This window comes from Bactrocera neohumeralis, chromosome 5 (genome assembly GCF_024586455.1).
Source record: "Bactrocera neohumeralis isolate Rockhampton chromosome 5, APGP_CSIRO_Bneo_wtdbg2-racon-allhic-juicebox.fasta_v2, whole genome shotgun sequence".
Taxonomy (NCBI): domain Eukaryota; kingdom Metazoa; phylum Arthropoda; class Insecta; order Diptera; family Tephritidae; genus Bactrocera; species Bactrocera neohumeralis.
This window is the reverse complement of record NC_065922.1, coordinates 6,567,875-6,712,053: the sequence shown is the minus strand read 5'-3', so window position 1 is coordinate 6,712,053 and position 144,179 is coordinate 6,567,875. Positions and strand designations below refer to the sequence as shown.

Genomic DNA, 144,179 nt, shown 5'->3' with positions numbered 1-144,179 from the left:
CTGAGTCAGTTTTACATTTCTACTACCAGAAATGATGGTCAGACCATCATTAAAATCAGGGTATAAAAGCTGAATCGAAGATGGCACTGATGGCCATCATGACGGATAATTTTCTTTCGTGGTGTTAAATATGTATATAGATAGATAGATATTGTTACTGATGTATTGCACCTAGGGTCTATTGTGCCCTCTCCTATATAACATATGTTCACTAAGGTCCAGCAACCTGAATAATTCCAGGAGCCTGCTGAAACCAGTCCAACCAGTCTATGTAGGTTGAACCCAGGGCTTTAAGCCTTATTCTGCAAATTGCTGGACAATCCAGAATTAGGTGTGCTGGTGTTTCCTGGTCCTAGTCACAGAGCCGGCAGTTAGCGTAAGGGACTATGCCCATGTTGAACAAGTGACTCCTGAGCCTGCAGTGCCCTGTGTAGAGCGCGACGAGAAGGTAGAATTTTTCACGGGAGAAGTTGTCTTTGAACCAATAGAAGTTGTACCCTCCTAGATGCAGCTTGGCTTGGCGCATTCCTGCTGCCTGCTGCCAATGCTGATCTCTCCCTGCTCTCTCTTCCGTGCGGAATAGCTCAAATATCTCAAATACCACTTGAGAGTGTCACCACTCATGTCCGCTCTAGGTGGGTCGTCACGACCTCCTGGGCGTCCTGATTCTGGGGTGTGTGGAATATTTCCTCCCCGTTGCCTCTTTCTCTTCCGTTCGCCCCTCGATTTTACTCTCTTGAATGCACCCTCCTCGGTGCAGTCGATCCTGCTCGAGAGGGTTGTGGGGGAGGGGTTCGCAAAACCTGCAACAGCCGCAGTGACGTCTTGCGCTGAGTGCCGCTGAAGGAGGGCACATCACCTTCGTCACGCGCATGCTGCTCGAAGAGAGCGCGTTCCTCAGGCGAAAAAGCGTCCAGGAAGCTGAACTTGCGTTTAGCCCCTGGGCCGCTCTTACCTGCGTTACTCATGCAGCCAGTTGATTGTTTTGGTTATTGTCGTCAACGTGGTTGTTGCTGTAATTGTTTCGTACGACCATTCTTTTAAAGGGGGAACACAAAGGTCCGCCGTGCCAGAGCTCCTTGACGCAGTAAGGCTACCGTTACTTCCCAAGGCGGTCCGGTGTAGGGAAGGCTCCGTTCGAATACAGCCGAATTAACCTCCTGGCTGCAAATCATCCAATGGGCCCGGGAGTCGCCTAACGCCCTGGATTAGGAGGTTGTAGCACATATGCGGCTTCTGCCAACCCCCAGGAGAGATGCCATGCAGCACCGCTCATGAAGGTTGGGAGATGCCGTAAATGTATTGCAGTTTAAGCCTCTGCACCACGACAAGGTGCCTGGCATTCGCAGAGGATAAAAACAAACTTAATATACCAACATATAATATTCAGGGTATACAAATCTGCGTCTTCAAATTCCATTAAAAATGTTTAGCATATTTTAATAAAATGTTTTCTTTCATCGAATTTCTTATAATGGGTAATCCAAGTAGATTTTCAATAGCGTTTTTTGAAAGACTCACGTCACGTCACGTTTACAAATCATTAAATTTTACTACAAACATTTACGTTCTGTAAAGAATGTTTTCACGCAATTCGCTCAACTTATGGTCAATATAATCTTCAAGCAATAAATGCCAAATAATGTTCTTTCTAATGATAGACATTCCTCATTAAAATTTAAATTTCTGTGTTTTTTTTAAAAAAGTAGAGAACCTCGAATTGGATCACCCTTTATATAGTAGAATTGTATATAAGAGTGAACTCGTTCTTGGTTTCGTATTGTTGTGATATGAGGTTTAAATTGTCGACTACAAATATGTTCCGTCGGAGTGTAGCTGGCGACGCAAAGACTTTTTCCATATTTTTATTGCAAATGTAGTTGTTATTATTTCCATGCCATTTTTAAAATATCTTCCTTAAAGTTCCAGAGCGATTACCATTTCTAAACTTCTTTATATTAACACTTTTCACCTTTCTTTCCTTCATATGTAGTTATTTTTTTAGAATAAGATAGTTTGTATGAAATCCATCTGGTCAGCGACAGGAGGAGTTGATAAGGTAGCAATGACAATAAACTGTCTTCCATATTTTGGTTTACGGATTTCAGACAATTTTACTAAAGAGAAAGTTGGATTGTCCAAAATAAAATAAAAAGCTTTTACTTGATTTCAAAAATTTAACAATTTTGATTTAATCAAATATAATTGTTTATAGAAAACAATGAGCTGAACACTTCTTGAAATCAAAAGGCTCATAAATTATTATTTAGCACGAAATACATAAATATATTCGATACCAGAGAAAGAAGCGCATTATAATTGCGCATGCGTCAGAAATCATTTTAGCGCAAGACTGCATGGCAAATGCTGTTCGTCTGTTTGAACATATTATACTGTGTGTTCGATTCGCTTCCCTCTGATGTATGTAGATTACAGTTGTCTTCCAAAACTTCTGAGTTCTCGAAAAATCCACAACAGCAACCAATCGCTCCTGAAAGTCACTATCAAAGGAAAACTATCTGCCTACTTGGTGATATTTTATATACAATGTACAATCGTTCATCGACTAAAATTTTAACATGGGCTATATAAAACGTTATCCGTGAATATAGAATTTGAATAAGTTCAATATTGATAGTATATTACAATAATTAGTAATAATGCTCAATACACTCTTCACGTCCACTTACTGAATATGAGAGTATCATCTAACTATGGTTGAATTTATGAATAGAAGAGGGAGGTATTTTGTTTAACATAAAATTTTGTATATTTATGAGTGTATGCCTCATTAACTGTGGTGAATTAGTTCTGTGCGAGTATTAGCAGAAATGTACTTCGTAATTAAAAATGTTTATAAATATTTCAAGTGACTAGAAAATTGAATAAACATTCTTGAATTAGTCACGATTTATACCCAACCCCGCTCGCGTTCATTGTAGAATTTACACTGAGTTCGATTAAAAGCTTTTGTTTGCAATTGGAGAGGAATACCATTGGAAATGCATAAAAATACCCTGTAGGGAAGTGGGCGCGTCTAAAATGCTAATATACAAAACGCTATCACTAGTTCGAGTTTATGATTTTCATCATATGCAGAGCCGGTGAATTTAGATTGGAATGTCAACCCACACTCGACACTATTTTACAGTTTAGAGTTATGACCAAGTAGTCTAAAAATCATTAGTCGACGGAGGGAAACCAAAATCAAACTAGGAAAGAATTGATGGATTAAAGCGTTGGTTTCAGGTAACTAACTTACCCGAACTTTAATTTCTTTTTCTAATAAATTAGATTTTTTAGAGGTAGAGAAATAGTTTCAACACGAATTGGAGCAAATGATTTGGTTCAAGAACTGCTGGCCTCCAAGCAAAGTCAAATAAGCCTATAAAAAGTAGTGAGGGAGAGTCAAAATTGGAGCTCCGGCTAACCGGTCAATGAGTTAACGTCTAACACCTATGAAATTTTTATTTTAAGAAGGGAATCATTTAATTTGCAATGCTATATGGAGTGTCATCTATGTAGCTGAAACCAGTAAGCGGACGGACAGACATGTGGATACTGAACAACGTTTTTGGTTTGTTTGAAATAAACACACCGTGATGATTTTGGTCTAAATACGGTTCCAAAGAGTTCTAGTAATGAGACGGTATGGGAGATGTCGCGTACTGTATTTCACTAACGTAGCCTTATTTATTTCTATAATATCTGTTATTTATTCATTCACTGTTACTGAAAATCATTACTCCGGCTCAGGCTTGTAATCTTTGGATGGCGAAGCTTAAGTACCTTCATTTAGCCCTTGATCCGCTGCTGGATCAATTGTGGTCTAGACGCATGAATTTTAGGCATTTTTTAAACTAAGATAAAAAAAAAATGAAAAGCATTTTTAGTATCCATTTTTTATATGTTTTTTTATTGACATTTTAATAATATAAAAAAAATTGCAAGAAAAAAAAACCAAAATTCGTCGAGATACGGGCCGGTGGAGTGGGTGCGTCCTGGTTGACGTGATTTCAACCCTTGTAGAGATCTAAAACACAAAAACAAGAAGATTCTTCATTAGTAAAGATGTCGTTATCGGGTTGACCATTTTCAAAAAAAAAAATGGCGTCAACTTGAAAAAAAGTTGTTTACCCAATTTTTTCGAGCTTTTCGATTTTTTTAAAAATACTTCAAATCAAAGACACGATAGAGCATTGTATAAAGAAGATATATACCAAATTTCAAAGGAATCGGTTCAGTAGCACTTGAGATATCATGTCAACCACCTCAAAAAAAGTAGTTTCGAGAAAAACCCGTTTAAAGTTTAGGAGACAATTCTAGTGAACACGGACGCCACGTCACAAAATCGGCTGTATCTCCGAAAATGAGTAGAATTTTGAAATATCCTTCCAAGGCCATATTCTTAAAAGTCTAAACTTTCAAAATATGCAAAAAAATCGATTTTTTCAAATTCCTAGACCAGAATACCTCCTTAAACTGATCAACATTCAACAAAAAAGGCAACTGGTACGTAACTGACTTCTTACAGGGTGCATACAAACAAACAGTGATGCACTCACACACACATGCGGACAAACCCACACGCGCAAATTAGATTTGTACGCGTAATTACCGAAAATTTGCGGCAATTGCGGAAGTTGTGGCTGCGACATCAATAGCGACACACAAGCAAACCGACAGCGATACGCGCTTGTATGTGTGCCTCGGTGTGGCAGCGGTTGTGTGTGGTCCATGCGACCCAGGCGCATTGGCTGTTGCCAGCGCTGGCGGTGTTGGTATTGATGTAGCTCAACGGTGGTCCTGCGAAACAAGCTCGCCACCACCATCGTCACCGCCAGCGCCAGCGCGACCACTTCCAACACTCGCAGTCGGTTTCGCCGGCATTTGCATGCATACATGTGGGACAGTGTGTGCGCTTTGTATATGTGTGTGCGTGTGGCTTTGTAGTTTATTTAAATTCGCCGTCATGTGAGCCATTACAACAATGCACCATTATTTTTCGTTTGCAATTTAATTGGCCTCTTGACGAATTTTCGGCGTAGTTTCGCATTTGCCTTGCGAATAATGAACTCGGGCCGTCAAATGAGAGTTGAAAATGAAAAAAAAAATGCTTTAAATAAAGTGAATTTACAAATAAAAGAATGGTTGATTCGTCAGTTGTTCTGACTGACTGAGTGGTCGTTGGCTTGCCTCCGCTGGTGGCTGACTAAGCGCTCAGCCATTGCAGAGCTGGTGAGTTGACGCGTTGTCCCGGAAAGGAATCGCAACGCATTGCCATCGCGGCGGTTGACTTTGAAGTCGCACAAACACAGGCAAACATTGTGAACATATGTTCACACATACATACAAACACATCTCGAGGCGCGTGTGACTGTGAATTAGCCTCTGTTGAGCGTTTTTTATTAGTGAAATTAGGCTCGTTTTAATATAAAAACATTTGTCTTTTTTCAGCAACTTAATTTTTTCCATTTCTTTTGGCTTACGAAATTTGCTTTCGCTTTCAGCACGCTGAGCATTTTGCTCTTTTTTGCTTTTGCGGTATCACGTCGCTTTTTTTGAGTTGCCCGCATGTCACTTCCGACTCTTGAATCACTGAGGTAAAGGCGAGGACGCTGCCAGGCTGCCGGAGTAAGCGCAATTACATGCCACGTATGATATTTGAATGCATATACTGAGTTCTGTGTTTGAATGAATAGGCGCTTTTAACACTCAACGGATTTTCGCTTTAGTACCTTATCTGTAGTACACGCGACCACACTTTACTTCATTCTCGGTAAGAAAATCGTATAGGCTGATCAAACATTCACATGTGGCTAATTAAAAATAACGGGTGATCCATTTCGAGGTTCCCAATTTTTTTTAAAGAAAAAACACAGAAAAAACATTCTTTGGCTTTTATTTTTTGAAGATTATTTCATTCAAATGTTGGCCGCGGCTACGTCTCAGATGGTTCATCCGTTGAGTCAAATTTTCGATGACTCATTGGAATCGAAGCGGAATTGTCCGCATAGACATCAGACTTTACATATTCCCACAGGTAAAAGTCTAAGCGTATGATATCACACGATCTTGGTGGCCAATCGAACGATCCAAAACGTGAAATTTTCTAACCGAAGTGTTCTCTCAATAAATCCAATGATTGATGCGATGTGTGGGAAATGGCGCCGTCTTGTTGAAGCCAAATGTCGCCGAGATCACGAGCTTCAATTTCAGGCATCAAATAGTCAATTATCATGGCGCGACGCCGTTCTCACCGCCATCATTTTTGAAAAAATATGGACCAATGATTCAACGGCCCTCAAACTACACTAAACCGCTCTTTTTTTTGGGTGATATGACAGCTCTTTAATCTCGTCAGTATGCCCATCGTCCCAAATGCGGCAATTTTGCTTTTGAACCAGAAATGGGCTTCGTTGAAGAAAATTTGGCTCGAAAACGTTGGATCTTCCTGGAAAATTTCAAGAGCTCATAGAGCGAAGCAATATCGCTTGGGAATGTCGGAGTGGCTTCAGTTTTTGCACAAGCTGAATTTTGTATGTTTTCAATTTAAAATCTCGACGTAAAATGCGCCAAGTCGTTCCACACTTCAGTCCGAGTTGCTCCGAACGCCGCCGAATCAACTATCAGTCTTCGTGTACATCCTCAGCTAGGGCTGCTATATTTTCTTCACTGCGTGCTGGACGTGGACTAATCGGCCGAGTATTATCCAATAGTGAATGCTGAGCCTCAAGATGGGTGATGGTGTTGCGAATAGTACGCTCAATATGCCGATTATGTTGACCATAAGTTGAGCGAAGCGCACGAAACACATTCTTTTAGAACGTGAATTTTAGTAACAAAGTTGAACGATTTGTAAAGTTGTTCAGGCGAAAGTCTTTCCATGATGAAATACCAAACAATGAACAAAAGTAATATGACAGCTTGACACGACTCTCGCATGATTTTTCAAAACCTAAAGTGACTTCGGTAGAATAATGAATATTTTTTCATATAGAAACTTTAAGGTCAAAGGTGAGTTAAGTTAAACAGGTGTTTCGCATAGTCTCTAAGCACTTTTAATAATTTTCCATGTTTCGAAAATCGCTCACACAATAGGGAGACTTCCTTTCATTCCGTATGTAATGCTGACGACTGCTTAGCAATAATCTGGAGCTGCACAGTAGAGGGAGCAGTAAGAGAGCAGACCTTTACTTTTTCCAGTTTTTTTTTATTTTTCCAATGGCAGAAAAATAACATCTATTCACAGTATACAGTGTGAGAACTCAGATCTGATGACGTCTTACATCAAACACATCGCATAAATTGTCATCCATCAGTTCTTCATATACTTTTTCACAAAAGACCTTTTCAAAGTCGAAAGACCTCCTAACATGTGCTTCTTGTACTACATAATCTATTGTATGTATTCAGTCTTCCAACCTTCATTTAGATTAGATCAGCACTTTTTGAAACAGCTGCTGGGGACAGACATAATATCTCTTGTTTCCTAGAGCTTTTCAAGAGTGGTGATCGACAATTCTGATTATTACTTGTAACTTGCATCTGACCGCCACTGTATTTGTACGACTTTTATATGTATAGTATGTATATACTCGTACATTGGGGAGAACAAAAAAAAAGCAAAAATCGCGTGCTAGGGAAATGTTCTACGAATCATTCAGAGCAACTTTGTCTAAGAGACTATTTGTCTAAAACAGTTTTCGATCTTACGATTTTAAGGCGACATTTTTTAAGGATTATAAAAATTTATTCGTCAGTGTTTGAGATATCCAAATGAAACCTAGTACTTATGTATGTATATACATATGTGCATTTTAATATTCTATTGATCATTTGTCAGAATCGGGTGGACCGGACAACTATATCACATATCTGCCACACAACTGTCTATTCAGTGTTTGTAATATTCCACCTTAAAAATTGGTGGCTCGAAACCGGCTTAGACCCATATTCTCTGAGGCAAAGTTGTTCAGAATGATAAATATTTAATACAAAAATAATCGACCCGCTCTAATATACATACATATACATACATACATACATATATATATATGTTTGTACATATTCATTTGGAGCAATAATTATTGCGCTCATATTTCGAAGAAAATCCGAAAATCCCTCGCCAACGTTAATTCAATATTTCAATCAGTCGCCCAGTTAAGCGCGAGGCTAATCCTACCTGCTTTGCATGGAAATTTACGATCGCTAATGAACTTTAATACGCCCATTAACAGCAGCGACGAAAACAAATGCAGCCGCCGGCAACAGCAGCAACAACAAACAGCCGTTGGGGCGAAAGAGTAGCGGCAGCGATAACGGCAGCTTTTACATAAATGTCACACATTAAATTAAATTTAAAAATGCCGAAAACATCTCGTTAATTAGTTCAATCGAAAGCAATAAAAATCAGAGAAATGTAGAAGCGAGTATTCAATGGGTGAAGTGCGAAGGGAAAAGTGGGTCAACAAAACAAAAAATGCAAGAAGAATCGGCTGTTAATGACACCGAAATTATATATTGAGGAAGTGAGGGAAATATGTATGTATGTGTGTGCATGGGTGTGTGTATGCGTGCTCGATTTGAATGGGCCTGTGAAGAGGGGGTCACTGCAGCGAATTGAACGCCGAATTGCTCAAATATCGGCATTTGAATTCTTCTTAAAATTAATTGGAAAATTCTACTTTCGGCATCGGCCGTTAAATATGTTCACACGTACACACTTCGGAGTGCCCATGTGTGTGTGTGTACATAGTAAATAATTGCCTTTTTGACTGCTGACACTGCAAATTGCTGTTGACGGCGTCGTTGGCTGCTGGCGCTGCCGCTGCCGTTGTGCTGCTGGTGGTCGCTGTGCTGGCGCTTTACTGGTTGCTGCTAAATGCCTTTGTTGTTGCGTTCTTAATTTTACTTTGTTGTTGCTTAAATTGTTGGCTCGTTGTTCTTGCTTTAGGCGTTAATTCTGTTGAATTTTGCATCTTCCTAAGGAATTTTGTTTATAATAAAATTTTGTTTATTAGTCCGGCCAATTATAAACAAACAGCTGAACGAAAACATGGAGCGCCTACCCATACACACGCATACATATACATAAAGATTGACTATTTAACATTCGCCGCCAAGTTGTGCCCTGAGCTGTTTACTGGATTACACGTCGAATAAGAGGGTTAAAGAAAAGAATCGCTAAGCAGTTTAAGTATACAAATAATTACTCTTTATACATAAATATACAACAACAACAAACTCGCAAACCAAGGTGGTCCAAAACTGCGAAAATACGCTTCGGCCGGAGATAGGGCGCGAAGGTAATTTGCACCGAGTTCCTGAAATATGGTCATAGTTTTCATTTTGTGATTTAATGAATCGGTCAATTCGGAACTCGAGCTGATTCCACTTAACAAAATTCTTAGAACATTTAATTTTTTTCTGGTGTATTGAACTAGCGTAGCTAATGTTTCACCTCGTTTCTCGGGTTCAATTTTAGTTGTGTTCTCTCATACTTTTCAGTATGGCTGGTACATAAGTACATACTGTGCAGGGAACATAAATCCATTATTTATTCATTAGACTGAATGTTTTACTTGGGACATTTCAAATTAACGTATTTAAGTAAAATATGCGTTATTTTGTTCGAAAACTTTTTGACCTTCGAAATGACAACACACAGGTGATTTTCATAAGCTTATCTTGAAAAGAATTTTTCAGTAACACAATCATTCATAATAGACAAGAACACAAAATAATCACTTAATAACAGGTCTGGACTATAAGGTGAATTCATACTAATCTCCCAATCAAACTTCAGGAGCTTCTGACGAGTCCTTATAAATCTGTGCCTGGGCTGATGTTCTCCGGTTTGAACACAATTCCTCTCCTACTTTCCAAAGCTGGCCACTTCTGGGTGATCACTTCTTTCTGGCGGTCTAATTGTTGAAAGTAAATGGGTTTTCAACAAGATCGCTACAAAAAGACTAGCACCTGCACGCTTGCAAAAGTCTGGACGTGGAACCCAATTTTCGACGATTTTTAAGCATAAATCGGCCGATACTGCTGCAATTTCAGGTTCGATATTCGTACGAAGCTCATCAATTGTCGCTGGCTTGTTGGCATAGACCATAGACTTGACGCAGCTCCACAGGAAATTGTCCAACGGCGTAAAATCGCACGACCCAGGCTTCCGATTGCCTTGTCCCTTTCGTGAGATAACACGTTCACCAAACTTAGTTTTCAATAAATCGATTGTGACATTCGTTGTGTTGCTTGTGGCGCCGTCTTGTTGGAATCACATCCATGTCCTCCTATTCGGGCCAAAATTATTCAGTTATCATTGAGCGGTAGCGATTCCCATTCACAGTAACGTGCCGGTCTTGTACATCACGGAAGAAGTACAGCCCAATGACGCCGCCGGCCCATAAGCCGCACCAAACCGTAATTTTTTCGGGACGTAATGGTGACTCGTGGTGTACGTGTAGATTGCTTCCTGACCAATAACGCATATTTTGCTTATTTGACGAAGCCATTCCGCTGAAGATAATTTTTCGATTAAAATCCGGATAATCTTCAAATTATTGCTCGGCTTAAATGACGGACATACGACGATTCTGGTTGCCAAGCGGCTTCATTTCTTACATACATAAATTTAATCTTTTTGCGAAATTCGCGCCGCAACGACGTGACAGAGATGCCCAATACTTGGGAACGATGAGTGAGAGGCAGATTTGGGTCTTCCTCAATTGATTCACCAGCGGCAGCAATATTCTCGACACTACAAAGAAATCTTTGTCTCGTTGGCACAGGAACATTTTGTGGGTACCCATTTTTCCACTCGTTGTTGGATCGTATGTATATCTTTCCATGATGAAATAACAAACCCTACTGAAGAGAAATGTCAGATAAGCGGGAAAAATATATAGTGAAACCCCTGTGATCGTCTGTTCTGGACTTGGCCATTTTTTACGTCTACTTTTCATCACCAGTAACAATCCCCTTCTACCGCTCCCAGTGCTTCAACTTAAGGGGTTAAGGGTAGTCAGAATTTTCAAAAACTTAATGTTTTTCTTTGCATTTTCGTTAAGTGTAATATCTTGAAAATATTCTCTGAAATTTTCACTTTGATCCGATTATTAGTTTTTGAGTTATTCGACAAATAACAATGAGAGCTCGGGCACTTCAAAGCGCTAGTGTGAAACTTTAACGCGTTTTTCTCAAAACTACTTATGTCTTTTGAACTGGTGACAACTGTAACTCGAAAACCGCTCCGTAAATTTTAATGAAATTTATACAGCTTTTAGAATACATAATAAACTCGGGCCTGATCGAAGATTTTTTTTTCAAAAATTTCGATTTTTTAAGACCAATTAACTGTTGATTTTTTCCCAAAAACTTAGACAAAAATTTCCTGAGGCCGCCATTTTGTTAATTTTTCAAAAAAAAAAAGAAAATCCTTCGATCAGGCCCGAGTTTATCTATTTATAAAACTAATTTTTTTTGTTCGATTGATTTTAGATGAATCTCCAAGGACTTATGGTTGTCACCGCACGTACCTTTTTTTGGAACTGGGTCAACATAAACAACTATAAGTTTGGAAATAATTTTTTTTTTGAATTTTCGTGTCTTCAAGTCAATACATTCTGTAATAATGCCATATTACTATTTTTGTAAAATAACACGATTTAATAACAAAAAAAAAAAAATACTGAAAATTCTAATTTTTTCGTGCTGTTTCTATCTAACATCTCTGCTCAAACACTTCTTGTTCGAAATATGTAAATATTCTGAAGTAAAAGATTTTATAATTTCTTTACAAATAATATTTCCTTATAAAAAGAACAACTATCGCGTTTACTATCCACAGGCTTCCGCCTCAAACTCGGTGTGTTGTTGATGTTTGCAGCTTCAAAAAAAAATGATGCTCTCAACAGCGCTCCGTGAGCCAACAGCTGGCAACCACTGCCTACACTGCTGGCTGCTTGTCGTTTAGAGACGCCGCGGTACACCCCAGAGTGTTTCTTCATTTTTGAGGAAAACAGCTCATAAAATTCGCTACTTTATTGAACCAAAACGCTGGGAAATGTTTATATAAACAAGCCACACTCTACCGGCCTGAAAAGCTTTATCCAAACAAATCTGCCTCCAAATGTTTGTATATACATATGTATGTGAGTGTGTGTGTGTGTGGCCAATAAAGCTCTACTTCCTGGGCGCAGTTTTTGCCATTAAAATGTGTGTTACTGCTCTTACTTAGTGTGCGCTGGCTTCCTGCTTACTCGATCCAGCGGCGTTGATTTTGTTATAAAATTTATGCGATTTATTTTTTGTTTCTCGATTTTTATTTAAAATGCAATTCGTTGCTCTCGTTTTTCGGTAAATAAACAATTAGTTTAATGAATTTATAGCCGACGAGTGCTGCGTAAATATAAGACACCCTCAGCTGGAGGAGCAGCGTATTCAATCGAGCACAAATAGGCGCCTATGGGCGATTTGCGCATCATCTGTTGCTGTTGTTGTTGTTGTTATTGTTGTCATTAATTTTACGATTTAATGACTTTTTAACGATGACACTCGCAATGCGCGTAAAAAATACAAAAACTGCAAGAAATACAACACCAACAACCGCCGCATTTGGCGGAAGGGACGCTGCTGTGGGCCCTTTGCACCTACCCAGCCTCAGGCCCCTGCCGACGCAAACTGACGAAATTAGTTGGCTTGTTTCCTCTTCACCTGCCGTTTTATGGCCACTCGATTTATTATCAACAATTGCAGTGGCAATAGCATCGCCTCGCACCCAGCCTTTGCTGTTGTTGCAAAGTTTTGTTGGATTGTCATTAGGCCGTCATTTTATTGGTTTATACAAAAAGTTCCAATAATGAGTTACATCACTCGTAAATTTGCCTCGTAAAATTGTGCACTTCCGTAATCGAAATTATTTATTGGCTGCCGCTCGCATGCGTTCTCTCCTCTCTCTCCCTTTTTCTATTCCGTTTGCGCTGCTCGAAACGACGCAAACAAAGACCAAATTAACTTGGGCCATTAAAAGGGCAGCAGCGTCTAAATCGAGGAATAAACATTTTTCGTAATAAAAAATTAACTAATGGCAATAGAACACGGCCTCCACTCGCTGCTCGTAAAATGTTATTGGAAATGCCTAAATTTTATGGCACGAGGATTTGTGAGAGAAATTCAATATTCTAATGCCCGTAATAAATATTTATATTTAGTGTTATTTCGAACGTTAAATTAAATTATTAATTGATTATATTTTTTCAATGAGTTGGCAGTTCATTGGCTCGGTTACGATGTATGTATATTTGTTACTGGTTACTAGCCGATCGGCAGTTCGGTGTTGCGAGTTTAACGTTAATACTGAGATTGGTTAAGGTTAGAAGTCTGTAGGCCGTTAGACCCTGACTTTATAATTTTAATGGCAAAAATTGCAACCACATACAGTGCCCTTGAGCTACATTCTCAAAATGCCGCCGGTTCTTATATGCAAGATTCAGAGGCTCTGAAATTTTTGTTTGCCTTTGTTTTGTTTTATACCCAAGATGATTGTGTTTAATGTTTAATATCGAAAGCTTGCTTAAGCTTTTTTTACCTCGTGATGAAACGCTTGTCGAGATACTCCAAATATGTGGCAGTTAAAATTTTTTTATTAAAGCTCTTCGTGAAATTATTTTGGTTGGTTGGTGACCAATAATGTCTGTCCTGAAATTACCCGAGTGATTCTCAACTAAGATCGCTAGATTTGATACACATTTCATCACTCTGGTTTGTTCGAAATTCGGTCAATTTCAAGTATATTTAGTTTTTGTACCATAAAACCGTTTAATAAATATTTTATTACCCTGGTATATAAAGTTTGCCACGAAAATTTAAACACTTAGGATGAAATATTGGATACCCTTTAGTTTGAATATGTTATAAAGGATGATTTTAAAGAAAAAACACAGACAATTCAAACTTAATCGGGACGTTATCATTCGATCGAAAATTCTTTGGCGTTTCTTGTTTGAAGATCATCTCTTTCAAACGTTGGCCGCGGCTACCTCGAAGATGGTCCATCCGTTGAGTTCGTTTTTTGACTCGTTCGAGCATTTCGACTGTTAACCAGCAAATTACAAGCGCGATCTTTTACTCCAAGTAGATTTTTCGCATAGACGTTAGACTTTACGTATTCCCACAGAAAAAAGTCTAACGGTGTAATATGTATCACACAATTTTGGTGGCCAATCGACTGGCCCAAAACGTAAAACTGCTCAAAAAAGTGATCTCTCAATAAATCCATCGTTTCTCATGACCCGATAAGGGTCGCCAATGACGGTTACGTTCTCACCGGCAACATTTTAAAGAAATATGGACCGATGGTTCCAAACCACATCAAACTAATGTTTTTTTCTGGATGAAATGGCGGCTAATGAATCTCTTTAGATTGCTTGTCGTTCCAAATGCGGCAAATTTTGCTTGTTAACATACCTATTGAGCCAGAAATGGGCCTCATCGCTGAACAAAATTTAGTTCGAAATCGTCGAATCTTCTTTTCAAGTGTCCATAGAGCGAAGCGATGTCGCCTGGGACGGTCGAGCGGCTTCGGTAAGTTGATTACGCCTTGTCCGTTGATTTGCATATATTTACGCGAACATGTCCCTTAGGTTTAGAGATACTGAATTATGCAAATGTCTCTTACTCCCCAATAAGCTAGTCATTTTTCGGAACCGCTGGTATGGGACTACTATAGGATATAGTTAGTTGCTATACAAACTGACTGATCAAAATCAAGTTATTGTATGGAAAACTTTTTTGTATGGCAACATCGCCGAAATTTCTTCAGTTCGTACCTCTATAGCTGTCACACGAACTAACCGATTAAAGTCAAGTTCTTGCATGGAAACTTTTGTAGTTATTTCCTATTAACCTTATAACATTATTTAGCCAGTACTAACAGCCGCTTACCTCGCTGTTGTTATGTTGAAGATAAATATGATCGATGAAAGTAAAATCAAATCCCTCAATTAATCGGATTATATGGATACCTCTTAAAACTCTTTCCATTCTATCTTCTTCTTCCGGTGTCCTTCATCTTGTGCTACTGTGACCAACAACTAAGGTGAAGGAGTTATGACTCACAACCTGTCATAAAGCATCATAAAATCATAAATTTTTACACTTGTATAAAAAAATTGTTGTTGTATTACATAGTGCAAAATTGAGTTTTCACAATTAGAATCCTCAACGCTATATTTTCGGATCGTTATAGCTTGCAACTTTATGAGACTATGTATATGAAACCCCTATGTGAGCGCTGTGCGTCAGTGGCGTCAAGTCTGAAACTGTCGGAGTTATGACAGAACTTCATACGATAATACATAATAGCATATTGCATTGGTTCTTCGCGACTTTTTAGCTTAAAACTTGACTCATGTCGTTTCGCAACTACCGTATTGGACTGATACGACTTCTGGCTATTCAACAAACTCAAAAGGACACTGCGTGGACGCGGTTTTGCACAGCTGATAAGATAAAGACCGAATAGAAAAAGTTCTTGAAGGCTATACCGAAAAATGAGGACTGGAAAAAGCCTTGATACAAGCAGCAAAAGGCCATTTTATCGGACGGGCGAAATGAAATTGTTTTGGAAGAAAATATAAAGAATTTACAATTTATAAACGAGTTCACCTTACTTATTTAACACAATGTTATGCTATTGCTTATTCGGTGCGGCATTTCCCACAGACATTTGGAGAAAGCGACGGCAACTGTAAAAGCATACGTATGTAAGTTATGGAATCAATCGTAGAATTTCTTGTGTTCTAGTCAAGGGGTGTAGGGGTGAAACTATATCCATTTACTATATTGACAAAATAGTTTTAAGTGATCCCAAATTTTTGAACTAAAATTCGTAAGCCGGACACCACAAGACTCCACGCATCTCTTAGCTCATCAGTCGCAATTTTGGTTGGATTAGTTGATTAGTGTAATGAGTCGACACAAATAAATTCTTGGATTAGCTGAACGGATCCTTTTATACTCGAATATTCATAATATTTTCGGTATACGCTATTCCGAAGCCGGAAATCTGAATTCATTCCGTTGCAAAATGTGTTAGTGCCAGATGAGCCTCGAATGTATTTTTCCGAATACAGAGCACAAAACACGCCCAAAATAATTTATTTTCATATCCAAATGAAGGAGTTCATCTCGAGTTCATTGTAATATTCAAAATTACAACAAACATATATGAATCTTTTAAAATGAAAGCCATATAAGTAATATATGTAGATACGTTCTTGTAATTCAGTTTTTTTATTTTATGGAAAATTCTATGCCGCCGGCAGCAATTAATCAAATGCGCGTTAAACCCCGCACAAGAAAAAAATGAAATTACCGAAATGTTTTTAAATTTACCTGCCACATGCCTTTAGTTTTTTCTGACTGGCAGTTGCACTTTGAATGTGTTGCAGTCCTGTTGGCGCATCCTTTCACGCACACACACAAGCGCATAAATACACACATTTTTTCAATGACAAATTACTCGTAGATTGTGGCATGGATAGGCGGATGCGCCGTAATTGATCTATATACTCGTTTATATGGGTGTGTGTGTGCGTGCGTTGGTTAGCATGTAATTGTACGTTTTTCTTGTTTCATGTTGCACGCATGTACAAGTGCTGTTGTTGATTTTTTCCTGTTCAGTGTGTGTGTGAGTGTGGAAATTTGATATCACTTTTTCGTCCTGCTTCACGCGTATTTTCCACATTGTTGGTGTGTGTGTGTGCGTGTGCGTTACTTGTGTGGATACTCCATCATTGGCGCGCTGACAAAATGAGTTTAATTGGACGCTTTTGTGGCTCATTAAGAGTATGGCGGCCGGCAGACGGCGCACGACGGACGACGCTGTCGAAAAAGTGAGTGGTTTAAGTGGTTGACAATTAGTCACTCCAGCTTGATCTGATGTGGGATGGCAGTTTTTTAGATTTTAGTTTTCATGCCTTTCAGAAGATGAATGGTAGGGTACCTCGCTGTTATCTCCATTATAGTTAATGCTTGTGCTTCCAAAAGAAAGGTTTGTTAGTTCTTTATCACAGGATTATAACGATATTAATGAAATCGATAGTTTACGAAGAATCTTGTAGGTCAGAAAATTCCTTGCATTGACGTTTCTGGAAAATCAAATTAATTGTTGGGAACCTTAAATAATTTAAGAAAAATCGTCAGTTCTAATGTGTAATCCCAAATAAGGAGTTATGAAAGAATATGAAAAGTTTGATTTCTAGACTAAATGTTATATTCATGGGGCTAACTTGGAAAGGTTTATCCAATCGATCGTGGTGTTCATTTTTTCCATACCATTATAAGATTTGCAAGACTGTACATAGTGGTCTCTGTTCCAAAGTTAGTACACTGTTCCATATTTGTTTTGAAGAAGCTTTGGGGAAACTATTGTCTCTTGTTAGCTCTAAATGTAGTTGATGGAGGATAAATTCATATGTAGAAGTTCACGCAAGTGAGAAAGATTTCATATGGCAGCTTACGAGTCCGGTCTGAGACAAAGAAATGGAGGCGTCAACGAAATGAGAAGGCGAGCCGACCCTCCCCAGGGTTGTGTGCCGGGTTTGGGGCCACGTAAAAAAAGCTCCCGTGAAAACAAAACAACAGCCTCGTAGGAAAAATGTTCTTTTGATAACGATCATGGCAAACGAAATAAAGATTACGATTTGAGGGCATGCTTGGCATGCCTGGTACTTCCGGTTACCTTAAGATGCCGCTGCTCAGCTGGTTGACGTTATCGTAAAAATAAAGGCTGACATCACCGCCGCCCACGAAGTGCGGTGAATGGGACAAGGACTGAGACGATAGGTCCTTGTGGCATTTACTACAGTGGTCTTATAAAGGAGAGGATAATTCGGTGTGGAATGCGTGGTGGGTGAGAGACTCCGTCGCCGAGTTCTGGCATTCACTGTGGATGAACGTCTAACCACAATCCACATCAACACGCCCCGAAGAGAAGGTCGATGTGACCAAAGATGCCTTCTATGAGCGCACCTATGAGAGCTGCCCCCGACGCAATATCGAAATCGTGCTTGTCGACTTTAACGCAGGGTGGCCGAAGAAGGTACCTTCGGCACAAGAGACGGAAAATTCAGCCTCCATCGGGAAACATAACCAAATGGGTTGAGGTTGATCGAGTTCGCTGGGGCCTGAGATTTGGTTGTCTGCAGTTCTATTTTCCACCATAGAAAAATTCATCAAGCTCACTGGCTGGAACTTTGGCATGGCATTTCAAGTTCCTTATATACAGCTGCAACCGAAAGCATTGGATTTCGGAAAATGCAAATGAACAGCTGGTACGACGAGGAGTTCCATGTCGCTGCGGAGAGAAAACAGACTGCCTAGCCCGCACGTTACGATCGACCGCAACACGTGTGGGATGGGATAGATACTGAGAGTTCAAGAGAGAAGCGAGTCATATTGGAGACAGAAAAAGAGAGAAGCCGAAATGCGTGAGTATGAAGAGCTTGACAAGCTGGCTGACAAAGGTAATGCTCGAAAATTTTACGAAAAAATGCGGCGACTAACAGAAGGTTTCAAGACCGGAGCATACTCTTGTGTAGCCCCCAGATTTGATCTAGTGACTGATGCCCAGAGCATACTAAAATTATGGAGGGAACACTCTACAGCCTGGTGAATGGCAGTGAAAGCATAATGCCAGGAGAAGGCGAACTCAGTTCTCCAATCGATGGCGATGGACCAGACGCTCCATTGCCCGACCATGAAGAAGTTTGATTAGCAATTACCCGTCTGAGCAACAAAGCGGCGCAGGTCTTCATCTTTCTCAGAAGTGTTCTCATCCATCCGGACAACATGGACTAGCCAGCGTAGTTTATGCCTCTTGATTCCCTAAACTACGTCAATGTTGCCGTACATTTTATACAGCTTATTGGATTGAATTTTAATTCGCCGATCCAACAATTCGAGGAAATGTTTTCGAACACGATATAAAACCCGTTAAATGGAGTCACTGGTAGGTAGCAAACGTAAAGGTGTCAATAATTTTTGGGCGGACTGCCTGACAAATAAAAGGAAAAAGTGATGGTAGACTTTGCCTCAAGGTTAAGTGTAAATGTAAGGACATTCCGGTAATTGATCGTTCTTCGATCCGTCAAACCTTGTGGAGTGGAGAAATAAATTGAGGTTATCCAATAAAAATATAATAGAGACCAGCAAACCAGTATTAACTTCAATGAGTTATGTACGCACTCGCTTGCCAACTCAACTGCATATTCTGCTTATCCCTTTCACATGTAAATTCTTTGATAAAAGAGCAGACCTCCAAAATAGCGAGCAAAGAAGTGGCAAATCGAAGAGGGCTATTATTACATATGTGTGTATCTACCATATATGGCTGGAAAAGGAACGTATTTGTAAATTTTAGTTAGCTGTTGGATATTTTTAGCGCCATGTTGTATGCCACAACATATGGGCGAACAAGCATCGCACAACCCAAACGGTTTAGTCCTTCCTGCGCGTGAATATTTGCGCACTTCACATCTACAACGCTCCAAAGGGTTTTTTCGTGGGAGTTCACAAGTTTCCAATTTTATGCACAAACTTTAACTGTTTTGCATATTATATATTTAGATGAGTGTACATGTAGCCGCTGCCACCACGCGCCTCAACTATTTGCACACACACACATGTAAATATTCGACTAGTTTTGACAGACACTCCTGTTTGTGTACATGTTCAGAGGATGTGTGACGGTTGGTGCTTGTTTGCACACTGTTGCAACATGTTAAATTTGACAAGGCAACAGCTGTGTGCTGAATGGCCAGTGGGAATAAACCCAAAAGACACGGAAAGTAGAAAAATTCAAAGGACCAAAGGATACTCTTAAAGTTTGTGCGTGTGGGTATGGCCAATGGAACATTCAGTCAACTGTAACAGACGAAATTTAATTTTCAAAAACAATGATTTTTCCCAGGGAGTCGAAAAGTAAACACGCCCATAAATAAACAAGCGCAACAAATACCTGAAAAAATGCTTGTAAATATTGATAAGAATTTAAAATAAATATTTGTGTAAAAAAAATAATAATATCTTACAACAAGCATTTAATTCCAACGGCTCAACAAGCAGAAAGTTATGAGCGCGCACTAAGAAGCAATTTCACTCAAACTTCTTAGTGTTTCGTGCTTGTGGCAGCAACCTTGAATGCCAAAAGCCCGCAGATAAAAACAAAAAAGTCAAGAGTCAGAGATGACGGTCAATGGCGTTAGTTAGAAGCCATCGCCGCGGCCATCATTCCCCAACTTACTGCGCTTCCAGCTGGTTGCTAAGCAATTTTCCACTTGCTGCATCAACCTCCTCCCCCTGGACGGCAGCGCCGAGCGCGCTCCTTGGGATGTTCGAAAGTAAGCTTTCTTGTGCGATTTTGCGTAAATTTTCACTTGAGCGATTGGCCACTTTGTTATCAATATTTAAACAGGTGGAAGCAGATACCCGTGTGGCTGTGTGGGTGGGTGGTTGGCTGCTTGGTGGCTCACAGTGAAAGTTATTTGAGCGCACTTAAGTGAAAGCCACTGAAGCAAATGAAAAGGTTGGCAAAAATCAAAACGACCAACACACAACTACACGCACACTCACACACGCGCGCACAGCTGAATAAATATTTGTGCGCTTGTTTATGTGGCGCGTGTGGGACAGCTCAGCTCAGCTACCTGTGTGTGTGTGTCCATAAACTGTTGGAACAATGTATTTGAAATTCAATTACACTGAAAATGCCTTCGGTGCTTCGTACGAGTATGCATTTGTATGTGTGTGGGTGTGTGTGGCTGTAAGTAAAGATATCTGTTTAATTTGAAATTGTGATTTTTATATAGTTTGTTGTTTTAGCCTTGCCATTTAACTGCGGGCATTCAATTATTGTTGTCCTTGTTGTTGTTGGCTACCACTTAAAGCACAGTTTACGGTTTTGCTGCACCAACGCACTTTACTTTGCTCAACTTTTCTTGCTCCGTGCCTTTTTCTCATTTATTCCAGTTCACCTGCACTGCCTTAGACACACATAAAATGCTTAAATTATGGCAAATTGCTCCCTTCTTTAAGTTGGCGTAATTTTTTACTCTGCAAGCTTACACTTTGATGTGGAGTTAATGTCCGGAAGGCACTGCATGAAACTGTCACCGAAGCGCTGTGAGTCTACAGTCCGCGAATGCGTCACAGAGCTTTAGAAGGCGGTTGCCTCATGTAGTTTAAGGTTTCTGGGCCCAACTTAGTTTAGGGACACCAATTTAGATATCCGCCGAGGTGATTATGGTTTCGGTTAGAGATGTCAATGAAATTCTTTACTGCTATAAAACTGCATTCAATGCCATTATGTATGGATTTCGTTCTTTTGCATAGCCACCACGGGCACGCTTCCAGAAGTCTAGACGCTGAACCCAATTTTCGATGGTTTTCAAGCATAAATCGGCCGTTACTGCTGCAATTTCACGTTTGATATTTGTACGAAGTTCATCAATCGTCGCTGGCTTGTTGACATAGACCAAAGTCTCGACGTAGCCACGCAGGAGATAATCTAACGGCGTCAGAACGCACGACCGAGGTGGCTAATTGACTGGGCCATTTCGTGACATAACGCGTTCACCAAACTTGGTTTTCAACAAATCGATTGCGACATTAGTTGTGAGGCTTGGGGTGCCGTCCTGTTAGTACAAGTTGTTCCAAGTCTATATTATCCAATTCGGGTAAAAATGGTTAGTTATCATTGAGCGGTAGCGATTCCCATTCACAGCATCGTGTAATCACGGTATCACGGAAGAAGTACGGTCCAATGACGCCGCCGGCCCATAAACCGCACCAAAGCGTAATTTTTCCGGTATGCAATGGTGACTCATGTAGTACGTGTGGATTGCTGCCTGACTAATAGAGAGCCTCATCGTTCATGATGATGTTTCGATAAAAATCTGGATCATTTTCAAGTTGTTGCTCAGTACAATTTGAAATATATACGACATACGACGATTCTGGTGGTCAAGCGGCTGTAGTATTTGCGTCAACTTGATCTTGTATAGATATAGGCCAAGATCTTTTCCCAAAATTCGCCACAACGACTTCACAGCGCTGCCCAACGCTTGAGAACAACGTGTGAGAGTCTGATTTGGGTCTTCCTCAATTGATGTGCCAGCGGCAGCAACATTCTCGACGCTACGGGCACTTCTTTGTCTCACTGGCACAGGAACTTTTTGTAGTGTGCCTGTGAACACACTTACCTATTTAACTAAGATATCACCGGAAAAAAACGAACGAGGCAACTGGTGCCTAAGAGCAAATCTATTCATTCTCAACTCATCAAAGCTGAACTGCTTGAACTTACTTAGTTACACCAACTTTCTTCTTTTCCTTCCAATGGATCATCCAACGAATGTTTGAGCGCAGGAATGGTTAAAACTCTCGGGAAGAAAACAAGTGGTAAGAAAAAGTTGAGACCTTTATTCATATTTCTTAAAGGGTTTTTGAGAATTTTTTAAAGGAAGCTGCTATAAAGTTATTGCCTATACAATATCCCACGATTGTTAAAAAAAATATTGAAATTTAACAAGATGACAGGACTTTGAAAAAAAATATCAAATATTGCTATAAAATGACTAGACTTTCCTCCCCTACAATCTCTCTACAATCGAAAAACTGGTAGGTTATGGTATATGTATGTATATACAAAAAAGCTAAAAAAAAAAAACAAAACTATCAGAATTGTCTTCGACTGCGGCCAATTTGAAAAAAAAAAAATTATAAAACAACGTGCATGATTGGTTTCGTCGTTTCAAAAACGGTCATTTCGATGTTAACGTTGGTTCGCGTAAATAAGGTCGAAAACCTTCGAACACAGTGAATTGCCGACGTTGCTCGTTGAAGATTCGTGTCAAATGCAAGAAAAGTTTTCTTCAGCATTGAGAGTCACCCGTCAAGACATTGTAAAGCGCCTACATGCGCTGGTGCGTTGATTCAGAGACAAGTTATTTGGGTTCCTTATGAAACCTTGAAACGCTTAAACGAGAAGTCTTAGCCCATATTTTCCAGATATTGCACCGTCCAATTACTATTTGTTCCGTTCTGGTTTCGCTCAGAAGCAGTTCCACTCACAAGACGACCTCGAAAAATGGCTTGATTTTTGGATCGCATCACAAGATGAATCGTTTTACCCTAATGGTATGCGAGCTTTGACAGAAAGATTCGAATAATTGATTTGTTCCAATTTCTTACAATAAAATTATATTTTCATCAAAAAAACAGCGATTTGAGCACCTAATAATAGTTGCAAACTTGATTTAAAGTTTTAGTGTCTTATTTTTAAGGGTCATGCCTTTCTAAAAATTTAAAAATTAAAAATTTAACGGTTATTAAAAACTTAATTTTTTCGTTCGTGTCTCGTGTCACTTGGATGTATTCCCTAAGCGCCAACCAAACTGTGTTCTGCCGATCTTAATGAGTTCTGGAACCTCTGCTTTTTCTCGCATTGCTAACAAAGATTGTTGTCTTATCTGTCATGATTTTTTCCACTTTTTCTATGATCGTAAACCTAGCTTGGTAGTCGAATAGCATGAGGCATATTTCTTTTGAGATCTCACTATAATCTCCGTAGTGTTTTATAAACCTTAGAGCTTTCGTTCGCAAAATAGTAGATTTGCTAAATTATTCTGGAAATATTGCCAATGATTTTACTGTAACTCCCTTCTAAACGCAAACATAAACTAATAATCATATCTCGTGTGTCAAAGTTGGTTGTTTGGGCGTTTAGTTTAAATGGACCAGTTAGGTAACTGTAAACAAGTTCGCCGTTGTCAATGTGAATGTAATTAATGACAAACTCTAAGACCTCTAACCCACAAAAACAAAGAAAAATGTCGAAAAAAATTAAAAAATGTCAAAAATATTACAAAAAGGTGAAAACTTCAGAATTAACACAGCTGGCAGCGAAGTAAAAATGCGTCACAACACATATTCTGAGTAATGTCACATGCCACACCTGGCTGCAACAAACATTGCGCCAGACGCATGCCCATATGAGTGGCTGGTTGTTTCGTTGGTTGCAAATTAATTGGCTGCACCAACGAAAACAACACGTATTTAATGTCTGCTGCCATTAAGGCTGCCCACACACAAATGAATTGCACGAACGAAGGTTAAGGGACCCCTAAAACACACACGCACACACACATACAAAAGTGTGTATGGAATACGGTCACACATTCGCATTCAATCATTGACTAGTTAGTTGAGCGCATAAAAACGCTCACAATTAGACAGAAGCGAGGCAGGAGCGGGGCGAAAGTATTAAAAGTGTGCAACACAAAAGGGAAAACAATTAAAACTTTACTACAACAAATACTCAAATTACTATCATACGAAAGGCAAATAGTGGGTGAGAGCGGAGGAAAGTGTACTCTCATTACCGCTGTTGTTGGTGTTGAACGTGCAACACACGGGCGTGTGTGCGCGAGTGCGCTGGTGCAACACGAAACGAGTCGTAAATTGCAATCAGAGGCAAATCATAAATCAACTGTCAAATTGACAGCTACGAATGACAACGAGGCGCTCCGATACGCCACAGACACACATACATATGTATACCCAAGTACATATGTATGTCCATATGAGCACAAGTATCTATAGGGGAGTCCAGCATGGTTAGTCCATTCGGACATAAAGTCAATGTGTGCCGCAGATAATAAAATGTGACATTAACATGTGATGCGTTGCATAATACACACACACACACACATACACTTGTACATTCTATCATGCATAATAGTTGTCCTAGCCACAGCGCGTTGCTGCCACAGATCTATTAGTCGTACCACATACCGAACCAGGAAGGGCGTTGCGCCCAGCGCTGACAATCAGCCGTGGCCAACGGTGAGAAATGAAGCGAAAATGGAAAGAAAATAGAGAAAACTATTCGCATTCGCATTGTCAGTCGATCGGCTCGTAAAAGCTACTCAAGCAAGAGATAAGCGTCAACGAGCTGCAGCGGTATCTAGCATGTAGGCACCATTTGACATGCAACCGTGCAACCAACCGGGCCGGCTGGATGTGTGCCCAACATGCAACGTAACCCTAAATGACCGGCTATCCGGTCATAAGTACATTTGTTCATTCCTCTCACTAACTGTCTGTCTAACTGCCTATCTGTCTGCTTGTCTATGGCCATGCGTTGCCAACCATTTATTTCGATATTAGCAGGCGTTCGCAAGCAAACTAGTTGATGAATGCAAACAGCGCTACAAACACACATGCCGATGACAATATGGGCAGTTATTTTGTTGCACGTCTGGATAACGGTTATTTCAAGGCACATGCAATATTTATACAGCTACATACAGGTATGTATGTACAAGAGGTTCGTGTGAGTTCTCGGTGTCCCTGGTGGCTTGTTTGGTGACAGCTTGCAACACTTGCAAGGCTGTCAAATTTTGAAGTGCAACATTTTTAAATTGGGTTTTATAATGTTTGGTCGGGTTATTGTGCACTCGTTGTCAACCCGCTGGCTGCATATCCTAGCTTTTATGCACTACTTTGTCGGTATGCAATGTACCGGCATGAAATCGTATGTTCAAGTGGTGCCTCTCAAGTGACATACCTGGAAGAGTGGAGAGTTTATTACTTAGAATAGAGGTAAGAAGGAGGGCGTAAGGCTTGTATTTTAAGGAAGGTGTTCTTCAATACATGTTGTCAAAATATCCACTGGCTCTCTTATCTGGATGAATCTTTGCGTTGGCCAAGACTGAATCGACATTACATTTACATTACGGAGTTCGAATTGAAGAATTGCAGTCAAAATACTAAATTGCAGACGCCTCGCCGGCAGATCCGGGGCTGCAAGCCAGGTATCATCAGGTGGCTGTATACCATGATTGTAACCTGTTGTCACTTATGAATCAGTTGTGTAGGCATCGAAGACAGTGCAGTCTTCGTTAGGCCTTCAATTATCGAAGCTGCAAAAACCAGCCTGCGTCTCCACTCCGGGGCAATGCGCACTTGCCCAACCACAGCACTTGAAGTCATGCTGGAGCTCAGCGGTGCTGTAGCTGTGATCAAACATACCAAGCTGCTCATGGCAGCAGAGGGTTTTGTCAAAGGGAATATTAAATGATGAAGTCCTTGGGACAAGGCACCCCACCAACCCTTTTTCCAAGGGATGGCGTTACGGAGAGGGTAAACTCAATAAAGAAATTTTGATTTACTCTCTGCAGTAAGGCGGAGTGGAGTGATTCCCCGCTCCAACTACTACTGAGGAGCAGCACTATCCAGTGGTAGACTGACGGCTCGAAAACACCGGAAGAAGGCATTGCGGGACCTCACGCCATCCATACCAATGGGATGTTATCCGAGCATCTTTCAAGCAGAAGTCTTTACTATAAGTTAGTGTGCAGAAGTCAATCTCCCACGCAACTATCGCAACCAGCGTATCGCTATCTCAACGATAGTCAGGTGGCACCAAAAGCGATCTCAGCTTATGATGTCAAATCGCTATTAGTCGAGAAGTGTATAAGACGGCTGAACCGCCTATCAGTTTGCAACCGTGTACACCTTATGTGGGTGCTGGGGCATAAAGGGGTAGGCGACAATGAGCTGGGCGACGAACTAGCTCGCTTTGCGGCAGCTTTCAGGATGATGAGGCCAGAACCATGCATTTCGGTGAGGCTTCACACCATTAAGGAGTTGCTCCGCTGGGAGGAAGGAATTGGAAGAGAATGGCACTGGGAGTAGGCAGTAGCAGTGCACCACGCCAAGCTACTACTGGGAGGTTACAACCTGGCAACGTTTAGAGATATGATCAACCTCTCCCGAGACAAATTCTGTCGCCTTGTCGCGCTCTATACAGGGCACTGGAAGCTTAAGAAATACCTATCCAACATGGCCATGGTCTCTTGGGCAAACTGCCGGTTTTGTGACATGAAACCGGAAACTCCAGAATACCTGATTATAGATTGCCTAACAATTTGTTGAAGCAGGCTCAAGATCCAAGGATCCATCTACCTGAACAGGGATCCCATTTTCTCAGTCGCGCTTAGCTAGCTCATTATCATTGTCACTGTGAAATAAGTTCGGTTAAGTGTGGATACGAGCCAAAATGCTTAATATTATATGCTTGAAAGCGTTCCAAACCCTAAATATTAAAACGGACTGCAACAACGTTGCATTTATGAGTTGTGGCAAGCATATTTATGTTTGGACACTGTATCCTTTTCATTTTCAAAATCACAATAAGTTTCAGTTGAATCTTCACCTACTTCAAGTTCCCCACCTCCGTGCAGTTTTCGATTACAAACGTTGCAATGTTTTTTATTACCAACACAATTAAATGAATTTGTTTGTTGTGAGGTTGGCAGGGGCCGCTTGCTGGCTTACGATTGGCTGTGACTTTTTCCAGTATTACGAGTATTGCTTAATTGCGCATATTTCGGCTAATTAACTCAAGTGTGGCTAATGATGAAAATTTCCATCACCCCTACCCATCCACACCCTATACAAGAAGCAAATACTCGGCTCAACTCTGAAGTGGCGAACTCAGTTTTATTGCCTCATTTTTAGCGCAGTGTAACACCTGTTTAAAGCATCTCTACCGAGGCCTGGCATCAGGAGAATGGCATGATTATTGTTGCGCGAATATTTTATCGCCAATCAATCGTGAATCGCCTTCAATAAATTGCAAATGTTGCAATAACAAAATTCATAAAAAATGTAAAATGAATGGCAATTAAAGTTAAGTTGAATGGTAGCCACATTGGTAGCCAGCTGATGGCGGTGGTTCACTCAAGTGTCTCCACTTCAGACTGGTGTAGCGAATGGCGTGAACGATAAATCTTAATACTAATTGATTTTTAGTTCAACTTACAAAGTTGTGGGGAGCAGTTAGTGTGGAGAAGAGTGGCCACAAAATGGAAAATAGAATAAACGAAATGTATAAAAATTACGAGTTACTGGTAAATATTTGGAGGGACATTTGAAAAGAATTCTACAAATACTAGATTGATCGCTGCTTTGTGCCACGTTAAGTCCACATAACTTACATTTTGTTTTTGTATTAAATCTTAATAGAGTTTAGCCAAACCTATAAAGGTCACTTCGCTTTAAGCTAGAACTATTTAAAATGCATTTGTAATTGTTTAAGTTTTGTAAGGAGTCCTTACAAAAGCAAATTACATAATTTATAACACATAAATAAACCCTTTTAATTGATTTAAGTAGCCTCACACTCATTTACAAACACATGCATATTTATCAATTACTTCGAAAAGAAACAGGCAGAGGCTAATACAAATTTATGGTTCGTGGAATTTATCGACATAAACCGCTTAAATTGTTTGAGGGCGCGCTTTGTATGCCGAGTAATCTCTGGAGAGAATAATTTCGATAAATTTCACTTAATACGGTTAGAAATTAATGAAATTAAAAATAATAAGAAAGTAGAAATTAAAAGCTTTAAATTTCAATATCAATTTCGATAAATTTGGTACATTCAAAGTTCGAATGATATTTATAATTTTGTTTGAAAAACGTTCGTATTTCTTAAAATTAAGTCTGGTAAAAATAAAACTGTTGTTATTAAAGTTTTTTTTTAGCATAGCTAGAATGATTCGATTTTGGGCTAATGTTTCGTTTAGCTTGATAACTTATTGACGTTTGGAGGGTAATTTTATAAAGCTACTCTCGTAGCAACCCTCGTTCTTATTGGCATAACTCTGTCGATTTTCATAAGCTTATCTTGTGAACCATAAGGTAGGCACTTAAAAACCTCCAAATCAAGCTTACGAAGTTTCTGTCGAATAACTATCAATGTGAAGTTGTGCTGATGCAAAACCATTCCTCTATTACTGTCTAAAGCTGGTCACTTCTAAGCGCTTGCCTTCTTCAGTTGGTCTAATTTTTGACGCAATTCAGTCAAACATTTAACAAAACCTTTTTAAAAATCAAAACAGGCTCGGTCACCGTTTGCACTGGATCAGAGAGATTCGACCACGGCCGTTTTCGTTCGACTTAAAATTGCAAAAGTGGCACACTTTTGATCTCCACTAAATAACTGCTTCAGAAACTGTTAATTTTTGTGGCGATTCAGCTATGGAAGCTATATGCTATAGTTAACCGATTTGAACAATTTCTTCGGAGATTACATTGTTGCCTTAGAAAATAATCTATACCAAATTTCGTGAATATATCTTGTCAAATGTGAAAGTTTTCCATACAAGAACTTGATTCCGATCGTTCAGTTTGTATGGCTGCTATATGTTATAGTGGTCCAATATCGGCAGTTCCGACAATTGAGCAGTTTCTTGAAGAGAAAATTTCAAAACGATATCTTAACAACTGAGGGACTAGTTCGTATATATACAGACGGATAGACAGACATGGCTAAATCGATTCAGCTCAACATACTGATCATTTATATATATACTTTATAGGGTCTCCGACGCTTCCTTCTGGGTGTTACAAACTTCGTGGCAAGCTTAATATACCCTGTTCAGGGTATAAAAACGTATAGCTACGGAAAGATATTCCCACCGAAAATTCTTTGAGGAATCGAGCCGATTTGTGTGATACTGTGATCACTTCCCAGTGAGACTTTTGGCTGTTACCAAATTTAGATCTGAGTTTGGGTGACAATTCTATCCGATTTAGTTTTGGATACGGAGGGTTTGAGAAGGACCAACCTGATTTTATTCGTTTGATTTATATCCCCAAACTCATTATCCGTTTCTAAAAGCGTATACAAATACAGTAGTGTTCAAAGTACTTCATTGCAGAAGTTGAAGACTGTTTTGACAAAGATGCATTTGTACAAGAGCTTATATCATACGTATTATTACTAGCGATAAGTCTTGGATATACCATTGAGATTCGGAAACAGAGATCAATCGGCGGAATATAGTGGCAAATGTGAGCCAAAGCGGAAAAAATTACATTTGTCATAGCAGGGCAAGAATCAAGGTTATGTTGACAGTTTTCTGCGATTATTGAAGTGTGATGCACTCCGAATTCCTTCCGACCAGCCAAACTGCCAACAAGGAATACTATTTGAATGTTATGCGCCGTTTTCCCGAAGCTATACGTAAAAAGAGGTCGGAGTTTTGGGCTGAAAACTCTTGGTTTTTACTCCACGATAATGCTCATATATCTAGAAACTCGAATTAGATGGTTCAAAAGCAGCAGATGAAAAATAGCGCTATTGACTAATATCAAAGCCGTATTTGCTCTCCATTAGTTGTTTGCTTTCTTATCCAAATTTTTATTTAATTTTTTTATTATTTTTATTATTTTTTTTTATTTTGGAAGCAACTGTTACCGATTCTCCCCACAATTCTAGTCCGTTGCATGCGTGGGCGTGCCTTCTTTTGATGACTTTGTGTCCGGTCAATCGGCGATAATGTCTTGCCAAAGCGGCCATGTGGAGCAGACAACAACAAATGAACCTAAACGCATCCTCTTCGGCGGTTGCGTGTGCGTCAGCTGCCAGTGAACGACGTGCAACACTTTAATAAACAAACAACAACATAAGGTGAAAAAAGTACAACAAAAGCAATAAGCAAACAAACATTTAAGGGCGAAAGCAAATAAAGCAAAGGTTGAACCGCCACACACACACCTACAACATATAAAAACACACATATGTATATACATACATATGTATATTCTTATATAAGAAGTAAGAATGCTGCATATCTTACGTATTTACTGCCTTTATATTGCTATCATTTGTTGTGTTTATGTTGTTGTTGTTGCTATTGTGTCGGCTATAACATGTCCAATAACGCCTCAACGGCGTATCATCACAACATTTGTGCTGATTTATGAGTTTCCCATATTTTAGCACAAGAACGCGCTTAAGATGAACATATTAAAGCAACAACAACAACAACAGCATGGAAGGCGAAAATAATAAAAATGATCTGCACCAATTTGCCGCACTTTTTTCGCATTCTTCTCTGACGCTCCGCTTCCTTGGCGCGATTAATGAAACACCCGAGTGCCGCAACATTCACCCAACAACAAATACAACAACTTGCGTAAATCTGTGAATATTTGCACGTTTCGGCAAACTTACATACTTACATGTGTGTTGGTGTGTGTGTGTGTTTGGGTTGCAATTTTTTCGTTGCCATTTATTGCTTTTCATTTACTGCTTGTCAGCAACATGTGTTGCGTTTATTAGCTTTTTGGGTGGTAACATTGTTGCCCCACTCTCGCAGCGTAGCAATCTTCTGGCTACGTTATTGTTGCTGTTGTTGTAGTTGATTTCAGATTTGTTCGCATCAGTTTCAGCTTCAGCAATATGCAACGTGCCGCTGGCGCTGTCGGTTTTCATCAAATTACGAAAATATTTTATATCAGTGTCATGCTGTCCCTGTGTGTGTGTGTGTGTGTGAGTGTGCTATAAACCAGCTAAGTCCCAATATTTTATTATAGAGCTTGTTGTGTTTAAAAATTTACTATAGTTTGCATAGCGGCACGTTCTGCTCACCAGCGATTTTCGTACAGATTGCAGGCAGCTGGTGCTGTTGTTGTTGTATAACACCGCGTTGCATTAGAATTGAGAAGGAGTTCGACTACTGACAGCTCCTAACATGTGAATACGCGAAATATTGAGTCAAGATGTTAGAAAATAGGATTTTAGTCTAAACAGTGTTGCCACGTTTTATTAATTTTGTATATGGAAATATGAAAAATTTAACTTTTAGTGTCCGCTAGATGTCTGGCTAGAGATGCTTTATTTTTGAGAGGCTAATTTTTGTTGCAAAACAAAGCGTGGCAATTTGTTGGAGCCATGCCGATATCAGTCAACCATAGCATACCATGTAGCTGCCATACAAACTGAGCGATCAACATCAATTACTGGAAAAAATTTTTATTTGACGCAATATCTTCAAGACATTTCAGCTTCTTCTTTATTGTGTAGACACAGCTTACGGTGTTATAGCTGAGTTTACAAGAGCCCGCCAGTCGTTCTTCCTTTTCGCTGTAATTCGAAGTGTAGCCTGGTCTTTCCACCGGCGTGCAGCTGGAGCCATGTGCAGAAATTCCCCGCAAGTTAGGAAAGTCCTCTGAGCGTCATTCACTTGGGAGAGGCCAGAAACAATTCTTTTACATTTGGCTCAGGAAATTCACGACTTCCGGTCTTAGACCGAGTATCAACTTCTTCTTCTTCTTAATTGGCGTAGACACCGCTTACGTGATTATAGCCGAGTTAACAACAGCGCGCCAGTCGTTTCTTCTTTTCGCTACGTGGCGCCAATTGGATATTCCAAGCTAAGCCAGGTCCTTCTCCACTTGGTCCTTCCAACGGAGTGGAGGTCTTCCTCATCCTCTGCTTCCCCCGGCGGGTACTGCGTCGAATACTTTCAGAGCTGGAGTGTTTTCATCCATCCGGACAACATGACCTAGCCAACGTAGCCGCAGTCTCTTAATTCGCTGAACTATGTCAGTGTCGTCATATATCTCGTACAGCTCATCGTTCCATCGGATGCGATATTCGCCGTGGCCAATGCGCAAAGGACCATAAATCTTTCGCAGAATTTTTCTCTCGAAAACTCGTAACGTCGACTCATCGGTTACTGTCATCGCCCAAGCCTCTGCACCATATAGCAGGACGGGAATTATGAGCGACTTATAGAGTTTGGTTTTTGTTCGTCGAGAGAGGACTTTACTTTTCAATTGCCTACTCAGTCCAAAGTAGCACCTGTTGGCAAGAGCAATCCTGCGTTGGATTTCCAGGCTGACATTATTAGTGGTGTTAATGCTGGTTCCTAAATAGACGAAATTATCTACAACTTCAAAGTTATGACTGTCAACAGTGACGTGAGAGCCAAGTCGCGAGTGCGACGACTGTTTGTTTGATGACAGGAGATATTTCGTTTTGCCCTCGTTCACTACCAGAAACACCCCCCCTCCCCGAGTATCAACTGGGTAGGAAAAAAACATCCATTTGAAGGCAAATCATCCCTCCCTAGGGTTTGGGAACCGCCATATAAAAAACAACCTCAATGAAAAGTAGAAAACAGCCTCGGATGAGAGACCCCCGTTTGATGATGACCACTGCTTCAAGCCATTAAGAATGGATTAATTTCCAAAGCAGGGCTTTATTTGCCAAACAAATTATTCAGATCAAACTATGATGTCTCATTTATATACTTTTTGCTGCGATTGGGGCTTGCGACTTCACAAACCTCGTCCACATCAACATAATAACTAAAAGATAAGTTCCAGCATAGTCCACAATCGCAATTGCAGGATGGCTTTAAACTTTTGGTTGCCGGTCACTGGAATATTTTTGGCAACGAAAAATTAGAAGAGTGGGCACAAATTTTTGGCTCTCCAGATGAATCCGAGGCGGAGTCAATTATATTCCCACTGGGAACTATCAAAAGAGAATTTTATATGCATTATGAACAAATATAATTGAGCAATTCACAACCTGTCGTAAAGCATCGTAAAATCGTAAAATTATAAAAAAACAAGTGTAAAAATTTATAATTTTACGATTTTACGATGCTTTACGACAGGTTGTGAATTGAACAAATATATCAGAACAGAAGGAACTCAGTAGCAAGCTGCAAGGTAATAAAGCAGATATGATCTGAATATGTATGGCAAGAAAAGAACCAATGGCCTAGTGTTTAGGTCCAGAAGTACCTTAAAGCTACTATAACGAGGTACTGGCCTCTTAGAGAGCCTGCGCATTAACTTTAACAAAACTAATTGGGTCGGCTTCACAGAATTTACTGAGAGCACCTTCAACGCTCTACCTATTCCTAGGGACGTATGCGTTGGCGAACGTCAATTCCGCAAGGTGATCGCAGCAGCTACCGCTTGCTTCATTCCGGCTGGAAGAATAGCGGAAATCCGCCCCAATTTCCCAGCCGAAGCAGCCGTTTTAGCTAATGAGCGCGACATCTTAAGCCATGCCGATCCCGGGGATCGCCGAATAAGGGATCTCAATTTGGAGATTCGGCGTACGGTAAACCAACATAAGCGGACGAAATGGATAGAGCACCTGAAGTCCTGTAACCTCTCCAACGGTGTGAGTAAGCTTTAGGCTACTGTCAAAGCTTTGTCAAACCCGAAGAGACATGACGACCAAGTTGAATTTCAATTCAATGGTCATGCCTCTTCGGACCCGAAGAAGTGCGCGAGCTATTTTAGCCGGCAGTTCACACTGCACCCTTCGGTTGACAAAGCTAAACGATGTGTTAACCGACGGCTGCGCAAAATACCAAACGACGGCGCGCCACTTACTTTCACCGATGAGGAGGTTCAGGGTGTCATCAAAAAGGCAAAATCGTCCAAATCCATTGGCCCTGATGGAATCAACATGCTAATGCTAAAGCATCTAGGCCCGACGGTCCGTACTATTTCGAGGTGAAACATCTAAACTCAGAAGATTAAACAGGGGGTTCCGCAGGATGGTGTCCTCTCTCCTCTACTGTTTAATTTCTACATCTCGAAACTCCCACAACCACCAGAGGGAGTTTCCATAACCTCGTACGCTGATGACTGCACGATATTGGCGTCGGGCAATGAAATCGATGGCATGTGTTCGAAGGTAAACAGCTACCTCTCCGACCTTTCTCGTTTCCTCACTGCACGAAATCTCACACTTTCCCCCACCAAATCCACAGCGACCATATTTACAAACTGGACAAGGGAGTCTAGACTTGAGCTTACTATTGCAGTCGACGGCGTCAAAATTCCCACTGTCAATAATCTTAAGATTTTAGGTGTAACTTTCGACAGTCTATGCTCCTTCTCTCCACATACGACCGCGATTATCGCCAAGGTACAGAGCCGCAACAAAGTCCTCAAGTCGCTAGCCGGCAGCTCATGGGGAAAAGACAAAGAAACGTTGTTGGCAACATACAAGACAATCGGCCGGCCGGTCCTTAATTAGGCAGCTCCCATATGGTCGTCTGGATGCACTGGCACGCAGATGAGGAAACTTCAGACCTGTCAAAACACTGCACTCCGGACCACGACGGGATGTCTTTTGATGTCTCCCATTGAGTACCTCCTCAGTGAGACGCTTATGTTCCCAGTTAAGGAGCATAATGAACTCCTCTCCAAGCAGTTCCTGCTGGGATGCTTTCGCAGAAATCACCCCTGCAGCCATCTGCTTGGAGCATCAAAAGGTCATTCATGGATTACGTCGACGACGTCGTGCAGTACGCCGACCGGACTTCGGACGCCTAACTTTCGACAGGTACTGACCGCATTCACACGGACCATCAACACTTTCACCGACTCCCCCCCGTGAATGGCGTTCTTGGAGTCATCTAACACCCTCCTCCCTTTGGTCCGACCCCGTCGAAACAGCATGTTTCTTGGGCCTTCCGTTAGATGACATCGACGACAACACAAATGACGCTTACCATCCCAACGGGGATTGAATTTCCGTTAAAACAACAACAACAGAGCCTGCGCTAAAAATGGGCCTACCGCAACTGCAAGAGTAAGAGAATAAAGAAACGGGTTTCCATTTTCTCTGTGGATGCCCAGCACTGTCGCACAACCGCCACAAATACTTGGAACCCATCAGGCACCACCTTACCAAATACCGCGAATATATAGCCAGTGCCAATTCTGCCGAATCCTTCCCATTTGACTTTCTACCTGAATAAGTGCTCACTTTTGTTAAATATAGAATGTCAGCATTGCATTCGCTTTTTTGAACGATTCAATTAAACTTATTGCTGAGCATGCAGTCTACTCTGAAATTGCCGCAGTTGCTTCTCTGAAGATCTATAGCTCACAACAGCTTTGGGTGCAGCACACGTGACAACAATGTTGCCCTAATTTGACAACCGGAATTGAAATTGCAGAAAGTGGATGGAAAAAGAGTGCTCATCATTACAACAAATAAACGGCAGCAGCAAGGTTATCCAATTGTTGAAGTCAAAGCCTACGCCTATCGATAACCGGCATGAGGCAGGGTGAAGGGTTTGCTAAGTAGTGTGTAAATAGCGAGGGTGCTGGCTTTTGCTGGCTCAGAAATGGTGTCTGACGATTCCCAGCCTTGCTAAATTTGACAATTGTTTACACCAACAATTTAACCGGTTCTTTGTGTTTGTTCAATCAAGCGGTTGATTATCGCCACATGAGGCCAGTAATCGGAAAACTTTAAAGGAAGGAGTTTTGCAAATATTTGCGATTATAAAAAGTGTTTTATAAATGAGCAAATTCTTGTCTGTAGTGTATGGAAATATTCTGGTCGACCGGTTTTGGGTAAACCAAGAGATCATCATTTTTACCAAGTTACTGAAGGAAAGTTTGTATGGCGACGGACTGCCAAGGCTGATATGGCTTCATTGGCTGATCCCCAAAAGGAAGTTTTGGCATGATTATAACTCGTCTTCATTCAAACAACTCTAACAAATAGCATCCCGTAAATCCTTAACGTCAAAATGCGGACCGCGATTGGACAATTACCAGTTGAATACCTTCTAAATGGGTAAAGGCGAGCCTATCTGTAGACGCAAAGCTCACTAAAAAACTTACAACTTAGAGCGTGCATGCACTGACTGGATTCAGTAGAGAGCTGCTCAGTTGTTTCCGAGTACCTGGCGAGTCAGGATAAACATTTTTACGCGACGTGTTTTTGTGAGTGGTACACGTCGAAAATTAGCGTTCGTTAGAGCAGCATGCACCGACGGATTAAAGCTGCTTCTGTGTGAAATCGGTAAATTTTTAGCCGCGACAGAGATGTTTGATACCTGAAAAGGTCGAAGAAAACTAAGCATTTTGAGACTCGGCTCTCAAAGTTATTCCGGAGAATATCTTACTTGAGGCCTTCAGCGCTTGGAAATAGCGCTGGCAGCGCTGCATCGCTGCAGGAGCCTATTTAGGAAGTTTTTAAAAAATTGTCCAATCGTAGCAATAAATTTTTTTAAATCGACTCAGTTCTATTACTTCCTCGACCAACTCTGTATTCGTGCTGCAACTTATGACTGATTTCGAGTTTATCAGAATTTTTCAATAGAAGTGAAATGAGCATTCCTTGTACAAGTCTGAATAAACATCCTTGGAGATAACCGATTCCTTGAACTAACTAAATTTAACGCAGAAAGTTTAAAAATTTTGTTTTTCCCGTTTTTATTTTTATAAGCATTTCCGGTAGGACATACAACGCCACGCATATCTCTGATTTCCTTCCCTTCCGCGAGATCTAAGTATGTTTTTTGTACAAACTTGTATCCTTTAACGACCTTCGTCAGTTTTAGACAAAACACAAACAGCGCTGAAAATCTAAGAAAAACAAAAACTTACGCTGCGTACTTGCTTGCTGTAAATACGTACATGCGCATGTGTAAGTACAAGCGTCAACATATGCATACACACATAAAATTTATTCCCGCTTTGAGTGTGTGCGTGCGCTTGGCGAATGTCCTTAAGTGTTTTGTTTGCCTTCATTACGCAGTGTTATGATTTGTTGTTTTAGGTGTTGTCTCGCTTGATTTTTCACATACCACAAACCACAACAACACCAATAACCATCTAGCGCACTCAAATAAAAAACGCAAAAACAACAACTGCGCATATGCTCCTTTTTCCAGCTATTTGCCGTCACACAAGCGTCCGCTTAGAGCAAATATTTAAGGGTCTTCCGCCCCCCACTGTCAATATTTTGTTTTTCTAATTTGTCTGCTTTGCTGGCGCGCTTGCTTTTGTTGTTGTGTGTGACATCCTTGTAAACTAACCTCATTCCGAGTGCGTTTGTTGTTTCACGGGCGGCTATCCGGTATCCTTCCAGCAAATGGGCAATCTCTTGTACCAACAGTTATTTGGCTGAGCGTGTGGGTGTTTCCTCTATACATATGTAAATATATGTGCATGTGCGTAAAAATGTATGTGAAATGCTGTGCGCATATGATAGCGTCAATATTTGATCAATTTACGCATTGTTCTAATATTTGACTTTGTGGACTAAAGCAGTTTCGTAACATTCAGGGCTTTTAACGCAGCATACATCGTGTTTTTAGTGGGACATTTAGTATTTTCGAAGAGTTTTAGTAGTTATTAACGGTTGTGTGATCTATGTTGACCGTAATCTTATTTTTTTCTGAGAAAAACGAACTGAGTGAGGAGTATGGTCTAATTAGTTCAACTACAACTTGCTATGTAAGTACGAAGTAGGTTTGACTAAATTTTAGGCTCATATACTCGGTTTTTCTCCATAATATATAAAAATTAGCGGTATTATTCAAAAATAAATGAAATCTTGTTAGTTTAGAGTAGTCACCAGAGATATCAGAGAGTAATATCCTGCTACCCCAGTGCTTTGGATTGTTTTGGCTCATGGAACGTATCTAAGAGAAGTTCATGTTATAGTACGCCATTTTCTACACTTTGTGTTATGACCCGCCAATGCAAAAGACCAGATCCTTGAGATGAGGAAACGTAGAAAGTAAGTAAAATTGACGCATTCACAGGCATCCAGCTGCGGCAACGCTGACTGCTGAAACCACTGTATTGATTGGCAATAGGTTTTAAAGTTGGTTGGTTGTTTGAAAGTGAGAGACGCATAAGCAGCAGACCGCAGACTGCTGAACTAAGACTTTCATTATGCTCCCGCGTGGTATTATGCAGTAACTCAGAAGATTTGGTAAAAAAATTGATTCTTTTCCGCTACAGCTGCCTAATGTCTCTTAAGTTGGATCATACTGAGCCGTGGAATATGTCTCCTCTCATACGGCCAAAGACTGGACATTCGCATATATAATGGTACAGTGTTTCATCATTCTCCGTACTTGCCCTGCATTTCGCCGAATTCACTTTTCCCATTTTCTGAAGGTGGGATCTTAAGTGTAGATGCCCTGTTATGATCCATACATTGTTATTAGGCTCCTTTTTGTCCAGCAGTTGGAGCGTTTTGGTCTGTTTACCATCAACACTACCTCAAAGTAACTTTGTGGTTCCTGTTTTGTTTGTGTTCTAAGAACTGAGTTGTTCGCCTAGGGGGTTTCAAACAATCCTTGAAGGAACTGATTGCTTTGTGTTAGCTTAGAAGAATTGTGTCTCCAGCGGCTCCCGATCGGCCCTTTAATTTCCTTCTGTTGCTATATGAACTTGTATCGAGATAATATTAACTGAGCTACCTACTGGGAGTCTAGTTATTTCCTGCTTGTATAACCTAACGCAGTGAAATTTAGTATTGGCGTTACGAATACTTTTAATTACCATTTGTCTAATACAATACTACACTAGAAAGTTTATAGATATTCTGTTATGTCTAGAAATGTTGGTTATCAGTATGAAGCAACCTTCTGTATATAGATTGCTATAGAAGAAGTCCGCTCCTGTTTTTATTTTATCCTTTCATCCGTTGGTGAGTGTGTTGATTTCGCCCCTGGAAATGTCGACCACAGAACCATTAGTCTAATCATCGCTATTGTGGAATGAAAATATTGTGTTTATCTCTTCATGTGTCTCCCATACTTGCTTGCATTGCCAATTTAGCCCAAGGTCATTAACGTGCTACAATCGTTGGGAAATCGAGTATTATACCATGCCCATGGTGACGGCGAGTCTGGCTCCAACATGTTTAAAATCATGAGCCGACTGGCCGCAATCATTGCCGCATTCTTTCTTGTGCACCATATGTAATGACCGGATTGCTAAGTCCAAGAGAAATACGAGTAGTAATCGTTCAAGATGCCTGCGCTTGACACGAATTTTAACAGACTCTGCGGCCTACTGTCGGTACATTCTCCAGTGTATCATGCTGTGGGCAATCCAGATGCTTAAAACGTAATTTTTTCAATGCGCGACAAGAGATGCTCCATCGTTTCGCTGGAATTTCCTGCGGTCTTCCCGATCTGTCAGCCTTACTTGCGGGCGTTTGTCGCCACCAGACAATGACCAGTTAGTATTCCAATCATGCTCCTACATTAGGGGGACTTCTATCGAGTGCCAATAGGTATTTTGTGTACTTCTGATCTACCGTTTTGCACATGACTTTCGCAGTTTTGCAACCCTGGTAGCTCTTTCCATCGGGTTTTTATTTTCTTACACCATTATTGGCAATCTCGTCCACTATTTCATTGCCCTCGACACTTCCCAACCGATATGCGATACGAGGTTACTGTCTTGATTGCTATTTGGCTGTCTAAGTAGAAGGATGTGGAGGATAACTTCCAGAGCCGTCGCACCTGTTCCAGTTTATTACGGCACTTTTTCGATAATGCCGTAGTTATAAAGTTACGTGATAATATTTTCGTTTCAGTGGAATTGGCAGGCCATTGCCAACCTCGATTTTTTTTGGGAATCAGCATTTCCATCGAAATTTCATTTGGTACGTCAGTCTACAAAGGTCATTAAGTTCAAGAAAAAGTGAGTTAAAAAAGCAAAAATCAATACAGCGGAGGCCAATGCAGTAAGGGAATCGATTTTCATAATTGATCTATATTTTTACAATTAAATTAATAGTTTCTCTTGAATCCTTATTAAGATATCGCTGTAAAAAATTACTAAAACGCCAAATTTCTGCAGCACATAAGCAGAAAATGTGCTCATTTAAAGCCGGAGAAAATTCGCTTCCATTAGAGTTATGCAAGAACTTCACTCAATTACAATTTACTTATAAATTAAAAGTGTTGTTTTGATTTTTATGTGTTCGCTGTAACAGCTGCTACAGCGGCATTAAACAATGCCGTAAAAGTGGATTGCACAAATACTAAGAGTGCTTGCCAAAAGGACACTTATGCTAAAGTGTCGCCTGGACAAGCGGAAACAACCAACAACTTGACTAAATTACGCGCGAAATTTCATTTAACTCTTTGCGTCCAAAAAACTTCTCGTCTGCTCTTTTTCCACAAACTTACTACTTTTGTTGATATCTGCGCTTTTCGCATTCAACAACAGAACTTTCACAATACAACAACAGCTGCGCGGCAGCTTCCTTCCGAGGAGCAGAAGAGTTTTGGCACTCCAGCGCCGAGCGAGTTTTGTTGGCGCGCAATGCAACAGTGTCGCCATTCTTGGCGGCTATTACTTACAATATTGTTGTTATACGCCGATTATGTATGTTTGTTGTTGTTGCGCTATTGTTGTTACCGTGGCATTGTTGGCGAGCCAAGTTGACTATCTTTTGCTGGCGCGGACGCAACAGAATGGAACTAATGATGCAACTAATTGTTATCCTTGCGCGCCACTGAAGGCGGGGGGCGTCGGCAAGTGGGCGTGGCGTCACGCTGACTGCACCAGCAGCACTTTAATTAGCTGCCTCGCAATTGCGCACACAAAGAAATATTTGCTAAACGCATGAAGGGCCGTGGCAGGCTACTTGTAGTTGGCAACTGGCACCGCGGCGCCTGCAACCCGTCCTGCCACGTCATCAGCAGGCTTCTAATTAGCGCAACATTTTCGTCTTCTATTACACTTGCCACGAGTATTTCACTATTTACTCTTCTCGCTCCTGGCTACCTACGCTGACTGCCCCCTGCCACGCCTAGTTGTACTCATTCGTCCGGCTGTCGCCTAAATGCCAGTGGAGCTGCGATTGTAGTAATTTTTGTTGATTGTTGTTTGGGCAGCAGTTCTTCGTATTTGCTCCTACTTATTGTTGATGCGCATTTCTGTTTGTTTCTTCGTAATTTTGGGCGACTTTTTGTTTTGTTTCCAACAGCGATTTCGAAAGTTTATCTGAAACTTTAGCTGTGGAAGGTAGAATGGTGTAAAATAAATAGTGTAACCAATAGTAGGAGTGATGAGACATTCTTTTATAAACTTTCTTTGGTATTTGTGTCAGCTCTCGGATAATTTCAAAAGTTTCAATTCGGACTTTAATTTTCGAAACTCTGTCACAGGACATATAAGCATCTTTACTGGGTGAATGAGCATAATCCTCTGAACTTCATTAAAGTATCGACCAATTTTATTTACTGGTTGACATGGAATATGACATTGAATATCGGTTGGATGCTGGTTTTCGAGGTCAGTGTCGCAGTAATAAATACCGTTTTATCAGTGTTATCTTTTATCACATTCCTCAAATTATTTTGAGTAGAGGTAGAAATTCGAGTTCATTCCGATTAATCTGGACTCCTGATTGTTGTGGGAAGGGGGGTTTAGGTGAAAAGTTGCCTTTTCTATGAAGAGTTGGAAACTGGTGAACATTTTAGCCCTTCATTAACAAACTGAAGCTTTTGAACACGATGATGATGAGATACTAATTTCTGTAGTATTTCAAACCGAAGGTAGTCTTTCTAAAGGAACACATAGCTTTTTATATTAAAAAAACCCTCCACGTTTTCGTTTTTCAGCAGCAATCATCTAAAATACGAAAGGTAAAAAAATAATTTTACAACTGCTATAATTGGAAGACTAGTCAAAATATTTGCTTTTAGAGCTGCCAAGTTTCCCCAAGAAAAATTATTTTTATTGTGAACAAAGTCATTTTAGAGTGGTTTAAAAATCGAAATTATATTCAAAAATTTTATTCCTTCGATAATTACCTGACAAATATGTCTTTAAAGATCGTGTGAATTTTAAGTCAATCGGTCCAGCCACTTCGGAGAAGTTCTTCACAACAACGTAGAAAACAGCGTTTCGAGAAAAACGCGTTTAAAGTTTTGTGAGCCGATTGCATGAAGTTCAAAAGTTGTGACAAATATCCTCCAAGCCTTGGAACTACTTGCCTGATAAAATCTTCAAATATTGGAGCATTCGATATAACAGTTGATCCAAGAGGAGGTATTTTTTCAATAGCCTTTTTTTGACAGATGCGACGCTTTCGAAACAAGTTTTGTTCAGCGATGAGGTCCATTTCTGGCTCAATGGGTATGTAAACAAGCAAAATTGTCGCATTTGAGGCGAAGGGCAACCTGAAGAGATTTAAGAGCTGACATTTGATACAAAAAAAACAACGGTCTGGTGTGGTTTGTGAGCCATCGGAGTCATCGTCCAGTCCATATTTTTTCAAAAATGATGCCGGTAAGAACATAAACGCCAGTGACGACCGTTATCGCGCCATTATAAACGACTATTTGATGCCAAGAATTTAAGCTCGCGATGACGGCGACATTTCCCACACATCGCGTAAGCGGTGTCTACGCCAGTAAAGTGATATCACAACTTTAGACTTTTTCGTGCAGGAATATGTTAAGTGTAAAGCCTATGCGGACAATATTGCTTCGTTTCAGGCCTTGGAGCAAAACATCACGCATGTCATTCGCCAGTTACCAGTCGAAATGCTCATACGAGTCATCGAAAATCGGATTGAACGGACGGACCATCTGTGACTCAGCCGCGGCCAATCTTTTAAAGAGATAATATTCAAAAAAATAATGCCCAAAAATGTTCTTTCGAATGATAATAAACATACCCCATTAAATTAGAAGTCGCTGCGTTGTTTTTTTAGGTAGGGAATCCCGGAATGGATCACGCTGTATATGAAAAAAATCGAGTCTTGGAAGTTCACAAGTGGATAAAACCCCTTAAATAAGCTGGCGTGGTCTTTGCTCTTATCTTTTCAGAGAAAGTGGGAGGCTTCCAGCGAAATCTCATAAGAGCATATAGAGGGCTTTCAGAGATTATTTCCCCTTATACTTATTTTCATATACAGCTTCCAGAGGTCTCTGTAATAAATAGTATGGAGAAAGTAATTTATTTTCGCTTTCATTTGCACTTTAATAAATTCTCCGAGCTATCTCATTTGCGCTCCCATAATCATTTTCTCGCCCACTCGGCGCACTTCCCCGCCTCTCACAATTCCTACACCGCCGCGCAGAGATATTAGCAGCAAAGTGTTACATTAAGACAATTGCATCATGGAAAAACACATTTGTCTGCAATACAATTTCTTAATTTAAGACAAAACAAATTTATTTGCCACAAAGCGAGCAGGAGCATACGGCGCAAAGCCGAGCCGAGGCAAGTGTGCAAAAACAAAGCCGCTGCAGCCAAATGGGGGACAATCAGCCAGAGTTGGCCACGCGCCGTTAGGGGACGCCGTGTCCGAAATAGCGCGCATTAAAAGCGAAAGCTGAAACAGATTTTTATTTCGTTTATCTGCGCGAAGGCATAAACATAAAAACGAAAGTAAAAGTAAATACGAGAATCTGAGAATGCGAGTGTGGCAACGAATTTGCGGCTGAGTGCGAATAAATGGATTTTGTGCGCACAGTTTTGCTTTCATTAGTTCTTTTTTTCCTTGTTCTTCGGCACATTTTGCTTTTTTCGGCAGTTGACCCGCCACGCCATAGAACGGCTAATGGGAGGAGCGCTCCAACAGATTTATGCGAGGAAAAGTGTAGGCCGAGCAATCGTAAACATAGCAAATACATATTACACACACATATACACACTCATTTAATATATATAAATTTTGTTTGTGTGCGTGTTTTGCTAGTTGCAACATTCATTTTTCAGCTAGTTGATTGCTCTGCTCTCGTTTGCGGCCATGTTCGTTTTATGTGCGACAGCGTGTATTTTTATGACGCTCGCACTGTTCTGACATTTTGTGCCTTCAACAAGTTGAATGAGGCCAAAAACTGTAATATTGAGGTCTCGTAAAGAGCATGCTCTAGGAATTATTCTGCAAGGCCCACAAACATTTACTCATTATAAATTTGCCTGTTTGTTGGAGGGGACTGACTAAAGTTCGAGTGCTTGGTATGTACATATGTATATTAGTGTGAGAGACTGTATCAGAACTGGGCTCTGCTTGGGTATCACTCAAATGTGCTTGATATTTTTGACTCACTTTCTTCCTCGAATTTACAGGGGGAAGGCAGAGAGGCAATCTGAGTAGCATTTGATATTAAGCATTTGTAGTTTATTCAGCCTTAGTTACTCCCAGTCCACAAATTCAAATACACCTTTTGACGATCACCATTCTGTTGAGGTCAACATAAATTACAAACTTTCCTTTAGTACTATAAAAAATACACTTTCTGAGAATTATATGAGATGGATCAAGGAAAAAGCTACCAGTTTCTTACATAATGAGATATTTCGGTCTAGATTAGAGCTATTGGTATTCGATTAATCAGTTTAACCTGATGGGACATTATTCGAACAATCGTCGACTATTCGATTAACCATTGGTTCACGACTAATCGAATAAAAAATCAAAAACTATACTTCCTGGTTGACATGATTCCAACCCTTGTGGTAATCTAAAACCAAAAAATTGAAAAATTGTACATTAGCAAAGATGCCGCTATCGGATTGGACTTTGTCAAAAATTTGAAAAAAGAAAGTTTATTTAATTTTTGACTTTTTCGAATTTTTTAAAAATTTAAAAATTTCTCCAAAATCCTAGGCGCGATAGAGAGAAAAGTTGTTATAATATTTCAAATGAATCGGATAAAAAGGTCCTGAAACCAATAAGTTATAAAATCTTAAATCTAATTAAAAACTAAAGTTGTGACGACACTAAACCGGCTATAATTCAATAAATAAAAAAGGAAACCACTTGAATTTTGGAAAATCCTTTTAAGGGTATATTTTCGAAAATCTAAACTATCTACTTAGAAAAAAAATTTAAATTTTTTTTTAATTATTAAACTAGAATACCCCATAAGGATGGTAACGAGTAAAAAAGTTACAAAACAACTTTGGAAATCATTCCTAAAAACTCCTAAGGTAGCTTAAAACAAGAAGTTCGATAAACTTCGATAGGTTGCTTTAAGATACTATATTATTACTCACACATCTTTCATTTAAACGAACATATATTGGTCCCTCCGTATATGCAATAATATTTATATGTGTATATGTGACCAAAGTTGTGGTTGGTGCTAAGGACAAATCCTTAGCTTTGTACGTCTTCCCGTTGGTGTCAAGCTTTATTTGCCATATAATGTGGCTTTATAAAAATTTTGATGTCTATTTAATCTCAGGATAAATAGTTTATCTCAATATTCGTCAGTTGCAAACAGTAGTACCTTCACAGCTTTAAGGACTTCAGTCTGACTCTTTAAGTGAAAAGCAATAAAATTTGACTCAGCTCATATTTTTGGGAAAAAAGTAGTCTAAAGAATAATTAAATGCATTATGTTCAAAAAGGGCTTATTTTAAAGGATTTAAATAAAATTCATAAACACTTAATAACTACAAATAATCAAAATAATTTCTCTTCCAACTTTCACTGAAATCATATTTATTTCATTTTATTTAAATATTATTTCTTATATTCAGTTTAGCATTTCAAAGCCTTCAACGTAATCATACAAATATAAACGGTTTATGCAACAAACAACAAACAAGTTAAAATTCTACGACCATTATTATATTTTCATGAGCTTTTTTCCAGCTTTCACTGTTTCTTAAATGTTGGTTTTTGCCTTGTCCGTACGCCACGCTGATTGCAAATTGTTTGTCGAATTGAGAACGAAAGTCCGTGCCGCTCCACACCCTTGACAATGCCGCAGCAACACACTCTGCTGCATCACATCGCTTAGTTATAGGCAGGCATGTTGCAACACGGGATATATGTATGTAGCAAGTCTTATTGTAGCTTAGCTTGCGGCGCTCCTTTCTCTATGCGCCAGTTTTTCGTTCTTTTATGAATTTCTTCTGCTGTCCACTTCCTTGTGCCACTTGCTTTTTGGTATTATTTTCAAATTTTCATTTAGCCTCCATTTGTTTGACAACAGTTTCGGTATGAAAAGCCTTGAGAGCAAACCAAATTAATAAAAGCTTAGTCAAGTAGAAGAGGATAATTCGGCGAAAGCTGGTTTGAATTTCTTTTTCTTGGTCGCAGCGAAAGACGAAAAGTTAACACAGATTCTGTATATTTATAAAATTTATTTGCGAAAGTGAAAGTTAGCAATGAAAGTAAAATTGAAATATACTTTAGACCAGTCGCAGTTAAATGTTTCTGCGGCTTCAAGTTTGTAGGTTTGGTGGAACGAAGCTTTGAGTGAAATATTTTTTAAGAGTGTGTAGTTCCTGCAGAATTTATGTTGTATAGCGAGATGTCAGTTCTCGAGTCCAAAAAGCATAGAATTGTTGTATTAATACCTGAGATTATACATACCATACATTGGGGTGGTGAATGAAAATATATTTTCTGCTTGACTACTTTAACTTATTAATCTTTATTCCATCGAGCAAATATTTGTTGCCAATTTTGCAACTAAAGAGTTTTCCAAAAAAAATTATATGACTTCTTTAAAAAAATACCCCTAATTGTTAAGGAAATTCAAATGGTTTTTTTTTGTTTTTTTTTTTAATTTAATATGAAGTGCAATCGATACAATAAGTTCTGAATATAACATCAATCAAATGACTTTTTTTTTTTGTAGAAATGAATTCGATGAACCCAACTTACGAGTAATTTTTCAACTCACTCAAGTGATATGTCATGAATAGCAAATCAAATATTGCCTTCTATAGTTTGAAGAGAGTCTGGTTTATTGCCAAAGACCAATGACTTAAAATAACCCAGCCAGAAGTAGTCTTCGAGGCCATTCACTATCAAAATTTCTTGAAACAAACGAATCTCCAAACTTTTCTCCCAATAATTTGGTTGTTGCACGTCGCCCCGTCTTGTTGAAACCAGATCTTGTCAAGATCAACTTTTTCCAACTGTGGGCGTAAAAAGTTGGCTATCATCGACCTATACCGCTCTCCGTTGACAGTAACAGTGTCACCAACTTGATTTCGAAAGAAGTACAGACCGATGGTTCCACCAGACCAAAAACCACATCAAACTGTCAATTTATGTGAATGTAGTGGTTCATAAATAACACTGTGGAACATTTTTGGGATTTTTGTCTGGGGGGTGAGAAATTCCAAGTCAGGGTGATGGTACTAGGTCAGTATAGTAAAACCCTCAAAGGGTTTGGGGTTCGTATGTGTTTCGAGTTTTTTTAATGACGTAGTTTAACGGCGAACTACTTTTATTTATTTTTCCAATCCATTGAACACACAATATTTGGTACCCAATTTTCGTTCACTATAACATTTAAAAGGTCATAAAAAAAACTGACACATACGAACGCCAAACCCTTTGAGGGTTTTACTATACTGACCTAGCACCATCACCCTGACTTGGAATTTCTCACCCCCCAGATTAGCTGGTGTACTGTGTAATTTGTGAATTTTCTTCGCACCAGAATCGAAAGTTTTGTGTATTTACCGCACCACTCAGATGAAAGTGAGCCTCATCGGAGATGATTTTTTAAAACAATCGTCATCGTTTTCAAATCCATGTTTCAAAATAATCCAAATTAGAATTCGTTAATTCGTGACGTTTATAATGGAGCTGCCAATGGTTTAAAATATAAATAATTTTTACAAGCAACATCTTGAAATGACAAATATTTTTTCAGTGTTTTTTTATGTTGAACGGCAAAATACTTGTTTTTATGTTATAAGTTTTGTTGTGAACATTCTTTATCTTATTGGCATTTATACATTATATAAAGATTAATAGCGCGCACAAATGGACGATTATTACGACCATAAAATGACTTTTTTGTGATGTCGACAAGAATCGTTCCAATTGGAGAACGATTTTTATATCGGCATCTGTCTGAGCAAGTATATTAAGTTTGTCACAGAAGCGTCGGAGAACATCTGGATAACCCTAGTGTTTACGTATATATATAACCCTGGCATTTATCGGAATGTTGAGCTGAGTCGATTTAGCCAGGTCCGTTTGTCTGTCTGTCCGTCCGTCTGTCTGTATATATACGAACTAGTCCCTCAGTTTTTAAGATATCGGTTTGAAATCATTTTTAAGACAATTTTGCTCAGTAAATGACGAAGCTCATACTGATCAAAGAACGTTTTTTTCAACAGATATAAATATTTGTATTTAATGAAGAAATGTATTTGTCGGAACGCCGATATCGAACATAATTTTATTTTTCACATTTCTGTCTTTTAACATATAGTTGTATTGACAAAATAACATACAACATCGGCTTTCAACATTTGACAATGTTCTTTACAAAAGTTGGCACAGGTTATTTTCTAGGGCAACAATGTAATCTCCGAAGAAATTGTTCAGATCGGCTTACTGTAGCATATAGCTGCCATACAAACCGAACGATCGGAATCAAGGGCTTGTATCGAAAACTTTCGCATTTGACGTGGTATCTTCACGAAATTTGACATGGATTACTGCTTAAGGTAATAATATAATCTCCGAAAAAATTGTTTAGATCGGATTACTATAGCATATAGCTTCCATATAAACTGAACACATACTAAAAGTTACTAAAAGAAATGCACCTTTGAAGGGTATATTAGCTTCGGTGCAGCCGAAGTTAACGTTTTTTCTTGTTTTGATAATAAAATTGAATAATTTGTAAACGTTTTGCGCTTATCTTTCCATGTTGAAATTGTAAACACTACTGAATACAATGACATATTAAAAATGGTCGAAACAACACTTAGAAATCTTATCAGCCCTATTGGAAAAACCCGGTATATTTCGGTCATATGACCACCTCATCTGGACTCGTCCTTTCAAAAGCTACAAATGAAGGTTTTTATTTTCAGCTTATGTTTAAATAATTTGCTTAATATTTGCAGTAAAGGCGAGAGTCGTTATTAAATTTTTTGGAAAACATCAGCTTCTGACCGTTGTCTACAAAAACAAATGTAATGATATCCAAGAGTTGGCTCACTGTCAAAACAACCCGCGATATAAAATTTTGTTTTAAGTTAATTCGGACATTACGTGTAAGAGCGTCGGTTTTGGGCCAATTTAGTTTATGAGAAAATAATTATCCAACTTTATCATACCCTAAGAATCAACCTTCAATAACAATAACAAAAAAATTAATTTTGATGAAATATTTTTATCACGGGATATGTCTCTGGTCCCTCACCTAATGAAGAGCTAATTTTCAAAATTCGTGATTTAGCAAAATTTTCAGAGTCCACTTGACATGGCCAAAGCTGTGATATCTATAAAGCAATAAGAAGTCTTGTCTTGCCCGAATGAAGTGAATCATCGTAAACCATAAGTAGGCAGTTCATGATGATCTTATTAGAACATGCTTAACGGAACAAGTGTTATGAAGAGATTTTGGAAGGAACCAGTTTGGCTCGTTATTTTCAACCAAGTGAAGAGCTAACTGGCATTTTTGTAGGTTTGGAAACCCCGCTTCGGGACTTGTTTACGGAGCCCTGTACACTATATAATTGAGTTTTAAGACCGAATTTTAATAAGTTCGGAAATACATTTATACAATATAAAACCTTCATAGTCATTACAGTATGAAAGTTTTGTTTTTAATCCTGAAATAGTAAGTCATTTGATTTTCAAATATAGTATATTGAGCTGCAACTAAGTTCCCGCATTTTGTCAATAGATTGCTCCAGCAATTAGTGTGGATCGAAGTGATAAACTTGGCCTAGATATTTGAAAAATATACCTACGTTTCCACATTAGTGACTTTGTTTGTGAGTCAAATACTTCTGGTTGTGAGAATATGTCCGATGTTTTGCCAAATAATCGTCATTCGCTGAGTGTGTTAATTATTTTCTTTCAGTCACAGAAAACGGTCTCTGAAGCGCATCGGGAACTTTTAACAGTGCCTAACAACGCACGGTGTCACGTTACCTAATCCGTTAAAACCAACCTGGAAACGCTTAAACGGAAAATCCTACCGCACCCGCCATATTCCCCAGATATTGCACCGTCTGACTGTCATTTGTTCCGTTCGATGGCATATGGTCTGGTACAGAAGCAGTTCCACTCACAAGACGACATCGAAAAATGGATTGTTTCTTGGATATCATTGCAACATGAACCGTTTTACGGTAATGTTATTCGAGTTTTGCCAGAAAGTTGGAAAAAAGTTTTGATTAGCGATGGGCAATACTTCTAATAATTCACCTGGAACCATTTTCTTACAATAAAATTGCATTTTCATAAAAAAAGAGAATAGTGAGAACTGCGTTGCCTACCTAATATGTCGTCTGTAGAATATCATATACCGTCTGTAGAATATCATATAACCTCAAAAGGTTTGTATTTGGCGGCATGCCAGAAATTTCATAAATTGTAAGATTAAATCGCCATTTTGTTATTATCATTATATAAAACTCAAGTATTCCCGTATTCTTTCGAAAGTCTGCTTCTTTTTCGCCTTCAATCAACCATAGAGACCATACAAACTACAAATAAATTCTATTGCAGCAATATTTTAACCAGCAACTGGAGTTCAACGAGAATGTTCACAGCACTTGCCACCGAAAACGATTTGTTGCAGCAACACTTGCCGAAAATTGTGCAAAGCACAAAAATCAAAGCCGAAGAAATCAATCCCAATCTAAGCTTATTGATGTCGGAGAGTAAATCTTAAATTCATACTTCATTTCTTTATGTTTCTTTTATGTGCAAAAAATCAGCAAAACACCAATATAATAACAGCTTACAAACTGCTCTCACACACACACACGCACTTATGCAGTGTAAATGTGTATGTGCATGTGTGTTGTTTGCGAATTTCGGTTATTGCTGTGCACAAAATAAGGAGCAACATATGAGTTGCACGAGCAACAGCAACAGCCGCTCACAGTTTTGTAGTAGCACTCGAGCAATTTCAATGAAATTTGTCTGCCGATAAGAAAAATTTCCTGTACGTGACCTCAAACGATGCGCAGCCGTTGCTGAATAGTGTGCATGTGTGTCAGTGGTTGTTGTTGTATGTGCGAGCAATAACATTTTACAACCAACATTTGACCACTAAATGTGGTGCCCTGCTCGACTTTGCTCAGCTTTGGCGTTGCCGCTGCCGGCGTCTGGCTGCTAAGTGCTTGTGCGCAAGCAATTTGCGAATAACAGCCGTTGCAACAAGGCAAACGTGGCATGTGGCATGCGGCATGTGGTATGTAGCACTATTAAGCCGTGTTGTTGTTGTCCGCACTGTGGGCAGCGCGGCAGCAAATCAGGAAGTGTGCTGGTCAAAAGGGTTTGCAAAAGGCCAAATTGCTTTGCGCAACACGGAATTTCGTCTAGAATTTCGAAAAGTATTTGAACTCCAAAAATGCCGAGATGAAGCCAGAAACGAAAGCTGAAGAGAAGCGGGCCGGCGGGAAATCCGGCAGACAAATTGTGGTTCATTTTATTGGCGATTTTGGCTGAGGAAATTGTGACCATGGAATTATATAAAGAAGAATAATTTAAGATAATAAAGAATATATTTCTCAAAAATTTAGGTCTAGAAAAATATTGTAAAGAAAAAAATTATAAATACACGCAATAACACTCAATTAACACCAGACAAGATTTTTTTATTACTTTCTTAGAATCCACAGTGCTCAGCAAAATTCTTAAAAAATTTTCGAATATTTTTTTTTTATTTTTAATAAATATTTTTAACTCACTTAATATTTGAAAAACGTTCCTAACAATTTAAATTTTATAAAATAATTTCCTACAGGGTCACTTCTCACATTAACGTCAAGACGCTGTGAGCTTTGAAGCGCAACAAGCCTGCTGATGGAAGCCAAACACCATCCTTTATGCTTTTGCTCACAAAATAAATTAAATAAACATTATATTTAATGAAATAAAGGAAGCTGATTGAACGCCAGTAAACCGAAAAGAGAATAAATAGTTGATAAAACACATTGAACTGCCTCAAAATTAGCTCAAACAAAGAAGATTAGCTGCAAATTCGAAGTTCATGCGGCTTATGTGGCTGCAACAAGGGTTTTGTGGATTAAATTGCGCATTGTCGGAAGGCAAGCGTAAACTCATTTAAACATTAGGGTGTTGCGAATTTTGTGTTTCATATAATTTGTATTTTTTTTTAATTGAGGAGATATTTCTACACTAAATTTTTTGGGCAAAAAAAGTAGATAAAATTTATGAAAAAAAATTATTATTAATTACATACACACATTTTTTTTTAACTTATTAAAGAGTTACGTGGGTTTCGAAATTAAAAAACAAAAATATTTTTTTGTTTTCATGTTTTGTTTGATACTATGAAATAAAATAAATATAAAAGCGTAGGAGAAAAAACCTTTAGAAGAGCTGCCCGTCAGGCTAAACCGGTCGGCTACTTTAATCTATAATCGTGTTTTTCTCGAAGCATCGTCTTCAAAGGCGGTGGTCACGATTTCTGAGAAAATAATAAAGCTATGTTAATGAAGTTCCTCATACACCGATGGAATAATATCTAGCGGGAAAATGGCAAAAAGTGGTCGACCTTAATAGGCTGGCTTCGTATGCCTAAAAGTTGTAATAAATTAATTCATAAATATTCTTAAAACAGATTAAATAAAAAATTTCAAGAACCAAAAAAAAGTTCAATTTTATTCGAACATACATATTTTCAACTATTGGGCATATTACGAACATTTATTAAGATTCTCATATTATAGTTATCCTTTCACTTCATGATTATACAATCAATAGGACTTCTGATCCACTCTAATATGAGTCCATAGAGCCCGTATACTTATATTGTACATATTATAAAAATATACGTTCACATATACATATTTGTATTTACGACATGGTGTTGGTTTCTGCTTTCAAGTGTTTGTAATTGTCTGAACACTTCGTTTTTGTTTGCTTGGTTGGCGAGTGTTGAATTCAGTCAAACGAAAGTTGTTAAAATTAAATTCTTCTGTTGACGCGAAATCGGCACACAATGCTGAGTTTAGAGGCACCAAATGTTCAAAGAGCTTCTTCATATGTTTGTGGTACACATTTCGATGCTTTCAAACAATAAGTAGGCGCTGCAAAAACTAAGTCACCTTCAAATGGCTGGTGGTTTCTATAAGAAGCATCGAGGCTTTACATACGGACGGCATATACGAAAACTAGTCCTTCAGTTATTGAGATATCGCTCTGAAATTTTGCAGACGTCCTTCTCTCACGATGAAGCTGCTGATTTGTTCGAACTATCGATATCGATAAGCATTTTATTTTTTCCAGGATATCTTCAAAATAATGGAAATTGGGTATGCTTTAGTGTCCAAGGTGTCGCTACAATCTTCGCACATATTCTTTATCATTATGACATACAATTGCCATTAAAAGTGACCGATCGAAATTAAGATAAACATACATATTTCCATGCTCTTTTATATTATACAAGATGCACCTGTTAAAGGTATTATATTTCGACAGAGATCCCTACATTTCAAGCTTGTAATACATAGGTCTAATATCCCTCTGAAAATCAATTTAAAGCTTACTGCTATTCGTTGTTTGTTTTGTTTGAAGAATTTCAAACTTAAACTCTATCAATATTGTGTCTAACGCGAAATACTCTCTCTTTCAATCTATTCAAATTTTCCCCAAGTAAAGTATTTTGGGTAACAGCAAATGCTCTTTGTAATGTGCCTCTCTCTCTCGCCACTGAAAGCGCAGAACTATCGTTTATCGCTGCCAGCATTTAACAACTGCGACTTTGTCACTTCTCCAAAAAGCATTCCGTTTGCCAGCACCGGATTTTGATTCCGCTTTCAGCTGCTACTACAAGATTACGTTTTATGTTTCCGTGTCCGGCATGCTCGGCCGTTGTGTTACCCAGTGTCCTTGTTGTGAGCGCTTTTAACCGAATGCCGGAATTTTTGTTGCTTCGTTTGTTTGGTGGATAATTCTTGCTGTCTGTTTTATTATTTTTTCTGCTAGAACGCCAACCTATCAAAATTTATGCGACACATATTGTGGCATTTCTCTTTGCTATTCTTCATCTCTCAAGATTTGTTATAACTGTGTTTAGGGCCTAGTGTTGTTATCCTCATTCGCATTACCTTGCGTATTGTGGGTTTTGAAGTATTTTTTTTCTGACTTTTATTAGAATAAATCCTTCGTTTTGTAGCTTCTCAGGACGGTGTTTTGATCTTTCTTCTTTCTAATATACACTCCTTGTATCAATTTTTTTTTCACCATCACTTAGCGTTCTTATGATTGACCAACATTGTCAGAAATTCAGAAATCGCAAAATTTTTTATCAGCTTGAAGTTGCGTTCTCCTTAAAAGTCTAATTGAGATCCAGATAACGTTTTTAGGCTGCTAGATTTATTTATTTCACGGTTCCACAATTTGTTGGGGTTAGTTTCTTATCTTAGCGGTTATTTATACATCTAACCTTTATTCAAAACACCATGAATTAATAGGTGTATGGTGAGAGATGCAATTATATCAAGTTGTTCGAACTGAAAATAATGAAGTGGTTTGACCGATAAAAGAAACTGTATGTTCGGTCACACGCATCTTAAGGTTAAATATATGTAAATAATTGCCTAAGAGAATATGCGGATCTCTTTAAAGTTGGGTACAATTTTTAAATTTGTTACACCAGTTTAATTATGGTAAACGGCTGAAATGACAAATTACTGACGGTTTTGTTAAAGGTCGAACCTAAAAGCTTCTATAAAAGACATCAAAAGACCCTCATAAATCGTTAAAGCGCTCCTATCCCATATTTGTAGAGAGGGGCAATGTCAGCTTCGGCTATGCCTTCTAGTCAAAATATAAGACTACCAAGATGTTTCAGCCTCAATCTGGCAAAGGCTGGACTATGGGAAATGAAAGTGCCTTAATGTTTCCACCTCACCCTTCTCCAAACAACTTTAATAAGATCGCCTTACTATTGGATAGCATCCAGTAAAAACTCCCAAGATTGCGGTAAGATGAAATTTGCTATGGCCTTTTATATATAGTTCAATACATCTCCTGCGTTCTGCTCTATGCCAAAAGGATCTCGAGGTTGCACAGCATCGAGTCATCGATCAGTACCTCTTAAGCACAAGCGAAGTTCATTAATCCAATGCTAGAACGCAATATGCCAATGAAGATCCCGTTCGGTCTCATTTCAATGTACAAGGTGTGTTCCAAAGTAAACAGGACTTAAAAAAAAACAGAACAAATGGTTTTTTCGGCAAAATCAATTTATGTTATTCAAAATAGTCTCTTTCTGCTTCAAGACAGCTTTTTGCACGGTCCAAAAGCATGTCGAACGAGTGTTTTAGCTTCGCCAGTATGCCGGTGCAAGCCTTTTGAATGGCCACTACGTCTGCATAACGCTTTCCTTTCATGGGCAAATGCATTTTTTCGAAAAGGAAGAAGTCGCACGGTGTCATATCAGGTGAATACGGGGAGTGGTTAACGGTTAAAATGTGATTTTTGGTCAAATAATCGTCCTTCGAATGTTGGATTCTGAGCAATTTTTGGTCGTCAGTCAATTTGTGCGGAACAAACCGTGCACACAGCTTTCGTAAGCCCAAATGTTCGGTCAAAATGCGACACATCGTTGATTTGAAGATGTTCAATTCCATTTACATGAATTTCAATGATGATTTCGGCTGATTTTTGATGAATTCACGCACAGTTTCGATGTAATTCCCGGTGATTACGGATTTTGATTGGCCCCCATGTTGATCGTCATTTATGTCCTCACGACCACTTTGAAAACGTTGCAACCACTCGTGCACTCTGCTACTAGATAGGCAATCATCGCCATAAACTTGTTTCATCAATTGAAACGTTTCGGTAAAGTTTTACCAATTTTAAAACAAAATTTAATGTTGGTTCTTTGTTCGAAGCTCATTTTCGCACCGACAACACAAACATACCGACACTTAAAACGCAATAGCTTAACTTCCATTCAATGAAATGTCTTGAAATTCTCACTGAACAATCGATAAAGATAACAGATTATAACACATCAGTCGACATATAGACGGCGCCACCAGGGGGCGCTAGATTGAAAAAGTCCTGTTTACTTTGGAAAGCACCTTGTATGTGGGGCAAGGATCCCTCTGGCTTTGCAGTTGTCAGTGATATTGCCAAGAGTAGGTACGCCAACAACTTTAATGATTCAACTTATTACTCACAAGAAATAAAATTGAAAGATGGACAGACGAACAAACAGACAATCACATGCGTTTCACCTCGTTTTGGCATCCTGAACATTTATAAATATTTATAACTCTGTATTTATCTCGATTAGTTTTAGATGAACAAAACTTTTATTCTCAGTAGCAACATGTTGTAAAAGTATAAAAATTATAGAGAGCACGTAAACTTTAATAAGACTCTTATATTTATGAAATATGCTATGCTTTTAACAGGAAATCTGTTTAGAACTTCACAATCAGCACTGTTGTTCTGATTTTTTGAACGTGAGAATTGAGGCCTCAGAGAACTTTGTTCTTTCCGCTCAAACTTTTAATTTTGTTTCGCAAAGCTTAATCGTTGTATTAAGTTTATTTATAAAAAAATACATTTTAAAAAAGGTCTCGAAACATTATTTTGATATTTATGTTAGCACAATTTTTCTTCTATGGGACGGGATTTTCGCCAGCAACAGGAGTTAAAGTTTGTTACTTTAATCTTTCGTTTTTTGCGCAATTCCAATAATTTTTTTACAATTTGTAAATTGTTTTTTTCTTTTTTCGTTTTTCTTATCTCACTCTCATAACACCGCAAATTCAGCTGATGTGAAAATGAGAATCTGCGCAAAAAACGGCAAACAAATAAAATTGCATATTTTTTCGACGCTAAATGGCAGCAAAACAAACAACAACAAAGCATATGCATATAAAAAAGAATTAAGCGAAACAGTCACAACAACAATGGTGAATGGCAAAAGAGTATTTTCAAAACAAAAAGTATGAAAAAAATGCAAATAAATGGAAAAGTGCAAAAAATCATTGCATAATCAAAGGCGCAACAGCAGCGATTTCGACGAGTGCTGGGGCAAATTGAAATTTCTAAATGATAAAAAAAAGAGCAGACAAACAAATCAGCATAAAAGCAGAAAGCGAAATACTAAACTAAATTGCAATGCACATACACACATGCATACATGCTAAAATCTGTGTGTGTGTGTGGAATTACACATATCACAGGCATGTTTACTCAAATAAATACATACTTTGTGACAGCGTATGTGTGTGTGTGTGCTTTTGTTGGCATGTATTTGTTGAAATTGAACCTGCTCGCTGCTGCTTGCCGCGGCCGAAGTGGAGGGAGGCGGGTGCAGTATTTTTAATTACACCTCTGCAGGCTATAAAAATTTGTGTTTTTCTATATGTGGCAGACATGACATGGAGTGATGCGGGCGGACGGACGGCGTGATGAAGCAAAACGCTTGGCTCGAGAGCGAAGTCACACGCAAACACACACATACATATGTATATACATATACATACGTATATATCTATATGCATATGTATAAGCGTTTGTGGCAGCCATGTGGCTTGAGGCGGCCTTGCGTTATTTTTTTATTGCCTTGAAAACTCATATGCCCCTCAGTGTACGTGTGCGTGTGAACTTTATTTGCGTGTGTATGTCTGTGTGTGTGAGTGAGCATATTTTAGCATACGGTGGCTTGTCTAATTTGTATAAAACAATTTTCAACCGCATTGGCAAAACATGAAAGCAAACTCGCTGAGCTAGCCCGCCCTTCCCGCTCTCTGCGCGCCAAACCGCTAACAAAACTAAAACCAACAACAACAAATATGACAAAAATACCAACAACATTAGCAAAAAAATGGCATGAATATAAGTACAGCAATAACAAAAACGCATTAGTTGGAATTGAATAACAAATTGAAAGCGTACGAATCTGCAGGAATCGAATTGCAATGCACTGAATGTCCCGCTGCCCGCTGCGCCCAGCCTCTCGACGCTCCGCTCGCGCAGCTACTGTGGCTGTGGCGAACATCTCGTTTGAATTTATTTCATTGATGGCGCCCGCGGGCCATGTTGGGATTATCAATTTCATGCTCTCTTGTCGATTCGATTTTATGTTATGCCAACTCACACACACAAACACACACACGTACTGCATGCTGTTGCTGCCGCCTGTGTGTTGGGTGATGTGCGTATTTTCATTTGCATATGTATAAACATATCTCAAAACAAATAAACGAAATTAAAAGCAATTTCAACAACTAAATGATAGTGAATTTCCATAGTGCGGCACATAAGCAGGCGAACAATGCACATTAGGGTCGTTCGAAACTAGTCTAGCGACTTTTTTCGAAATCACTGTATGAAAGAAAGCGAAAAATAATAATTTTTGAATTTAAGCGCAAATTTCCTTGGAGAAAAGTTTTGTAGGTTTTGATTTGTAACTTTCATTTAATTTTCAAAGATTTTGATAAATGTTCTGAAATGTAGGAAAGTCGGTTTTATGCCATATTCATTTGAGTTCTTTGACATATTTACTTTTTTTTGGACTGGTCTGACAGCTCTGAAAGCCAAAAGAAGTCTGCAAAGCTAAGTATTTTATTGTAAGGAGAACAAACGAGAACAGCTTTGCAAGTATATATTAGTACAGCATTGGGTCGTTCACTAAGTAATTTCTTTTGATGGCAACAGTTGAACTTATTGAATTTTTTCGCAGCCAACTTCACACCTAACCAGTCTTTACTTCTGAATTACTACCTACTCAGTCCGAAGTGACACCTGTTGGCATTAGACATTCTGTGTTGGGGGCTGACATTGTTGTAGTTGTTAATACTGGTTGTTAGGTAGACGAATTTAACCACGACTTCGAAGTTGTGACTGTCAACAGTGACGTGGGAACCTAGTCGCGAGTGCAATGATGTTTCTTTGATGTTTGTTTGATGACAGGAGATATTTTATCTTGCCCTCGTTCACTACCAAACCCATTTGCTTCGCTTCCTTATCCATTCTAGAGAAAGCAGAACTAACGGCGCGATTGTTAAGGCCAATGATATTAATATTGTCGGCATACGTCAGCAGTTCTACACTCTTGTAGAAGATTTTACCTTCTCCTTTCAACTCTGCAGCTCGAAATATTTTCTTCAGCAGTAAATTGAAGAAGTCGCATGATAGGGAGTTGCCTTGTCTGAAACCTCGTTTGGTTTCGAACGATTCGATCCTGACGGAGCTTTTGGTATTGCTCAGCGTCAGTTTTACCACTTTACCATCACATATTTAAACAGCTGATGTCTAGTATATGTATAGTAAGTAGTAAGGCTTGTTTGTGAAAATAGTTTTTAAATTTTTTGGAATACCGAAGATCTTTGATTGACCATCATTTTCAGCATATTTGACTGTTTTATTATCAAAGAGTAAAAATTCAGTTCAGGCAAGGCGAAAATTATGTGATTTGTACGGAGATGTTTTGACCGAATGTCAATGCCGAAATAAATTATAAAATTTCGTTCTGGCAATTTCGACTTTGCGAATGCGCCACATCTTGGAAGGCTTCTTAAAGCCGATTTGGATACAATAAAGTCCTCGGTCCACACAAATCGTTGAATAACAATTCGAGAGGTTGCTAAATGTCTAAATTTTTTTAACGCCACCTTTCACAAGCTCATCCAGGATTAATTCGGAAGCTTGAAATATGGGCTCCCCATGTTCCTTCAGAACTAAATTTGCTTCGTCGCATCAGCATAGTCGTTAGTGCTTTACTTATGGAATGGTCAAAGAAGTGGTATATTTTTTAATCGCATTGTTGCTGGCGACGAAAAGTGAGTTGTTTGCAAGAATGTAAAGTGCAAGAGATAATGATCTAAAAAGGATGAACCAGCGCAAACTATTTCGAAGCCTGAAAAGGTACCAAAAAAAGGTTATGTTGTCTATTTGGTGGGATTTCAAAGAGATCATTTAATTAATTTGAGCTTTGCTCAACAAAACCAACCTTAATTCTGGAGGGTATTGTGAACAGTTGGACAATCAAACAGAAGAGCCCAGAATTGGTCAAAAAAAAGTTCACAAATTTGATCAGAAAAGCTTATACAGTTTGAGTGGGATGTGCGATCACACCTGGCATTTTCTCCAGACTTGTTAGCTTCGGATTTTTAATTGTTCCGGTCTCAGTAAATTTTTTTGGATGGAAGAACCTTGACCACTAATCAAAAACCACTTGGACCAGTTTTTGCCTATAATGATAAACATTTTTTTGAGCGTGGAGACAATCTCTTGTGCGAAAGACGGCAAAAGGTATTGAATATCATAATGGAAATTTTCACAAAGAATCAAGCAAACAATGCACATAAATATATAAATATATATATTTTTTTTTGGTTTTGGAACTCACAGTATTAAATATATTTGAAACCGAATATAGTTTTTAGTTTTCCATCTACAATTCCAGAAATTCCGCGCTTTTGGACATTTTCGTGCCACCCTAGCTTACACATGTAAGCATGTGTATACCGGCAAGCTGATATTTGCTTATTTTGCAATAAACTCAACGTCCGCGCTCGGAAGCCCGCTCCCTGCTATTGAGATGCTTTTGCTTTGGCGCTTTGATGGTGGCCCCTAGGGGATCCTACAAAGTACTCTTGTAACCAATGATCGTTTCGGAATAAATTTGTTGCATCAAAAAAATCACATACAGCTAAACTTGCCACAACAACACTTAGTTTATATGTATGTATGTACATGTGTAACGCACATAAGACCCCACCGGGCATATTAAATGCATATGGATATGCTGAGAGAATATAAGCGAGCCCCGTAGAACAACTTTGCAGCGGCTCAGAGATTTGAAAAACAGCTGGAAATATATAAGTAGCCAAAATAGAAGAACGATGAAAATTAATGAATTGTAGATTTGAGTTTCTTAGTTAGTTGACTAAATAATATTCCTGAAATTAGTAAAAAGAGCTTGCCTCACGGAAAAAGTCCTTTGGAATATATGTAGATTTGGGGATCGTAACCTAGAAATTTAATGCGGTAAGAGTGTAGTGTAGTACCCATTACCGTAGAACCACTCTAGGAGTAATTCAAAGTTCACTTTATTTACCACCTCTCTGCGCTGTTGCAGACACACACTGCCATGAAAGCAAAAAAAAGTTGCGGCAAATTGAATGCTAAATTACAATCGGTGCATAAATTAAAAAATAAATACTACGGATCATAAAAAATAATGCAGATGTATAAATAATTATATCTATCTACATGTGCGCCTAGGTTGTTCACTATAATAGTCACATATTTATGTACGTGTGTGTAATCTGCTGCGAATGATACTGGAAATGACCGTTGTTTCTGTTTCTTTTTCCTTTTTAGCGCTAAAACAAATATTTACCGTACTATCAATTTGAAGATATGAAAATACCATTCAAACAAATTGTGGCCACTTGAAATTTATTTGCTGTATCAAGTGGTCTCTTAACATTCGCTTCAAATGGACGAGTGGACTTGAGGTTTTGTATGGCAGGTGATTACGCGCCACACTCGAGTTTTATGTTCGGTAAGCGCGTTAAAATAGACAACAACAACAATATTTAGAGGAGTCGAGTAAATTAAATAACTTGTAATCGCCGAGTTTGATTGCTTAAGTTTCTATTTATGATTTATTTAATTTAGAGTGACTTGCCAGTGAGGTCAAAAATCAAAGTGTCACACTATCGCGAATTCACAATCAAATCTAGTTTTGCCATCAAATGCGTTTTTTTGTTATTTATATTAAAAAAATGCTTATCATCCCGTTTGCGTAAGAACATCCGACCAAAAGACCGGAATTATAGAAGAACAATTCACGGATTTTACCCGATGATAATGCATAATCGCATCGACCCACGATTGTGACCGTACTTGAAGCCAAAAACGCAATGAGTACTATCGATAAGCCATCGTATTCGCCAGACTAAGCTCCTTGTATATTTTTCTTCTTTCCCAAACTGAAATTGCCGCTCTGTGAAACCCTCTTTCAGTCGATCAAAGAGATAGAACAAAACTCGCTGAAGGAGCTGAAGGCCATACCAAAAAGTGCTTATGAAAAGTGGTGCGAGGACTGGAAAAATCGTTGGCCTAAGTGTATTACATCTTGTGGGGATTACTTTGAAGGCGTCAAAATAAGTATTGATGAATTAATTAATAATGTTGCGCTTTATTTATAATTTGGCGGTACTTTTGTGTATTCAGGTTGATCCTTTACTATATGTTTTGGTCTATTTTCTCAATACTACATCAATGAACCTTCCGTTTTACTGACCACGGTAAAATATTATTATATTATATATTATTCCTTTTCGATTTCCAATACCCTTCTCAGAACCTCGAAATGAAGGAATGATTTTGGCATATTTGTTTGAGCTCGTCAATGATATTGTAGGTCTAGGATATTTTTTTTAAATTTTCAAAATCGTATTTGACCGCTAACTTGTTGAAACAGACGTTTTGACTTTATACCGAATCTTTGGGATCATTGAGTCCCCAAACAAAACACTGGCGGCTTTTTCTCTACCCACATACCAGCGAGGGGACTGTGGATGGGTAGAAGCCATTGGAGGAGAGAGGCAGCGAGCTTCTTTATGGGTGGTTCAAAGCTTGGGGGGAAGGTTGGTGAAGGGCTAAGTTCTTAGGAACTCTCTATCAATTTCAGTTTTGAACTTTTTGACCTTTGCAGTGTTTTTTAGTCGGAGGTTGTTGCCATTAAGGTAGCGGTAGATGAACTGCTCCGGTATGCAGCCTCCTTCACATAAGTGGATAAGGAATAATAATAAGTGAATACTCACTGTGAGGGTGACTGGTTTAGGAATGGTTTCAGACTGGTTGAGGAATGCCTAACCTCGCTATCAATGGCAGCGAGTCACTTTGTGATAAGAATAGTAAGTGTGACAGGCCTCAGTGGCATCGCAAGCAACTGTAAAGCTGATGAATAAGGAGAACCTAACCCCACTATCAGTGAAATGGGAACGAGTCGGTGCTCCCATCTCCTCGCCTCCATTGGCCAGCGCTGGGCTTCTATCCGTTCATGCCCTGCCGGAAAATCCTTTGGCCCAAGAACGATCGTAAGCGATCTTGTGAGCTCTTTGCCCTAAACAAAGCTAGACTTTCCCGATTTGTGGGGTTGCTAACAGGCTATTGCCCTGTCAGCGTCCATGCTGTAAGGCTGAGTATCTTACACAACGCGTCGCGTTGCGAAGCCAGCTGCGGAAGCTGTACATAGAAAGCGGGGTGGAATCATCTCAGTACTTTCTTCTTGATTGTCTTGCGTTTGCAAGGTTACAGCTTAAACACTTGGGAACTCACACTTCCAGATGTCTCACCGAACCGGTAGGAATAAAAACCGAATTTTTGTTGGCGCTTCACTGACTTATAGTTCGAATTACAGGAGTTCGAATTTTATGACCTCACAATTGTCTGCATCCTGACTATTTATAGTAGTCCAAGTGCGATCGTTGGATCAATTAGTAATCTAACTTAACCTGCCTAAAATCATATTTTATCTGTAGATCTTTAGAATTTACTTTTTTCTATCACATACATATACATATACATTTTACAATGATTCTGCAATATCTATACTCATATATATACTATGTTATAACCACAATGTGGTTTATGCTTTAGAGTTGGACGGAACTTCAAAAAAACCTGCAATTTCAACTAATCCCCTCGGACTTATGATAATTTAAAATAAATGAAGCGCTGCTGTTGTAAAATGAAATTCAGCGGTAAAAGCTGGCAACGCGCTTATCACAGTGGCGCAGGACACATCATTTGCCAAAATGGCGTCCGCAACAATGGCAATCCTATCGAACTAAATGCGACTACAAACGAAATGGGCTTTGTGGCAATTCAATAACATTTTCGATCGCCTCAAATGCAGTATGCAAATTGGCTAAGCGGCGAACAAGCAACAATAAAAAACAAAAACAAAGCAAAGTACAAGCACACAAAGCGACATGAAAAAGTAAACAAGCAACAAAAATTGCAGCACAAAAACGCGGCTCTAATCCTTTTTGTGGGCTCAGCGAGTGTTTTGTAGTGGGCAGCGGCCGCAAATCGCCTAACTACACTGTGCAACACAGCAATCGGTTAATTTGGTATGTGCTATTTTTAAGCTTTTTTGTGCTGTTTTTTTTGGGGGGGAAATTGGTTTGCATAGAATTTGGCTAATAACGGCATGTGGCTCTGTGTTGCACAATACGGCCACGCGCGAGTGATGGCCAAAGTGTTGCTGTTGCATGCGTGTGGTCACCATTGCCACACATACACATGAATGTGGCGGCAAATGCATGTATGTGTGAGTGTGTATCCATGTGCGCGTGCATAAACGCCAGTTGGACGCATTTGAAAGTGCCGAAATATTCAGCCGCTTGAAATTCGGTTTTGTTTTCGAAAAATCCCGATTTTTTACTTGCCAGAATTCGCAGTTAATTGCCGCGTGCGCGCTGCCTTCGCAACCGTGAGTGAAATCTGAAAATCTGAAACGTTGCATGCGGCATTGCACATCGCATGTCGCACAATGCTTCCGTTCTGCGGTGATTTTCCTGCATTTGCATCCATTTCCGCTCTTCGCTGGCGCTTCATTTGCATTTTTTGCGCCCACATTGCTGCGTTGTTGTTATTATTATATTTTTTCGCTTTTTGCGTGCGTTCAACACGTTGGAAAACTATCGACAATGTTGTTGCATGGCTGCAGCAGCTGCTGTTCTCCAATTGCCTTCACAAAATAAAAAGTGCCGTTATGTTTTTTCTTCTTTTTGTTGTGCAGTAATTGTTGTTGCAACAGTAGTTTTTAGCATTGTACGAGTTGTTGTCGCATCAGCCGCTTATCAAACCGTCAACAGGCAGCGATTTTTCGCTTATTTCGCCGCGCCAATGGACACAATTTGCGATTTTTTTAATTCGCCGCATTTTGTTGTTGTTTTTTTGGATTTATTTCGATTTTTGTTTTAAGCGCAACTTTTGTGCCCCCACCTCGCGCTCTTGTTGCATGCAATTTCAGCTGTTTTATTGTTATTGTTTTTGTTGTTATTTTTATTGTTTTTGTATTTATTTATGCTTCTTGTTGCTGTTGCACGCGCTGCTTAGGGACTTTGAGGCTGCTGCGGTCGGTTGTGCGCACAAAGGCTTTTATGGCAATTTTTTTCCAAACTTTTTGTTGTTGTTTTCACTTTTTCTATCTTCCATTTTGGTTTGCTATTTAATTTTATTGCCGCTCGGCCAACTAGTTGGCGTGCTTGTGTGTGTGCTGGTGCGTGTGTTGCTTGTGCTGCATGTTCATCATTTGCATCATTTCTGCCTTTTGCTTTTGTGCGCTCGCCGTCGTATTGTCCTGTCGATTTATTCAAATGCGAAATCCTGTAAAATCCCACTCAGCCGTGTATTTGGGTGACGAAAGCAGCGGCGGTTGCCGGCTGAATTATATAAGTAGGCATTGAAATGTTGCAAGTTGAGTGCTTGCCACCCGGCCACCCATTCAGCGCCTTTGTTTCGATGTGCCTCTTCAATGCGAGCGCGTTGAGTGGCTCTTCAACGTAGCAAACACAAATACAAATACAAAATACAACTGCAATATAAATAGAAAATCACATAAATCCTTGCTATTCTTTGCTAAATTAAAAAATGCAAAATTTTAAATTAAAGAAAAATACACCATGCCGCGTTCTGCGAGCATTTTCCGCGCTCGCTGCGGGCAAAACGCGTTGCGCTTCACTTTGTTTAGTTGCCATCAGCAGACACAACACAGATAGCAACCCCCAAACAACTAAAACAACAACGATAATAAGCGCAGAGCAGAGGGAAGGGCGCTGCTGCTAACCGCCCGACCCGTTATTGAGAGTAAGCTTTCGAGCCCGGTTGTTAGTTCGTTGCAGTTTTAGATGGGAAACACATCATCTGCCCGATTCCATACAATTCAAGTACGTTGTCGATTTCGAAGAGGGTTCTGTTTTAGGAATGATTTACTTCAAGCGGGATAATTTTTGTCTGAATACTTTTTATAGAAGATTTGGGCTGGTTTTCTAGACTTTTTCAGTCTGTAATTCCGGATGTTAGCAATAAAGCCTCAATATCTGGAAAAATTTACAAATGAACGGTGAAAGCCAAACGACTTAAACCTTTTGTTATAAATCGCTATTCTTCCTTTCAAAACCGTGACCATAAAATTTGTCTCAATGAAATCGGTTATCGATAAACTAGGTTGTTTTCGGTTTCTTGCTCAGTCCTTGAATTCCTAAATACCTTAATTTCCACCTGGTGCGATCCCCAAACGGTTTTTTTAGTTTTTCCACTTATAAGGTCCGACTGTGAAGTTTACTAGGTGACGGAAGCCCTCCAAACACTCCAACGATGGCAAAATAAAGGCTATTCAACTTATCACCAATCGACCTTGCAGTATAAAGCTCTTCTGCAAGATTCGCAGCATTGGATGAGTTCTCTGCAAGGACCTTCGGGCATAGCTCAATAAGCGGGGGGCTGATGGATATACCCATACGCTCTATTTGGGAGAGAAGGATCTAAGTCACACCAAAGGAAGATCGATGTTGAAATGGATCTAAAATGGTCAATGGAGTGGGGGCTGGAATCTATTGGATCGGAGCTGGACCTCAGGCGACCATTCAAGCTTCCGGATTACTGCGGTATCTTCCAGGCGAAAGTATTAGCAGTTGGGAAAGCAGCCGAGACAGCTAACAACGCAGGAAATAACATAAAAGCAATAAATAAATTAATACGTCGATAGCCAGACGGCAATTAAGGCAATAATCTCACATCGCATGCGCAGTACAGTAGATGTAGCGGCTGCTTTCAGACCACAAAACAGTTCCGGGAAACAAAGCAGCTGATGAGGTGACCAAAAGTCCCATTAGTTTGGCTCCTGAACAAATACAGAAAAAAAGGAAGTCACTAAGAAAGATATACAACGAAATCTACGAAAGAGCTAACAGGAGGATTAGGTGAGATGGAATGTCTTAAGTACATGCAGAATCGCCAAACTCATGTATAGGAGACCTTGCTTCTTACTCACATGGTCTCGAGTGGACTGCCGGAAGGCTGTTGGCCTCTTAACAGATCACAACCTGTTTACCTTACATAGGAGCCGGATGGGCATAAATGATAATGATGCAGAGAAGTTAACATGAGAGAGACGCTGGAACTCCTCCTATGTTATTGTTCAGAACTATGTAGTACTCGACTCAAGTATTGAGGAGTTTCGGAGTTCAGATGACTGGACGAAGTTTCCAACGTACACATCAAGTCGTTCTCAAAATTCGCAAAAAACGGCGGCGACGTCCAGTGTGACGAATTCTTCCCTTTAAACTAAACAAAACATCCATCTGCTACTAAGGCCCTGAAGGTCTTTGTATGGCGTGAACGCAGGCCAGTATAACCTAGCCTACTGGGTGAGTTCGAATATACTTGGTTAAAAATTCGGATCCACTTGGGTACTTAGTACGTAGAGACAAAAAGAAACCGTATCCGTTACTGGATTTTGGTTTTGGTGCGAGTTTGGCTGTAATACTCTTCAACACATAATTAATAATACTATATTAGACGCTTTTGTCGTAAATAAAGGTGAAGGAAAGACGTTTTTTCTAGGAAATATCTATTATTTTGCGCTTCGCTTTATCAGTTGGAAACCGAAGTTGGATTCGCATAAAAATCAACGTGTCAGTCGTTCATCCTCTTAGCTGTTTGGCGCCAATTGGAGATTCCAAGTGTAGCCAGACCCTTATCCACCTGTTCTTTTCAACGAAGTGAATGTCTTCATCTTGCTCTGCTACCTCCGGCGGGTACTGCGTCTAATACTTACAGCGCTGGAGCGTTTTCATTCATTCGGACGTCATGACCTAGGGTAGACATAGTTAGAAGGCATCTCTGGTCACATAGTTCTTTTCTTCTGTCGGGGCGTGAGCGCAAATCAGCGATATGTTGAAGAACTTCGCTTAGATGCGGATTGTGAACTTGAAAGAAAAAACGTGTCTTCAGATCTGTTCAAAGATTTGAAGGTCCACCTCGGAAGGCTTGATACGTTGCGGATCGTTGAGTATTAGCTTACGAATACTCGGGTCTATGGACTTTGGTTCTTGAGTCAATGTAATCTTATAAGCGACGTCGATAGAAATTTTGATGGCAGAAGTTCGTAGTTGGTGTGTTTATATGCATGATTCTCCTCAGACCTTCGCTACATATTGTCTCAATTCGAGGTCGTAAAACTTGCAGCGTTGCATCTTTAAAGCAACTTCGTCTTCCTAATCACGCTAAATACAAGTGGTAGTACTATAAGTATGTACTTAAGTTTCACAGCTGCAATTGGGCAAATCGCTTTTATTCAAGCCATAAATTGAATGATGGCTCCTCTGATTTCCCGTTTTTATTTCTCTTACTTCAATTGCTGTGGCTGCCATTTTTATTCGAAACTGAAATTTTCATTCGGTTGTAAACGAGACTTTAATGAATGCCACCAACAAGCTGCCACCGCCACCACCAACGCCGCAAATCCAACCGACAACGCCAGCGACGCAGCCGCAACTTGAACAACGAGCTTACGAATCCGCCGCGGCTGAGCGGGAAGGGGGCCAAGCAGCCTAGAGCAGCAAGCCAATGCTGGCTAGTTGATGCAAAACGTGCCCCCACTCGCCGCCTTGTGTATATATTGTACATAAGTAGTTGTTGCTGGCTTTGATGGCTTTTCAAAATATTCATTTTCATTTTCATTTGCATTTTTAGAAGCGTTGCGCTCTCTATTTTTATTATTTCTGCAATATTATGGTTGTGGCGTTGCTGTTGTTGCTGCTGCTGTTATTGCTGTCGAATCGCGACTGTCAGTCTTCATCGCCTTCGACAGCATCCTGTCGGCACTCGTCAGCAGCGCTGCTTATTTGTTTGTACCGTTAACGCTTGGTATCTAAATATTTGTGCACCGTTGGCTGTGTGTGTGTGTTTTCAGCTTTGCGCTGCGCTGCGCTGCGGTTTGTTTATATTCAGATTATTTTCTTTTGATTAAATTCGCGTTCATTACGAACGCATTTTGCATTTCCCACTCGCAGTTTCATGTTTTTCCGCTTTTTAGTTGAATTTTGTTTTGTTTTTCTGCACCTTTTGTTTTTATTGCATTAGTTATTATTGCTGTTGTTGTTGTTTTGTGGCTCCAGCCACTCCTCCTCCTCGACTAACATTTGGCGTGGAAATTTAATTTATGCAAATTACTTTAATGCCCACATTGCCAAGTGATAACTAAGTAATGTGAATGTATTTCGAATACACACGCACATACATATGTATCCATCCACATATACACATACATACAGGCAAATGAATTTTTATTTGTTTTTATTGCAGAGCTTTGAATTTTTCATTTTAATTTCGCGGACATAATGAGCTTTTAATCACTGCCGCCTGTCAAAAGCGTGGCGATGACGCAAACAAACCAACAATTTGACCGAAAATATATGCAAAAATTGTCTAATATTATGTTAAGTATGTGAAAGGCAGTTACTTACTTGAAGAAATTAGACTCATTTGCATCCACTTTAAAATTTGAGCGAAGAACCAAAACCTGTGTAATTAAAATTTTAATTTCCACTCAACAGTTTTGATCATTAATTATCCCGAAAAATTTTGTTTTCATAAAAATAACTGTAATTAAAATTTATAGCATATAATTTCCATGTTTTAACATCAGTATTGACTTTAAGTCATTCTTGTAAAGCTGTCTTTCTGTTCGCGACTTGTGAGACCATACTTTCTTTGAAAGTTTAGTTTGGTTTGCAGATAAGGGTCTTAGTTTTTTGGTTTTACGTGGAAACATTTTCAAGATATTTCAAAGAAGTCCTCTTCTGGAGTCGTATTTCTCATAATTACCTTTGGCAAGGTCAGCGATCTTTCCGAAGCTATACCCTGAACAGCGTATATTAAATTTGCCACGATGTTTGTAATACTAAGAAGAAACCGTTGCAAACCCTACACAATTTTCATATCTAAGCAATCAAAATGACGTACTGACGTCACACCAATATGGTCGCCTAGATGCAGTGAAACGCAGACGAGGATGCTCCAGACTTTGTCAGAACACTGCAATCCGGACTATGACAGGATGCCTCTTGATGTCTCCTATCGAACACCTACATAGTGGGGACCGTATGCGCTCAGTTAAAGAGCATAATGAACTCCTCTCCAAGTAGTTTCTGCTGGAAACCATCCCTCTTTCACCTGCTTGGAGCGTAACGCCTTCCTAGGAACATCAAGAGGTCATTCCTTAACAATGTCAACGAAATAGGACACTACGCTGATTAGACTTCGGATTCTACTTACTTCAGACATGCACTGACCGCCTTTCACAGTGGAGCCATTAACACCTACACGACACCCTCTCAGTGAATGGAGTACTTGGGGTCAAACCACCACCCATTGCAGACGAAGAGCTCGAGTTGCCACGAAACACGATAGAGAGAGATCTTTGCGCAGCTTCATTTTGGCTACTGTAGTAGGAATATCAAACATATAGCACACTAGCCACCTCTTTGCAAGCTAACCCCACACATCTGACACCCCTTTTTCTTTGGTCCAACCCCGCGGAAAGAGCCTGCCGTTGGCTGACGTCGATGACAACTTATCTAAGTCTTACCATCCTAACGGCGATTGGGTACCCGTTACAATAACAATAACGAACTATGTCGATTTAGCCATGACCATCTGTCTGTATACACGCGAACTGGTTCCTCAGCTTTTGAGATCTCGATCTTCAATGTTGCTATAGCATATAGCTCCAATTACTTTTATGGAAAGCTTTTTCATTTGACGAAATGTCTTCAAGAAAATTGGCACCGATTATTGTCTGAGGCAATGGTCCAATCTCTGAATAAATAGTTCAGATCGAATCACTATCATATAGCCGCCATACAAACTGGTCAATCAGGTTCTTGTAAGGAATTTTTTGTATTTGGGAAGGGTATTATAGCTCCGTTGCAACCGAAGTTAACGTTCTTTCTTGTTTTCTTTGCTTTTAGCGAAGTCAAAGATTTTTGGTGAGCGAAGTTAATAACCACTGAAAAGGTCAATGACTTTTGTGGTTGTGAACTACACTACTAAGCATAACCGATGACTGCCTTAATTTGCGTTTCTAATATTTTTAATATGATTTTCTTCCAGATCGATCATTTAATTCTAAGAAGGCCACTTCATTTAATCCAAATGATTAAATACTGTCCAATTCTTTGAAAATTTTTAGCATCAAGTGCATTGAGATTTCCTTTAATTTGAGGACATTGATTGAGTTAACTGTCAGTTCGTGTAGCATCGGCTTTTCACGAAGCTCAACAAAAAATTGTCCATGGCGTCAAGCATATTTATGTTGAGTAGCATGGATCGGTACACTTTATCATAAGATCCATAAAGGCGCCAATTTGCCACTCTTGGAGTGCGCCTTCCTTGCTTGCTAATCACATGCTTGATGGCCCAATGTGTGCTGTGGTATGAAGCCTGGCTAGCCCAAGAGTTTTAGAAATATTCTCTTAAACAATTTTCGATTTCATTAAAAATTTAGTTTAAAAAAATTATATATTTTTTTGTTTTCAAATAATCCTATCAACTCGCTATTTATTGGATTACTTAAGCACTTAATGTTTTCACATTAAGTTCATCTAATAATTTTATTCTCGAAAAAGTGGAAAAATAAACTAATTTAATTTTTGTATTAATCACTTTTATTCAATTACTTATTTTGATTTCGATTACATATTTATACACACGCTCTCCTAGCACTCGCTGCACTCTACAAACTGTTTGTTATTTTTTCGCCGTTAAGCCCTACTATATAGCTAATATTTTGTCACATTGTTGTTTTTAACTTAATTTATTTTGTTTTTCTGGCATTATTTATAGACTTACTTTAATTACTCATTATTTGTGTTTATTCATTTATGCATTACATACAATACTCCATAAATAACTACTAATTACAATTGTTTTTGTTGCCACATTACCGCTATGAAACAAAAAAAATTTAACTCAAAAAATACATATAAATCACGCTAACAGTAAAAAAATATATCACAACTAGCATGAGATAAAAAAAATTGTGTCATGCGAATACTTATCTATTTAGTAACAGCATTCCTATAATTCGTTACATAAAAAGCTTCACAAATATAATTATTGTGCAGCGCAAAAAAATTTAATTCTTTTTGTAAATTTCAATATATTTAGAATCTGTTTAATTATAAAAATAACAACTGAATTTCATGAAAAAATGAGCTGGATTTCTAAACGTTGTGCGAAAATTGCTAAAAAAGTGAAGCGTGATTAAAACGAAAATATTTACTGCCGCCTTTGTTTAAGCGCGACCAACAAATCAATATTGAACAAGCGTGTGTTAGTGTTGTTGCTGTTTCCGCTATTAAATGGCTAATAAATTAAAATTTAATTTAGTATCAACGGCAATTTGGCATTACATTTTTTGCCATTACCAAAAATAACACCGCGTACTTTTTTGTAGTTGTTTGCATTAGCCGCTGAAATTGTTGAAAATTAATTTAAAGCCTTTTAAGCTCATTAAGCCATATTATTTATTAACGGCTTTTTGCGGCTTGTAATTTTTAATAACTTCAATTTAACTGCATATGCTGTAATTATAGTTAGACGCGCTTCACTCGTTAGCCAAATAGTTTTAAATCGAATCAGTCGAAGTATTAGGCGCTGCCTGGGAATTTTAGAATTTGGCAGACAACTAATTCAATCATTTAATCAAAAAGAGTAAAGTGCAAGTTGTATTTTATTTGTGTGTGTAGGTGTGTGTTTTTTGTGGCTTAAAATCGCGTCAAATGCGCCTAATTGAATTATCTACTTTTTACTTTCTTTTGTGATTTTATGGATTAACACTTCGCCCTTTAAGAGGAGTACTCGACTGGCGTCATCAAAATCGATTGAACAGAAGAAATTCTGCTGCACAAACCAAAACAGGAATCATAAAATCTGACAACGGGGATATATTGCAATATATATTCGGTACTCGCTACTGTACAATGTGTTTTTGCTTACAGCACTAACGGCAGCTCATAAAACGCCATTTGGTCACACGAAAATGAACCTGAAAGTACCATAACTGAGCTACGAACTTTTCTTCAATATAATACGACTTCTGCCTTCGTTGATGGGTTCTAAATATCATAATAATAAGACAAGTTTTCAACTGAGTAAAATCAAAGTGAAAGTCAAAACTGGGGTTAAGAAAATCGAAACGATCGTTGAAAATGAAACGGAACTTCGAACACGAGCTTAATGATGATTTTCAAAAATTAATGAAAATGATAAATTTCAAAATTTCACAGAAGAATTTATTGACAATCTTCATTAACTCGCTAGATTTGTAATCTGTTGTTGGAGCACGAAAAAACTTCTGACAATAAAAACTCAAGTAACACACAACGTGTACTGTATTTGAAAAGCAGTGTCAACAAGTTGGTTTGTTAGGTTCTGGTAACCCTTGCTGACTCTAAAATTTAATTATTTTGATATATTTTCGGAAACACGTTAGAATCACTAGTTTTTAACCCGTTTTTAACCAGTTAGTTAGTTATAATAGTCTTTTACAAGTTCAAAAAACTATGCTGTTGTTGTAACGACATAATTCTACCGAGTTGACGGTCCTTGGCCGGATAAAAATCTGTGTCCGTTCCGGTTACTTACACCCGACCGTCGTGGGAACGTCTTGAATGGGCACTACTCGAGCACCATGGTGAACTATAACCACCTATTGTGATTGGTTTAAAGATGAAAATGAATCAATCTTAGACTTTTATGTTCAATCATTTGTGAAAAGAATTGGCAGTTCGAAAGTTGAATTGTTTTACTTGGTTGTGCGTCTTCTGCAAGGCTATAATGCTAATAATTTCAACCGTGGCTAGGCATAATCGAACAACTCTAAAAGAGAAAAGTTCTATCAAATTTTAAGGTTTTTTCAGCTTGTAAAAGTATACTCAAACTCAAATTTTGAAACTAGAAAAGTGGAAACCCTCAAAACCCTTAAATAATAAAAATAAATGTCGGCCAATTATCAAAAAACATAATTCCGAGATTCGCTCCCTATTAATAAACAACTCTCCAGATTGTTTCCAAAATTACCTACAGCACAGCTCAGAAGTTCTACTATTTCCAAGGAGCGTACAGCACTAAATAACTGAGAATCCATGAACGCTACTTAAACAAGTCAAACACTAAATAACTGAGAACAAGCATCCATAATCTCTACTCAAATAAATGGCTCGTAAACTAAAGATTTTATACGAATATAGCGTTTGTTGTTGTACAGAGTTTAGTGATTGCTTGTTTCCTTCAAAACACACGCAGTTTTTATATTTTTGTAATTATTTTTGTAATTTTTATTCATTTTCTTTTTCATATAGGTTTAATTTACTAATTTTGAAATATATATATATTTGTATTTTACATATTTGTTTTGGAAAATTGGCGCTCGCACAGTGAAGCAATTCATTTTTAATTTGTTACACATACATACTGACATACATGCTATCGTTAACGACTAAGCTTAGTAACTAATTGTTTTAAGTTATACAAATTACATATTTCCAGTATGCACTTAGTCTAATTATTTGTTGTAATTACTTCGCTAAACACTAAGTATTTACAAAGTCTGCATTTTACCGTTTGTATTTTGTGTTCTGCTTATTATTATTATTATTTGTTCTTTATTTACAAAAAATATTTTATTTTTATTTTTTTATTATTTTTTTTTAAACTTATATATAATTAATATTATAATAATTTAATATTTTTTCTACTTTAACTTTGTTTTTGGGCTTCATCATTTTTTGTTTTTACTTTAGCTTATTTGATTATTCTTTGATTCGTTATCGTCTACCAATTTTTACGCACTTGAATTTTTTAATTACTTCTGGGATTACTTGCTTGGTTTGGAAGATATTTTTGATTTTCTTCATTTGCATTTCACATTTTTACAATTTTAAGCATATTAACTATATGATTATAGGGATATTTATATATTTAAGGTCATACAAAAGAGGTCGAGGACAACAAGAAAATAATTTGAGCAAGAAATTAGATATAATGTTTTGAAAATAGGTTGCTAAGTAAAAGTATTGCAAAGGTTAACGAATCATATCTCAAAAAGCAAGCCAAAAACGTAACTTAGAAAAGCCTTAATTTTGCTGAAAGAGCACTGTTTTTCAATTTTCGGAAAAGGGTTTCGAAAAACACTAAACATTTGAGCAGTTTTAACTCTTTTATTATGGACCTGCAGAAATAAAGTTCCAAAAAATTATTCACTGGTATTAAGTCTACCCTATTTTTATTTTAGTTTTGTGTTGTTTAAGATTTCCTTTACAAAAATTTAAGCATAAAAATATTTTGAATTTTTCATTGTCAAGAATGCGAATTAAGTAAAATCAAATTGAAATGAAAATTTCCTCCAATTAATTTATCATTCACAACAAAAATTATTTACAATTTTTACATTCAAAAATAATATAAAAAAATATATAAACACTTATTTTTTTAATAAAAATAAGAATTAAAAAAAATAGTACAAAAAATTGAAAAAAATTAAAAAAATAAATATAATTAAAAACAATATTTTTTAATTAAAATAAGAATTAAAAAAAAGAAATTATAAAACGTTTGACAATTTTAATATCCAAAAATAATTTTAAAAAAAAAAATATTTTAATTAAAATAAAAATAAAAAAAAAATATTAAAAAAAAACAAAAATTTTAATTAAATAGAATTCTAATAAAAAATTTTATTAAATAAAATTAAAAAAAAAATTATATTATTAATAGCAATTATTTTTCAATTGAAAAAGTTTGGTAACATTTACAATAATAAAACATAAGTGAGACTAGAAAAAATCTTAATGACATAACATACTCACACACATATGCGCCAAACAAGTGTCAAATGAAATTTAACATACATACATGCAAACATTTTGGTTGCTCACTCAGCTAATTTTTGGGACACTGAAACACCAAATGACGACAACTAAACGTCAACGTTAACATTTGGACTCGTCATAAGTTGCGATTTACAAAAATAAAATGCGAAAAGTCCATACACACACACTGGCATTTGTCATAGCAGCATGCGTGCATAACTTACTAAGCCTAATAGTTCGCTAAGCTTACAAGCTAGTATCTAATTGCGACAGGTGGCAACGCAGCGGCCAGTGAAAGTTGAGCATAACATTTTCGACCGAAATTTTAAAAAAATATTGAAGAATGTCCGAAAATTTTACATTTTTATGAAGTGTCAACTGACTGTTGGCGCAGGCGCACACCTGCCTCGATTATTTTGTTTTGTCTGCCGCTCTCTGTGCTGTTTCTGTATGTAATATATACGCTTAAAGACTAATATTGCTATACACGCGCGTCCAGTTCTTCGCTTCCCGCTCTCCGCGAGAGAGCAAAGCCTTATACATATACAACAAAATGAAATACTCATACTACAAACTTACACACACTTATATACATATATATAAGTATATGGTACATATGTATATAACTATCTCAATATATGTGGCTAAAAATGCAACGCTGCGCTTAAAAGCAACACCGCACCTAGACTATGCTATGTACATACAGAGGCGAAATGTAAGTAAACGAAATTAAGTTCTTTAGCATTTAGTACATCACATCACATCTAGTACATATTGAATTTGTTTAGCTTAATAAATAAATTATGAATTAGCAAAAAACCCTACAATGCATATATCTAATTAATATTTACTATTTACAGCTCGCAATCAACACACAGCGCTCGCATACGCCTGCGCGCCCCACCTTAGACGTGCAATGTTTGCGGATTTGACGCTGCGGCGCTGGGTTCACTGCGCGCCGCCAGCGCGTCCTCCTGCTTGGGCGCCACCGCCACTTCCACATGGGACGCCGCCAACGCCGCTGACATGCGCAGCGCTTGTGGCGTTTGACTTGGCAGCATCTCTTTGTGTATGAGCACCTCGCGGTCCACGGCGTTGGCTACGGCCTCCATGTGTTTGCGCACGCGCGGCCGCAAATACACATACAAGATGACGACGATCACCAAAAGCACGAGCGGTCCATATTTGCCGCATGCGGGATGTTGGTCTAAGAAATTCGCTACCCATTGAGCCAACGGCCGCTCGTCAACGAGTCGGTTACGCAGAACAGAATTTTCATCTTCAGCGGGCGCGGCGACTCCGTCCGTACGGCGTGCTGTCACGGTGCTGGTGGCGCTTGACTTTGTTGTGGCTGAAGTTGTCACGGGCGCTTTAAAGCTGCTGCTGGTGGTACTGCTGGCTGTTGCTACATTGGCATTTGGATTGTAGGGGCTGAGGAAGTCTTTGGAGCTGTCCTTTAGTATGCGCATGCGTGAGTCGGTCTCACCCGAGTTGCCGCCGATATCAACCGCGCTATCCGCGCCATACAAATGCGGCATCATGCCCTCCTTGCTGGCCATGTTGCCGGTCTCCAATGTGATCGCTTGCATGCCGTGGACATTGATGTCGCTCAGCTTTTGCGTGTCCACGATCAGTTTGTAAGATCGTCGCATACCGCCGGTCTCCTGGAAAGATAAATAGAAGAGAGAGAAAAATTAATATGATTACCAAATTGGAAAAGGATTGTACACAGACAATTTGCTTGTATAAATGTAGTTACAAATAATTTTGCGAATCTTTCCCTTTGTTGCACATATGAACATAAGGGACCTGCTGGCCGCTGCACTTCACCTGCCTGCCATTTCAGTTGTCAGCAAAAAGGCTTGTAAAAATGTTAACAAATTAATTTACAAATGCAACGAAGCGACGCTGAGCGCTTGTTGCGCTCCACACGCATGTGTACTTGCAACATTCATGCAGCATGCGAGCAAATCGCTTGCAGCCGGCTGCCAACGCTGCTTGCAACATGCCAATCGATCAATATTTTTGCTTCGCGTTGTACACTTTGTTCTACACTGTCAATTAGTGTACAAATATTAACAATAATAAGAACAAAAACGATTCGTGTTGTTGGCGATTCGACAATTTACGTCAGTAAGTCGGCAACATGAGCAACGGAAAGAATGCAGCAAATCATTCATAATTGCGTGTCATGTCATGGACCTTTGGATACCACTAATCACACCGGTAGGCAAGCACGCAACGGCAAATGAGGAAGTCGTAAGGCTAGCTGGAAAATTGTGAGCGCTCTTAATGGTGGGTAGCGATACTTGTGGAGGCACGATCAAAAAACAATCAGTTTGTTTGTTGAAATATGAAAATAATACTTAATACACTCGAGTTTAATATTAAGCACTACTTCCAAACTCCGAGTTTATTATTATTTTTTGTTTAATTGGAAAACGATTGATAAAAATTAAATTTGTCCGAAATATAAAAATGGTGCATAAACTCGAGTTAAATATTAAGCACTACACATTAACTCCGAGTTTATTAATATTTTAATTTATCATTTGTCATAAATATAAAAAATATAATGTTGCATAAACTCGAGTTTAATGTTAAACTCTATTTATAAACTCCGAGTTTATTACTAATTTATTGTTTAATTGGAAAACGATGGAAAATCAACCATTTTGTCACAAATATAAAGAAGTAATGTTGCATAAACTTGAGTTTAATGCTAAACACTACTCACTAACTCAGAGTTCATTGCTGTTTTATTGTTTACGATACAAAAACATTAAATTTATCCAAAATATAAAGAACTAATGTTGCATAAACTCGAGTTTAACACTAAACACTACTCATAAGCTCCGAGTTTATTACCAGACTTGTTTGAATTCATTAAAATATTCACATAAATGGATACTATTCGCTCAAGGAATGCGTTTGCTTCTAGAACAGAACCTTTTCTAACCCATCGTGTGTTCTGAGCGCTCAACACCTGTAATAGTAACAATAGTCTTCCATGAGATCTTCACTTGCTTGAAGCAAGTGCTAAAATAAAAGCCATCAGCATCCGGTGCACAATCTCAAATTTCTACAGGGTGTCACATTGGGCCTTCAGTCTGCGTGCGAGTTAAAAAGCAACTCACGAGATCACTCCAGCTTTCAGCGTAACAAAGACCAAATTAGCTTGGAACTTACCGAGTGATTTCTGGTTTTCGCCTGCGGGCAAATGAAAACTACACATACCTCATGTATATTTGTATGTACTCGTATGTGACGCGCCACAATTGAACACGTGTGCTTGCTGGTTGCTGCCTGTTGGTGGCGAAAGCCGCAGACGAACGTTCGGTCGATCGCATGTGATCATGCGATCTTTTGTGTACTTTTGCAGCGCACCAAGCTACAAGACACGATAGAGCTTTGAAAAAATCAGTAAAAAATTGAAAAGAAGTTTGAAAATGTATTGAACTATTGAAAGACGGAGTGAGCGGCGCGCACACATATGTTTGTACAGGCGCGGCGTGGCAATTGTCAACAGCTATGTTGCAATGATGTAATTAGACAATTAGTGTGGCTTTCACACCCGGCCATAAATGGTCTCCGTAATGTTTGAAAGCGCATAGTGACTCTAGCGCTAGCAGCCGTATGTGTGTGCGCACGCGTGTGGCAATTAAGTGCGGACAACAGCGAAACTGCCGCGGAAATCGTGTAAGCAACAAAAGCGCTAGACAATGTGCAACGCGGAACCAGTTCTACGCTGAGCGCTGATTATCTTTAGCCACGCTATCAGCACAGCGCGCTACGGTGGCAATCAGCGACTTCAACGAAGCTCTGTTGTAAATGCACGAGCACATCCAGAGTCGCGGATAAACGCAAAGCGTAGCGTCTGGTTAAAACTGTAGAAGCTTCCAGTACTATTTTCTTCTTGCAATTTCAATTTAGTTAATCCCTTTGTGCATTTATTTTCAGATGATCTCTATTTTTATTCTCTTAATTTTGGATTACTCCGTTGTTGTTTTTGCTTTGTTTTCGAGTGCACTTACCTTATGCTTGCACGTAACTTGCACGTGATATACTGTCTCTGGCCACAGGGATAATTCAACAGTAGAACTATCAGTCAATAGATTGCCCATTAGACCGCCTCCGGAGACCTCCCAAGTGACCAGACACTGCTTCGATGCATTTGTGATCGCCTGATCCCAAGCGATGGTCGTCAGCACCAGCGAGCCCTGGCGCAACGCCGAATTCACGTTGAGCGGGAAGGGGCCCAATTGTTGATCGCAATTGTTCCAGCACTGCAAAAAAAGAAAACGAAACAGAGAGAAGGTATGGTTAGCAAATGAAGCGCACAGTACGGTAATAAAAGCTGGAAATAAAGCAAAGGCATGGCTTAAGACTAGCAGCGCCGCGCTTGGTAAAACAGCAATAAAAATTCGAAAGATCGCAGATGTCGAAGGAGCGCACACGAAAAAGGAAGAGATCAAGAATCGAACGTACTTGGGGTGCAGAGGTGAGGCTTATGCAACTGGCGGCCTGGCGGAGGAGTAGTCCGCAGAAATTTCCTTCAGAATGTGTGTATATGTGTGTGTGTATGAGTAAAGCGCATTGTAATTGAAATTAATTTGTGGCAAGTTGTTTGTTTTTGCGGTTAAACTGCTGATGCTCGTTGATTGCTGCAGCCAAGCGCAGCGCAGCGCAGCAAGGCAATTGAGGCAGAGTCAAAGTTCAACCGCAGCGTAATGGCATTTAACCCGTTTTAACCCATTTTATGCAAATTACCGCTGGCTGCATGTTGCACGACCGGCAACAGAGCGCACACGGGGCACGAGCTGTAGGGCGGCAGCAGGACTGAGAGGTGGAGAGCGCTTGTTTTGCCTGCTACAAGCGATGCGTTCGTGGCGATAAGTGTTGCAAGAAGAGCGCAGCAGCATATTTGTTGTTGTTGTTGTTGTTGTGTGTGGCTTTCTTGCAGCTGAAAACAAATAGTTTTAAATGCTTGTCGACCTATCTACCTGCTAATCATATGGCACATACGCAGCTATTGTGCACCTACAAGTAGGTGGCGTGAGTGTTGTGGCACGAAGGAAATTATGATAAATTCTCTTTGGTGGGTGAAAGGTAGAAAAGTTGCATGCTGCAAGTAGCAATGTGTATGCGATTCGCAGTTGTTTACACTGCCAAATAAGGCTAAATGTGCTGCTGATGAGGTTGCAACACGACGTAGATAAGATGTTGCACAAATGCATGCCTTTTCTCAGTAGTTGCTTTTCTCCCAAAGCCAACGTTGCATCGATAGCAGCGATCTTTATTAGTTTGTCATGCCACAGCGCAATAAAAACGTTGCTGCAGCGAAAGTAGCGAAAAAATGACGTAGCATGCGCAAATGCCGGCCGTACAGTAGCTGTTGCACAGTAGCCAAAGATTTGTGTTGCGCAACTTGGGCAAATAGGAGGGGCAATTTGCGAGCGGTAAACAAGTAATGCAGCAATGCACGTTGGGGCGCAACGTACAACATTTTGCTACAGATAAGATAAGTGCGGCTTGCAACGGTGGCGCTGCTTAGCAATTTGCCACATGCTGCTGTGCTTAACTTTTTTAAAGGCGTTTTTTTGCCTTTTCTCAAATTTTCGGTAGCGAGAATTAAATCTGTGGCAAATTGCAACTTGCAACATGGAGCAACAATAACTGTCGCGCTCAAATGTGTCCGTTTTTTATGTGGTGTCATGTTTATTTTGATGTTATTGATTACATTTTTTAATAGTATTTGTTTATTAACAAGTACTTGGCGTTGCAAAGCTTTTCAAAATGTTGCACATATTTGTTTGCTGAAATTTTGATGAATCTGCGCAGCTACTATGGCATGCATAAACTTTCAACAAGCCAACGCACTTTATGTGCACTTATGCGGCTATAAGTAGAGCTTGACGTCGACTTGGAATTTCGTGGCAACTTCGCGACTTGCACACACACACGCCGCTTCTTCGTTTGGTTGCACGTACGCAAAGTATTTAATATGCAACTTGCTTTTTACAGGAATGTGTTGCATTAATGCATGAACATAGAACGAAACTTAGATATATGCAAACATGACGCAAGCCCATGTGGCAGCAGCTGTTACTCAAAAATTCTGACAACTAGAATTTGATATGATATGAAAATTGAGTTAGCATGTTGCTACATGTGTGGCAAGTGTACACACTTGCTCCGTGCGCTAGCTGTTGTAATAACGCGGCATGTGCACCCTACATGCAGCATGCAACAAAAACTGTATTAGATTTTTTCTTCGCCAAACTGCTACTACTCGCAGCAGCTCTGGATAATTTCACATTTTGAAGGCAACATGCCACGGACATACACACGCACACAGCCACGCCGCAAAGTATGCTATGCGATGGATACAAGCATAAATATTTAAAAACATATTGAGCGCTAAAGTATACGCAAAATAAATGGAAATAAGTTGTAGCAGCTTAAGAAGTTGTAAGCCAAGTATGCGCTTCCAGCAGAAATCCGCTTAGGCAAGCAGCTATGTGCTGCCACGAACGCCGGTTGTAAGAGCGCAAAGTGTGTTGCAAAGTGTGTATGCACTATATTAAATATTTTGTTTGCGGCAACCGCCTGCAACATGCTTCCCTTAAGTGTAAGTTCTGCACATACGCCCCCACCCGCCAGCATGCCTCTTAAAGCCTCGCAACTGCGCGACATGTTGCAACACTACAACACACGATTAGTTTGCCAGCATTTCTTACATATTCTACACAATTTGTGGCATGCCACATCTATGCTGCGACTTTCAGAAAACTCTTTCGAATTATTAAGCATTTTTAATGAAAATTCTAAGCCAAAAACTTCGCCAAAGTTGCCACAATTTAATCAAAAATTGTTGTATGTGCCATGCAACACGCTAATTATGTTGTAAGATAGCTTAAAAGTATTACCGAAATTATTGTCTAATTGCTTGCGCCAACTCCACATTGTTGTTGCCGGTGTTCAGTTGTTGTTTTCACAATTTTGGCACTAACATTTCTCATGAATAGAGAACTGTTTGCAGACTTGGTGCTTTTCCAAAACCAAAGGGGCAAAAAACGCGTTATTATCTCTAATTTGCACACTCATTTCTTATTTAAATAGTGTTTTGCTCAAACTACCGCTTTAATTTCCTTTTAGCTGCAACCTTTTCGCACTTTCGCCGCTGCCAGTTCCGCGCCAACAAACAAATCTCCACAGACTTGCCACACTTATGCATGTGCGGTTGCTCGACTATGCAGCGAATTTCGCATAGTTCACAAAAAACCAGCTGCAACAACAACACGCGCAGCGAAATGTTGCACAAAGTGCATAATGCATATTTTATGAAAATATGCGTCGCTTTGTGAGGCAAGTGGAAAGCTCCGCCGACTGGCGAGGCGAAATAAATTCCAAAATACTTATGTGCGCAGCCATAAAGGTACGAATGTAAATGAAAAACCGTGCGGCAAACCAACTATGCACCGAATGTAAATTGGCAGCAAGTGTTGCTCCAAAATGCTGTCATGTGTGCTTGTATGTGTGCTGCCTAGTTGCATGGAGAAAGCTTGTGTGTTTTTACTGTTTTTCGCTTTGTTTTGCTTATTTTTAGGTACGAAGAGTATAACATAACATTCTGTTGCACTCATTATTTTTTATAATACCAGAATATGAGCTGTTGCAAGTAATGAATGCGCACAAATTTGCACGTGTTGGATATGTATGAAAAGGATAAAATTAGCTGTTTTTAAGATTTTAAGATGAGTTCTGATAGACGAAAAGTTATTTTTAAGAAGTAGTAGGCGCTGCCGTTCTCGGGTGAGACGACTCTACATAAACGCAACGCAGTCGAATTGAGAACGGACTCAGACTCTCAGCTATCAACTCTTCAGTATTACTCTTCTTCAGTATTCCTCAAAATCATTTGCAGAATAATTTCTGTCACTATAAGAACAAATACAACAACAAATAATAGTCATATGTTCATACTTCGAGAGTGAACTTAAGCATGACTTAATATGGGGGATGAAATGAGCTATGGTTCTAAATATGAAGACGATACTGAAAAGATCTACACATCGTCACATAAAATGCAAAACAACGTATCATCAGAAACATCGAAAATGAGTTTTTATTGCTTAGGCCTCACTACATCATATAACATACATATATGCAGCATAAAATTTTCAGCTACCGCTCTCAGATATAACCAATATATAGCCAATATGTAAACAGTATATAACTGACATATATCCAATATATAACCAACATATTGGCAATATATAACTGATATATAACCATTTTATAACCAAAACTCAAATTTTGTTTCAATATGAGTGATTTCTATTGCACCGTTTTATCTTCGGCTGTAAATTTATAAAAAGTGATGTTACGTTATTTTGCATTTTAGGTGACGATATATAGCATATATTTTTTTATACTTTAATTACCTACTTATAAGCAATCGATTCAATGTAATGAGATCAGCTAATAACAGAAATTGAGTCAAGGAGAATTAAATATAAAATGACTTATGTTTGAGTTTAAGTGTAATTTTGTTATAAAACATCTATTTTAAGCTAGAAAATTTGCTTAGCAATAAGCCTAAAGACATTACTATACCCATTTCAAGCAGCTGCTTTTTAATTTCAATAATATTTGAGTCTCAGAATCGCTGCTTATATGTACCTGTAATGTTATTAAGCATCGGATTTTGGGAAAGAAAGCCACTATACAGTCCCATAACAGCGCTGTTCTTCTACTGTTATTAAAGCCAACAGCCTCAAAAGCAAATTAGTAAAAGCGCTAAACATATGCTATGTATGTAAGAGGCAGCTAAGCGACTTGTATGTGTATGTAAGTAGGTATGTATATGCATTTTGGTGAAATTTCATAAAAAAGTTAAGCAGTTAGTTGGCACTCACCAGAAAACTGAACGCTTCTGGGATATAACTATTGATATTAGGTGGTGTGATGCACATCTGTAACGTAAAAAAGAAGAAAAGAAAGAAATTTTGAAGTTTGTTTTCGTTTTCTCTTTTTTAAGAAATTCGCTATTTATATATTCTTCACTATTTTTAAAATGAAATTGCATACGACTTTATAAATTAGTTTTACTAGTTTCATTCTTTGTGTTGGTGTGTTTGGCTTTTCATTTGCAAATGCATTTGAGTTTTTAAAGTGAGTGTACAAATAAGAATAACTGTACTACAACAAAAAGCAAAAAGCGACAAGCGAGCGTTGCACTAAAATAAAGGGTGCTCAAAAGCAGGTTTCAGAAATCAATGTTTAGAAAGGGTTGCATTTTTGTGTAAATTTTTGGAAAAAACATTCGAAAATATAAAGGAAGTTGTGGCATAAAAAGCAGGCTTGCATGCAGAGCTATATTTGTCAAAAATAATGAAAATTGGATAAATATTTTAGTTTAAAAAAATGTGCACATGCTTGCTCTATAACTTTAAAGCTGGTTTAGTATAAGTTGAATGCTTTATAATATAAAAAAAATATTAATAAATTTCTCAATTAAAAAAATTTTATATTTGTGCTGTAAGTATATTTTTAATTTTCTGTAAATCTTTTTCCGCGACAAAATTTTTTTTTTTTAATTTGCTCCTAAAATTTTACTTTCATACTGCGCTCTATAAATAAGTATATGCATAAATATATTTTATGGTATACTTATATATAGCAAATATATACATATACATATGTATGTATAGAACATGTCAATATGATGAGCATCCTGCGTCGCTTGTCAACACTTGCAAGATAAACATCAATATTTGTCATTTGTTGCGAAAACTAAAGCTACACAAATTCATTTTCATGCTTTCGGTTTCATATTTCATGCTTTTGTGTGTGTTTTTGTTGTGTTTAGCTAGCGGTTAAGCGACTGAGGGCCTTTTAAAAATAATCAAAAAGTTATTCAAGAGTTCTCTGCTGGTTGTGGAGTAGGGAGGGAGCATGTGTCAAAGGCGCTTACATAAAAATTGATTTTTTTATTTTTCAATTTTAAGTGATATCTAATTCAATGGAATTTGAGAAAAAATATTTATATAGCATAAATGTCTATAAAAAATACTAATATTAATAAAAAATATTTTATATTATAATAACATTAAATATTTTTTTTATTAATATTAACATTAATAATAAAATTAATAAATAAAAATTTTTTTTATTAATATAAATATTGAAATAATTCTAGAAATCATTTTAGATTCGGACGTAAAGAAAATTCGAAAAACAAAAACATAAATATATAAAAAAATAATAAACATAGATTAATTAAAAAAAAAAAAAATAAAAAAATAAAAAAAAAAATAAAAAACTAAAAAAAAAATAAAACTAATAAAAAAAAATTTGTTAAAATTAAAAACAAAAATAATAGTTAAAAATTAAAAAATAGAAAAATAAAAATGTTAAAATTATTAAAAAACAAAATAATAAATTAAATTATATAAAAATTATAAAAAAAATATTAAAAAAAGAAAAATTTAAAAAAAAAATTTTAAATTATCAAAAATTATAAAAATAATAATTAAGTTAATAAAAAAATAATAAAAACAGAAAAATAAAAAAAAAATGAATTAAAATAAAAATATATATAATGTCATAAAAATATGTAGAATTATTTTAAAATGATATAACTAAAATAATATTTTTTTAAAACAATTTAATTTTATTGCAATAAATATAATATAATAAAGGCAATTTTTTGAGAAAAAAATTAACTCGGTAATATAGAAATTATTACAACAAAAAAATTGATTTTTTAATTTTCTCAAAAAGAAAATTTTAAATTCGCCAGCAATCGTATCCCGTCGGCTGCTTTGAAAAGCAGAAATCGCATTTTTCTTGTCTTGCCAATCAGCAATAAAATTATGCAAATTAACCAAAAAAAATTCATGTCAAATCGGCTTTGTTATGCTAACGGTAAACACCTAAAGCAGTGTCTACATATACACGCCCTTCTCTTCTTCGTTTTCTTCTCCTCCCGCTACTTCTTCACCAATATCTTGTCTAATTAACATGGCCAATTCGGCAATTTGCTGCTGTTCTCCGTTGTTCAACATGATTAGCTGGCATTAGCATTGTGTTTTCATGTGAACAAAGGTACGAGTCGACACACGAACAACCTGCTGCTCGCTGTTTCGCCAGTCAGTGTGTTAAGGTGTGTTTGTGCGTTGATTACTACATTATTTAAATGCCTAATTAACAAACTAAATATGCATAAATTATGATAAATGTAATTATGGGCAGGTAGTTGGTCGGAATTCATTCATTTCATGCATCACACCACCGCAGCCAACTTAATTCAATAAATGCACGGATTACCACTACACACATACATATGTACATAGTATATGCGGGCGCTTGGGCGCTACCAGGTGTGCTCACCGCACGCAAGGCATGCTGTTTGTTGCTTTTGTTGTCTAAATTATTTTGATTTAATTTAAAACAAACACATACAGCTGTTTTCACTTAATATTTACATTATAAATTTCGATAATTACTAACTAGCACTACTTGCTGTTGTTGTTGCTGTTTTGCAGAGCTAACTAACTGCGCGCAGAGCCGAGTAGCTTATAAATATGCAAAATTGGTAAATTGAATTTGAATACGAATAGCAACGGAAGGAATGAGAATGCTTTGCGATTATATGTGTATGCGTGTGTGTGTGAGAGAGACTGAGGAGAATGATGAGCGATTTATGATTTCACACGAATATTTGACAATTTATGCAGAGCAGTGATTAATGACAATGCAAGAGACCGACTACCAGAAGGCGGTGAGTGGTGAGAGAACGGTAGCAGTCGACTGTGTAATGAGCGTACGTAGGGCGTAATGAAGCGAGAAATGATGAACCTGACTTCTTGGCTAAGTGAATAAATGGCAGATGGACTGACTGATTGTCGCACGGTTGCCTCAAGTGGCAATTATGGCAAGTGGCATTTACATGTACGATTATGAGTGACATAACATTGGCCGAAGGGGTTTGAAATGGGGCGTTGACAGCTGGCTACGGAGAGGCCAAGTGCGGCGACTAAATGTGCATTTCACAGTGTGACCGACAAGTGCTGACCTAACTGTGGTCGTTGGCTTAATGCGTCTGTTGTAAGATGAAGTGGAGGAAATTTTAATTGAGTCAAAGAGAGTGATTAATTTTATAGCGGAACTGCAAGCAACAACAGTTTAAGTGTGTGAGATGCGGTGCGGAGAGATTTGTGTTGTGCATTTTGGAATGATTTGAAAAGTTTATTAGTTTGCTCTGATAAATGACAGTAAATTGTACAGCTGTGACCAAAATATTTTATTGTTTGTGACGAGAAAGTTGAAATAAAAAAAATAGAAACAATATAACCAAGAATTTTATAACTGAGTTTGAGTTCAAGCTTAAGTGACGGTAATAAAATATGGATAAGATGATTTTAGCGTCTTATAATGTAGAAAATATAATAATATGCATATATATAAATAATAAATATTTTAAATTTTGGAAAAAAATTATTATTTTAAATTATTTTCGTAACTAGTAAACTAAAGAAAGGATATACATAAGTCGGACAAAAAATATATTTTAGCTTTTTCATAGTCAATAAAAGCACCATAAGTTCTGAAAAAAAATTCTAAAAAATAAAAAAAGCAAATTCTTTCGCAATTCCTAAAAAAATGATTCAAGTTATGCCCCGAAATACTGAACTCCTCTGCTGCCTGATACCACTAAAGTATTAAAAATACAAATTTAGAAAACATGGACCACATGCCAATCCCAACACTCATACAACACATGCCTGCTTGCTAGGGCGAACTCAAATCAGAAAAGAAAACAAGTAGATGTGCTTAAAGAATTTCCTAAAAATTTGAGGCAATTTCCAAGAATATCATATGACAACTGACATTTCATGTTATGGCTCAAAATTTGTTTACATTTTTTTGGCAGCTACATAATGTCGTGCTGCATGCTACACAGCCAATGCTGAGTGCTGCTTATGGAAAAGTTGTAGTGATTTTGATTTTACATAAGTGGCACTCTCAGCCGTCCAACAGCGTTGGCAGCAGAGGAAAAGGATGTGCACAAGTGGCCATACGAGGGCCCACACACATATATACATACCCATGTAAGAGTTTTACATGCACTTGTGTGTGTTTGAAGCAGTATTGTGCTGGGCTCAGCGGCGCTGCGGAGTTTAAATTGTCAACAAGACAGCACTGGAGAGCATTTTAGGCAAATTGTAGTCATATGTTTTGCATTTTTGTTGTTGCTATCTTTAAAGCACTATAGTTTAACACATGTGCTCTTAAGCAGACACATTTTAGTAGAGTAAAGGCTTGTGCCCGTTAAGTCTTATGTGTACACCAATGTGTTTGTATGTGTATGTATCTGTGTATGTGTGTGTACTAGGGACTCATCACTCTCTCATCACCGCCGCTGCGACCCAGCCAGCTAGTCTGTGGGGAGTAATTTTGTGAATGAGTGGAAATTGAAGCCATGACATGAAATTTTAATTAAGTGCTTGTACGTGTAATAGTAAATTCAAACACACACATACCCATAAATATAAATTTACATATGTAGAGTAAAATGTTTGTCATAAAATAGATTTTTGCAGCTGCTTTCGACGATAAACTTTCTTTGGGCGCGCTGCGTTGGCCTAAATAGGCCAATTTTAGTAAGCAAAATTGTCATTGTGCAACTTGACACACATACAATCGTGACACACTCACATAGATATTATATTTTAAATGTTTGTAGACATACATGCACATATATAAGATGTAAATTTTATTTGCTTTGTTTCTTGTCGCCTCCTTGACATAATTAAATCGCTCTTAATTATATTGATTCGCATTTTAATTGCATACTCTTAGGGGGTTCGCCATGGTTTTGCGGTTTTTTGGCTTTCTGTGTGCCGCATGTGTAAACCACTACGAAATTGACATGTGAGTGGGGTATAAGCTGTAGCTTGTCTTCTGATTTTAAGATTTTTAAAAATTTTTGCAGGAAATTTGGGCGAAGTGAGGAAAATGGAATATTGTTGCATGGTTGAAATAAGAGACATTATAGTTAGTCTAAGTTTTATCTTTAATTAACTAAAATAGTTTTAATAATAAAAAAAATTAATTAATTAAAAATTAAGTAAATTAAGTGTAATTAAAAATTAAATTAAGTAAAAATTAATTGTAAATTAAGTGAAATAAAATTAAATTTAATTAAAAATTAGCTTGAATTAAATATAATTAAAAATTTAATTAAGTAAAAATTAAGCATAATTTCTTTTTCTTCAACTAAAATAATTAAACTAACAATAACGTTAATTAATTGAAAGATGAAATTAAATTTAATTTGATTAAAAATTAAGTTGGTTTTCCTTTTCCTTCTTTTTAAATAACTCAACTAACATTTACATTTTTCAATTAATTACACAAATATTAATTAATTGCAAAATGTAATTAAATTAAATTTAATTTAATTTCTAATTATTAAAAATTAAATTTAATTCTCTTTTTTCTTCTCAAATAACTAATTAACAAAAACATTAATTAGAAATTAACTTGAAATTAAATATAATTACAAATCAAAATAATATTATTATTAATAATTAAGTTAAATTTCTTATCTTTTTTCTAAAATCATTAAATTAATAATAATTAACAATATTATTTAATTGAAAAATTAAATTAACTTTAATTTAATTAAAAATTAACTTGAAATGAAGTATAATTACAAATTAAGTTAAGCAAAAATTAAGTTAATTTCGTTTTTTCGTTAGATTCAGAAAGTTATTATTATTTATGTTTGGTAATTGAGAATAAGTTTACTTAATTAATTTCATAGAGGATCATTCAAAGAGAAAATCACAACACACCTGCAATCATTTTCAATGCTTCAGCGATTTTTTAAACAAATTATATGTTCCATATTTCAAACTAAAAATAGTTTCAAACGTGCCACTTATGTGTGATGAAATACAAAATCTAGAGCAAAAGCCGCAATGATCCGTTAATATATGCCACAAAAAAAAAAAAAATTAAAATTGAGATCTTGCAGCGGAACATTTGTACCACATCAGCAGCGCTTACATAATAATCTTCGATCAATGCACTGCAGATTATCGCCAGCCTGCGCTGTTCATCAAAACACAAAAGAAAATATGTGGTAATCTTTAATTATGCCCAGCACCCTTTATCATCCGCCAACGAAAATGTTGCTTTCTAACAAATGAAAAATTTAATAGCATACTTTTCGTGCTTTTCCAGCTGCAATTACTTTGTATATAGCCATACCTCAATTTCATATGCCCAGTGATGGACAGCGGCTACAAAAACAACACGCAATCAAAGCAAAGAACAAATGATTGCTTGCTGCATTTCCTTGATTACCAGCACAGTAGTGTTGTTGTTGCAAGTTCGCTGCTTTGTTTTTGTTTGCCAAGTGCTGTGCTTGATCATTGTTTTGCTTGCACTTAGTGGCAGCGCATTTGCATTTCGTTTGCTGCAGCGCCTGACTCTAATAACGACGGAAGAAGAAGAAGCGAAGAATAAACAAAACTCCAGCAATCAATCGCAGCACATACACACATTAACAGCAGATCCATAAGTGTATGTAAAAACATATTAACTGCCGCTTGCTGCTTGCCACTGCCCTCGTACAACAACAACAACCAAAAAGTCCAGCACTGAAGTCTACTTTTCATGTTTTTCTTGTCTTCTCTCGACTTTCTGTTTTCTTTTTTGTGCGTATGTGTTTATTATTTTTATGCTTCATTTCGAAACTAGAAAATCGAGTGATTGCTCCATTTTGTTTGCTCCGACAACACGCTTCGATGCTGTGCCACATGCGCACAGGATCAATAAATATGTCGAGCGCTTTGACACTAATGTGTTGAAAGATCTGCTCACATGCCTTTGCCTCAATATTTGGGCATCCGTCTACTGAGCTGAGTGTGGATTCGTGTGCTGTTGTTGTTTGACGAAAAAGTGCCACCAACTGTTTATTAAATAGTTAGTTCAAAGACTGGTGTGTATTTTGTGGTTGCATGCCACATTGCCGTTGAGTGATGGGATCAATGAGGGCACTGAAGCGTGGGTAAAATGGGAGCATGCTTTTCCAAAGCAAAAAAAAAAAATAACATGAAATCGAAAGAATAATTATAAAGTGATTAGGGCTGACTCGAGATTTATATATTTTGCTCTATTCAGTTTACCAAAAAAAGACAATTAATTTTGTTATAACATTACATTTAATTTATTATTTTATTCCCCAAAGCAGCGATCAAAATCAAGTGCTTGTATGACAACTTTTTTATTTGACGAGATTTAGAGACTTTAAGAAATTTTGTATGGATTATAATTTGAGATAGTAATGCAATCTGCGAAGAAATTGTTTAGATCGGACCACTACAGCATATAGCTGTCATACAAACTGAATGATCAAAGTCATGTTCTGGTATGGGCAACCTTTTTAAGTTTACGAGATATCTTCACAAAATTTGTAATGAATTCTTTTCTAATGGTGCAATATCCAAAGAAAGTTTTTAGATCGGATCACTATAGCTTATAGCTGCCATACAAGCCGAAAGATCAAAGTCAAGTTCTGGTATGGGCAACTTTTTCATTTGAAGAGATATCTCCACAAAATTTGGTATAGGTTATTATCTGAGGCAGTAATGTAATCTTCGAAGAAATTTTTCAGATCTGATGACTATAGCATATAGCTGCCATACAAACCGAGCGATCAAAATCTAGTTCTGGTGTGGTATGGTACGAAGTTAACTTTTACCTTGTGTTTTAACTGTTTATTTTTATATTATTTTTTTATTTCATTTTAATTTATTTAATTTAATTTAATTTAATTTATTTTATTTAATTTAATTTAATTTTATTTTATTTAATTTCATTTTATTTTATTTTATTTTATTTTATTTTATTTTATTTTATTTTATTTTATTTTTTATTTGTTTTGTAATCCACCATTTTAGTTTCTTGACTGTATGTATTTCTGAACATCTTTCCAAATATCTTCCCACATCGCTCTTCAAACTGTTGCAGACTGTCACTCAAAACGCACAACAATCAATTTCCTCACCCTATACTCATGGGACACATTTACGTAGATTAGGAAATTTGACTCCCCGCGTCTTTCCCCTACAAAAACATGCCAGCGTGTTTTAAGTAAAATGTAAACTCAATACTTTTAATTGTTTTCGGATTATATGTTTTCGTATGACACACACACAGTGATAATTGAAGCTTTGTTGTCTGCATCTAGGCGTTGAAACGCCCAACTAATTATTGCTTACTTCGGCGGCGCACACACACACGCAGATACACGCATACACAACGGGTAATGGCAAGTCTGAGGCCGAAGTTTGTGTTGTTGTGAATGAAATAAATTGATAATTACAGGCGTCGATTGATTTACATGTCAAATATTTACCAGCGCGAGCTATACATAACAGCGCGCCACGAATATACACGCATACATGCAAACACATACACACACATATCTAAAGTTGCTTAAAGGTGAACTCCACTTCGCTTGTTTTTGTTGTTTTTGCCTTTTGGCATTAAAAAGTCTTGAATATTTACATTTTCTCCAAATCTAATTGCCCGGCTGACAGGCAGTCATTGACGTATAGCTGTCAGCAAGTACCGCTATTTAAGTGATTCCGAAAAATAAAACATTTTTTCGAGAATATCAGTTGAAAATTGTACAAAAACAATGATTTTTTTATAGGCGCGCTTTGCAATTTTATAGCTCAACTTTTTGCTGCTTTTGTTTACATGCCACACGCGGCGCTCAACAAAAATACATAGTGTTTGTTTATGCCACAATCTCATACATGGCTGCAAGGGCTCATCAGCATGCACATTGCAAAGCGGCCAGCAGTCAACTAGTTTTGTATGCTGCACGCTTACCAGCTGAAGCTTAAATGCCACAAAAAGACTGTTGTTGCAGGCAACAGAAATACATTTGGCAACAGTGCCACGTGCCTCAAGTGCCGCTGGACCGAAATACATTTACAAGCAGTTCTTATATATTATATATATAAATATATATGTGTGTATAAATGTATGTGCCACTGCATATGTGCTTGTTGCCACTTGCCTTGCTTTCGCGCCCGTGCCACTTCAGCGCGTCTTTAACACTTCGCTGCCTAAATGCCCACTTTAAATGTACATCTCCGACTTTTTTCGGGAAACTTTTTCCACTCACGCCTTTGGGGGTCACACTTTTCACTGCTACAATATTGTTATTTATTGTTGTTGTTATGTTGGCTGCGCCTGCCTGTATTTACACTGCTTTTGTATTGTAATGCCGTTGCCGCTGCCGCTCATTGGAAATTCCAAACATAAGTTCTAATGGAATCATTAACGTCGTGCTTAGCTCTGCATATATGTATGTATGTATGTGTGCTTGTTGTTGCTTGCTGCCTTCACTTTTCAACTGCCAACACATACTTTTACTTGTAAATAAAGCATTTCAACTTTTACTTACAAATAAGCTGAAATTTAAGCGCACTTTAGACTCCGAACCTCAACTATTTGTCTTTGTAGCGGAAGTCAATATGGTTTGCGGCTTTTGTTTTCTTCTTCTACTTCGTCGTCTGTTCTTCTTATGTATTTCTGTGTAAATATTTGTTGATTGCGATACGCATTTTTGATACGGACGTACGTGCCACAAGTTTATTTAAGAGTAAAGGCTGCCTGTTGTGGGGAAATAGGTAGGAATTGGGTAGGAATATATACCCAAATGCATGAAAAGATCATGTTAAAGGTTATAACGTCACCTAAAATGCTAAATAACATAACATCACTTTTCATAAGCTGACAGGCGAAGGAAAAACGATATAGTAGAAGCCACTCATATTGAAAAAAATTGAATTTTGGTTATAAAATGGTTATTTATTGGTTATATATTAGTTATATATTGCTTATACATTGGTTATACATTGGTTATATATTGGTTATATATTGGTTGTCTGAGAGCGGAAGCTGGAAAATTTATGCTACATATATAGTATATAGTATGTTACATAATCTAGTGAATCGTAAGCAATAAAAAACTCAATTTCGATTTTGATGATACGTTGTTTTGCATTTTAGGTGACGATACATGTACATTCATATTCAGCCATGCAAATGATTTTAACATTCAATAAATATTTTTTTTTTCATTCAAAAATTCAAATTAAATAACTCTAAGTTTAACCTTTTTTACCAAATTAAGTTAGAGGCGGTTAACAGCTGTTATTTTGTATTATAAAATTTGGTAATTGCCTTGTCCCAATAAAGTAATACCAGTCGTCATCGATTCGCTATTTCGTTGCTCGCTATAGTCAGCGAGTTTAATTGAGAGAAAGAGAGAGAGAGAGACAGAGAGCATGCGGCTACCTTCTGAACTTACACTGAGGAGTCATATTATAACTCTACTATAACCTACTGATTACCCACTCGTTCCACACGGCAATGTCCTTCGCTGCGTATAATATCTAATTTTTCGAAAATATTTCATTCTATCTAAGCATAATTGTAAAAAGACCCTTGAACGCTGATAAAAAAACCTTTTGTTCGGTCCACTATTTTCCACTTATCTCGCCACAAAGTGAATACACTAAAATATTGAATAAATATTTATGCTGTTCAAAGCAATCAGCTTCTAGCCAGACAACTACGAAAACACTAAACCCCAATTTTACTGTGCTACGCATAATTTGAAAATGTGGCAACAATGTGAATGCTGTCATTAGCATAAAAAATATTAACATTCATATTGTACACTCGAAAGTACTAATTTTTTATGGACTTGAAGAAGATTTCGTTGTTCACACAAAAAGCATATTTTGCTTGAAAAGTCACGCGCCATTAGGAAAATTTTATCTGCAGCCACTATACACACATGTACTTTTATGTATATGTGTGTATGCACTTATGTGGCGGCATGCCTGCGCTGTGCGACATGCTTGTGTATGCGTGTGCAACTCTTCTGCCCTACTTTGTATGCTCTTTTTTATAGAAGCAGCACTTTATTTATACACCAAAGCAAATGTGACTCATATATGCATATATTTATGTATAAATGTATCTAGAAGATACATATTGTATACTATATATACCATAAATAGCTTCATATACTCCTCTATTTATGTGGCACACAACTCTATTTTTGTGTGCACAGCGAAGTGTGGGAGTGTTAAAAGGGCTTACGAGTGAAAAACAATTAGGTTCATCAGTCAAAGCGCTGGCGATTACAACAACAAAACACTTTCACTCTTTCTCGTATATTATGAAGTTATCCATTATTTTTATCTACTGATAAGCGCATATTTTGTTTGCATATGTGGTAAATTAGTTATGTGCATAGATAAATATTTGAGTACCGTTAATGAAGCGATGCCCTCAAGTGGCTCCAACAGCCGCCTGCAAGTGCCTGTGTTTATTTGGCTCCACTGTGCTTCGTACTAATTACTTTTGTGTATTTTTGAAGCATTTGGGAAAGAGTAGCTTAGGCTTTATCTTTAGTGTAAAAGTAGAAACATTTTTTGGAGTAAAATGTGTGAATAATATTGCTCTCAACTTCAGCTAACAAAACACAGCAAAACGGGAGGAGATTTTAGGAACATTTTAAAGCCAAAAATTGTCTGTAAGCATAAGTTCATATGTGGTAGACACGTAATCTGTAGTCAGATCGTTGCAATCAAGCACATCTCTATCTCCTGATCTCCCTAACCATATGTTCAGTCCACAATCTGAACCTGTTTGATCGTCCAGCTAAGCGCAGGCGAGCCAGACTATCATGTGACAGCTTCTCGTTTTGTCTGCCACCTTTTTCTCTCCAATTGAATTTTCAGTTTGTTTGCGTTTGAATTTCCTTTTTCCTCACTTTTACAATACACACATGTTTCTTTTTTTCGTTTTGCTTGTCTTGTATTCGTTTTCGATTAAAATCTTTAAATCGAAATTGAATTTTATGTGCGACAAACGCCCTCAACTAACTGCTATTGGCATTACAGCACACACACACATATAGAGATATGTATAGTATACTCCCGGGTATGACAAAGTTCCTTTATGCACAAAAAGAATTTTCCATTGTATTGGTTTACCCATTTTTCCCATGAACATTTTCCCGTGCGTCTGCTGTGTCCAGCACACTTTGTTGTGATAATCTAAATCTATTTGGCTGCCTTGTCGGGGATAAACGATATGCTTAGAATTTCATTCTGCATTTATATTCGATTTCATTTCGAGGATTTTTTTTACAATCAATAAATTTCTGAGAAGTTTGTGTTCTTCGTTTCGGTTTTAAAGGTTCAATGGCATGTAAATGTGTTTTTGTTTTGTATGAGTGTGCGCCGAGTGTTGCCTTGGTAATGTGATATTTTTCGTTGGGATTTCCTTGCTTATCAGTAGTTATCGCTGAATTCCGTTTATTTTATGTTAATCCAAAGGCTGGTAGGTTTGTGACATCAGACAATTTAGGCTTGTTTATGCGTCCTTTCAGGAGTTGTGAACATTTTGAGAGAATGTACTTGTATGTAGAAAATGCTTGTGAAGGTGCGAGGGTTACTATTTACGACTTTTTGAAATGTTCTACGTAAGAGTTACAAACCACTATCAGAATTTTATGAATCTTATAGATTAATTGCTTTTCTAATTACGAGTTTTTAAAGGGACCATGGATAAATTTGAATATTTTCGTTTGTATAGCCATAATAAAATTATATTTAGAAAACTTTTTTAATACAAAAAGTCATGGATTGAAACTTATAGCATATATTTTGTCACATACTTTTCACTTTTTTACACTAAATTTCTTTCACAGATTTTCAAAATCTTGTGACATTTTATATTTTTTTCAAGTATCTTCTACCCAAAGCCTTATAAACAGCTTTTTATTCAAGCATACACTTGACCATTTAGTGCTGGTTTCTAGTTAATCTTCAATAAACTCTTTAACTGTGCGGAGTAGAGTCCTGTGTATTGGCTTACGAGGTGCCCAACATGCTCCTGCTCGCATTTGCTGCTCTTATAAGCTCTTGCAATATGCTTTCTGCTTATGTTACAAGTACACACACATACATACATATAGGGCTATATGATTATAAACATATGCATGTGTGTGTTCCTAAAAATCATTGCTGTTGTTCAACACGCCAATAGCTGTGTCCTTGCAACACTCCTTCATTATCGAGTACGCACACGTAGTCGCATTTTGTGCAAGTGCCTCACGTATACACATTTACTACTACTTTCACATGACACCACTTGCGTGTGTGTGGGTGTTTGCCCGCTTATATACTTTGTTTGTATTTCATATTATTATTTTCCAGTTTATTCCCTTGTAGGACTTACAAGCAAAAACAGCAATAACAATCAGAAGAAAGTCTGCGAGTAACTGCACAAATATACATACAAATACATATACATACATATGTACACATACATACATACATATATAAATATTTACAACCATATGTTCGCTGCTGAGCTTTTGTGCACCTTATATGCCAAGGCTTACTGCACTTGGCCAAAGAAATGCCGGGATATTTATCCCTACAATGGGGCATCGTACGAGAGTTATGTGCTTATTTCTTTTGACTCACATGCAACACCGATTGGGCATGCATGTGTAAATGTAGGTGTGCGTGTTTTTCCTAAGTCTGCATATTTATAGGTTCTGTGGTGCTGCTGCGGTCTGTGGCCCTTGGCTGCAGCAATGCACAACTGGCAGCGGCTAAGCTGAGATTTATATTGGAAATCTTTAAGCAAAGTGCAGAATGTCTTTGTGGAAAATTGATGTGGCACGGCATTTTTTATTTCAGCTATGAACAGCAAATATTCCATATTTTTATATGGGGCAAAGAAAACAAGTTGGACTCCGAAGCGGCAAAACGAATTAGAATGAAATATAATACAGACTCGAGAAAATTGTCCAAGCAGGAGACATAAGTCTGGTATGTCTGTGCTTAAATTAATTTTATATATTTATTATTATTATTCGAAAGCAAAAAAAATACAGAAACACCAAAAAAACACGAAAAAAATAATAAAAATAAATATTTAAAGATTAAAAAAAATTTTAAAAATTTTTATTTAAAAAAATTAAAAATTTTTATTTAAAAAAATTTTCAAAAAATCCAGCTTGAATTTTTGGAATATGAGAATTTTTTTATTGTATATCTATTTTTATACGAATGTATGTTACACATACATATCTACAGTGAACTGCTGAGCAGCCAACTCTTGGTGTGGAGCTTCTTTATGCCGGCTGTTAATGAATTTAACCCAGTTTTTATATAACACTTCCCTTTATCAGGTAAAATATTATAAACAACAAGTGTAAAGTGTGTTTATATGTACATATGTAACTGTAATTATTTACATATTTGTTTATGCGAACTAAAATTTCATTAATTTATTCTTTGGTCGATGGTTTTCACACCTTAATTTGGCCTAAAGCGAGAAAATGAAAATTTATTTCGGTCAAAAAAAAACCACGATCAAGAAAATTTTTTAACACCTTTACTGTTATTATTGTAAGTGGTCAGCACTTCAAATTTTTGAACATTTTTGAAACTAGTAGGCATGAGATACACATTCACGCTAATATTTAATGCCAAAAAAAAAAATATTTTTTTATTTTTTTTGTTCAAAATTTACTCAAAAATTTCTGGTAAGCAAAAACCTATGTTTTGGTAGATGTAGCGATCTTTGAAATTCCCATATAGCTTTGAGAAATATAATTTTTCGAACGCATCCAAATCCAGTTCCATTCCCGTTACAAAACCTAAACTAATAAACAGTTAATACTTAATACCAGAAAAAAATGTTTTTTCGAAAATTTTTGTCTAAATTTTTTAGGCTACAAAAAATTTATTTTAATACGTCATTTTTGTTGTTGTGCCGATACAAAAAATTGCCTAAATAGTTTTGGAAAATTGATTTATGTCCATTCCGTTTCCGAAGTCTGTCGTGGAGTCGGTATAATTTTCGAATATTTACAATTAACTGTTTTCAAATTCGAATATTTTTTCTTGAAAATTGCATAAGCAACAACTAGACCGCTCAGTAACTAATTTAGCTAATTTCGGTATTTTCCATTAGCTGCATGCAACTAAGCACAATAAATAGCCATGTCCTTGCCACATGGCTGGCGAATCAGAGCAGATCGCTAATATTTGCAGAAAAAATTGGCAAAGCAAGAAAAGCGCTGCACATGACAGTGCAAGCAGACTTCCGTTTGCCACAAATCCACTGACCGCGCCACACGGCGATATTGAAGCACACACGCTCCACTTGCCAGCAACGAGGCAGCCATCGATATAAACAGCGCTGCTCTGGCATTGTAATAAAGCGCAGCAGTTGTTGTTGTTTTCGTTGATGTTGCATAACTGGCTTAAATAAGTGTGCATGCTAAGTAAGCCACTTTTGGGTTGCAAGCCAGGAGATGGTGGAAAGCGGTGACGCGCGGCATGTTGTGATTGCCGCATGTAAGTCCGTATGTATGTGTGCATGTATTGGCACATATCTGGCAATCGGCTTGGTCGATAAATTTTCAATTGACCCAAATTTTGCACAGCTTTCTTGTTTTTGTTTTTTCCGTGTTGACATTTCTCGACTTTCTCGTGCTCGTTTTACTTTGCTTTCCTTCCGCTGCAGCAGCGATTTCTTCTGTCGCTTTTTTGCGCGTTTTTCGGCTGCTTCCTGTCGCTGTGAGTTTACTTTGCGGCGCTTTTTTCAATTTGCTGATTTGCAATCGATGTGCCATTACACACATGCAGTTGGCTGCGTTTATGTGTGTGTGTGTGAGTAAATGTTGTAAGTTAGTTTTGGGCTGCGGCTCATTGTTGGCTTGCTTGTGCGTCGTTGCAACGCTATGTACTATATATGTTGCAACGTTTGCCTTGTGCAACATTTTCGGTTTTCGTTTTCATTTTCGATTGTTGCAAAAACGGAAAAATGCATATTTTATTATGTCAACACACAATGGCGAAGCGGAAAAACAACGAAAAGCGAAAAGCCGAAAAATATAGGCCGACAATCGATCGAGCCGTCGAACGGTGTACGACTGCCACACTATCGACGGATGAGTGGTAGAAAGACAGAAGGCTGCTAATACATATGCATATGTATGTTGCACGTATGTGTAAGTGTAAAGTTGTGTTGCAGGCTCACTCCATTGACTTGCTACTGTGGCAAATGGAATAATTTTGACAGTTCGAGCCCCCCACCTTCGCTTTACAGTATTTATCTTTCTGTTTTCGTTTTCCGCACGACCATCACTCGTACTCTGCTGTGCGGTTTGCGCTTTGCCCTTTGTCTGGTGGCCGCATGCCACAATAATAAATAAATTGCATTACGGTTTGCTTTTCTTTCGCACAACTTGTGCCGAATCGCTTCGCCTTTTTCGCTGTTTCTTTTTACACAATTTTCCACAGCTTTTTTTATAGAGATTCGACAGAAAATTGATTTGTTTTGTGTTGTTGGAAAAGTGTAAAGCCGCATATGTGTGCTTCCTGCCATATACATATACAATTATACATACATATTTAGTATGTGTTATATAAAGGCTTGTAAGCCCTGCTGTGTTATGTTGCCAGCTTCGCAGCGTTAAGTCTCATAACACATGCCACGGAGTCAGTGTGTGTGTGATTGGCATAAAATATATGCCACTTAGGCATAAATACTATGGCGTCTACAGTTCCAACAGCTCTGAAAAATGGCCGGCATGCCCATACACACAGTCACTGTTTAATGTGTGTGTGTAATGTTGTGTGTAGCTGTTGAAAAAAGCCATGAAATGTTGCCAAAAAATAAATTTCATATAGGCAATAAAATTGCCAGAGTTTATTTAAAGGGCTGTTGCCATGAATCACCTTATAGTTTGGGGTTATGACAGCTTATGACGGCAATGGCGGCACGTGAGAAATCGCTGTACGTGCCACTTTTGATATATTCAGTTTAAAATTGCTTATTTTCGAAATAATGCCAGCGATATGTGGAGGTGAGTAGTAAAATAAAAAATATATAAAATTGAATATTTGTTTGGAGGTAGCGGGAAGGCTTAGAAAACTCTAAACACAATTTTTAAAAATATAAAAAAATGTAAATCATATACATAAATATATATAATAATACAATAGGCCCTAATAAAAATATAAATGATTTTTTTTTAACAAAATCCAGTTGGTTTACAAACTTAATTTTTCTGTATATGTACATATATGTATATTGTATATTTTGTTCTCTAAAATGCAAAATATTGTAACATCACTTTTCATAAGTTGACGGGCTAAGGAAAAACGATATAATAGAAACCACTCAAATTGAAAAAATATGAGTTTTGGTTATAAAATGGTTATGTATATATTGGTTATATGTTGGTTTTATTTTGAATTTATATTGGTTATATATTGGTTATATCTGAGAGCGGAAGCTGAAAATTTTATGCTACACATATGTAATATGATGTAGTGAATCGTAAGCAATAAAAAACTCAATTTCGATTTTTTTGCTGATGCGTTGTTTTGCATTATAGGTGACGTTATGGACTGTATTATTTATTTTTATTATTGTTCATTTTTTATTCTCTTTAATTTTTAATTATTTTATATTTATGCAAAAATTTATGTTTTTTCCCATTAATATTGTTTCTTTTAATGTTTTCATACTCTTGCAACATGTTGCTATTTAATAAAAATATTGTGTTTTTTCTCTTTTTTGGTTTTGTTTGCTTTTTGCTTCTTTAATCCCTAATAACCTCTGGCGGCGCGTTTTGCCTTTGATGTTTAATTTTTTACCCGCCACAAAGCGATTAAAACAAAATGAAGTGTACAAAAGGTGATCGTACTTACACACACACATACATACGAACGAAATGCAAATAAGCCTTGGACACATATGCAAGCGTATGCAAACCCTACTTGCAACAGCGCTGCAAACTGCGACTGCGTTGAGGCCATTCGTCACTTATGTTGCAATATGCCTGCGGCGCAAGTGTCAATTGCTTTTTACTAACAAAAAACTTCATACACACACAAAATATGCGAAAAACTTGTAGAAGAAAGAGCATAATGCAGTGGGTATGTATGTATGCAAAGGTTAATGAAAGCAGCATGATGCGGCGACTTTTGCCTGGCTGCCACGACGCTTGATTAGCCTAGCGCAAGGCAGGTGAGCCGAGTGTGAAAGAACTTAAAACAGGAACGCCAAGCACACTCGAGCGCTTACCATATATGAGCGACAAACGGTCACACACACTTGCAACACACGTGCTCACTACCCATTTTCTGTCACTCCGCAGGCACTACTGCCGCACTTAAGGTTTATTAGCTTTATAAATGAAAACAAAACACAAAAAAAAGCAGAAAAACTAGAGGGCAATGAAATTGATACCCGGCAACAAAGCGCAAGAAAGTCGAAATGAAATGAACAGAAGGGAAAAAATGGCGCACAAAAACAGCGTCGCTCGGCATCGTAAAAGGCACGTTGCAGTGAATGCAACGCTGCTTGGCTGATTTATGAGCGCGAGGAGTGAAATGATTACTTTGCGCCGCACACGCCCCCTCACAATGATAGCTGCAGCAGCGTTACATGATTTTAATTAGTTTAATTAAAAGGCTTGAAAGAAGAAAACCAACAAAAGGCGGCAGTTTGCTGGTCGCTCTTCATTATCTCCTCCGTTTTTCCGTCGAAAGCACGCTTACTCCACTTTACACAATTCGCCTATTTGCAATACTTTTCGCGAAAAATAGGAAAATCCCAGTGTGAGTACACAGTTATGTTAAATATTTGAGGCACTCGATGCATTAAAGTCACATATATATACTTATATATACAGCACTCCTACAACAACTATGCGCTCCAAAATGCAGCCTAATGCTTGCAACGTTCCTTGCTGCCACAGTTTGCGCCACGACAGCACTTAAATTCAGTCACGACTGACGAAAGTCTTAAAATATGGCGAAAAAGGGTAGTTCGCAACCACACACACACACACACACTCACACACACATCCATACATGTATATAGGGAGTAGTGGGAGTATGGCAAAGTTAGTAGGCTGGCTTGCAACAATCACTGCTGCACGACTTTAAGCACACACAAATACAAGCGCAGGCGTGCATGTGTGCGTGCGTGTGAGCAGTGGAAATGGAGAAAAAGTTAAACAAAGCCGCAAGTCGGAGCGCCGAGCGGAAGTAAAAGCTTATGGGCGGGAAATGGGGCTGGTCCGCAACTACCTTCTAGCTAATTAAATTAAGCAACCTTGTAAATAGTGACTACAATGCGAGTATGCAACAACAACTGCACTGAGAGCAGCAACACTGTATGCAACGCCATGATTTTGTGTAAAGAGGCAGTTAAAAGTCGAAGAGTTGGCGTCGGAGTGTGTTGCAGGCAGCGCGAGGCCGCGGCAAGACGACGAAAGTATAATAAAAAGGTAGTTAAAATTTAAATACTTAATTAAATGCAACTAACGCGGCGCATAAGTTTACGCGTTTGGGAGCCAGCACAGCTGAGCGCCAACAGCTGTGGCACAAAGTGACAAGACAGCGTTGCATGCGCGGGAATGCCAAAGTTTCGCGGCAAGTGCAAGTAGATTTTTAAGGATAATACAATTTTACAGGCGTACACATATCTACAACTAGCTTTATACATAAGTACATGAAGGGATTATGTAGTTTGTGTGGAAGAGAGAGAGTGAAGGAGAGCGCGAGTGTGATAGAGTTGCTGAGGTTGAGTAAGTCTAAGGCATAATTAGTGATATATGAGTATATGATATAATGAAATAAAATATGGCGGATATATGAAATGTACAGTGAGATGCTGGGGTTTGTGAAGTAAATGTATGATGCGATGACATTCATGACAACTATGGTTATAATAACAACTAAGGATGACATTTATGTACTCGTGTGGCATGAAAGGTGGTTAAAATGCATGTAATAATTGTTGTAATAAATTTACAAATTTTTTAAGAAAATGCTGTTTTGGACAGCAAAAACTACTGCAAAAGCAAATTAATCGATTTTTGAAATTTATTTTCATAATATTTACGCCAGTAAAGAAGAAGAAAAGTATTTAAAATTTTAATTAATTTGCTTTCCTAAGTTTTCGTGTTTCTAGTTAAACTAGTCAAAGTAGCCAGCTTAGTACTCTATTTTTTAAAGGCAACTTTAATATAAGAAAATAATATAAATAAATAATTTATTTTGTAACAAAAAAAATTAAATAAATAATATTTTTTTTAATAAAAAATGTATGTTATTATTTTTTAATTTTTTATAAAAAAAATTTTGTTATTATAAAAAAGTATATTTTTATTTATTCAATATTTTTTTAATAAAATAAAAAATAAAATCGTAAACCAAATTTTTTATTACTATTTTTAATACTCTTTTTTTAAGATTTTTTAAATAATTTTTTTTATAAAAAATATTAAAAATAGCAATACAATTTTTTTTTTATAATTTTTTGTTTTACGATTTTATTAAAAAAAACGTATATTTTTATTATTCAATATTTTTTATTAACCAAATAAAATATAAAACCGTTAAACAAAAATTAAAAAAAAAATTTTTATTAATATTTTCTTTTAATAAAATAATTTTTTTAAAAAAGTTTTAATAATTTTATTTTTAATAATAAAATTTAATAAAAAAAAATTGAAAATGGTAATAATACATTTTATTATTTTTTTTTGTTTCACGATTTTTTTTTATTTTATAAAAAAAATTTTGAATAAATTAAAAAATACTGTTTTTTGGTCAAAAAGCAATTATTAATTTAATTTTCATTATTTTTTATTTACTAGACCGAGAAAATATATACACGAGTACATATGTACATATGTACATATCTCCATTTAATAGTGATTTCCAAACTTTTTATAGAATTTAGCCGATTTTCGAATCTCAAGCTTGGTTCATTTGACTACTTTAACAGCTTTATACTAAAAATAAATAGTTTTTGTTATAAACTTACATTTTTGCAATCCTCAAAGTCCATGCAGTGATGCCAATCTTGGACAAACTGTAAGAGAAGAGAAGAATAATTATTAATTAATTATTAAATGGGGTATATACTTGACTTTTTGAAAAATTCAGGCGTAAGCTTAGAATCAAAACTAAAGAATAAAATGGTATTATTGCAAGAAATCGCAAAATAAATTCCAAAAATATAAAATATATAAGATATAATATTATGAAAACTATGAATAATACCAATAAAATGCAAAATAATGTAACATCACTTTTCATAAGTTTACAGACGAAGGAAAAACGATATAATGGAAACTACTCATATCGAAACAAAATTTGAGTTTTGGTTATAAAATGGTTATATATCACTTATATATTGATTATATATTGGTTATATATTGCCTATATATTGGTTATATATTGGTTATAACTGAGAGCGCTGAAAACTTTATGCAAAATATCTGTAATATGATGTAGTGAATCGCAAGCAATAAAAACCTCAATTTCGGTATTTTTGATGATACGTTGTTTTGCATTTTAGGTGACGATATGAATTTCAAATAGCATGAGGTTCAAAAATGTTTTAAAGTGTAAATAATGTGATATATATGAATTAAGTAAAGTCAAGTGTTGTCAACGCCAAACTGTTTGCTGCCAGCAGCTAAAAATATGCAGATCTCTTCATTTGCCACACAACGTAGCAGACTGCGCTGTAACAACAACAACATATTAGCGACTAAATTTACACAGAAACAGCAAAATCTCATCAGTCGCCCATCAGCAACACAAAATATCGCTTGATTCGTAATTCTAATTATAATTTTCCACACTGGCCCTCCCGCATTAAGTCTAAATGCGCTGCCATTAGCAGCGGTGCAGCGGTGAAGCGGAGCAGATTCAGAAAAAACTTGTAACATTTTAAATGGAGGCAATTGGAATGCGCCAATCTGTCAGCCTGCGCTTATTACTTAGTGGCCTTTAACATTTTTATTGAGTGTGTCGCTGCAGCTTTACAGTTTTATTGCCTAATTTTCCGTTTGACTTTTTGCCATGATACGCCGCGAAGCAAATGATTTACAATGCGCTGGTGGCAGCGTTAGCTGAGGCAGCAACTGAATATGAAGGGACCAAAAGAGGTTAAGCCACGGCTGCCGTTACAATTTTAATATTTTTCTTTAATATGTGCTTTTGTTGTTGTGCCCGCTTTTCATTGCCTCAACTTGCATTTTACGGTTTTACTACTTTTAATTTGTTGTACTCTTTTTTATTGCCCTTTTATTGTTGCCTATCGCCAAGTATGGCTACTAGGTGCGGCAACACATCATTCTGCTTAACAACTCAATTCGCTTTGGGATCTTTTTATAAGCACACACACACATACACTCACACACATATTTATTTACTGTAAGTTGGCGAGCTTAGCGCTTGCTGATCGACGACCAAACGGGGCATACAAAGGTGCCGAGGTGCCTTACGGCAGCCACATTTTGTCTATGATATGCGCGCCTACCGGGAACTGGCTGTGTGACCCGCCTGAGCACCGCCTTCTTTGCACGCACACGCATTTACTTCAGCGCGCCTGTCCACACGCGTGTCTTCTTCACAAATTTGCTGCTTTTCAGGCATTTTTTCTCGTGTTTGGTTTGAGCATTTTTTATTGCGCGATTTCAGCTGCTTGATTTCTCTATTTTTTCAGCTTTATTCTGCGTTTGATTTATTGTAGTTTCACAACGGAACAAAGTCAGTGCGATTAAAAAAGCAACAACAAGTAGCAACAACTATCAAATTGATTTATGACGCGTCTTCTGTTTTAGCTGGATTTTAATACATCAATTTAGTAATGAGCGAGTCTAAGCGGGCTTGAGATAGAATTAGTAGCAATCCAGCGTTTTACATACAAATTTATATGCAAATACATATGTATATACTGTGTGCAGACAATTAAATTCGCGTCGTGATTCTAATAAAGCCAGCGACCTCATCGAATCGCCGCTGTACAGGAAGCGACCGCCATATTTTTGCCGTTCCGCGCATTGAAATTAATTTTAATTAAAAACTTTGCTATCTTCTCTAGCATGCTGTGACTTTCAACTGATTTTTATTAGCATGAAATATGTAAAAAAAAATGCTGCGCAACACGCGATGACGGCACTGAAGATTTAAGTATGAGGAACCGTATTTAGACGCCCAAATGGCAGAAGTTATTGCTTAAAGCCGTTAGAAAGATGTGTGCCATATTTTTTTTGGAACCAAAAACAATTTTCGGTTAATATATAATATTAAACTGTAAGATAGTAAACCTTTTGATACATTTTGCGCACAGCGTCACCTATCGGAATTTTTCTAACTAACGAGAAATTGTTTTGCAGGATTGAGAGTGGAATAGATCTCATTTAAACTCTAACAGCGCAAGATGTGACTGTCAAAAAGCAGCTCAAATTAATATTTATGGTTATTTTATGATAATTCGTTAACTCTTTTGAGCTACAGAGTACTTATAAGTAGCTACTTAATTAAAATAAGAACGAATGTGTTATTACTTTCTGTTTTTCCTGGAACTTCCTCAGCAGAAGTGAATTTACATTAGCAATAGAAAGTAATTTCTGCTACAAAACTCAGACATTACCTTGCCCTTGACAAGAGACAAAGGTCACATATGCCGCAATCCAGCAACCCTGCAAACTTTTCACTTTTTCATAATGAAAATTTCTTTTGAAAACCCCCAACAACACAGCTGCCAGCTCCTATTTGCATCAGAAATTTTCATTAAGACAAATGTCAATGCACACCGGGTTCCCACAGCATACATAAGGTATAATGGAAAACTTAGAAATTTCCATGCGAAAGTAGCTGCTAAGCAACAGCGCGACAGACACATACATGCAACATCCGGCCTAACATTGATTACCTTGTTCAATGAGCCGGCAGACACCAGCTTCCATGCCATGCCACAGCGACGACTTCACCTTTTGTTTGTGAGTAACAGTGAAATTTGCATAAATTCAATTACCTCAACGCTGACAGCTAGGCGCACACACACACATGCGCGTGTGGAGTTGCTGGCTGCCGCACATCTGCGCGCATTTCGAGCGAAGCTTCAGCGAGCGAAGCACAAAAAAATTCGAAAGCAGAGAAAAGGATATAATAAAATATGATTACCAAATGCGAGCAGACAAGCTAATAAATAATTGCACACGCACACACACATATACTTAATAAAAATATAACTGCTTAAGTGCAGAACATGGCGCTGCAGCGTCGAAAGGTAGGGAGAGCTCTTGGGGATAAGCGCATTTAGAACCAGTTGCTGCCGCGGCGCATTGCTGTAAATCTCACTTAGGAAAAACTGAAATTGAAACTGTAACAAAGCGGGCAAGAACTTAAAATTCAACGGCAACTATTGCAATCGAAAAAAATTCAATGAAACAGCCCTTTCACAAGAGCGCAGTGTGTCACAGCCCCTATGTGGCAAGTTGGACAATACAAAGTGCTGCTGATGACTGCGCTGCGCCAAAACAATTGGAACACATAACGTTTAGTGCTGCAACACATGCACAACGCATTGTTGTTGCCACTTTTTTTATAGTTTTCTTGATTTTTTTTTTTGTTGTTGCCACTTTTTTATAGTTTTTTTTGTGCTGTTGCCATTGTTGTTACTCATTTGGTTGATGACCTACCGCAGTGAACAACGACGACACATTCGCCTGTGGCAGCGACAACCGAAGAAAGGAAAGGCAAATGAAAAGCGCACAAAGAAGCAGCAGTAGTGGCGCACAAAGGCAGAATGACAATGATTATGAGGGAAAACTACTGCAGCACTGTGATTGAGGTAAGTTGCAAGTATACCACATGGAAAACTGGCATGACACAACGAACATGGTGGCAATTGTCAACCGAAACATAACTGCCAAGTCGATTTCCAAAGGAGACGCAAAGGTCAGCAGCGGTGGGGTTTGAATTATGGCTGCCACACGAGTTGCAGCGGCGGTCATAAAGATATTAAAGATATGTGCTACTCCTTTTCTTCGATTTAGTGATTTTAATGCAGCGATATGTGTGTGTGCTACCATTTTATGTGTGCCAGCGCTGCGTCAACGCATTGATTTGCTAGATAAACGCGCGCGTAATGACAGTAATATAACTCTCAGAAGAAGATAGAGGCAGCAACCGAAAGAAAAGTCTTCGAATAGAGATCGGAAAAAAGGAAGCGGCTGAAATACCTTTATTGGTAGTCAGCAAAGCGCTCGGGCCAGGCATTTATTGCAACCTGCCTCAGTATTTGAGGTATGCTGGCCAACGAGCGCCAACAAAAGGATCAACTCGTACAAAGCCGCAGCCATAATAATTTCAATAGCAACGCCATAAATTTCTTTTCTTCAGCCTTTTGAAATGACTTAGCCAGGAGCTGGTGCGGCGGCCATAACCGGAGATTTGCCGCTGCAGTTGCAGTTTCGGTAGCGCCTCTCTTAATGCTGCAACGGCAGTCTTTGTAATTTCTTTTTCATTTTACTACTCTACTCTTGCCTGCTCGACGTTATTGTTGACGCTTGAAGCATAGTAATGAGCACAGTCTATGTTGAGCTTTAATGTGAGAAAATGTTGTAAGTTAAAGGTTTATTGTTGGTGCGTTAGAAGTACTAGTGGAGAGTAGCAAAAGAGCTTAACAAAATTCGCTTTCATTTATAGTTACTACAAGCATGCTAGTAATGCTTTTAATCTTACTTTTGGAGAGTCATACTTATACAGAGAATTATTCAAAACTTTAGTCTTCTCAAACAGAGAAATAGTTCATTCATTTGCTGAGAGTATCAAGGTTCTATAGTTGAGATGCCGTTGATACAAACACCATTTGGTAGTCGAAAAGACTGGAGTTAGTTTTCAACTTGAGCTGTGATGTATATGGTTTGTTAGAGGATATGTTGCGTTTATGAATACCACGAACAATCGATGTATTATTAGGTATAGACTACGGGCTTGATTAGCTTTAACCAGTAATGGTGTGAAAGAGAGATTATTCTTACAAGTTCATATATAAAACATAAGTTTTTTTTAAATGTTTTGAAAACTCTGGAAATGAAAACTTCATACAAGAATTTTTTGGAAGTGACTTTCTGTGGCTCTATCATTAAAAAAATTAAAATTTTTCAAAATTAATGTTTTCGAAAATTCATATCATTTACCTAAAATGCAAAACAACGCATCATCAAAAATATCGAAATTGATTTTTTTATTGCTTATGATTCACTATATCATATTACATATATTTAGAATAAAATTTCCAGCTTCCACTGTCAGACACAACCAATATGTAACAGGTATATAACCAATATATAGGTGATATATAACCATTTTATAACCAATACTCAAATTTTGTTTCTATATGAGTGAAAAGTGATATTACGTAATTTGACATTTAAGGATACGTTATATTGCTTTACGAGTTTAAAATTTCTGATATTGTCTTTTAAAAATGTTTAGGTGAACTTTTTCATATGTACTATAGTATGCATTATGTATTACACATCCCCTTATATAGTACAGCTATGTGCCATACCCAGGCCAGCGCTGATGTCAACAATGCCATTATGCATTAATGAATCACTTTTTCCCAACATTAAATCGCCGAATGGCATCTGAGCAAATGCATGAATGAATGAATGTGCCACATGCTGCTGTGCTCAGCAAAAATACCCAGAAATATATATGTGTACGTGTGTTTTGTGCTATTTGTCTGAGTTCGTAATTTATGAGGTCAAATGGCAGAGAGGTGAAATACTAGTTAGTCCTGGCGGCCTTTGTTGGCGTTGCAATAGAAGCAGCAGCAGCAGAAATGCGAAGATGAAAGAACAAGGCTGCCAACTCAAAGAACTGCATGCCTTGCATTTTTTCAGGCACAAAATTTTAATACAAAAGTGCAACGGCACTCCGCAAGCAGGCGCTGCATACAAAGTGCTTCCCTAAGGCACACATACATTAATGGGAAATACAAAAGCATATGTATGTGCAACATACACAAATGAAATGGACAAATGAAGAAAAGTGAAAGAAGTCTGCCATTATGTTGTGTCACCCCGCTTCGCTCCCTACATTTGCTCGATTTCAAAGAAAATTACACAAACAAGCTTATAGCCTATTTGTTGGCGTTGATGTGTCTGAAAGTGTGTGTGTCTAAGCCAAAATTCAATTGAGCGTGAAATATGTTATCGTCAGGATATTTTCACACACATGCACGGCACGTCAAAGCTGGGAAGAAATTACCCGAAAATGCCCTCGGTGCTATTATTGTGCTCGCATTGAGAATGCGAATTTGAAAATGCTACGGTACTTTTTTCTTGTTGCCACAATTTTGCTAAAACTCTTTACGAGCATATTCTGTCTTTCATTCTTGCTTTCTTTCTTTTTTTTTTGTTTTTTTTTTTCTTTTGCCAACGTAATGATGACAAAGTGCCCGGGCAATTGTAGGCTCTGTCCGAGAAATTGTGTTGCAAAAAGCAACATGGGATTAAATACGAACAGAGCGAACAATTCATTAAGTCGAAATTGACAGTGCGGCTCATCAGTCTCACGTATGTCAACGAATGTGTGCGTTTTTAGAGTGCAAGCAACAAAGGACACAACAAACGAAGTGCTTAGTATGTAAGTTAATCTGCGCCTGTAGCGTCGTGTACCCGCCAGGCAGACTTATCAGTGTCGCAAAACAAGCAAAGCTAGTGCTGTGAGTGATCTGTAGGAATAAATTGAGCAAACAAATTTTTTAATTTTTGTTTTTGGGTAAAATAACTGGTCCCTAACTGGTTTGTATTGAAGTAATTTACAAGGAACTTGTAAAGTGCTAGTTTCGTCGACAAACGTTAACAAACGTAACTTTAGATAAACTAACTGGTCCTTAACTGGTTTGTATTGACCTAGTTTGCGATGAACTAGTGAAGTACTAGTTTCGTGGCGAAACGTAAACAAACGTAACTTTAGGTGAACTAACTGGTTCATAACTGGTTTGTATAGAACTAGTTTTCGAGGAACTAGTGGAGTACTAGTTCCGTGGAGATTTCGAAAACTATTTTTAAGCAAAATTCTGTTAACAAAAAGCAACACGAAATACTTTTATGGTTAAGTATATTCAAAGTACACATAAACCAGTGCTCTTCTTCTTACTGGGTATACTCCCACTAGGTTATTTTTGTATAAGCCACAATTTGATCAGCCTGTATTTAATTTTCTGCTAGTCACTGGCTTTATGGTACTATTATATACATATTTGTATGTATCTACACCATGTTAGAATCAAATTTTGCACGCCAACCGGACACAAGCAGCTTGAGTTCTAAAACAGAAACTGAACTGGAATTCACGTGGGAAAATTCGCCCTGAAGCAAAATGGGAGCAATCATTTTCATTTTTTATTGTGAGATGTTTCGCATATTAAGACAAAATGTTTTGGTAGCTAAAAAATAATGAATTTTTATTACAGAAAGCTTTTAAATAATAGCATAGGCTAGCTGAAGTCATTACAACTGGTCTGTTACACTTTTTGGATTAATGAGATAAAAATATTTTATAGAACAACGCAGCAGGTTGCGCTAATTATAGTTTCTAAAATAAATATAAGAACACAAGATACAACTTACATACGTGAGAAAAAATAATGAAGCAAAAAATTCATATACATATGTATGTACATATATGTATGTATATGCTTATATGCACCGAGCTTCGTATATTTGTAAGCAGCCTTTCAAATGAGTCTGCCCCGCATCGCCTGTGGCCATACTAACTGGGAGTAAGCGTCATTAACTTAGCCCTAACTCAACCACAGTCCAGCTGCTGTACGCTAAAACAAACACATATAACTACCAACAGCAGCAACAACAACAAAGCACACTGCCATTACGTTCATTGACAGCTAATTTATGGTTTTAAGCCTCCGCATCACATGGCAAATATGATAAATAATATATTTATCAAAATATAATGGCTGCAACACACACACACATACACAGATATAGAGTACAAACTGTAAAGCGCGTAAATTGTGTAATATCGCCGCTGCCGTTGCTACAGATATTTCAGGCTTTCGAGATACATAAATTAATCATAATTCTTCGGCGCGCGGAACTTGTTTCGCCGCACTAAACGCGCAGCTTTGCGCGGCATAAATACACAAAATTGTATATATTTTTTAAGCGTTTAATATATGCATTATCATATGTAGTCTTTTTTTCGTTGCAGCCAACGCTCGACGTCGCGCTTATCTAAATTACACGCGCACGTTGCTTTTACGCTTTTTAACTGCCGTTTACGGCGAGCGTGTTCGCAGCTACCTTGGGTCCACGCGTTTATAGCGCGGCTACTGCATCTCGTGCCCAAACGCTGGCGAAAGTCTCAATTAAAGCGTCCCATTGCTGTGTGGTGGCCTCTTCGCGGCCGCGCGTTTTGGTGACTGCTATCTGACTCGTAACTCACGCGTGCGTTATGTTGTCGCTTGTACCGCTATGTCATATGCAACACCAAATGCTGCAGCTCGCTGCTGTGTGTAGTTGTTTGTATGCATGTGTGTTGTTGTATTTTTGTGAGTCATAAATTTCAGGTTAATCAATTCAATTGATTGAATTGGCTTTATCTCTTCGCCTCTCGCTTTTGTCTGGTCCTTTATTGGCCATTTTAATGTTTTTCTTTGTGCGCGTTGACCGTATGCGCTTTTTTTTCGGTGAACGTTCATGCATATTAAATTCCCATTGTTTGCAGACAAAAGCAATTAAAGTATTAATTAGCTTTATTGACAGTTTATTTATCATTTTTCCACAAATTATTGACTTAAAATGCATGAAAATTCGTGGAAATATTGCAATTATGGTGAATATGCGACTTAAAGCACTTGAAAGTTATCGAGTGTTTTTGCGGTGTTTCGCACTACGAAACAATGGGTTGAGATTGCTATGACATGGTCTAACCAGCGCCTTCGTTGCATTTTTATGCTCTTATCTATATCTGTAATATAATATCGAGTAATATTAGAGCTCTTACAGTTCGTGGTTGCATATTATTGGATATTCATTGATCACGCGGCCGGCTCCAAAAAACTTGCCAAGAACCGTTCTTTCGTAGAGCTCAAAGAACTTTCATATCTCGGATCGTCATCGTTCATATTTCAGCGTCGTTAAATAGGACAGGAGGTATGAGAGACTTATAGAGCGTAATTTTTGTTCGTCGAGAGAGGATCTGCTTCTCAGTCGGCTACTGATCCCAAAGTAGCACCTGTTGGCAAGGGTTATTCTGCGCTTGCTCTCTAGGTTAAGATTATTGGTGGAATTAAAGCTGGTTTTAAGGCGTAAAGTTTTCTGAGCGCCATTCACTTGAGAGTGGCAAGAAACCATTCTTCTACATACGGCTCAAGAAGCTCATGACTTTCGGTCTTAGACCAAGTATCGTCTGGGTAGCCAAAGAACATCCGTTTTGAGACGAGCTGAAGTGAGAAGGCGAAACATCCCCTCCTCAGGGTTGTGCCTCCAATGAAAAAGAAACAACATCACTCGCGCTGTTGTTAAATCGGCTATAATGGTGTTAGCGGTGTCAACGCCAATAAAGAAGAAGAAGACTAAGTATCTTAAAGATTTTTAAGTCTAGAGCGAATTGTGAAGAGCATTTTTTTCATTTTAACTCTCGAGTAATATTTTAGACACACGCGTAGACTCCCTTTCTAGTCTAGGACATTTTTAACTATAGAAGCACTTGGTATGAAAAATGTGTTATCTGATCCAACAATTAATTGGAAATTTCCAACTTCATTGAAGACAACTAAGAAAAAGCATAAAAAAGTTTAGCAAAATATAAACTACAAAAACAAAAAATATTTGAAATCCTCGTAATAACGGTTCAACAAGCAACTGCACAATGGTAATGCAAAAGTAGTGGCTTTTCCTGCAGCTGAGTTGATGGCATTCAACTTTGGCCGCAGTAAAATAAAATATACCTCCATTTACAACAAAAAAAAAAACAAAAAATGCTAAAACCAATAAAAAAAGCAAATAAATCACATAAAAGAACATTATGAAAACAAAAACGGTATTAATTTGAAACAAAAAGTGCAGCGAAAGCAAATCACACTCGCCTGAAATTATATGCAGCGTGCAATGTTGCAACGGCAAACCATTCAGGCGTTGCAACCCATAGACTGGAAAATTTTTACGCAACAAATAAGTTGGCAGCAAGCGAAAAAAATAAAAAAATACAAAAATAAAAAAGTGATGATAAAAATAATATGGAGAAGGTGAAGAGCAACAAAAACTAAAATGCAGCATGCAACATTCGTCACAATGGCAGCGAAAGCGCTGCAGCGGAGTAGGGCAGCTGGTGTTGCTAGCGAGGACTGGTGGCTGCTGTACGCCAGTTGATGCAACAAACAGTGCAACATGGGTGGGTGGCGCCTGAAATTTATTGGCTTTTCGTTGCATGCTCATCGTGCGCTCAGCAGCCATCCTTGCAAGCTCGATTGCTTCTACGCTACTGCAACTGCAATTGCAACGGGTCGCGTCGCTTGTTGTTGCTGTTGCTGGCGCATAAAAAACTTTAAAGCTCAAATTGGCGCATAAAAATCCATAAAAATCGCATTGCCGTGACAATGAAAGCAGCGCTTATGTCAGTGCCGCACTCGTTTTTCACCGTTCCATTGGAATTTTTCGTATTTAAGTATTTTATTAGGGGCACGGCGCAGAACTGTTGCTGTTAAATAGATAAGAGGTGGTATAAAATGTTGCTAGAAAAGTGAGAAGGAAAGAAAGTTTATAAATTTAAAGATTATTTCAGAAAAAATTAAACAAAATCGAAAAAATTTAATTAAAAAAGTTTTAAAAAACTGCGAAATAAATAAAAAGTTGAAAAAACAAATACAACTTTTATTAATTTTATTTTAGAAAATTTTCATGTACCAAAAAATGTAAGAAAATATAGCAAATTTTTTAAAAACTGACTGAAATGAAAATTATTATCAAAATTGTGGAATATTTTTAATTAATTTTGTTACAATAATAAAGAAATTGTGATAGAATTTCTTTCACAAAAACAAATTCACATTTTTTGCTTAAAAAAAAAAATTCCAATAGAAAATCGGAAAGTGAATTTGCCAGATCTCGCTTAAAGAGCTGCAAAATAAATACCGAAAAGATGATTTTAATTTAACACATATTAGAAGTTTCAGCTGCGCCATAAAAGCCAAATCAAAGCACATTTGACATTCATGCATACATATACTATATATGCACATTAGAGCGGGTCGACTTTTCTTTTCTAATATTCTACGGATTATTCTGAAGAACTTGGACTAAATGGCAATGGTATTTGTCGCATTCTGCACTAGCCACTGCAAGCTGAAAAATCACTCATACAACATAGCCCTATGTTGGGGGTAGGATAGTCTTTGTGATTCAGGAGAGGACACAATACCTGTAGACATAAGATCGCGGCACATTCTTCGTTTATAAATCTAAGAGTCAGTGATTTTTAAGCGAAGCTTCCAAAATTTGAATAGTCGGTTGAATGGGAGATATGCGATATAGCTTTCCGATCTGACCGACTCCCACAAATAAACAATGGAATATGAAAACGCACATACGTATTAAATTTCATACCAAAATTTAAAAAAAACAGACAAAAAAACACTTTTTTATGATCCTTAAAAACTTTCGCCTTTAAAGTCGCTGGCTCACAATCGCTTTTAGCCCCATAGTGTCTTGGGCAAAGTTGTTCAGAATAGTCCCTAGAACCATTCAAGCCTACTCGATTTTTCAGTTTTTTGGCTCTCTGCAAATCAACCCGCTCTAATGCATATATCGATGTGTCAACTAGAATTTTCCAATTTTTTCAACTTCATGATTTCATATTGCAAAATTTTTTTCACAAAAAGAATTTTATTTTTTTATCAAAATTTTAATACTATCAGTTTTTGAGCTCTCACACAAACCACAAATATGATAATACAGTTATAGCTATGCATTTTTCTATTTTTGTAAGTATGATTTTACCAAAATCTTTTTCAAAATACGAAAACTATTGTTTCTCCATTAACCGTTAGCTACGTGCGCGTGCATTTTAATTGTGTACAGTTTTAACGGGAATAACAAGTCGGCTTAGGCCGAAACAAGCGCTTACATATATTTCTAGCGGAAAATCCGTATTGTGTGCGCTGTCATGTTGGCTAAGTAAATGTCGTTGACGTCTGCAAATCCGCAATAATACGCGTCAAACCATTCGTAAACAAATAAATAGAAAATGAAGGAAAAACATAAAAAATTTGCGGCGGAAAACAAGAAAAAAAGCTAAAAATGCAAATTTAGTTGACAAAAAAACAGAAAACTTTCGCGGAAATGCAAAAAATGTCAGGCAAATATTGAAATCAGCATTGAAATTAATTTCTACGCGTCTGCGCCTAAAAGTGTGCCGAAAAAGCATAATGCCCAGAGGATATACAAGAGTACAAGGCGCTGCGCGTGTTTTGGTGCGTATGCGTGTGCACGAATATTTGAGGCGTTTGGTCTGTAGCTTACGTATTTAAATTTTTTTTCGAACTTTTTTGCCGCTGCTTTGTTCTATTTGCTTTCACACAAGCGAGTCAAACTGAAAATGCGCTGGCTTAAACAGGATTAAATTCGCATTTACAATGAGGCGCTGTAGCCGTGTGAGAGCGAGTGTTAAAGAGTGTAAGTGTATGAGAGTGTGTGTGGTAAGGTGACTGCATTAAAAACGCAATAAAAAGCCGCTCACAGCAAATAAATTATGCATAGCGATATGCGAGCAAATACATGTGGAAGTGGGCATATACAAATTATGTATGTGTGTGTGAGTTTTATAGGTGATTGACACTGTTGGAATTGCTTTTGAGAATTTTTGTTAATTTTTTATGCCAAAGCTATAATTTCTTCGACAATAATATACACTTTAGAGTCAATATATTATATATTCTCGGAACTGCGAGTTTTTAGTTAAGAAATTCTCAAACTAAAGCTATATCTCCAAGTAATGGGCTTCCACTGGTACTACAGCTACTACATATATACATAAGAGCAGCATCTATCGAGAATTTTTTTCTTTTTCCAAATTTCCTACTGGGTTGTTGCCACAAATGTCTGTAGTGTAAAAATCGTCATCATTCAACTGAGATTAAATGAAATATTCCAACAGCAACGGCTGAGTGCCAGCAAGCAATGAATATTTTATGGCGTAAAATTTAAAATAGCAATACATCAGCAAGCGAAAAAGGATTAAAATGAACACAAATACATGCATACACGTGTTACAAAGAAAAATGAATAATAAATAATGCCTAAGTAGAGAAAGAAATGCGGAGTTCGTGGCTAGAGCGGGGGGAAGCTGCTGGCTTTGAAGCGCGCTTTTGCTATTTAAATGGCAAAGGGAGGAAAAAACAAACAAATTTAAAATTTATTGTTAAATTAATGGTCATTATTAAAAAAAATGAGTAAGTCAAAATAATTTTTTTTAATATTTTTGGTTAAAAAAAAGCATGAACAATTTTTTTTATTTTACATTTAAAAAAAAAAATAAATAATAGTATTAAAAAGTATTCAAAATTTCAGCATAAAATTATTATTTTTTTTAATATTTTTAAATTTTTATTAAAAATAAAAAATAAAAAATTATTTTTTTCTAATACGGACATTCTATAGTATATCTAGTACACTATATGACGTATATATTATTCCTCTTATTATATACGTATGTGCCTGAAAAAATTTCTGCTATTTTTCTAAGCTTCAAGCTAATTTCCATGCCATCAACGCATGTTTTCATTTAAAGCACACAACTTTAGTATTTCCATGAATTTTTTGATTTTTTCAAAAAGTTGCCAGCTCACTGGCATTTAATAAAAGGCAATTTAAATCAATTGACTGGCAATTCACAGTTAAATAAGCGAATCCGAAAAGCAATTGAAGGTCATCAAGCGCGACTGCCTAAATTCCAGCGAATTTGTGCGCGCTGCGCCGCACTTGCCGCAAGGCGGTTCATGAGAGAAACTTATTTGCAGAAATGGAAAAAGAATAAGTTTTTAATTTAATTTTAAATTGCTTAATTTAGGCAAATTGTATGCAACACAAATACGGAGAAAAACTGCAGTGTTGCGCAGAGGCAGCCTAGTTGCGAGCACGTGCTCATTGTGGCATGCCACATGCTAACGCTTGCCTGCGTCGCAAACATTGTAAAAGTGTGCCTGCTTTTAATTGACAAGAACTTTGCGGGGAGGGGGGTAAAAGGGGGGTAGTGCAACTTTTGTGCAAATTTATTTGACTAAATTTTTTCGCAGCATATTTTCTACTAATTTGGTCTTTGTAGCGCCACAACCTAATTACATTTTGGTTGTTCTACATGAAGCGTGTGCGAATTGTGTGCGCCAGCATTTGCAACATGACGACAAAGTGGCAACCAACTGCAATTGTGCGCAACTCACATGGAAGTGCATACAAGCGCACACATGTGGCATTATATATATCAGTGTGTGTGTGTTTGTGTGCGTTGAGTGAATTATATAATTACGTACAAAGTTGGTTCTTCAGTTTTCATGTTAGCGTTGCAGCTCAGCAAGTTTTAAGTGTGTAACCAGGTTTTCTATTTGCATTGCAACTAATGTTGCCACAATTTGTTGCGCCTTTTTACATTTTCACGAGCGCACACACGCGCCAGCATGCGTTTGAAAGTGTGTGAGTGCCTGCATACATTTTGTGACAACTTTAAGCGAAAAGCGCTGTTGCAAGCTTGTAAAATTAATGGTAAAAAATTTATTAATTAAAAAAATTGAATTTCTAATTTTTTATATTTTTAAATGAAATTAACTTTTAAAATGTTTTTTTTTTTTCAAAACTAAAATTTTAGTTTCCTCATAAGTTTTTGGCTTACTTTACAACTCACGTAAAAAGCTGAATATTTATAATGATTGCATTCGATTTTACCTGTAAATATAAAAAGAAAAATTAATTAGTTAATTTATAAAATTATATTTATTATTTTCAAAAATCTGTTTTTCAGTAATAGAGTAAATATACAAATAAAAATTGATTAACCAAAGAGCAAAAAAAAAATATTAATTTAAAAAAATTAAAAATTATAATTAATTAATTTAAAAAATTTAATCTATTATTTTCAAAACTTCAAATTTCGTTAATATAAAAAAAATTATAAAAATAAAAACGAATTATAATTAAATAATTAAAAAAAATAATTAACTAATTTAAAAAACTATACATTATTTAACATTTATTTTTCAATAATATTGAAATTATTAAAAGAAAAATTAATTAATTGAAGAAAAAAATTAATTAAATACTTTAAAAAATTAAATTTATACTTAATAAAAAGATTTTTTATAATTAAAAAAAAAAAATAAAAAGAAAAATAAGTTAATTAAAGAAGCAAAACTATTAATTAATTTATTTAAACAAACAGATTTATCATTTTCAAAAATTCTTTTCAATAATTTAGAAATTATACAAAGAAAGATTAATTAATTTAAGGAATTAAAAAAAACATAATTTAAAAAACTAAATTTATAATTTTCAAACATTAATTTTTCAATAATATAAAAATTAAAGAAAGAAAAATTAATTAATTAATGAAATTAAAAAAAAATAATTAATTTTAATTTTAAAAATTAAATTATTTTTCAACAATATAAAAAATATAAAACGAAATAATTATTATTCAAAAAATTAAAAAAAAATTATTACTTAATTTAAAAAATTAATAAAAGATAATAAAAAATTTAATTAAACAATCTAAAAAATTAAATTTATAATTTTCAAAAATCAATTTTTTAATTACAAAGAAAATATAGAAATATATGAGTATTTGGAATATTAACTTTTTGCTGATTGCTTTTTTGCCGCCAATTGGCGCAACCCACTATTCTCCAAATTCGACTTTTTCCCCAAGTAAGACTCTCATCCAGACTTTCAATAAAATCCCATTTCTTCATTTCCTCACCCTCGCTTCCGAAACGGAAATTCACACTAAAATTTATGCTAATTCGCAGTTAATTTCTTGCAACAAATGCAAATTGCTGTCATTCTTCTCATACTTAAGACTTTCCCGACAACAACAACTACATAGGGCCGCCACACACATGAGAAAATTCCGCATTCGCTCTGCGACAAGCTGCGTAATAATTTCTAATTTATTTTATATTTTTTCCTTAATTCAAAATACACGCGAAAAACAAAATTAAACAACTACAAGAATAACTGTGCGACATTGAGGTGAATGGCAGTTGAAGCCGCAGTTAAAAGCGAGGCAGCAGCAGTTTGAACAAAGCGTTTTCTCAACCCCGACGAATCGCGTTCGCCACGCCAACGTCTTTTAAGACGCTGCGCTAATCGTTTTTATGCTTAGTTGCTGTTGTTGCTGCTGTTTTATTGTTGGCTGTGCACTAGCTTTTAGGTTTTTGTTGTGCTCGTTGCTGTCAAGTTGACCTTCGTCGCCGCAGCCCATCCCTCCACGGCAACTGCGCCGTGTTTCAGGTGTTGATAAGGCAAGGTAGTCCACTAACAACAACAACAAGCCCAACAAATGAAGCAATTTTAGTAGTGGCAGCAGCAAGTAAACGAAGACAACACAACAGCAACGCAAAGAATTTCATTTATTAAGGCATGCAAATCGGCTCTTTATCGCACACGTGAAATTTCGGCAGCGGCGGCGCGGTGGCAAAGCAGGAATTTACAACGGAATTTGCATTAATTTTGGGAAAATTCAGTGCCAACGACAAGACGACAAAGCGGCACTGTCATACAGACAAGCGTTGGAGTAAATGACGATTTTTTTGTTTTGCATTTTCGGCTTTTCGTAGTTGGGGTTGCATGCCACGCAGCAAAGTCGGCAAGTCTGACGTTGCGAGCGCTACCGGTACGGCTTTATTTTATTTACCTACCGCCCCTGCTGCTGATTTTTCGTTTCTGCTGGCAAAAAATTCCTAGCATGCCCGCATGGCTCTTGTGGCGGCGCTAACAAAGGCATTCACCGCTCAGCCGCCACTCAGCCAAACAGTGTGACACCCTCTACGTGTGAGCTTAGCTATGTCAAGCTGTCTAGTTTAGGCTTTTTCTAACGGTATCAGTTTTGAAACGGTTGAAGCAGCGCTTGCTTGGCATTAGCGGCTTGACAAATTTCGGGGTTTTGCACCCCTGTCTCTGTTTTGAGAGGTGTGTGTGTGTGTACTTTTGAGTTGCATGAAAGCGCTTTCAAGTGCGGTGGTTGATTTCAAGTATTTGTTGCTTTTCTTTAAATAATTCAATGGTTCTTTGTTGTGGCATATCAATGAGCATGCTACATTCTTTGCTGTGCCTCTTGGCAGGTGTTGCTAAGCCGCTTATTTGTAGCTTAATTCACGAATGTTTTGAAATGTTTTATTTTTTCATTGTTTGAATTGATTGACTTTTAAGGGTTTAGAAGGAATATAGAAATAATTCGAAAAGAAAATTTCTAAAAATAATTAAATTTGATAAAATTAAAATTTTCGGACAAAAAAAATTATTAAAAAGAAAGTATCCAAAAAATTAAAAAAAAAATCCAAATTTCTACAATCTTCTTCAGAAATTTAGATTTTTTTTAGAAATTTCTTAGATAATTCAATTTAATTTTTTTTCCAAATATTTTTTTTCGAAAATTTTTATTTTTAGAAGTTTAGATTTTGTTTTAAAATTGAATTAAAAAAAAATTTAATTTAATTTTTTAATTTTTTTAACGTTTCTTAGAAATTTAGAGAGGTTTTAGGCATTGAAAATATTTTTTTTAGGAAAAGCAAAAAAAAATTTTGTGGAAATTTTTACAAAACATATAAAAGATTAAAAAAAAAAATTGTATCTATAAAAATTTTAACTTTCTTCGTGGTTTTGTAATTTTTTTTCAATATTTTCAATCAATTTTTTTTATTTTTTTCATTTTAATTTTTTTTTCATTTTTATTTTTTATATTTACAATTTTTTATGCTCTTCATGCTAGTTATGTCATTTAAATATTCATATTTATTTTCTACTTCATATCAAGTAATAAAAGCAAATAAGCCTTATATGTAGTCAGGTGACAATAACATTACACCAAAAACGGAAGTTGGGGCAGCAGTAAAAAATATGAAAAATGACCAAATTAAAATTCGAATCTATTTTAATAAATTTACTTACTTCTAACTAAAACCACACGCGCTTTTTATTGTTTTTGGTTTAACGTATATTTAAACGGTACAACGTGCTTGTGCCACACGCAGTTGCACTGTGCAACAAAAGCACGTAGAAAGTTGGCAGCAAGACATTTGACTTCCGCTGCAAGAAAAGTGCTTCCAAAACGGAAATACCACAAATGGCGTTAATAACGGGTTGCCTTTAAACTACAGCAAAGCCATGAGCATGTAGAGCCAATACATGCTTGCCAGAGTTTGCCACCCTAAAGAGCTGCAGAAACGTTATTTGAATGGGGTTTGCAAAAATATCGTAAAAAGAAAACGCAAGAGAGCAGTTATGCTTAAATAATGATTATGAAGCTTCATTTTGTTGCTGTTGTTGTGGTAAGTAATTTCGTAGCAACACTATTACCTATTCAGCTATGCGAGGAGCGTTTCCAACGAAACTAAGAACAGCTCGCGAGTGAAAAAACGCCATAATTAAGTTATGGATGCGTGTGCTACCATTGTTTGATTAAAAGAAATAGTAATAACAACAATAAAAGTAAATAAAAATGCGGCACACAAGCCCCACACTACTTCATAGTGCTTAATAGATGAACTACCTAGACTGCCGCCCCCCTCTGCCGCGCTGCTGTAACAAGTATTTGTAGGTAATCATACATTCCCGACACGTACAAGCTGAATATAATTTTATGCTTCGCATTATGACAATCAAACGTCGGTAATAATCATACAAAGACATGACAATAATCATGTTGCCGCTGCCGCAACACGCCGCGGACTGCGCGCACAGTGGCCACGGCCCTAGCAAATGGCTGCTTTACTGGCTTTTATGGCGCTACAAAATAGCAGACAACAAAGCAGCAACAACAACAACACAACCAGCTAAGCAATGGCTTTTGTGGCAGTTAAAATGCAATGTTTGTTATTAAAAAGTACTAAGATCCGTCCGTCCGCCGCTTCACTCGTCGTCGCTCGTCACTTCTTTCTGCTTGCCAGTTGTGATCGAAGCAACAGTAGTGAGCTGCTAGTGGCTGAGCGCTACTTTTTCTAGTCACTACAACCCATGCTGACTGACTAATCACACACACATACACAGGCGCGAGCGCGCGTGGAGAAATGTTCAAAGCCACCGTCGCACGAAGCGCAGCTCATGGAATATGATTATTAAAAGGCCAACAAAACGCGTGCTCATACGATTTCTGATAAGTTTTTGTACGTTTACGACATGCTTAGATAGATAACGAATGGGGAGAACAATAAAAGCAATGAGAATCAGGCAAACAAAGCCATGAAAATATTGTGGATAAATACAAATATCGAACGCACGAATACACCCATAGAGTCCGTCCGCATGGATAGCGTATTGGTTTATTTTTATTTTCATCTATTTTCTTGTATTTTTTATAATTTTTTGTTTGTGCTATTTTTGGACTACCAAGCGCTTCTGAATGGCGAGTATCCATATGCTTTGGCTACACGTTCGAGAACGCTGTGCACAGTGCGGCATAATAATGAGTCTTTTTTGTTATTTAGTTTTCATATTGGCTTTTTTCTAAAGTCAGTTGTATTGTCATAACAAAAATCATTATAATAAAAAGAATAATAATAATTTTAATGGTAATGCAATCGTTTATTGATTGTTCGTACAGGACTGCAAAGGAAAGTGTGCTTGAATTAACTGCAAGGGTATACGTGCTTCGGAAAAGGAGAAAAGGTTTATATACAAGTATAGTACAAAGAAGAAAATATTAAATCGAAAGGAGTTTGCAGACCTTAGAGCACGTTCTACTATAACAAACAATCCCCAGTCATTGAAAGTTTAACTTGTGCAATTTTATACTCGTCAATATATGTACAGAAAACTCTCATACACTTTCCTTAAGAGGTTACATGGGTTTCCTCGGCTAAATAACAGCCTCTCTTCAACAAATTTTTTCTCATATAAAAATTAAATATTTTATTAGAATTTTTTATTGTTACAAAAATACACTATTAATAAAGAAATTCTGAATTTTTTGAAAAAAATATTTAAAACTCGACATATCCGGTGACCTTTTGGAATAGAGTTGTGCCCACATGAAAAAAAAAGTTTTTAGTTAAAACCTAACTTTATACTTGAACGTATGAAAAAAATATCTGACAATTGGATGTTGGCAAACATTTTTACAGAAAAACTAAAATTTCAGTGAAAATTCTGCGACATTTTTTTTTCAAATACTTGTAATCGATCCTTTGTCCAGGTTTTTAAGAACGTTATCTCAAAGACCTGTGTAAAATTTCATAAAGATCGGTTGAGTAGTTCTCGAGAAATCTTGCCAACTGACTTCAAAAACACAGTTTCGAGGAAAACGCTTTTAAAGATGGCGCACTTAGCCTAGCTAGCCTCGAGCGCACAAGTTCTCGAGGCTGTATCTCCGAGACTATTACTTGGATCAACTAGCAAATTTAGGACAATATTCTAAAAGTTTTGTGGTATTTAATAAGCAAAAAAATTAGATTTTTTGAAGTTAGCTATTTTTTTTTCTTGAAAACAATATGTTTTCGTAAACACCAAAAAAGTAGTATTTGGGAAGAAAAGTTCCTTATGTTAAACTCCGAGTTTATGAGCAGTGTTTAATGATTAAATTGGAAATGTTCAATAAATTCCAGTTTCCGATACAATTTGCACACACTGAACAAAAAACAGAAACTTTCTCAGAACAGAAATGAAGCATTTTCGAATATGTCCAGTAAAGCCGCACACAGGTTGGATCAATAGTGTTTGATGAAAATTTTGGATTCTTTAATCAATATATGTATACTAAATTGAAAAAAAAATTACGTAACTTCACTGTTTATAAGTTCACAGTCGAAGAAAAAGCGATGAAATAGAAACCACTAAAATTGAAACAAAATTTTGAATTTTGGTTATAAAATGGTTACATACTGGTTATATATTGACTATATATTGGTTATTAATTGGCTACATATGGGTTATATATTGGTTATAACTGAGAGCGGAAGCTGCAAATTTTATGCTACATATATATAATATGATGTAGTGAATCGTAAGCAATTATAAACTCAATGTTCTTTGGCATTTTAGGTGATGATATGTAGCTATCGTTTCATATTTACAACGATGATAAGTCCACCTACTTCGGCCACCGTTTGCTAAATTAGCGATTCCAGTTAAAATTGCAATTAACGGTTACTTCAAAGCGGAGAAAATTTTTTTTAACATAAAAATCATTTTTGTCTGCTTTAATGATTTTTATTAAAATTTCGCGCAGTTGCAATAAATTAGCGAAAAATGTAACAACAAAAAGCCGACGCTTCATTCAACTGACAAAATGCCCTACTTATTATGCATTAAAAAGTTATTATTATTATTTTCTCAATATAACCTGCCAAACTACAGCGAAATACACAAATTCGCGCATTAACATGTATATTTTTGTATGTGTATGTTGCACGTGTACTACAAGCATATTTCGCGCTTTCGGCAATGGCTGCATGGAATTTATTTTAATTTTCAGCTTGATCGCATTTTAATTGTTATACCGTGCATGTGTGCTTGCACGTAAGAAGTTTTTCTAGCGTGATTTTCTCGCATTGCTTTTTGTTTTCCGAAATCGCGTTGTGCCGCATTTTTAAGGGAACTCGCCACAGCCGCCGTTGAAATGGATTTCCGCTCGCAGTTGATTATTTTATATTCTGCTTTACCTTGTTTTTCATATCCGCGTAATTTCGTGCACATATTTACAAATTACGTATGTAAGTGTACTAGTTACTAGGTGTACTACTTTAAGTATAAACGATATGTACATATGTATTGCTGGTCGCGAGCGCATCGCAGTGCAAATATTGCTTTGCTGTAACTCCTCACTGCTCCTGCACCTATGCCACACACACGCATTTTGGCCCGCGGCATGCAAAAGTGTGGCACGCGATTTTCGCAGAAGATGCCACGCTTGGTTTTACTGCTTCCACGCATGCCGCCGCGCTGCATATTTCAGCAATGATGCCTCATTTTAAGCGCATTTTCGCTTTTAATGCCAATCTCATTGCCGTTTATTATGCTCGTTTTCCCGATTTTAATTTCGCCTTACTTTTACGCTATAAAAAAGCGAAGCTGCGTGCGCGAAAAATGGTGTGGCAAGCAGGTCGCTGGTGGGCGTTGAATAAATGATTAAACAGTCGTATGCAGAGTGGATAATTTTATGATTTTTTTCTTAATTTTCACCACACATTTTCCCCGGCTAATGAGCATACAGAGGAACCTTTAAATTTTATTTGTACCCTTGCTGAATTAGCGCTCGTTCGGCTAATGAGTGCTGTGCGAAAGTGTGTCTGAGGTCGGCGGCGTACATAAAATATTTGTAGCTGGTAATGTGTGAGGCCAAAAGCTTAGAGAGAAATCAAATAAAATAGTCCAATAAATAAAAATAAAATAACTTGACAAATGCTGTTGAACAGCGGGTGTTGATGCGCACAATTCTCACACCAGCAACGCAGGCCGCCTACGCATTTTCTAAGGAACTATGTACAGTGACGACCGGAAAAGTTGCAGAAGTCAATTTGTGAGTGAGATGAAAATGAATAAAATTAATGATTTTGAGGAACAAAGACCAATTTAGTTATTAAAATAATACACTTTGTTTCATTACTGTAAAGACATTACATTTCTGTGAAATACTGAAAAAAATGTGTTTTCATTCGAAAAACGAATAATTTGATTTTAAAGCTCTAACTATAATTTTAAAACTCTATGGTAATTCTAAAAATTCTAAAAAAAAATTCTAACGGTACTTTTCCTACTATTGCAGGTAGTAAGCGGAATACTCTTAAAATAGTGTTTTGTTGCTATAAAGACATAATGTATATAATAATAATTTAAATATTTAGTGTTTTTAATTTTTTTTTAAGTTTATAGAAATTTTTGTTTTTTTTTCAATTTATTTCTTTCGAAAATTAGCTCAACAATTTTAATTAATATCTGTTAAGCATTAATAAAAAATTATAGTTCTGTGTTACCAGCATACTGCACACCACTGTAGCCACTGCCAGCGTTGGCCATCTTGCCAACTATGCCAGCAGCTCGTGGGCGTCCTCCATTTACTTGTTTTTATGTTTCGCTTATTTCTTTTTGTCTATTTATATATATTTTATTACAATCACCGCTAGTGGCAAGCAACAAATAAGCAGCCAATAAATTATAAGCAAATGTTAAGTGATTTCAAATTTAATTTTTCGCTGTTCACTCAACGTAATTTGCTAATGAAATGTGCGTTTGCTCTTGTTGTCGTAAATTTTTCAAAAACATGCCTTTGATATATCGTTAATAATACTATATTTTGATTAAGCATAAAGCGCTCTTAATATTTCTAGTAAATAAGGGATTTTAGCTGTTGACCCCGCGCTATTTTCTGGTCATAACTCTTTGTTGACCTTTCTTCGATTTTTATTGTGAAGTTATTATATTTATTATAATCTTGTCACGTCTTTGATGGCTTCAAGATGATAAATATTTAATAATATATGATATTTGAAAAGATTTTGAGGTTAAGCCTGTTGGCAGCTTGAGTGCTTAACAGCAATAAAAATAATAATTTATATTTTTGTATAATTTTTTTTTTTTTTTTTAATTTTTACATATTTTTAATTTTTAAATTTTTTTTTTGATATATACTTTATTTTTTACATATTTTTAAATCTTTTTATATTTCTTTACATATTTTTTAATATTTTATGCTCGATCTTTAAAAATAGTTAATTTGGCAGCACTTTAACTCTACCTAACGGTATTTTATTCATTTTGTATATATGAATGTTGAGTGAAACTCTGCGTTTTTCTCGCGAGTTTGTCCACTCGGCACTTTCATGCCCCGAATGCCAAAAGCGACTGCAGAACTCTCATGCCACTAAACGCACATGTGATTAATTACACACACATTTACACTCAGAAATATGTGAATGTGAGAGTTTGAACTTTTCAGCAACCAGTATGAGTGTGCGCTTAATTGGCTTCTTCCGCAGCAGCAGCGCAAATCAAAGGCAACTCTAGTTAAGTGCAACCAAAAAAAAAAATAAAGTCTTCGAGTCATTATAGATTTTTAAATTTATGCAGAACACAAACTATTTACAATTTTCATTTAATTTTCAACGTCCGACGGCAATGTTGGCGCACCCGAACGACATGTTAATCACATGTGGCAGGCAACAAACTTCGCATTCGTAATGTTGCATATGCGCTCAGGCGTTGGAGTGGCAAGCAACCAGTTGGGCAGCAGTTTCCTTTCCATTTCGTTGAGTTTTTTCCGCCGCCGTCGCCGTCTTGTGCTTGCGAATAGGCAAATGCACTACCTCCTGCTGCGGCGCGCATTATGATGAATGCATGCATTGCTCGATTTTTTTTTTAGAATTTTTTCTGCGAAACTTTTTTCTTCGTGCGCGCTGCCAGCGAGTTAAATCGAAGCGCAGACTTGGCGTTGCCGGCGTGGATATTTGCTTGTTCGTGTCCGTTGTGTCTACTTTTTCAATTTACGCATTGCGAAATGAATTCACGCCGTACCACATGCACATGTTGCACATAGACACATGGCAACGTACGACTCTCGGAGTGTACTTTAAATAAAGTTAATTTTCATAAGAAAATAGCAAAATACACAAGAGCGCGGAGGGTTGGCTGTAATAGGCTTATGCGGCATTGTGTTTTTGTTTTGTTGTTGTTGACGTTTTGTTTTCAGCGCGGATGAGCCGCACCTTTTTGCTTGCCACTTGACAGGCATGAAAGTCGCAATAAAGTCCAAGATTATGTATTGCAACGTGGATTGCTTGGGTAATAAGCAAATTATATGTAAATAAATGTTTGTATGTGTGTGTTAGAATGTGGTTGAGTATGTGCGCGTTTATAGCAAACACATAAAATAATAATTTTGAGATAATTTTGTTGTTGCGGTAACTATTAAAGGCATAAAAGGTAGGTTGTTCAAATTGATTCGTATTCTTCGAGTTTCGATGCTATTTTTGTGGCAATAACGTGTTGCAACATTTCTTAGTTTAATTTTTATTGTCGCTGTGGCAATTTATTATGTACTTTCATGTGATTTATATTAATTTTTCTAACGTAGCAGTCAAAAATGTTATCAAACAGACATTTATGCAACAAAAAGTGTCTGAAAAAAATGACAAATCGCAACCCAAAAATTACTTTAAAAACCTTGTGTACCCATTTTCATTTCCACAACTGTCAATTGTCATTTTCAAATATTATCCCTCAATATTTTTATCCCGCGCGCTGCTTGCCACAATCAGCTGCACTATTGCGCGCCTTTCCGCACAATTAAATTCGCTAATGTGTTTGCTTTGAACTCAAAATGGCTTTTCAATTGCAATTTGCATGCTGCCATTAACACTTCAGCAGCGTCAACATCAATGTCATCGGCATCATCATCATCAACAGCATCATAATTAACAGTTCAATGCCTGATTTAATTTTTTGTTGTTGCAACATGCAAAAGTGCAGCAGCATAAAGGCTGCAAGGCAATCCGTTTTTGCCACTAAAATGTCCTTGAGCCACATATGTGCACACACATGCCACATAGCTGGTGGGGCAACATTAGCGTGAGGGTGCAAAAGCGCGCTATTATATGTGCTGCAACAAACATTGTGGCGCGTAATTTCCAATTACGCCCGCTGAAGTGCGCACTTTAAAATGCCAGCGTAAAAAATTTATGGCAAATGTTGCATATGATTTCATGCAACCAGCGTCAGCGTCAGCGGCATGTTGTACGCTTTCGAGTGCAGTGCAAACACAAATACGCTGCGGGTGGCAAAAAGTTGCTGATGAGTTTGCGAAAAAAAGCTTGAAATTAAAGCAAATGTTGCATGAAAGTTATGAAAAATTTGGTTGCAATACTAGAAGTGCAGCAATTTTTATTTAGAAGTTTTGCAATTAGTTTGAGTAAGTGTTGTAGTGGGGGCAAAAGAAGGTATAGGTATAGGCGTACAGACTTGTGGGACAAATTGGACTCATTACTTTTTTTATAATTTTTTTTAATTTTTTTTTTTTAATTATAATTGATTATTTTTGTATTATTTGCTTGCCATTAATCATTCCATTTGCTCTTCGAATTTTTACAATTTATTTTTCTTGAAAAAATTTTAATATTTCCTCACAGCTTTATTTACTTATGATTAATTATAATTTATTATGTTTATTTGCGTACGATATTTACAGTTATCTCGCGTCAGTTGGCACTGTCGATTAATTTATAATGTCGCCTGAGCACACACAGCCATTTATCTAAGCATTTCCCACCGTGTGGCACGTACTGCGCTCTGCCACATTGAGCGCTCAAGGCGTTTGGAAGTATTTGTTTGTTCAGAAAACGATATTGAGACAAAGCGGCAGCAATAATTTCACAGTTATGCATGAACACAAACATCTTCGTGTATGTGTGCGTGTGTGCTTAGAAGGAAGTCTCAGCGACACGAAGGCAAATAGCGGTGGATCGCAATGCAAACTAGCAAACTGCGGAGCAAATCAAACAAGCAGTCAGGCAGATAGTCAAAGCAGCAACTGAAAGTCAAACAAGTGCACCAACATGACAACAACCAACTGATAGCAACCGCTCACCAGTCAATCAGACAAAATGACTTTCGTCAGCCTGAACGCTCGCTTTGCGCTCACTTTCGACACATTTCCAGCTGTACTGCTAGTGATAGCAGAGCAAGCAATCAAAGTGCAATGTACAAACTGCTTTCTGCAGCAGCGGCAACAAGCCAGTTGACACCAATATACATAGATATGCATGTGTGCGTGTGCTGGTGTGCCAAATACGCGCTGGTGCGCCTAAATAAATAATCATGTGAACAAATAAATTTGTAAATTTATGAGCTGCCATGCATGTGTGTGTGTGTGTGTGCGTGCGACAAATCAAATATTGTGCTGCCAACAAATACGAAGTTTACAAAAACATTAAGCGTTGACTTACTTGTACGAAAGTGATTACACATACACTTATAGACACACACACACAGACACCTACATGTACATATATACATATGTATGTATATATTTATTGCAGCTTGATAGTTTAGCTTGCTGACAGCGCGTTGCCGACAAATTACATACGAAATCATTAAGTAATTACAACAACAGCAACAAAAAATTATTATTTTTCGACAACAGTAAACTTGTAATTACAAAACAACAACAGAAGTCAGCTATTTAGTCATTATAAGCATGAAATATGTGTAGTTGCAACATGCAGTATGTGTGTTTGTTTTTCTAAAGGCGCTATTTTTGCTGTCATAAACTAAGTGCTGGCTTGGGAAATCGATAAGACGCCTATTGCACGTGGTCAGGGGTCAATAAAAAGGGCTGAAAATTCTAAATTTGTTCCGAAAAAGTGTTGAGTGTTAAGTTTGCACCGTTTTGCTGTTGTTTGTGTGAAGTGTTACATAGTTGTTGGCACGCAGATTTCGAGCAACATTTTTGTTGCATAAGTCAAAGCGATAACAATATAGGTATAGGTTGTTTGGGTTCACTGGAGTGGCAAGGGAACGTGGCACAAAAAGTGATTTCGATGACTTGCCACAGCCGATAGCATTAATTTTAGCAACAATTAGTCTAATTAGACTACTTACTACCAGTTTAGCTTAATTTGACTATATTTGTGGCAACATGTGCACATACTGAGACATATCCAAAGTGTAGAGAATTAATCACAGAAACTTTACTCAAGTTGATTGCCTGCAATATCAGCAATTACTCGCCATTAATGATAACACACAACAACAACAGCAAAAATTCGCCATGCAACATTAGTGAAAACTATCTTCATAACCAAAAACCCCATCAGCAGATATTGTGTAATTTCGAAAAAAGCATTTTCGAAATGGCAACTTCAGCTAGGGTTGCTTAGTAGCGTGCTCATTAGCACAAATAACAAAGACCCCCCTTCCCAGAGGCACTTAGCGTTATTTTTTATATTTTAGATATTTTTTACAATTTTATGGCGGAGGGGAGCTGCTGCATACGAGCAAACATTTATGAGTTGGATATAAAAATAAAATAGAGTGGAGCAAATAAGTGACTGCAACCGTTAGAATTGCGCTTGCTAGCAACATTGAGGGCGATACGCGAGCGTGCTATCAGCGGCAGCGGCGAAAAGCAAGCGGTTGCACGGGTGGCAGTCAGTGAACTCACTGTGCCGCGCTACTACAGCGTGTAGTGGTGCATGTTGTTGTACTTTTATGATTATTGCTGCTTTTGTTGTGTGATAAAACACTGATAAGCGCGCTGGCGGGCAGGCAGTAAAAGTTGTTGTTGTTGTTGCCATCGCATATAAATTATTTATTTATTTCGGTGTGTAATTTGCCACATGCGGTTTTATTGCGTATCAGCAACATAGTAATAAACTTGTACAACAATTATTCGAAATTCTTCAATAAAATAACTGAGACAGAATTTTTTAAAAATTACGAAATTTTCATTTCTTAAATTTTTCTTTAGCAAAGGCATTAGAGCTTTTTGGCCACGATATAATGCTTACGACGAAACTTGCAAATTTATTATGCCACATCATAAAAATTATTGTATTTCAAATTGTAATATGAGTTTTATTACAAATTCGCACACAAACACACACATACAAACACATATATATGCAAAGTCATGAAGGTGTAGTTCGCTAGCTCGCCTGTGGTTTTATTGGCGAAGGGACATTCTACTGCCTGCCTGCCTGTCTAGCTTCCTAGCAGCCTTCGCTTGCCATTTGAGTCGCTTGCCGCGCTTGCCACAGAGCGAATTTTTATGTGTTGCTGCTTCTCTTGTTTCAGTTTTTATGATTGTGTAGCGCTTGTTGACTTGACACCAACGTGTATATTTAATTTTTATGATTTTCATAATCAACTTTGTGGTTGCTTTTGTTACCGGAATTATGTATGTGGCACCTACAGTGCTGTCAAATGGCCATGAACGTAGATGAGGGCGTAATTTTAATTGTTTTTACGGCGAATCATACATATTTATGCTGTGTGCTTGTGTTGGTATGCCGTTGAGAGTTGGCTGTAATAGCGACAACAACAAAAACGCTGTAAATTTTATTTAATAACTCAAGCTCAGGATGTTGCAAGAGCGCATAATTTAATTGAAAATTGTGTGTTGCATAGCATTTTGTATTGGGTGTTGATTTATAACGGTTTTTGGACCTATGTAACTGTGTGTGTAGGTGTTACTTGCTTTATTTTCATTTGCTTTTGCAATGAAATTCATTTTGTTTTCAGGCTCGTTAACAGCTTGACAGCTTTTTCAACCATCAACTGCTGGTTGTTGCAACAAATGTGAAAAATTTTTGTTGCAAGTTAAGGAAATTTTAAATTATTGAAACAAAATTTCAACTGAAAAGCAATACGAAACAATTATTATTTTTGCAGAAATTAAAAAAAAAATTATTTAGTTTGAGTTACTTGCAACAATTGGATTTTTGTATTAAAATAAAAAATTAAGTTCACTTATACCGTGAATTGGAGAACAATTAAAGCTTGTGAAGATTTTTTGTATAAAATTTCAATTCTAATTTTTCTTGTTTTCAAGCTATTCTTCGATATGTAATTTCTTAGAGATTTTCTCTTGAACATTTGCTTTGAAAAAATTTAAAATATTTTAATTTTAAAACTATTAATGGTTTCATTGAAAAACAATTCTAAATTATTTATTTTCACACACCGATTCAGTAAAATTTTTTAAAAATTTTTTACTGAAATTTTAATTTCGTCTCAACATTTTCAAAACTCTCTCTGTCTAAACGCCAATCACAGGCAATTTAATGTGATTAAATTAGAATATTCTCAAGAGACCTACAAGCACACAATTACTTCATACATAACCAAAGCTGCCACACAGCATGAAGCGTCTTTAACGTGCCTCCTTATTTACTTAAGTATTCCAAACCTTATCTTCGCGGCACAAATGCAACAACAATACCTTCATACATCGATTCGCATTGATTTCTTTAAACACCATTGCGGTGCGCTGATAAATAGGCTTTTATGATTTGCCGCCACAAAGCTGAAAGCTGGCTTCAAGCAGGCACAAAGCTTGCGAAAAGCGACCGGGCCACGCATTGCGGCCCATTCAAATGTCAAATGTCATGTCAGTCAGTGGCGACAGCTAACTAAGGAAAAGGAAGCTTCAGCGTAGCACAAAATGAAAACAAGAAAGTGAAAAAATTGCCTGCTTGCCGGGTCTTACACACTGCCATTTGGCACATCTTGTCACTCGCTCGGTGCTGTGCGCTGCGCTGGAGCTGCCTCTGTTATCTGTCATCTGTTCTGTGCCCACAAGGTTTATATATTATATACCCTATGTTATGTAATTGCTGGTACGAAGTTCTGTTTCCCTTAAATGGTAGATTTACAGGGATTTTTTCGATATACCCTTCACGCATGAAAAGCACCGATGTAGAAAAAAACTAAACTGATTTCCAATCTGACTTCTCAGCGTTACTTCAGTGCTATAGATTTTTCGTTATATACATTATCTTTATATACGTTTCAAAGCCTTCCAGTGAAGCCCCGCAATCACTAACTCTTTCCTTTCAGTGTTTTTAAAGCACTTATGTTTGAACCCCTTTCTACGATTTTCCATATTATTTTACTTTGAGCCTTGCAGCTCTGTTATACTCTATTTTGCTTTAGTTCCCTTAAGCTGAGCTATCGCGCTTTCTATTTTATGCAAGCATTTTCTTTGATTTTTTCATTTTGCTTTTTGTGCCCTATCATCGTCGTGCGGAACTCACCTTTTGATAGCAACTTTGGCGGCATCTGAAGAGATCCTTGGAGCCCACTGCTTGCGCGTTTATAAATCCAAGCAGCGTTGTGACAGTGAATGCCATCATTAGGGTGGAGTTGAGTTCCTTTTTGCTGGACATTTTATTTGTTTTTCCTTTGTGTTTTTGCTGTGCTTATAATTGGTTTGATTATTTTGCTTTGTATGCAGTTTTTCTTGCGGATTCTACTTGTTTGCACTTTATCGGATTTTGAACTGATTTTGCTTTCTTAGGATACAAGATTTTAACACTCGGAATATATTCACTTTGCACTTTTTAGTTGAACTTTTTTGTACTTCGCACTTTCTTTCAAAATTTTAATGAAATGTCGTTCGAAAATGAGGTTGGATAAAATTTTTCAAAACTCAAGTTGCCAGTTTTATACTCAAAGTCGAATATTATTCGATTTTCTTGTATATTGTTTTGAATTTATGTCATCAATCTTAGTAAATCTTCTTTGAATCGGACATATCTTTAATTTTTTTCTTTTCAAATTTTGTTTATCCAATTAGTTTCGGGTGTGTTTTTGAGTTATGAAGACACCAATTCTTGCCACTGTTTTCCAAAAAAAAATATTTTTTTAAATATCGTTGTTTTCACTTTGTCAAATAATTTTTTAAATAATTTCAGACAATATACATAACACACTTTAATTATTTTCGAGGCTTAAATTTTGTATTTCAACCAATTTCATATCTACAATTTTCGAAATCGGAAAATTGTCAACTGTTTTCAAACAACACTTTGTCGCAAATACATTTTGCCGTCGCTAAAGCATTTGCCGCGCACGTTCAGATACCTTCGAAACTCGTCGCAATTGCTTGGTAGCTTTGTAAGTCTCTCGACTGGCTATGAGAAAACACGCTTTTCCTCTACGCTCGGCACGTAAAATACGACGACAAATAATTCCGTAGCATGAAATAGCTGAACACACACAAAAATTATTCGAGAAACGTAAACTCACTAAATTCAACGTCATCAACTAACGACCGCTCACGACCAACTGAAGCAACTGGCTGCAACGACAAACATTTTAAAAACTATGTATTCCATACGAGACACCACCACGACCAGTCAGCCAAACGACAGCGAAACAACCGAAATACACCAGTCAACCAGTCAGCCAAGCAGTCAAGCAAAGCAATTGATATGCCGAACGAACAGCGTGTGTCGGCGTAGGCAACGAATGTTGCAACATATACAAAACCGAACTTGCAGCGAATTGCGCCGAAACGTTGTAGCGAACCGAATTGGAAAATGCAACGAAGTTGGCTGGCTGGCTGGCGCTGGTTCTGAAGAAGACCGGTTGAAGAAGCAGCTGGTGGACAGCGCGGATTGTTGTTAGCAGCTGCGGATTGCCGGGTCGTTGGTGGAGCGCGGGCGCCAACTTGTGTGGATGGCGGGCAAATTGTAGTCGCTACGCGCGTGTGAGTGTAGCCCTAAAAGCAAAGCAAAAGCAAAAAGTTTCAAGCTTGTTGGTAGCGTCTACTTGTTGGCCGCTGGGTTCGATGGCGACCAAATAAACGACGTTGGAGCAATAATGTGCTGGGTTGTTCGAGGAGACGGCAAAAAACCGGTTTTCGCACAACATGCTGCTAGCTACAAGCGCCCACAACATGTTGAGAGCGTTGTGTGGCAACTGCAGGTTGCGGTTGTTTGTTGGCTGCTTGTATTTTTAATGCATTTTGGGGCAACTTTTTCCCAATTCGCCGCATAGAAGTTGGCTTCTGTTAAACAGCAAATTCTAGAAGCATTACAGTGGCCAAGCAGTTTTTGAAAACTGTTACATTCCTAGTAAGAGTTTGTTGTAAATTTCTATAGTAGACATGCCGGAAATATTTATAGAGTATTATAGAGGTTCTCCAAGACATCACAGTTATATTGAACCTTCAATTAAATTTTTGTAGTAGTGGCATATAGTACATAAGAACACCACAAAGTAGGTGAATATTGTAGTGTAAAAGTTTCTACCAAAGAGAATATCGAAAGTCCTTGTCCTAATAGGTACTAGTCTCCACTCTTCCAAACAGGATGAGTCGCCGAAGGTTTTTCAAACGTGAATACGTTCCACAAAAAAATCGAGAGACAAACGGCTTCAACTACCACAAAACCATGGAGGATGGAGTTATGTGGAGTAACTCACGCAAGTGAGGAAAGTTCACTGAGCGCCATTCACTTGAGAGTAGCTAGAAATTATTCTTTTACATATGGCTCAAGCAGCTCAACCAAGTATCCTCTGGGTAGCCAAAGAACATTCGAAGTCGAGCCAAAGTGAGAAGGCGAACCATCCCTACTCTGGATTGTGCGCTGGGTTTGGGACCCGCCATGTCAAAAACGTCCCCAATGAAAATTAATCAATAGCCTCGGATGAGAGACCCCCCTTTTGATGACGACCATGGCAAACGCATTAAGGATTACGAATTGAGCAAATTGAGGGCATTCACATGGAATGTTCGGTCCCTTAATTGGGCAGGTGTCGCTGCCCAGCTTTTTGATGTCCTCGTGAAAACAAAGGTTGACAGGACGGCGGTGATGTGCGATGAACGGGAAAAGGACTGAGACTAGATCCAATCAGTGATGGAATATCGTCAGCACCCAAATCATAAACCATGAAAACAACAATTCTTAATGTCGGAACCCTTGGGCAACCAAATAATGGTGCTCCCAAATTTTTCTTCAATGTCCCGACCGTTATCTTCACACTAACTAAAAATCATATGTGATACCGTTGTCAACCAACATTTCCGCTAATAATTTAATTAACAGCAACTGTTAGTAACATGTTCGATACCAACAAAATTTTTCGAGCAAGCAGTCAAGGGGAAATACTAGAGTTCGAAAATGTTGGTTCACTTGCGACGGTCAAGTGGTTCGCTCAAACCAAATGTATCTCATAGATATGCATGGTTAGTAAACAACCTAACTGATTACGCACGGTGCAACATTTACGTCAATCGAAAAGACAACAGACATGTCGCTGTTGCAGCATTGGAAGATACGCACTGTTGTTGTTGTTATGGACGCTAAAGCGCGCTTCGCACGCATTTCCTGTTGATGGCAGTTATTGAAGGTCATTTTGGGTGAACGAGTGCGTCTATGTGTGTGTGTGTGTGTAGAAGTTTGCCCCTAGCGCTGCGCAGATTCTTGCAAGCAAGCGGTTGTGCGCATATCGTTAGATGGCGGCATGCAACGCTCAAATCAGAAATCAAACAGAAGTTTATTTTTGCTAAAACTTTGTAATTATGATCTTCCAACTGCAGTGTTGCAATAAAATTGTCTATAAATAGTTGTCTTATATAAGTTTTTCGTGTCTATAGACGTTTCATATGAATTCAGTCGGAGCAAACAAGCCTACGCAAACAGTAAACACCCTCATTTGTAAGGTCCTTTATTTCTTATGACATTTGCTCTTTTCTATTTAGCAACAAATAACACTTTCAAGCAAACATTTTTATTTTTTTTGTTTTTTATTAGTGAAAATCCGTCATTTGTGCAATTTGAGTTCGCCTACGCATCTTCCTCATTTTTATTCACTGCCCATAGTTCTTTTGTTGTGTTTGCCTGCGATCTGCTTCAACTACCTGCTGCTGGCTACGTTAGCTACTCCAGAATCCCCGAAGCAAAAATGAAGTGTCTTAGAAACAACACCAAAAAGGTTGACAAAACACACAGCAACGAATTAGTGTCTGCGCCTGCGCCGCAGCTAGCGACGCAACTACCTGTTCCACTTGGCCGATTAAGAAGATACTGCACGCACAATTGGACCAAAACTGGTTTGGCTGCTCTGCAGACGCCTATGGAGACTCCGTTCCTAGAATGTCAATTCTTATTGTTTCTATTTTTTGCCTCATTTCTGCTTAAGCCGTCTTAGATTTACTATTTTTTATTTTGTTTGTGTGTGCACGTACTGTTGTTGTTGTGTACATATGTTTGTTGTTATTTGCTACCATTGTTTGATTGCTCTTTGTTGATATTCAGCGCTGCCGTGTTTGCGCTCCAGATTTGCGCAAATAATTAAATGCTTAATTCGAAGAATCTACAAAAAATATAAAGATATTTATGTGCTTGTATGTACATATGTATTTGTATGTAATGTAATAAAAAATGTTTTCCATTTATTTAATTTTTTGTTGTATCTATGAGTTAAAAATACTTGTAATCCAAGAATCTGATTAACATTACATTTTACTGACAACTTTTAATATATATACATTCAATATAAGTATTGTATGTATATATGTATGTATGTAATCTCATTAGCTGTTTAGAACTGTTTCCCAAACCTATTTTACTTTGCTTGAAACTTATTTCATCAAACTGGCCAATATTGCAATACTCATTTGACTTATAATTCTGTTCCGGCTTACGTTTCGAAGCTGTAAATATATCTTCTATAGTTGTTTATATTCTTGGCTTTTGTTTTCGCTTGCAAATTGCAAAAAAACAAACAAATCATAATAGACTATTCCCACGCTTTACAATTTGCTAACTCATTCGCTTTCTTATTACCCTCTCGTTACGTAGTAATTTTGAGAGCGAAATATCTTATTCGAAGGTACTTCACTTTGAACTATTTACTTTGCGAGTTTCGAGAAAATCGTTGCATTTGCATCTTCAATATATCGAAAACCCAGGATATGAAATAATATGAAACCTAGACAAAACTAGAGGCTATCAAAGCTGATTAAAGATAAGGAAGATCGAAGAGGCTAAAATATGTTGGACAGTACTACATCGGCTGTCAGAAAAGCTGTCGATGCTTCTGGACGAAGAATAAGCACTACTAAAATGGAAAAGCGCAGGAACAAGCATCTCAAGTGCAAATGACAGTTCCAAATAATCTTCTAAAGCCCTAAACAGGTTATTTTAAGTTTTTCACGAAGTTTGTAAACCCCAAAAGTAAACTAAGGGGACGCTATCTACGAGGTGTGTACAGAAAATAACTAGAATTTTAAAATTTCGCGAGTTTGGAGAGTATAATCGCCAATATTTTTATTTTATTATCTACGTGAGCCTGAAATCAGTTGTATTCTTCCCTTACTTTGTTACTTTGTAGCAGCCGCTAGATTTGGAAGTGTTGTAGTGTTTTAATAAGCTTGATGATTTTCGTTGATTAAAAGTTTTTTCGCGAATTTTTGGCCAAAAACATTACCATAACGATGTTGCAGCCTACACGCTATCCATGGCTCTGTGAGGTTTTTTCCTATTTTTAAAGAGAAGCTGAAGGAGTCGTCGTTTAACAATATACTATACACTATGACAAAAAAGTACCGTCAATATCTATTTAGTCGCCTTCAAACCCAGATCCCAGATGTTATGTATGGCAACGATTTTTCCACTCCTAGAAAAACTTTTCATAAGCACTTTTTTGGATGGCCTTCAGCTCCTTCAGCAAATTTTGTTTTATCTCATCGATCGACCGTAAAGGGGTTCCACGGAGCGGCAATTTCAGTTTGGGGAACAAGAAAAAATAAAACGGAACCAAATCTGACGAATACGATGGTTGATCGATGGTATTCATTGCGTATTTGGTTTTAGATAAATTCGACCACAATGGTGGCTATTCGATGATGTATTATCATCGTGTAAAATCCATGAGATGCTTTTTCACAATTCTGGCCGTTTTCGACGATCACGCAAACGCCTCAATACGGCCAAATATAACTCCTTATTGGTCATTTGTCCCTCCAAAACAAATTCATGATATACCAAATAACTTATGTACATATATCAAAAAATTAATGAGAATCAGTTTGATTTTTGAACGGCTTTAGCGTGTGTTTTTAGGTTTCGGCTCGTTTTTTCCCTTCCATTCCATATACTTGTAACACTCATAAAGCCATGTCTTATCGGCAGTTAAAATGCTCTGCTTGAATTTGTGATGGGAATTCACACGATCAAGCATGTCCAACAAGACCTGTTTACTGTATTCTTTTTGAAAAAATGTAGCTTTATCGAGCCGAGTCGAGTAAGAACGCGTTTCCTACCAAAAATATCCACCAAAATCATTCGAACGCACTCGCGAAAGATGTTGAGCACTGTTAGCATCTCTCCAAGACTTGTGTTATCAAGCAACGTATCCTTCACTTTGTTAATATTTTTATCAGTTGAAGAGATCGACAGTCGTCCAGAACAAGACATGTCTTCAATGATTACGTTTACGCAATTATAGCCGAGTTAACAACAGCGAACCAGTCGTTTCTTCTTTTCGCTACGTGGCGCCAATTGGATATTCCAAGCGTAGCCAGGTCCTTCTCCACCTGGTCCTTCCAACGGAGTGGAGGTCTTCCTCTTCCTCTGCTTCCCCGGCGGGTACATTGTCGAATACTTTCAGAGCTGGAGTGTTTCCGTACATTCGGACAACATGAACTAGCCAGCGCAACCGCTGTCTTTTAATTCGCTGAACTATGTTAATGTCGTCGTATATCTCGTACAGCTCATCGTTCCATCGAATGGCGCAAAGGACCATAAATTTTTCGCAGAACTTTTCTCTCAACAACTCGCAACGTCGACTCATCGGTTGTTGACATCGTCCAAGCCTCTGCACCATATAGCAGGACGGGAATTATGAGTGACTTATAGAGTTTGGTTTTTATTTGTCGAGAGAGGACTTTGCTTCTCAATTGCCTACTCAGTCCGAAGTAGCACCT

The 144,179-nt window shown here is 37.4% G+C and overlaps 1 protein-coding gene across 2 annotated transcripts; it reads right to left on the bottom strand.

The window, feature by feature from the left end:
* Positions 1-76,417: 76,417 nt before the first annotated feature.
* Positions 76,418-138,618, bottom strand: LOC126758323 (uncharacterized). 2 transcript variants are annotated; one of them, XM_050472557.1, is made up of 5 exons: positions 137,500-138,618; positions 106,543-106,590; positions 85,476-85,532; positions 80,589-80,840; positions 76,418-78,218 (listed from the first exon to the last, which is right to left on the bottom strand). In XM_050472557.1, exons 1-5 carry the CDS (start codon positions 137,629-137,631, stop codon positions 77,460-77,462), a joined length of 1,248 nt encoding a protein of 415 aa, XP_050328514.1. In that variant the 5' UTR covers positions 137,632-138,618; the 3' UTR covers positions 76,418-77,459. The 2 variants fall into 2 exon arrangements, with proteins under 2 accessions (XP_050328514.1, XP_050328515.1); XM_050472558.1 differs by lacking the exon at positions 85,476-85,532.
* Between the last annotated feature and the right edge of the window lie 5,561 nt (positions 138,619-144,179).

Coding starts and splice junctions, on each gene's coding strand:
- LOC126758323 (XM_050472557.1), bottom strand. CDS start 137,631: ATGTCCAGCAAAAAGGAACTCAACTCCACCCTAATGATGGCATTCACT. Junction 106,591..137,499: donor GCCAAAGTTGCTATCAAAAG/GTGAGTTCCGCA, acceptor CTTCTCTTACAG/TTTGTCCAAGATTGGCATCA. Junction 78,219..80,588: donor AAGTTACGTGCAAGCATAAG/GTAAGTGCACTC, acceptor TTATCTTTCCAG/GAGACCGGCGGTATGCGACG.